Raw genomic sequence first — 104279 nt, forward strand, 5'->3', positions numbered from 1 at the left:
CCCTTCTCGGAGCTTCGGCCAATCGGGAGTCGCGGCTGTCGCCACACGCGTGGATTGGCAGCCAATTGGAATCTTCTCTAGCAGCCGTTCCAGGAGCCACCTCCCCCCTTACTCCCGCCTCCTTTGTCCCATTTCGGCCAATAGGAGGAGTGGTATACCGTGTCTTTAACCAATCAACGTTCTGAGATAATTTTCTCGAAAGTGTGGGCGAGGGTCCTTGTTTGTTGAGGGCGGGGCTTATCACGTGCCCGTGACAGTGTTACTTCGGTCCAAAGCTTACATTCCTCGTAAGAAAACGTTTACTATTTTTATTAACGATGGAAATAATTAAAGAATAATTCTCAGCGTAGCGTATAAAGGTGGGAGCAGGACCACCTGAGTCTCTTCAGGTTTCTAGTCCTCATTGCAGGCGTTAATTTAAGCCTCCCCAGCGGATTCCCCACGTCTCCTAAAGAGAAACTTGCTTGTTGCCGCGGGGACGGGTATTTGGATCGTAATCCGAGTAAACAGAAGTAAATTCCGTCTTGCATGTAAACAAACAACAGCAGCACAGGGCTCCCAATATGGGCAGTTGTGGATGGTCACGTGGCGTCGCTTCCCGAAGGGAGAAGGGCCGCAAAGCCTCCTGGTCCTTGTAGTTTCCGAGAGTCCAGGATACACTCTGCACATGTGCGAAGGGCGACGCCCGCCCTCCTGCCTTAGGAAAGCAAATTTAAGCGCGTGCGTGCAATAAATCCACCCCCCCCCGTAGATTTCATATTTTCGGCATCTTTTCTTTGCATGGGCCGGGCACAACATATTGGACTGCAACCCTCATTATCCACAGCTCCCACCGCTCTTGTACAGGCTGGTTTGCGGAAGATAGGGAGTTGTAAGTCGAAAACGCCCACAGCCATCCGCTCTCTCGCTGCTTCCCGGGTATGTTTCGCGTGACTTGCACGCTCTTGCTCGCCTCCAAAGACGCAACCACAATAGAAGACGCTTCCGGGCGCTGAAGTGTTCCTGCAAGCCAGATTTAAAGATTGACTGGCTTGCTGGATGCAAACGCACCCCCTTGCAACGGATTGTGTCAATCCTGGCTACATGCCCCCCACGCCGCCTAACTGCCCTGTGGTGTTCGGATCTTTTGCACCCCTAATTAGGCGCAGAGGCTCAACCTCACGCCCTCCACCAAGCCGTGCAACTGGCTCAGCGGGTGCGTGATTGCAAACGGCAGGCAGCCAACCGCCTTTTCGTAGTGGAAAGCGGTTGCAAAAGGGCGGGATTTCTCCTGAGCCACGGCGCAAAACTCGCAATTGCACCGCGCAAGGCTGCAAGAGCAGTATTGTCCCTGCCGCTCAGCCCGGCTCTTGTGCGCATGCGCGGCGCGCGAGCCTGCGGGTGCAACAAGCGGGTCCCGGAGATTCTATGACTCAGTGCTAGAGAGAGACACGCCCCCTTCGAGGCCAGCGGAGACCCGGATGTGCGGAGCCGCGTGCAGGGGCCGCGCCTGCGCGTTAGGGCAGAAGCGAGCGGGTGCGCGCGCTTCTCGTTCGTTGGTGTTTTACCTCAGTTTACGGGCGCAAAGGAAAAAATTAACTTTTTTTTTAAAAAGAAAACTGAGGTAATGTTGAGCTTTAAAACAAACGAGCGAAGTTTGCCGTTGTGGTACAAATACGACACAAAAGCCCCGGTTCTGTCGAGCCCGCGCTTTTTTTTTACCTCACGAAAAAAATGCTGAGGCGAGAAAAAGCATTGAGGTGCCAGGTTTGCTTTGTCATGGATACCGCAGCATTGAAAATCCACATTAAAATTCCTTCTGTCGCACAGGAGAGCGCTTTAATTCTTAATTTCACAGTCTTTCCTTTGCCGACAAGATGCCAGTAAAAAGCGGCAGAGAAAAGGATGGGAATCCTGAGGCCCTACAGGCACTTTTTTTTACCTCAGAATGAGCCTCCATGTCAAGATTTCTTGGGTTCAGCAGCAAATGTGGCTTTTCCTGGTGGCTGCTTTAAGAGGAGTCCCTCCCTGCCTGTATTTTTATTTATTTCGCTTCTACATGAGCTCTTCTCACCAAAATTTAGTCAGAATTTGAACCAACAGAAAACTAGGAAGTCTCCACCTTTTGTTCCAAACCAAGAAAATGGCTTCTGGTATCATCGTCAAAAAAAATCCATTTGATCCTTTAGTAGCCCCAGGATAAACTCCCTTGATCCCCCTTTTTGTGAGAAGATCCCTCAGAGATCGTATGAGGGGAAACCTATTGGTAGAGATTAGAATGAGCAGGGCAAAATGTTTGCCTTAAAAAAAAACACCTTCAAATGGAATATTTTTCATTTAAACCTAGGACACCAGGTACCTTAAGGTACTAAGGAAGCCACCAAGGTGAACATTCCTGCATGGAGAGCTTGATGTTTGTGTAATTCCACCATTTGCTACCCACACGAATGGTGGCCGCTATCTGGAGTGGCTTTAAAAGGCGATTCATGGAGGACAGGTCTCTTATCATCCCTGAAGACTCAGCCCCATTTTTGGGGTCTCCAGGTTGGAAGCAGATGCCTCCAAGCCTCATTTGTAGAAGAACATCTCCCCCTTGGGAACTGCTTGGAGGCATCTGGCCTAAGATGGTCCTCAGGTGGATGGAAAAGAGTTCATTTTAGCCTCTCACAGTTTGTGTAGTTCATTCCTGTTAAGACAGGATGGTGGCCGTTATCTGGAATGGCTTTAAAGAGGCATTCATGGGGGACAGTTCTATTCTTATCATCTTTGAAGACTCAGGTCTAGCTCCATGCTAGGAACAGATGCCTTCAAGTCCCACTTTCAGGGGATACCTCCATTTGTGGTTTGGGAATTCCTTGGAGGCATCTGCTTGAAGGAAAGGTGCTCATTTACAGAATAACAGAGTTTGAAGGGTCTTCTATTCCTGGGGTCTTCAAACTTGGCCCTTTTAGGAGTTGAAGTCCACAAGACCTAAAAGGGCCAAGTTTGAAGACCCCTGTTTTATTCCAACATCTGCCCAAGCAGACTTCAACTTCACACAGTCTGTGGAGCTCATTCCTACAAGATGTGATGATCACTATTTGGAATAGCTATTGGGGGATTCATGGAGATTGGTCCTATCAGCCTTGAAATGTAAGACTGCTTCCAAGCTGAGAGCAGATGCCTTCCACTTGAAATCCTACTTGGAGGCATCTAGCCTAGAATGGGCCTTGGGCTGATGGGACAGGACTTGCCTTAACACTTCAGCCTATGGGACTCATGCCCTCAAGAGAAGCACTATGGAATGGCTTTAAAGAGGGACCCTTAGAGGACAGATCTACCCTATCAGTCTTAAATACCACTTCCAGGTTGGGAGCAAACCTCACTTTCAGGAGAATCCCAAAAGGAGAGAGGAATGATTGTGAACATTCTGGAAGCATCTGGTGGGCTTCATTGCTGGGAAGAGTGGTTTGGTGTTCTAGAAGAGGTACCCAGCACAAAGGGGGCCATCTTTGACAGCTGTCCTCTTGACTTTCAAGGAGCAGCTGGAAAAGGCAATCCAGAATGGGTCTTAGTTGCAAGGCAAGTCCATTTGCAAGCCTTGGATATAGAAGCTTAAGTCTGTCATGACTTTAATTAAAAAAAAAAAAGGTTTCTGTTCTTTAATTTGAGTCCAGAAACAAACAGGAAGCTAGTCAAGAACTGTTGCTCATAAACCAACATGCAACAACATATTGCAGTAAGGAAGCTAGGATGTTGTTACTTGGAGCCCAAAGAATTGTAGACAAATTAACAGTCGCTAGGAGAGATGGTGCAGGTTCGAATGTTAACTTAGATGTGTGCCCATTTTTCACACATAGCTCAGAAAGTACCATCATAGTCTCCTACCCCTAGATTTCTGCAAAGGATCTATTCTAATCATTGTCCAAGAGGCAAAAAAATCACAATATTTATTGTGAGACCTTCAGGAACATCAGCCGTGGCATTTTTGTAGACCCCCTCAAGGGCTGGGATTTGGGGGCACCACTAGGTCAGTGTGATGCGCTGTGGGTCTCAATCCTTCCCGCCCTGTTTCGTTTAAAATCTGCATGAAACCATCCATCGAGGTCATGCTATGATTTCAGAGAAGGAGTCATCAGTATGCAGATTTTTATTTATTTATCAGATTTATACACTGCCCGTCTCACCTTAGTGACTCTGGGCAGTTTACAATGCAGGTAGTCCTTCTTAGAACAGTTCATTTATTGACCATTCAGAGTTACAACGGCACTGAAAAAAGTGACTTATGACCATTTTTCACAGTTACGACCTTTGCAGCGTTCTCATGTTCCTGTGATCAAAATTCAGATGCTTGGTAACTGTTTCACATTTATGATGGTTGCAGTGTACCTGGGGGGGGGGCACGTGATCCCATTTTGCGACCTTCTGACCAGCAAAGTCAATGGGGAAGCCAGATTCACTTAACAACCGGGTTACTGACTTACCAACTGCAGTGATTGAGGCAAAAACAGGGGCAAGAAAGGTCGTAAAACGGGGCAAAACTCACTTAACAAATGTCTCGTTTAACAACAGAAATTTTGAGGACTATTTGTAAAAATAATACAGTACTATAAAAACCTTAGTTAGAAGAGCAAAGGTAAAAACAGAAAGAAGAACAAGATTAAAATGAAGATGTTAAAAGAGGTGGAGAAAGTGCGTCCATCTCCCCACCCCCCTCAGGTTGCAGGTCACTCGTAGACCCCCAGGCCACTTGGCAGAGCCAGGTCTCTAGAAGGCCAAAGGAGGGGAGGGGGCATCTCACCTCTGGGGCTAAGAAGGCAGAGAAGGCTCTGTTCCTGGCTCCCTACGTGAGTTAAGGAAGGGGAAAGAAAGTTGAAACTTAAGCCTAACAAGAGGAGCAGTTGCTATCCAGGAGACACCCAAGTCTAGGATTATGCCCACTTGAGATGGGGCTATGTTCCCCAGGAAGAGCTGATCTGCAATCTAGGGGTCCTTCTGGGCTCTTAACTCCAAGGATCTAGGATAGCTAACTAGGCCAATCTGACTGTATAACAAATCCTAACCTATGGAGGCATTTTCTTTCAGGGAAATGTTCTAAAAATAGTCCTTTAAAAGATCAGTATAGAAAATTAAACATTACTTTTCATAAACACAGCCGCTGTCTGATGGCTTTTGCTTGGTTGCTGTTGTTTTCTGACTGGATGATCTGGCTACCTTATGGAGCAACAAACCAGGGCACCAACAGATACGGAATTTTCAATACCTTTTTGATGCTGCTATCTCCTTCCTCTCTTGTTTAATTTGTGAATGAGACAGGCTTAAGCTGACCTTAGCTATACTGGTGTTAAAGTATTATTTTTTCCTTATTCTGACATCGCAGAAGGGCAGCCTAAGCGTATAAGATAAGATAAGATAAGATAAGATAAGATAAGATAAGATAAGATAAGATAACCTTTATTGTCATTTTTTTACATTTACATTTTTTTATCTGTTAGGGTTTATGGCCCCTTATCTCCAAGGAAAGTTGGCAGGGCAGTGATGGGAAAAGGGCGGGAGAAGGAGAAAGCCATTCTGCTGACAGGAATGGCTGGATTCAGCTCCTAGCTAGAACAACCTTCTCTTTATTTTTCCAATACGTTTGTCAGTCTGTCCCAGTTCTCTAACGATGCAGATGCAACTTGGAGATGTACCGCCATGTGGTGAAGAGATGGTTTATTAACAGATTTTACTGTGGTCTTATTACATAATTAGATTTAGATATATACAGTAGTGTAGTATTAATAGAGTGAAAGAAAGGGGGGAATCTTGGGGAATTTATGCTAGTGGGATAGCAGGTTCCTCTTTTAAAGGTGGCCTAAATAACACGCACTTTGCTTTTTCTCCCCGTTCCTCCTCTTGTTTTCAATAAAACAGACGTAAAGCAAAACCATTTGGACAGGTTGATGAACAATGACAAGCCAGAGCAAGAAGAACGGTAAGTAATGATCAGTCTGTACTCCGTTCTTGATGTATTAAAGTAGCTACGTCTCCAGGGGTGCTGCAATGTTTTGCATTACTTCTTCCAACACAGGTTTTTGCGTGTTTGCAATTTTTTTTTACTATTTTTACCACTTTTATTAGTTTTAGGGACTGGTGCTCATGCATTATACGTTGCCTGGATGCTCCTGGGACAAGCCTTGTGCGGCTTTCCTCTCCATAGTAGTGCTACTACAGGTTGTCCTTGACTTACAACTGTTCATTTGGTTACAATGGCACTGAAAAAAGTGACCTGTGACTGTTTTTCACACTTACAACCCTTGCAGCATCCTGGTGGTCAAGTGATCAAAATTCAGACGTTTGGCAACTGACTCGTGTTATGACGGCTGCAGTGTCCTGGAGTCATGTGATCCCCTTCTGCGACTTTCCGACAAGCCAAGTCAAATGGGGAAGCCAGATTCACTTAACAACTGTATTACTAACTTTACAGCTGAGGTGATTCACCTTACAACCATGACAAGGTTGTAAAATGGGGCAAAACTCACTTAGCAACTGTCTCGATTAGGAAAGCGAAATTTTGGGCTCCACTGTAGCCGTAAGTCGATTCAAGTCTGGAGGGTTTTGCTTATTCCATTCCTGCTTTGGCAGCATTAGCTGCCATGGTGATGCTTGTTTTCATTACGCCCAGGTCAGTCACCACGATGCAGATTTGTTCCGCCCTTGTTCTCTAAGACTGGTCAACAGCTTCTTCCAAGTGCTCTTCTTCGACTTTCTGTGAGGTCAAAACTGGACTTCTTGGTCACCTGCCCCGGTATCATCATGGCCTTGCAGAACTTATCAGGGTGGAAATTATTCATTGCTGCTTACTGCCTTCTGCAACAGCCCCTGCCCTTGACAGCTGGCTGGGTTGTTTTTACACACAGTGCAGCCCTAGCACTATCTTCTTCCTAATAGCTAGCAGGTGAGGGAGAGCCCTGGGCGGGCTCCTTCCCCCCCTTGCTTGCTGTTTGCTGGAAGACCCACCAACCTCTTTCTTTAACCTGATCCACCATCAGGAAGAAAGCTCAACACTGAATGCCGCCAAATAGGAGCCAGCAAATTCATGCTGGTGCACCTTTCAGCAGGCTCAGTTCAAGAGCCGAATTCCAGCCTCAATTAACTCTCTCAGAAAAAAAAAAGGGAGCCCGAAGAGGCCTGCTGACACCGCTAGTCCTCAACGTACAATCCCAATTCAGCCCCGAATTTCCACAGCTCAGCGAGACATTTGTTACCTGAGTTTTGCCCCATTTTACGACCTTTCTTGCCACAGTGGTTAAGTGAATGACTGCAGTTAAATTAGTAATACAGTTGTTAAGTGAATCTGGCAAAGGGGGGTTCACACGACCCCGGGACACAGCAACGGTTGTAAATACGAGTCAGTTGCCAAGCGTCCAAATTTTGATCCCGTGACCATGGGGGTCATAAGTCACTTTTTTCAGTGCTGTTGTGACTGTGAACAGTCACTAAATCAGTAGTTCTCAACCTTTTTAATGCCGCGACCCCCAACCGGTCGTAAGTCGAGGACTACTCAACTGGTGCAGCACCGTTTGCAGAATGGGACTTTTGGCAGGCTCAGCAGGGCAGAGACAGCCTGGACAATTCCTATTGGCTTTTGAAAGCCAATAGAATTAGACTCTATTCAAGAGAGTCTATTCTATTGGCTTCCAAAAGTCAATAAAATAAAAGGGAGTAGCACAGCTAAGGAAAAGGGGGAAAAAATGGCGGGCTGCGTTGTTTGGCGACCCCCGTGAAATGGTCGTTCGACCCCAAATGGGGTCCCGACCCACAGGTGGAGAACCACTGCACTAAATGAACGGTTGTCAGTTAGGGATTACCTGTATGTATGACCCCTCACCCTATCCAGTGTGTATTCTTGAAGTTAGGGAAAAGAGCTGGTATCTTTCCAATTTCTAGGTAAAAGTCAGAGCCCTGAGCAAAGAATAAAACGTCATGAATTTGTCTTCTTTTTCAAAAACAGAGAGCAAGAGTCGTTCCCAGAGTTTCTACTGAAAATGGAAATTTGTCTCTTACTACGATCTCTGAATGAAATAAAAGGAGGTGTCAGGTTATAGACCAAAATAACAATAACAATATTTTAGCTTGTATAAAGTAATCCCTGGTGGATTGCGCTTTGTGTAAGTTAGGATTGCTGCTTTTTTTCTTTTTGTCTTACTAAGACAAAAACAAAGCAGCAATCCTAACTTACACAGAGTATAATTTATACATTATTAATGAAGATGTGGTTTTTCTCCTTCCAGAATCCAACAAACTGCCCAAAAGAGTCTTTGCTCCTCCCGTAGTGAAGTCCTACAGCACACCCTTTGGAAAAGGTGAATTGGAGCTTCACGGCAAGGCAGAAGATGGAGTTACAGCCAAATCCATAATAAATATGTTACCAGTGCAAAGTAAAAGACAGACAGAGAGGACGGCTAATGTAGAAAAGAAATCTCAGTGCAAGAAGAATTTGGAAATGATTGAGAATGTAGGTGGGACAATGGATTTCGTTTCCTTGAGTGAGATTCCCAAGCCAGAGTTTCAGAACAGGAAAAATTGGAATACTGGAGTTTCATATCACCAGCTTCTCCTTGAAAAATTAGGATGGACAATTAATATTTCAATTTTCTTTTTTCTCTATATTTGCTTTACATATAAGTTCTTAGCTGGAAAATTACAGGACAATTTACAAAGGCAAAACAATATAGAATTACAAAATGTATAAAACCACAGAACAGAACGCCACATAAATGCCTGACCTCTGTTAAAAGATTTTCTCTTTTTGGGGGGCAACCTGTACTGTGATTGTAAATTAGTTACTTTCATCTGTGTGTCTTTGGAGCATCACACCAACGTTTCCTAGATGTTTTATTTTCTTATAGATGAACATTGGGAATTGCAGAGGGTACACTCAATAGAAGCTTTCTCTTTACTGAAGTTAAATCACTTCAAACTACACAATATATTTAGATTTTTTTCCTCTTTTTTGTGTGGAAGGAATGGGATGGAAATTCATCTGTAAAATATTCAATACTTTCTAGATCAAAACCAAAGACGAGTCTGGCATTTTAAAGGACTAGCAAATATATTTAATATAAGTCTAGGATCGTGCAAGCTGAAATCCAAGGCATCTGGAAGGCATGAGTTGGGGAGGCTTGTTTAAAATGTCAAGGCCAAAGATTAGCACTTCTGATTGTGTTGAAAAACTTCAAGGCAAATCCAGAAATTAGAACACACAAAATAAGTGCCTGAGCTGTGTTTTAGATCCAGAGAAGGTTCTCAGCTAAAAAATTAAAAAATAACCTCCATTCTGGTGCTAGCTGGTTTTTATATTTATCATATGCTAAATCAGTGGTTCTCAACCTGTGGGTCGGGAACCATTTCACAGGGGTCACCAAACCATGCTGTCCGCCATTTTTCCCCTTTTCCCTTGCTGTCCTACTCCCTCTTATTGGTGGCCACACCCACTTGGGGGTCACCACAACATGGGGAACTATATTATGGGGTCACGGCATTAGAAAGGTTGAGAATCACTGTGCTAAATGCAGCTACTTTCACCGTTCTCTTTTCATCTTTTCATAGGAAAAGGAGTGTCTCACCGATGCACAATTTGAGGAAATCGTCCAAAGTGTACTTCAAAAGTCTCCCCAAGAATGCATGGGTATGTTGAAACTGGGAGGAGAGAGAGAGAGGGAGGGAGGGAGGGAGAGAGGGAGGGAGGGAGAGAGAGGGAGAAGGAAGGAGAGAGGGAGGGAGAGGGAAGGAGAGAGAGGGAGAGAGAAGGAAGGAGGGAGAGAGGGAGGGAGAGAGGAGAAGAAAGAGAGAGGGAGGGAAAGAGGAGAAGAAAGTGAGAGGGAGGGAAAGGGAGAGGGAGGGAGAGAGGGGAAGGAGGAAGAGAGAGGGAGGGAGAGAGGGAAAGAGAGGGAGGGAGAGAGAGGAAGGGAGAGAGGGAAGGAGGGAGGGAGAGAGGGAGAAGAAAGGAGAGAGGGAGGGAAAGAGAGGGAGAGAGGGAGGGAAAGAGAGGGAGAGAGGGATGCAGAGGGAGAGAGGGAAGGAGGCAGAGAGGGAGGGAGAAGAAAGGAGAAAGAGGGAGGGAGAGAGGGAGGGAGAGAGGGGAAGGAGGAAGAGAGAGAGAGGGAGGGAGGGAGGGAGGGAGGGAGAGAGAGAGGTGCAAAAAGAATTAAAAAGCAACTGCTGTTAATGTAAAGATGAAAACTAAATATCTCTTACGTTCCACTGCATTGGTCAAGACGAGAAGATGCTGATTTTGCCTACTGTAACTTGCCAAGTCCTGTCCAGGCTTCTTTAAATCACGGTGGCTGCCTCTCAGTCACGTGGCAGCTATTTATTTCCTAGTGCAGGTAGTCCTCGACTTAACAACAGTACATTTAGTGACCGAAATTAGAGCGGCACTGGCAAAAGTGACTTCTGACTGTTTTTCACCCTTACTACCATGGCAGTCCACACACGGTCAGCTGATCACATTTCGGCCACTTGGCACTCGCCTCCTATTTTATGACGGTTGCAGAGTCACACAATCCTCTTCTGTGGCCTTCTACCCAGCAAAGTCACTGGGAAAGCCAGGTTCACTTAACAACTTTGTAACTTAACAACTGTAGTGATTTACTGTACAACTGCGGCAAGAAACGTCATAAAATGGGGCAAACCTCATTTAACAACGGAAATTTTGGGCTCAATTGCGGTTGTAAGTGGAGGACTACCCGTACTGTACGGATACGCTTTTTACTAGTGCGGTGCCCAATAACAGCAGCTAAATCAAAACAGTCCCTAAATTTTAATATTAAGCATTAAAAAAAATCAAACAAACTCAGCCTAACGCTTTCTCCCTGCACATATTTTTAATCTTTGGAACGTGGCTCACCGGAGCTTTATGAAGCTGTTCCACTTTCATTCCTAGAAAAATTTCAGAAGAGACGTGTTTCAGCAGAGTCTGCGGAAGGCCAGCCTTCGAGCAGGTGAGTAATACCTGCAACTTGTGTAAGTGAAGTGCAGTTACCCTGGACGGAAGCTCAGCTTCCTGTATCTTCATGCCCATGTGGTTTTCTTGGCAACAAAGCCAAAATTGTTCCACTGCCTTCCTTCTGGGATTTGACTTTCCCTACTGGCCCATCCTACAGGCCCGGGGCTTTCTGGTGCTTTCACATCCAAGTACAGTAAAGAGCCCTTCGTGGCTTTTCAAGATCAGCCAAGGTCGACTCCTTTGCTGCCCTCTGCTGTAGAACTGGTTTTGGAATGTATTATTTTGACTCCAAACAAAACAAAACAAAAAAATCCAGTTCCTTTTTCTTGAAGCACCTCAAGCATTCCGCCTGTGGGAAGAAAGAGACTTCTGGGTTAGAAATAGCTAGCTAGCTAGCTAGCTAGCTAGCTAGCTAGCTAGCTAGCTAGCTAGCTAGCTAGCTAGATAGATAGATAGATAGATAGATAGATAGATAGATAGATAGATAGATAGATAGATAGATATAGTAGAGATCAGATAGATAGATAGATAGATAGATAGATAGATAGATAGATAGATAGATAGATAGATAGATGGATGAATAGATAGACAGATAGATATAGAAGAAGTAGAGATCAGATAGATAGATAGATAGATAGATAGATAGATAGATAGATAGATAGATAGATAGATAGATATAGAAGAAGTAGAAATCAGATAGACAACAGACAGACAGATAGATATGGATACATGGATGGATAGATGGATGAATAAGATAGGTAGGTAGGTAGGTAGGTAGGTAGGTAGGTAGGTAGGTAGATAACCTTTATCATCATTTTTTTTTTTACTGTGGGCACAACGGCACACATCAAAAATGAAATTTAGTTGCCCACTCTCAAAGTAAAACACATACGTGACACACACCTAAAACATACTATATACAACCTACGTGTAGACCCGCAGCCCTACATATACTTAACAAATAAATATTAAATACTGTCCATCTTGAACATATAACGGAAGGAGGAAGCCTGAGAGTTCACAAGGTTAATGCTGTAATGCTATGGATACCCTCAATCCTGTGTTTAACTGCTGCAGACGATAGCAAAGAATTAAAATAGTGTCGTCACACAGGAGAGCAGCAGAACTGCTCTTCATGTCCTATTGCTGGTTAGTAATAATAATAATAATAATAATAATAATAATAATAATAATAATAATAAAGTTGGAAGGGACCTTGGAGGTCATCTAGTCCAACCCCCTGCTCAGGGAGGAAACCCTACACCCTACACCAAAGGGCTGTCCAGTCTCTTCTAAAAAAAAGAGGGAAGCCCCTGGAATGTAGCTGCAAGAGTAAGGAAATAGTAAACGCGGCGTCCTCTGCGCTGAACACTGCAGTACATAACAAAAGGTACTGAATTTCAGATGAATTGGGCAGTCATTGGACTACTAGGGCCTCCTGCCTGGGCAGAGGGTTGGACTACAAGGCCTCCAAGGTCCCTTCCAACTCTTGTTATCCTGTACTAGAAGCTGATAATTTGACCAGGGGCAGAAAACGATCCCCTTTGGCAGAGAGAGGAGAAAAATGGAGGGAAGCAGAAACGAAACCAGGGCAGATCGCTCTTCCACCAAGAGTTCGTCCATCCAGCTTAATAAACCACAGGCCTCCCCAGGCGTTTCGCTCTCGCACCCGCCTCTCTCAACCTGCCGCTGGGTCTTGCTCAAGCCAGGGGGACTTCCCACCAAGTGTTTTCACGGGAGGAATGAAAGAACATGTTTTGTTTTCCCACCCCGTTTGAGCCGCTTGCGAATGCCGTTCGGAAAAGGGCAAAATTTAGAAGGAAGATCTCAGCAGATTTTTTTTTTCACTCATGCTTACAGATGAGGAGAAGCTTCAGCTCTGAGGAAGCACCAACAGCCCCCCCCCCCCGATCTCTAGCCCAAGGGTCTGCTGGCTGAGGAATTCTGGGAGCTGAAGTCCACAAGTCTTAAAGTTGTCGAGGTTGCAGACCCCTGCTCTAGCGCAGTGTTTCTCAACCTGGACAATTTTAAGGCATGTGGACTTCAACTCCCAGAATTCCACAGCCAGCATTGCTGGCTGTGGAATTCTGGGAGTTGAAGTCCACATGCCTTAAAATTGTCCAGGTTGAGAAACACTGCGGGCGGGTCTAGCCCATCACTAGTAACAGAAAAGCAACACAGCAGTTGCAGATGTGAGCGCATCACCTTGTGGCCTCCGGGTGGCGCCCAAGTACACACAACACAGATAGATAACTTGAGCCACTGAGGGTTTGCAGCCTCACAACCAGCCCATCCTGGACAACACAACAGGAAAGCAACTCCAATAACGGGCAGTTGCTGTTTCTTAATTTTGAATGGGAAAATGATAGCCAGAAGGGTGTTCTTAACTTTTGCTCCACATATAATTAATCTCGGGTAACTTTCCTTTCATAAGACAAGATTCAAAACGCTGGTAACCAAGACTGGGGAATATTTCAGTTCAATTCAGAATAGAACTGGAAGAGCCCTTAGGGGGGGTCATCTAGTCCAACCCCCTGCACAGGCAGGAAACCCTATACTATTTCAGACAAATGGCTGCCCAGTCTCTTCTTAAAAACTTCCAGTGTTGGAGCATTCACCGCCTCTGGAGGCAGGTTGTTCCACTGGTTAATTGTTCTCACTGTCAGGAAATTTCTGCCTGGTTCCAGATTACTTCTCTCCTTGATTAGTTTCCATCCGTTGTTTCTTGTCTTGCCCTCTGGTGCTTTGGAAAATAAGTTGACCCCCTCTTCTTTGGGGCAGCCTAGGCCACAAATGGCCTGGGATCCCACAACATGTTGGACTAAGCTAAAATGCAGCTGGATAACTTAAAATATTTTTTTAAACTAGTATTTGCTGAATTCCCCTCTCCTCCAATGGTTAATACTGTTGTGCTGGTTTATTTATTTTGTATGATGTAATAGAACACAGCATGAATGCACAAAAACTCACAAAAAAAGAGCATATAAAATGTGTACCAAAATATAAAACATTGGAGCAATGAACCATTTTAAAAGTACACGACACGAGTGAGGAATAAAATTATGAATAAGATTAAATTATGTGCGAGCAGTTAGTGGGGTGGCTAAACCTAGGACCGGATATCTAGATTGTTTAGTCATTGGGCAGCAGTGCCCTTGAGATGATGTATTTCAGGCACGGATCCAGGGAAGTGTTGTGCTGGTCAAACATCCACAGCAGGTATCATTAAAACTTCCAGATTAAAAGAATAATAAAGAATGTATCACATTATGTTTTAGCATGCAGGAACTCAGCTATTGTCCTAGATTATTGTGTGAACCAGGCCATCAAATTAAACCATAATATAATTATTTACAGTATTTCATATGGCACATTCAGTGACTCCTTCCCTCTTCCATAGACTTTTTTTTTTTTTTTTTTTTTTAAGAAACAAACCTGGCTCCAGAAACATGCATTTCCTTTTTTTCCTCAAGTGGGTAGCCGTTCTTTGGACATGACAGAACCAAGAGCTCACCCCTTCGCTCCAAATGAGGGGAATTTAAGGGAAACCCGTACCGTACGTTCAGAGTAGCTTTTATTGAGAAATGGATTGGCTGCTCTTTCACAGGAAAAATTGAGGACTGGCCCCTTTATGTGTTTGCTTAGTTATTATATCCATTTTTTCTTCTTTCGGATGCCGAGGTTGACCTGCATAGCCCTCTTTTCTCCAGTCACTCTCAGTAATAATGCCACAAGGCAGGCTAAGGCATAGGGATTGACAAAAGTCATCCAGGGAGTCTCCATAGGATGGGTAAAATCGTAATGCACCGTTCAGCCTCTACATCATTTTGCCTCTCCTAGTGACGTGTCCGAATCCTGGCGATTCTCAGGGCGAGGCCTTTCCACGTTGTCCCATCCTGCGCTGCTTCTTTGAGTTTTTTTACGCTCTGGCTGATGTCAGCTTTGAGGGTGTCCAGCCATCACGTTCTTCGAAGGCCCGTTTTCCTTTTATTGCTCTCTCTCTTCCAAGCATAACTGTTTTCTCCAGTAAATTCCCCCTCACGACCTGGGGCAAAGTAAGTGAGACGCAGTTTCGTGATTCTGCCTTCCGGTGACACGTCTGACCGTTATGCGCTCCAGAATGTGCTTGTCAGTCACCTTGTAAGTGCCATAGATCCTAAGATGCTCACTTTCTTTTTTTTTTTGTAAGAGTTTTTATTGGGTTTTTCCCCCCATACATTCAGTAATAATTTTTCAACAAATGTGCTGTCTGAGTTTACATTCGCTAATACATATTTAATTCCTAATCCTTTATTCTTTCCTCTAGCCATCGATAAAATAAGTCCCAAGTTTGATAATATTCCGTTTCTTCTTCTTTTCTTTCAGTCTCATAGTCAGTCATTCCATCTCTGCGCATTCCAGTATTTTTTTAATTATTTCTTCATCTGATGGTATGCCTTCCTTTTTCCAGTATTGCGCAAATATAATTCTTGCCACTGTTGTCACATGCAAAATCAAATATAATAATAATAAAGTTGGATGGGACCTTGGAGGTCATCGAGTCCAACCCCCTGCTCAGGCAGGAAACCCTACACCATTTCGGACAAATGTTTGTACAGTTTCTTCTTAAAAACTTCCAGTGTTGGAGCATTCACCGCTTCTGGAGGCAGGTGGTTCCACTGGTTAATTGTTCTCACTGTCAGGAAGTTTCTCCTTAGTTCTAGGTTGCTTCTTTCTTTGATTGGTTTCCATCTGTTGCTTCTTGTCCTGCCTTTAGGCGCTTTGGAGAATAGCTTAATTCCCTCTTCTTTATGGCAGCCCCTGAGATATTGGAATACTGTTATCCTGTCCCCTCTTGTCCTTCTCTTCGTTAAACTGGACATCCCCAATTCCAGCAACCGTTCCTTATATGTATATAAGCTTTGTTTGCTAGTCTTTTCTGGCATTATACCCAATAAAAAAGATGCTCGCTTTCTATCCCCACAGCAGCCAGTAACATCCAGGTGTGGCTTGTTTTGGTTTTTGCAAGAATAGACGTTTTTCACCCACCTTACTGAGGGGGACTCCACCATGTGCTTGTGTGGTTTTCTCAGGGAGGCATCGGAGGCATTTCTGCCTGCAGAGCGGAACGGCTCGTGGAAGAAAACAGAAGTGGGACGGAGAGGACACCAAATCAAAACGAAGAAGCAAAGCAAATTTGGTGCCGACAAGGGTGAAAAAAAGCTAAGTACGTTTTCTTTTTCATGAAAACACAAAAGCGAACCGCACCGCGTTGCATACTTCTGCCGGCAGGAAAAGGGTTCTGCGTGAGTGTGGCTTTGTTGGCCCAGAGTTTGTTGGCGTGGATGGAAGTCTGGCCAGGGAAAGCAATGCAGGGTGGCCGGGGCCAAATTGATATCGACGTTATTTCCAGGGTTTCAAAACAAGCTGCTAAGGCTCACACCGTTTCCTCTTCCAGTCCAGTGGTGCTGTTGTTGCTCCCACAACACTCCTCTGGTGTTTTTATAGAGAAAACAACCACACACACACACACACACACACACACACATCGTGGGCAAAATACTTGTTTTTCTTTGTCTCCTGGCAGATGAGAAAGCGCCAGCAAACAATGTAGGGTGTAAGGCAAACCGGAAAAGAGAGCCCAAGAAAGCCGCGCAAGGCGGCGACGCCCAAGACGTCATTGACCCAGAGGAAGCGCCGGAGGAGGAGGAGGAGGAAGAGGAGGCGGCCGGAGGAAGTGGCAGCCGCCGTGAGCTGAACTCTGCCTCTCTTCCAGGAGGGCTTCGGGGAGGACGGACAGAGGGGTGCTGAGCAGATGCCACCAGCACCGTCTGGCAGCCAGGCTGGGTTTCTGCTCTGCGCTTTCGTACTTCTGCAAAAGTCCCCTGAGAATGGGGAGGACCCGGGGGTGCCTGCTGCTCAGGCAGATCCATTCAGCGTGCGGTCCCGCAAACCAGCTCACTGAACCACGGTTTCCAGGAGGGCCTGGGTTCAAACTGCTCATTAACAGACCTTGCTTCACCTGACCACTTAGGCCCCTTCCCCTTCCTTAGCATTCCTCTGCTGCTTTCTGCGGGACAGAAGGCTGGTGCCGGGGTGGTTGAGTAGCCTTCCTACCCTCCGTTGCAAACACTGGTATGTTTGGAAAAGGACCAGCCTCCCGTAGAGGGAGCAGTGGGATACACTGGTGGGATTCCTGCACCCTCTGTCAGTGAGTTGGAGGATGGACCCACTGCCCCCGAAGGCGTCCTCTGCGTTTAAGGTTGCCAGTATTGACCGCAGGCTGGCTGGAAGCTGGTTTGGAGGGTCTGGGGAATAAGAACAGGGGCAGCGTAGAAGGGACCCTGGCACGACCACCGCAGGCTTAAAGAAACTAATGCCACGCCAGGAAGGAATGAAGGGAGGAGGGAGGGAGGAGAGGAAGGAAAAGATAGGGAGGGAGGGAGGGAGGGATGGAGAGAAAGAGAGAGAGAGAGAGGAAAGAAGAAGAAAAAGGGAGGGAGAAAGGAAAGAAGAAGAGGGAGGAGAAGAGAGGAAGGAAAGGAGAGAAAGGAAGGGAGGGAGGGAGAGAGGAGGAGAAGGAAAAAATAGAAAGGGAGGGAGGGAGGGAGAGAAAGGAAAGAGGAAGAGGGAGGGAGGGAGGAGAAGAGAAGAGAGGAAGGAAAGGAGAGGGAGGGAGGGAGGGAGACAGAGGAAAGAAGAGAGGAAGGAAAGGAGAGAAAGAGGAAGGGAGGGAGGGAGAGGAAAAGAGGGAGGGAGGAGAAGAGAGGAAGGAAAGGAGAGAAAGAGGAAGGGAGGGATGGAGAGAGGAAAGAGGAAAAGGAGGAAGGAGAAGAGAGGAAGGAAAAGATAGAAAGAGGAAGGGAGGGAGGGAGAGGAAAGAGGAAGAAAAAAGGGAGGGACGAGAGGAAGGAAAGAAGAGAAAGAGGAAGGGGCGGAGGGAAGGAAAGGAGAGGAAGGAAGAACAAAGGAAAGGAAGAAGGAAGACATGAAAGAAGTGGAAGGAGCTAGAGTGAAAGAAGAAGAAGCCCAAGAAGAGAAAGTACAGCTTCTCTTTGAAAAGAGAGAAGACGATTACAGTAATTAATCTCTCCGCAGAAAGAATGAGAGTGGAAAGAAGAGAAAGCTGCCTGGGAAGAGGGAGGAATTATTATCTTGTCACAGAAGGGAGGGGAGTCTGCTGTAATAGGGAGCATAAAAAGGATGCTTCCTAGAACAGAGCCTCTGGCTGAGAAAAAAAATAGATGCATGTAAATAAAGCCACCTGCAGAAGTGAGGAAGAGGAGGAGGGGGCGCACAGCGCTTACAGGGAGGAAGAAGCCTAGAATGGGTTAAGAAGAAAAAGGGCGGGGCAATTTTGATGGAATCTTTTAAAAAGTTTTGACGGGAGGTGAACAACAAAGGTCGTAAAACAGGACAAAACTGACTTAACAAATGTCTCAGTTAACAATGGAAATGTTGGCCTCAGTGGTGGTCGTACGTTGAGGACTACCTGTATTTTGACTGACTGGCCCAACCAACGGCTGCGGAGGGGAAGGGCTGAGGGGAAGGGAAGGCCAAGAAAGTTGTGTGCTTCCTCAGTGTGGTTGCCGGCTCCCTCCCTCCCGCCCTCCCTGCCTCGTCCTTGGGACACCCATCCTGTCAGCTGGGATCCTTTTTTCTCTCTTTTCTTGACGTGCTCAGAGGAAGCCAGGAGACCCACCAATGGCTCCTCTGAGGCAGAAAAGCCTGGCCACAAAGGTGGTGTGTTCTTGGTTGTCTTGCTTTTCCGCTGATTAAAAGACAGGAGGGATGTGTGTGTGTGTGTGTGTGTGTGTGTAGTTGTGAGGAAGGGCCCTTAACACAGTGTGGCGTAGGCTGCTGTCTCTTTGAGGACAAGCTACACAGTCCGTAAAAAAGAATCCCAAAACTATAGGGAGAAAAATACATTAAAATCGGGATATAGGTAGTCCTCAACTTACGACCACCCAAAATTTCTGTTGCTAACCAAGACAGTCATTGTGAGTTTTGCCCCATTTTACGACCTTCCTTGCCACGGTTGTTCGGTGGATCGCTGCGGTTGTTAAATGAGCAAGAAGATTGCTAAGTGCATCCGCTTCCCCCCCACTGAGTTTGCTTGTCACGAGGTCGCAAAAGGGGATCACCGCAACCGTCCTAAATACGAGTCAGCGTTGCCCAGCATCTGAATTTTAGCCATGGGGTTGCAAAAAAATGTGACGCTGCAGCTGTCGCAAGTACTAAGCATCTTGAGTTTTGACCACTGCAGTGGTTGCAAGGGTGAAGTCACTTTTTTCAATGCTGTGGTAACTTCGAATGATCACTTGTAAGTCGAGGACCTCCTGTATTTGGGCAGCTTTACAAAGCTGAGGTTTGCTGGGGCCTTTTTTCCCCTGTTCCTGATATATCAGAGAAGGTCAGGATCAGAAGAGAAAGGGATGGATCATCTAGTCCAGGGGTAGGCCACTTTGGCTCTTTTAGGACGGGTGGACTTCAACTCCCAGAATTCCTGAGCCAGCTGTGGAATTCTGGGAGTTGAAGTCCACCCGTCCTAAAAGAGCCAAGGTGGCCTACCCCTGGTCTGGTGTAACCTCCTGCCCAGTGCAGGAATCTCATTATAGCAACACCCCCCTGACTGGGGCCCTCCAGCCCCAGTTCCAGCCAAGGGAAGCTTTCTTCCTGTGTGGAACAGCTGTCTGGCACTTCCATTCCTTTTCTGACGGCCAGTTTCCTGGTGCTTTTCTGCTCCCAGGCTGCTGTACCGCTTGGATCCAGTGCTCTTACCCCAGCTGTGAGAAGTGGCGGCGACTCAGCAGCGACGTGGACCCCTCAGCCCTGCCGGAGGACTGGTCCTGTAGCCAGAATCCAGGTAGAGGGGAAGCCTCTGAGTGGGGCTGGTGGTCTGGGGGGGGGGGTCTTCCTTTCCTTCGATTAAGTGAAAGCGTTTTCTGCCAAGGGTCTCCCATTCTGGACAAGCAGGAATCAGTGGAACGACTCGCCTCCAGAAGTTGCGTGTGCCCCAATGCTGGAGGTTTTTAAGGAGAGACTGGGCAGCCATTTGTCCGGGGTGGTACTATAGAGTCTCCTGCTTGAGCAGGGGGGCTGGACTAGAAGACCTCTGAGGTCCCTTCCAACTCTGTTGCTCTGTTAACTCCAGAGTGAAAGGGGAAAGTCCGTACATTCGCACAAATTGAGCTTCTTTTTGGTGGCAACAGTCAGCTGACCTTTTAAAGCTAATCATGGCTGGACTTGATTAAAACTGGGGTGGGAGACCACAAGGAAACCCCAGGGCTATAGGTCCCGACGAGGAAATCGGGAAGAAAAACAGGACAGGAAGAGGTCCACCTGGCTGCGTACATCCTTCCTTCCTGTCTTGCTGCCAGTAAAACTGCACCGATGTGTCCCTGTAGGAGCTGAGCTCAGCATAAGGGAGTCCTTTGACCAGGCTTAATTTCAGTGGCACATTTGTTTTCTCTTCTCAGATCTTCAGCACAACAGCTGCAGTGTTCCCGAGGAGGACTGGTCGGGCTCCGAAAACGAAGTGGTCTATGCCATTTATTTCCCAGGGTCCATCGTGTGGGCCAAGCAATATGGATACCCCTGGTAGGCCAAAAGAACCAGACTGAAACAACCCCAACTTAGTGTGGCATGCTGAACACCGTTATTTAGACCAGTGGTTCTCCACCTGTGGGTCAGGACCCCATTTGGGGTCGAATGACCATTTCACGGGGGTCGCCAAACAATGCAGTCCGCCATTTTTTCCCCCCTTTTCCTTGGCTGTGCTACTCCCTTTGATTCTATTGGCTTTTGAAAGCCAATAGAATAGACTCTCTTGAATAGAGTCTCATTCTATTGGCTTTCCAAAGCCAACAGGAATTGTCCAGGCTGTCTCTGCCCTGCTGAGCCCGCCAAAAGTCCCATTCTGCAAACGGTGCTGCACAGTTGAGTAGTCCTCGACTTACGACCGGTTGAGTAGTCCTTGACTTACGACCGGTTGGGGGTCACGGCATTAAAAAGGTTGAGAACCACTGATTTAGATTAAATAACAGGATACAGAGTTGAAGGGACCCTGGAGGTCATCTAGCCCAACCCCCTGCTTAGGCAGGAAACCCTATTCCATTTCAGACAAATGGCTGTCCAGTCTCATCTTAAAAACTTCCAGTGTTGGAGCCTTCACCGCTTCTGGAGGCAAGGAGTTCCACTGGTTAATTGTCCTCACCGTCAGGAAATTTCTCCTTAGTTCCAGGTTGCTTCTCTCCTTGATTAGTTTCAATCTGTTGCTTCTTGTCCTGCCTTCGGGTGCTTTGGAGAATAATTTGACCCCCTCTTCTTTGTGGCAGCCCCTCAAATATTGGAAGACTGGTATCCTGTCCCCCCTAGTCCTTTTTGTTAAACTAGACCAGGGGTTCTCAACCTTGGCAACTTTAAGACTTGTGGACTTCAACTCCCAGAATTCCTCAGCCAGCTTTGCTGGCTGAGGAATTCTGGGAGTTGAAGTCCACAAGTCTTAAAGTTGCCAAGGTTGAGAACCCCTGAACTAGACACACCCAATTCCTAAATGCAGGAGAAGTAATTCCAAAGGCCAAATCCCGAAAGAAAGGATGTATACAGCAAGGTGGACTTTTATAAATGAACGCAACAGGGGTGTCATGTGTACCTCTTGGTCATGTGAGGGTACAAACGCTGCGTTCAGAAGGGCTCCCCTGTTTCCATATTATGGGGGGACCCGGTTAGACAGAGCACAGAAGGACCCTGCTGCAGCTTGTCCCAAGGCACACCCGGGCTGGGTTTCTTCAAGGCATTCTACTTTAATTGTGTCACTGCTGCCTCAGTCACACAACTCACCATTCACACTCCAAGCCACCCTCTTCGTGCTCTTGTTCAAACATCTTGGTGCGTGGGTGTTTCTATGACAAACATTTCAAGGGAATTGTGGTTTCTCCACCGTGCTGAATGCAGCCTCTCACAGTGTGTGTTCTACAGATGGGGATCCCGCCCGGAAAAAGCCTTATGTGAGCAACGGAGGTTTATTTTGGCCTGGTCCAATTGACTGGGGGTTGTGAAATTGACCAGGATCTCTTGACAAAATGGGGTTGTGGAATTGACTACTAGGGAATAGGCAAAGCACCAAGGCGCTGTCAGGACAGGATGGGAAAATGCCTCTTGGATTAGTGAGGAGAAAGAATTCAATTCTTTTTTTTTTTTAAAAAAAAAAAAAGACCGTATCAAATCTACAGGCATGGAGAAGTTTGAAAGATTTATATAGTAGTAGTAGTAAAGTTGGAAGGGACCTTGGAGGTCATCTAGTCCAACCCCCTGCTCGGGCAGGAAACCCTACACCATTTCAGACAAATGGCTGTCCAGTCTCTTCTTAAAAACTTACAGTGTTGGAGCATTTACTGCTTCTGGAGGCAAGCTGTTCCACTGATTAATTGTTCTCACTGTCAGGAAGTTTCTCCTTAGTTCTAGGTTGCTTCTCTCCTTGATTAGTTTCCACCCGTTGCTTCTTGTCCTGCCTTCAGGTGCTTTGGAGAATAGCTTGACTCCCTCTTCTCTGGGGCAGCCCCTGAGATATTGGAATACTGCTATCATGTCCCTCCTTGTCCTTCTCTTCGTTAAACTAGACATACCCAATTCTCGCCCAACATACCCAAGTTATGGCCCTAATCTGAGGAATTTTTGCCCTTTTGAAATCAGCAGCAACTGGGACCTGCCACCTTTGGCTTTTTTCATCCCTGTTTTTTTCTCTCACCTTTGGATGGCCTGTGTGCACCACAAAAAGCGACCGAGGGACGAAACTGTGGTTTGCAGAAATGTTTTTTTCAGAGTCTTTTGTGACTCTACGGCAGCCCTTGTGCAACACATATGACCGGCTCTCTGGATTTAATTCGTTTTCTGGCTCCGTGTGCAAGATCAAACTTAACAAACAGGCTGGATTTGCACAACAGACGGGGCAGCCACAACAGAAACAAACGTAACCAAGGGGAACACTAAGCTGTGCGTGTCGGAGAGATGCGTCTGCCGCCTGTTTGATCGGACCCAGTCAAGTGTTTTGTATAAACACAGCCTGCATTTGACATTCTCTCTCTCTCTCTCTCACCGCTTTTAAAAAGTGGATGAAATGACTCCAGGCTTGTTCTTCTTCATCCTTACAGCAGTCCTCGACTTACGACCACAACTGAGCCCCAATTTCTGTGGCAAAGTGAGAGAGTTGTTAAGTGAATTTTGTCCCATTTTACAACTTTTCTTGCCACGACTGCTGAGTGAATCACTGCAGTAACAATTAAGTTAGTAACACCGTTGTTAAGTGAATCTGGCTTCCCTGTTTATGTAACCCTGGGACAGTGCGACCGTCACAAGTATGGGTCAGTTGCCAAGCATCTGAGTTTTTTTTTTAAAATATATTTTATTGGTTTTTTTTTTAATTTTAAAAAAGAGTACTTTAGACACACCGTGGTGTTTGGGTAAACAAACAATTCAAGGTGAAAAACATACATAAACAGCTCAACTTAATACATTCACTATCATCTCTCTATTTCTTACAAATAACATAATAGATTTAATATATTCCATTTCTAGCTTAAATTTCTGTTACTACTCCACCTGTTTTAAAGCTTTATCAATTTAAAATTAACATAATCAAATATTGTTTTACATCAACAAATTATCTCTACCACGTATATTAAAGTTTTTAATCTCTCTCAAGCATCTGAATTTTGATCGCAGGACCGTGGGGAGGTTGCAACAGTTGTAGGTGTAAAAATGGCTGCAGGTCACTTTTTTCAGGGCACTGCAACATCAAGCGGTCACTAAACAAACTGTTGTCAGTTGAGGACTGCCTGCAGTTAGCTTTGCTATGCACAGTGCAGTTGTGTGTCTGGTGCAGAAGCCAGAGTTGTGTTCTCTTTTGCCCTCTCCTCCAAGAAGGGAGTCACGTTCAAGAGGCAAGTTATTAATTAATGTGAAATTTTCACATCAGGATTTCAAGATTTCTCAGATACAGAAGAGAATAAAGGAAGAACCACCTTTCTTCATTAGAAGAATGAATTTAATTAATTAACTAAAACTTGACCAGGGATCCTCGTAGCTCAATGTTCTCCGCTCCTCTTCCTGCCTCTGTTTTTAGGTGGCCGGGGATCATAGAAGCTGACCCTGACATTGAAGAGTACTTCCTGTTTTCTTCCCAGGCAGACTCACTTCCTGTTAAGTATGGTGTCTATTTGCCATGTTTTTGTGTACCTATGTACCCCACCCATGATAATCAGACCTCGCAAGAGAGGCGTTCAGGATAGTGGGAACTCCTCGAAAAAGGGGATGCCGGAAGCCCAGCTGCAAACAGGATGAATTTAAAAAATGGAAGACAGACAGAGGCCAGTAAAATTGCCCCAAAAGCAAACAGAGGAGGGGGTGCCAGACAACTGCCCCTCTTCTCCAAAAGATGGGAAGGAGTTGCAAAGAACAACCCCCCGCCGCCATTGGGGACAGGCAAGCAGTGTCTGAGCAGTTGATCTGGGGCAGGGCTAGGCCACCTTGGCCCTTTTATGACTGGTGGACTTCAACTCCCAGAATTCCTGAGGCAGCCATGCTGAGGGGAAAGGGAGAGGTTTCCAAGCTGAGCCAGGCTGGCTCAGGAATTCTGGGAGTTGAAGTCCATGAGTCATGAAGGGGGCCATAGTTCCCTTATGCTGGCTCAGGAATCCTGGGAGTTGAAGTCCACAAGTCATGAAGGGGGCCATAGTTTCCCCCATGCTGGCTCAGGAATTCTGGGAGTTGAAGTCCACCTGTCATAAAAGAGCCAAGGTTGCTTACCCTGATCTGGGGAATGAGGCTTGCTAGCTAAGACAGGCCTTTCCAGGGCTTTTCCTATGGTTTTCCTTGCAAAGGTCATCGTATCTTTTCTCCAGTCGAGGAACCCCCTCGTGCTTCGCTTCTGCTCCAGGCGGCTTCTCCTCAAACTGGCCACTGACCTTCTCTCTTTCTGGCTTAGTCCAAGTACCACGTGACCTTCTTCGGCCACCCCGTGACCCGTGCTTGGATCTCTGCCTCCCAACTGAAGAACTACGGTGAAGCAGCCGGAGAAGGAAGCGTCTTGGTAAGAGAAGGACCTTTGCTTGAGGGTTTCTTTGCAAAGTGGGCCACAACATCCAAGGCTTTTGTCCTGTGTATGTGTGTGTGAGAGAGAGAGAGAGAGAAAGGCATCACCACCCACGTGCCGAAGTGATAGAGTTTTTTCTCTGCTTTCCTTGTGTGTCCCTCAATGAGCCTCCCGTTTCCAGATGATTCAGGACACAGATCTATAGCAGGTTGCAAAGAATTGGTGGGGTGTGTGTGTGTGTGTGTGTGTGTGTGTGAGAGAGAGAGAGAGAGAGAGACACACACACGTGTGTGTGTGTGTGTGTGTGTGTCTCCAAACTTAGCAACTGTAAAACTTGTGGACTGCATGGCTGGCTGAGGAATTCTGGGAGTCGGAGCCCACAGGCCTCAGAGTTGCCGACTTTGGAGACCCCTGCTCTAAACAAATTGTTTTGATGAAGGTACAGGGGGTCCTCGACTTACGACAGGTCATTTCGTGACTTCAAAGGCTTATAAATTAAGGGCTGCCTGTATGAATGGGCACCCACTCCTCCACCCACCCATTCTTCTCTCCAGACTGTTCTTTTTTCACAATGGCCACAAAATTCCACGCTTTCTCCCTAGGGGGGAAAAACCTGCCCACCCCTAAGGCAAAGTCAAGTTTTTCCCAGCCGTGTGAAAAAGGGGCCGGCAAAGAGGAGGAAGGCCAAGCTGGCTTCTGTTCCCATTCTTCTCTCTCTCTCCACTCCAAGCTCTTTCCTTCCAGACAGCCTCATTTCCAGGGCTGAGAAACAACAAGGGACGGAAGGGAAGACTTAAGGAAGGATGAAGGCTTAGCATCCTCCCCTAGTAACCCTTTCAGGACAAGACAGAGCTGTTCTTTGGATTGGCCGATGCAGCCTTCTTCTGGAAGAAGCTGCATGGTGAGTCGTCCCCCCCCCCCCCCCCGGCCAGTCACAGCTCTGATTTTAAGCCTCTGTTCCATCCAGGCCAAGATCAGGAATAAAAGTGAGAAGAAGGACCTCAGATTGGCTCTGGAAATGGCGAAAGAAGCAGAACGGATAAGCATTCAGGTGGGCCCTGGATTCTGGTCACAAAGGTTGTGGGTCGCCGTAGCCTTTTTTTTCCTGGAATAACCGTCATCATATATCCTCACACTTTTGTTCAGCATCTAGACCAGGAGTCTGCAAATCTGGCCACTTTGTGGCCTTCAATTCCCTTTAATTGGGGGGATTCTAGGAGTGGAAGCCCACGAGGCATAAAAGAGCCAAGGTTGCCTACCCCTGTCCTAACTTCTGCTCATTCGGGCTTCGTCTTCGGTGCCGTTTGTTAAAACCATCCATTTCTGCTTCATTCATTATTGCCTTGGTGGCTGTACTGCTGGAGTGTAGGCCCAAGCTCCCTTTGCAACATTTTATTCATTTATTTATATTTCCTATTTCTAAACTCTGCATTGAATTGAGGAGGTGCAGCAGTAAAACGTGCTGCTGTGGAAACTGCCTCGTTTCAAACAAACACAGACCTATTTTTTCCTTTTCTTATCAGAAATCAGTATAAGGCAGGCAGCCTTGCAAGGCAAGCTGCTAATATTTTAAATAGGAAGGTGATTAACGCTTCTGTTTCACCTGACACGGGGAGGGGGGGCAGGGCTATCATTTTCCTCAGGGTTTGGATGATGAGATGATGATGATGATGATGATACAAAAGCAGCTTTACTTGGAACAGTTACACCCTGCAAGGATACCTTGGACACCATCAAACCATTACAGCTGCCCGTCTCAAGTCCTTGGGAAGGACTCGCTGGGCAGACAAAAACGCCAACTCGGTCAAAATAATATATTAAATTTATAAGCCATCTGACTTGCGGTGACCTGGCTTTCTCTCCCACAAATTTTATATCCCAACTTTATTAACTTTATTAAGTAACTCCGAGTGGCGAACATCGCTAATAGGCGTTTCTGCCACAAGAAAAGAATGTAAATGTTTAGTATTTTAAAATAAAACTTATTTGTTCCTCTTACTTCAGCTCAGTCGGGTTCAGCCAATGGGGGAATGATGGGTGGATTCAAAAGCAGATAAGGGGTCTTGAGGGGAGGGGTCCTGCTTCAGCTAGCTGGACCCAGGACAGTTTTTCAGCCTCTGTGACTGCGCAGAGACCCTTCAGTCAAGGTGCTTTGTCTGAAACAGTATAGGGTTTCCTGCCTGAGCAGGGGGTTGGACTAGAGGACCTCCAAGGTCCCTTTCAACGTTGTTGTTATTATTATTATTATTATGGATCATCGCATAGTCAGCCAAATGTTCAGACTGGATTTGGCATTTTTGTCTACCTATCAAGTCCTTCCCAAGGACCTGGGATAGGCAGATGTGGATGTTTGATGGTATTACAGATCTCATTGCAGGATGGAAGCAGTTCCTATTATTATTATTATTATTATTATTCATTGATTGGCATCCTTCAGTCTCGTGCTCTGGAAAGAGGACCTAAGGCAGCATCTGGTGTGGCTAAAAAGGCCAATTCGAGAATGACACTCCCTTCCACACTGAGGGCAGATACAATCTGTCCCCTGTCCAGCCCCCCAGATTTTGCTGGTTCCGGGACTGCCTCTTTGCCTCAGCCTGCCGCACAAGTGTCTCTTCGAATTGGAGAAGGCCATGCTGCGGTCTTTTAGCCTCCAGGCTGAATAATAATAATAATAATAATAATAATAATAATAATAATAATAATAATAATAATAATAATAATCCCCCAGTGAGGCACTACCTTGACGTGGTTGTGGGGCTTGTGTACTCTGAGGAAGATGAGAGCTATGCCAGAGGTTCAACCATACTGGACAGGTCTCATCAGAGGAGTCAGACAAAGAGTGTCTCTCCCATAAAAAATATGGTGAGACGTAAATTTCAGAATGCCATACCGGCTCGGACGTCGCCCGGGTTAACAAGGTCCGCGCTAGATATTGGAGTTCCTGGATATCTGGTGAAAAATGGGTTACAGGACTCAGGACTGTTGGCTGAGCAACCAGGGCCAGCAGCTGCAGAACTACTGGAAGAAAAGGTGTTTACCCGTCGCAGATACACAGTGATGGAAAACAAAGAAATAATGATCTGTTACTACAGATCAAGTCCAACAAGAAGAGGATATCTAAAACGAATGCACCAGTTCTGGAAAGAACAACATCCAGAATCAGAAATAACAGAACAGAGACTAGCAGATCAACGCCGATTTATAACACGAAATAAAGTATTCACAGAAACAGAATTGGACGAACTGCAAAGGTTTACCCAGGGCAAAGAAATCAAAGCCTTACCAGAAGTAATTCAGAATGTAGAGGCAAACCAGGGGGAGTTGGCAGTGAAGGAATCCAGCAGAGATATACAACTGTTCTCATTTGGAAACCAGGCACCTCTTCCTCAGGAAGAACAAAACCCTCTAACTAAAGAAATAAAAGAATTGAAACAAAGAATAACTGAGCATCTAGAACAGCACAAAAACAACAGAATAAGGCTACCTGCATTGAAGCTTGTTCCAAAGAAACAGCTAGCACAAGCATTAAAAGATGCAAATATTGCAATATCAAGTATAAGCACCAATTCATTGCAAGAAACAAACCAACTAATGTACAGCACAGCTGCAGTTATAACAGAATACCTGGGGTGCAAAATCAACAAAGAAGAAAAACAAACAAACAGTGCACCAGAAAAATGGAAGGTTAGACTAGAAAATAAGATCAGCAAGTTAAGATCACATGCAAGCAAGCTAGAACAGATGAAAGAAAAGAAGCTGAAGAACAAGAAGACCAAAGAATACCTAATCAAGAAATACCACTTAGAAACAAGGAAGATCAAGGAAGCACTGGAAATAATAAAGCAACAAATAACAGCTATAGCCAGGAAAATCAGTAGATATGAAGCTCGAATTGCAAACTATAGGCAGAACCTCCAATTTCAATCCAATCAGAAACGTTTCTACCAATCCATCAATGGAGAAACTGCAAGGAATCAGTCAGTACCTGACAAGGAAGAAACAGTGCAGTTCTGGAAGCAGATATGGGATAACCCAAAGAAATACAACAAGGATGCGGCTTGGTTAAAAGAGGTGGATGCAAATAAAACAGAAGTTGAAATGAAAGAACTAGTAATAACAACAAAAATGGTAGAAAAAAGAGCAAAGAAAATCAAAAATTGGTCAGCACCAGGTGAAGATGAACTGCATGGGTTTTGGTTGAAACATCTAACTGTTATACACCCACTCATTGCCAAACAGTTCAACAATATACTACAAGGAGGAGAAATTGAAAAGTGGCTAACAACTGGGAAAACCTACCTAATAATGAAAAATCCAGCAAAAGGGGCAACACCAGGTAACTACAGGCCAATTACCTGCTTACCAACAACTTTCAAATTACTAACTGGTGTAGTAGCTGATGCAGTGCAACAGCATCTAGTTGAAAACAATCTCTTTCCACCTGAGCAGAAAGGAAACCGCCCCAACAGCAGAGGAACAAAAGATCAACTCCTAATAGACAAAATGATCTTGGAAAACTGCAAGAGAAGGAAGACCAACCTGAATGTGCATGGATTGACTACAAAAAGGCATTTGACTCTCTGCCACATGATTGGATAATAAAGTGCCTAGAAATAACAGGAGTCAGTAGAAACATCAGAAAATTTGTGCAAAGATCGATGGCACAATGGAAGACACAGTTGCAGATCAATGGTGAGAAGCTGGGAGAGGTTAATATCAAGAGAGGAATATTTCAAGGAGATTCATTATCACCATTACTATTTGTTATTGCACTGTTTCCTCTGTCAACAATACTGAATAACTCAGGACATGGCTATCAAACATCAAAAACATCTGCCAGACTATCCCACCTCCTTTATATGGATGATCTGAAGCTGTATGGAAAAACATCATCTGAAATAGAATCGCTGCTCAACACTGTCCGTATATATAGCCAAGATATTGTAATGGAGTTTGGCTTGGACAAATGTGCCACACTTACTATCAAACAAGGAAAAATAGTGAAAACTGAAGGAATCAAGATGCCCCACGAAAATAACATTAAGAGTCTGGATGAGGAAGAGTACTACAAATACTTGGGTATCCTTCAAGCTGACAACATCAAGCACACTGAAGTCAAGAAAAAGATTAGAGGTGAATACATCAAGAGAGTGAAGAAGATCTTAAAATCCAAACTCAATGGAGGAAATACCATAAAGGCAATCAACACCTGGGCAATCCCAGTCATTAGGTACACAGCTGGAATAGTGGACTGGACTCAAGCAGAACTAAAAGCAATGGATAGGCAGACCAGAAAAATAATGACAATGAATCATGCCCTTCATCCACGCAGTGACATTGATAGACTTTATCTACCAAGGCAAATAGGTGGGCGTGGAATGCTACAAGTACATCAGATGGTTGAAGAAGAAAAAATGGCTTTGGAAGAATATCTGAAGAACAATGATGAAGATGCACTGAAATTAGTATATCAGGAAGGCTTACTAACTACTGGAGAGACCAAACTGGCCTACAAGAAAGACCAAATGAAGAACAGAATAGAGGCATGGGAAGACAAAGCACTACATGGCCAATACATGAAAAAAATAGCTGGGAAAGCAGATAATAATAAAACCTGGCAATGGCTAAGAGCAGGAAAATTGAAGAAAGAGACCGAGGGACTAATTCTGGCTGCACAAGACCAAGCCTTAAGGACAAATGCATACAAAGTCAAAATTGAGAAGACAGCAACAGACAGTAAGTGCCGCCTATGCAAAGAAGCTGAAGAAACAGTGGACCACTTGGTAAGCTGTTGCAAGAAGATTGCACAAACTGATTACAAGCAGCGGCATGACAAAGTAGCAACAATGGTGCATTGGAAGATCTGCAAAAAATATCATTTGCCTGTAAGCAAAAACTGGTGGGATCATAAAATAGAGAAAGTCATAGAAAATGATAAAATTAAACTGCTCTGGGACTTCAGAATTCAAACAGACAAGCACCTGCAACATAACACCCCAGACTTAACAATTGTCGATAAGAAAGACAAAAAAGTCTGGATAGTGGACGTGGCAGTGCCTGGAGATAGCAGAATAGAAGAGAAAGAACTGGAGAAGATAACAAAATACAAAGACCTACAAATAGAAATAGAAAGACTGTGGCAAAAGCAAGCAAGGGTAGTACCAATAGTCATAGGCTCCTTGGGTGCAATCCCAAAACAACTGGAGCACCACTTGAACACCATTGGCATTGACAAATTCGCTATTAGTCAATTGCAAAAGGCAGCCTTATTAGGAACTGCTTCCATCCTGCGACGATATCTGTAATACCATCAAACATCCACATCTGCCTATCCCAGGTCCTGGGTAAGGACTCGATAGGTAGACAAAATGCCAAATCCAGTCTGAACATCTGGCTGACTGTGCGATGATCGATAATAATAATAATAATATTGGAAGCAATGGATAGGCAGACCAGAAAAATAATGACAATGAATCATGCCCTTCATCCACGCAGTGACATTGATAGACTTTATCTACCAAGGCAAATAGGTGGGCGTGGAATGCTACAAGTACATCAGATGGTTGAAGAAGAAAAAATGGCTTTGGAAGAATATCTGAAGAACAATGATGAAGATGCACTGAAATTAGTATATCAGGAAGGCTTACTGACTACTGGAGAGACCAAACTGGCCTACAAGAAAGACCAAATGAAGAACAGAATAGAGGCATGGGAAGACAAAGCACTACATGGCCAATACATGAAAAAAATAGCTGGGAAAGCAGATAATAATAAAACCTGGCAATGGCTAAGAGCAGGAAAATTGAAGAAAGAGACCGAGGGACTAATTCTGGCTGCACAAGACCAAGCCTTAAGGACAAATGCATACAAAGTCAAAATTGAGAAGACAGCAACAGACAGTAAGTGCCGCCTATGCAAAGAAGCTGAAGAAACAGTGGACCACTTGGTAAGCTGTTGCAAGAAGATTGCACAGACTGATTACAAGCAGCGGCATGACAAAGTAGCAACAATGGTGCATTGGAAGATCTGCAAAAAATATCATTTGCCTGTAAGCAAAAACTGGTGGGATCATAAAATAGAGAAAGTCATAGAAAATGATAAAATTAAACTGCTCTGGGACTTCAGAATTCAAACAGACAAGCACCTGCAACATAACACCCCAGACTTAACAATTGTCGATAAGAAAGACAAAAAAGTCTGGATAGTGGACGTGGCAGTGCCTGGAGACAGCAGAATAGAAGAGAAAGAACTGGAGAAGATAACAAAATACAAAGACCTACAAATAGAAATAGAAAGACTGTGGCAAAAGCAAGCAAGGGTAGTACCAATAGTCATAGGCTCCTTGGGTGCAATCCCAAAACAACTGGAGCACCACTTGAACACCATTGGCATTGACAAATTCGCTATTAGTCAATTGCAAAAGGCGGCCTTATTAGGAACTGCTTCCATCCTGCGACGATACCTGTAATACCATCAAACATCCACATCTGCCTATCCCAGGTCCTGGGTAAGGACTCGATAGGTAGACAAAATGCCAAATCCAGTCTGAACATCTGGCTGACTGTGCGATGATCGATAATAATAATATTGGAGTTCCTAGATATCTGGTGAAAAATGGGTTACAGGACTCAGGACTGTTGGCTGAGCAACCAGGGCCAGCAGCTGCAGAACTACTGGAAGAAAAGATGTTTACCCGTCGCAGATACACAGTGGTGGAAAACAAAGAAATAATGATCTGTTACTGCAGATCAAGTCCAACAAGAAGAGGATATCTAAAACGAATGCACCAGTTCTGGAAAGAACAACATCCAGAATCAGAAATAACAGAATTAGTCAATTGCAAAAGGCAGCCTTACTGGGAACTGCTTCCATCCTGCGACGATACCTGTAATACCATCAAACATCCACATCTGCCTATCCCAGGTCCTGGGTAAGGACTCGATAGGTAGACAAAATGCCAAATCCAGTCTGAGCGTCTGGCTGACTGTGCGATGATCCATAATAATAATAATAATTATTATTATTATTATTATTAACCAATCGAAACCGGCAGGCGACGCCCCCACACAGCTCAACGTAGCGGGGGGGGGGCAGCGTGCCTTCAGTCTACCAGTGTTTCTCAACCTTGGCTGTGGAATTCTGGGAGTTGAAGTCCACATGCCTTAAAATGGTCAAGGTTGAGAAACACTGGTCTACCAGCTTATCAATACGGGTCCCTTTGCTCTTTCCCTCTAGGATAGAATAAGGAGATTCGGCTTCCAGGGCCGATTCAGAAACCAGGCATCTCCCAGAGACGACAAAATCCTGAAAGGTAACGTGGAGGGCCACACGGGGTCAGACACCGGAAGTAGAAAAAGCAGCTTCTCTCCCTCCCTTGAGGGAAGTCCCACGTCCTTGGTTCCTTCTTGTGTCCTAGAGCAGAATAACTCGGCCTCCAGGCCTCCGGTCAAAGGGCCCCCAGAAACGAAGGGTGGGAATAAGAACGCGGCAGCCTCAAGCAAGAATCCAGAAAAGGTGAGCCGAGGGAAAGGCAGGTTTAACGGGGACCCTGGGATGGCAGCTCAGCCCTGGACCCTCACTGTGCAGGGAAGCTAAGGGTGCAAAAAGTCTCCTGGTGTTGCGCCCGTTTGCCCTCTCTGGCTGCCTGCCCACTGGGTTCTTTTTTGCACCAGGAGAAACATTTAGAATCCTTCCATATTTTTTTCACTGGGTGTCTTTGCGAGGCCAGACTGCTCTCTGCTCTTCAGTCAGCAAACAATATTTCTTTTCCAGCTTCTTCGTGAACTATCAGTAGTGGAACCCATTGCAAAGGTCAAGACGACCATCAATGTGAAAGGTATATGTGAAAAAAACAATAACAATAATGTTGGAAGGGACTTTGGAGGTCATCTAATCCAACCCCCTGCTCAGGCAGAAAACCCCACACCATTTCAGTTCAGTCTCTTCTTTAAAACTTCCAGTGTTGGATAAGGGAGGGAGTGAGGGAAGAAGGAAGGAAGGAAGGAAGGAAGGAAGGAAGGAAGGAAGGAAGGAAGGAAGGGAAAAAAAGAATAACAGACTCAAAAGGGAGTCATCTAGTCCAACCCCCTGCTCAGGCAGGAGACCCTACACCATTTCAGACAAATGGCTGTCCAGTCTCTTCTTAAAAACTTCCAGTGTTGGAGAAGGGAGGGAAGAAGGAAGGAAGGAAGGAAGGAAGGAAAGAAGGAAGGAAAAAAAGAAAGAATAACAGACTCGGAAGGGATCTTGGAAGTCATCTAGTCCAACCCCCTGCTCAGGCAGGAGACTCTAGGCCAGTGGTTCTCAACCTTTTTAATGCCGTGACCCCCAACCGGTCATAAGTCGAGGACTACTCAACCGGTCGTAAGTCGAGGACTACTCAACTGGTGCAGTTGACTGGGACTTTTGGCGGGCTCAGCAGGGCAGAGACAGCCTGGACAATTCCTATCGGCTTTTGAAAGCCAATAGAATTAGACTCTATTCAAGAGAGTCTCTTCTATTGGCTTTCAAAAGCCAATAGAATAAAAGGGAGTAGCCCAGCTAAGGAAAAGGGGGGAAAAATGGCGGACTGCGTTGTTGGGCGACCCCCGTGAAATGGTCGTTCGACCCCAAATGGGGTCCCGACCCACAGGTGGAGAACCACTGCCCTATACCATTTCAGACAAGTGGCTGTCCCCTCCTGCTATCCTGTCCCCCCTCGTCCTTCTTTTCTCTAGACTGGCCATTCCCAAATCCTGCCAGCGTTCTTCCTACGCTGGACTAGTTGGGCTGGCCTAGTATCAGCTGCGTGCCCGAAAGGAGAGAATCTTGCTAGAAGCAGAGGTATAATAATATTGAGGAGAAGGGCGGGGAGCTCTATTGGGGAGACTTTGGGGGCAGCAGGTCTTAGCCTGCGCCTACCTCTCCCGATGTCGTTGGGCGTTTTATTTATTTAATGCATTTATACGGCCGCTCAGCTCATATCCCCGGCTTTGGCTAACAAAGTAAAAACAACGCAGCCCAAATGAAAAACTCTATAAAAAGCCCCTCCTTGAGGGAGACGGGCAGTCTAGAAAGGCAAAATATAAATAAATAAAATAAAAAGGGCAGCCAGGAACACACGGAGAAACGTTCCCACTATGTTCTTCCATATTTCTCGCCTCTGCTGGCAAGAAGGTTGAAGCGTTCATCCCTCCGGAGGTTTCCCGTTGTCCAGCCAGATCTCTAGGCTTGGAGAAGTTCTTGAACCAAGCCCCCCTTCCCTTGACCCCCGGGAGCGAGGGGGGGACGGGCCAGCCCTGCCCCTCCCCAGCCATCCCTCCGCCCCTTTGCAGCATGGCCAGCCCTTCCCCAAAGGACGGGGTCAAAGCTCTGCCTAACTGGGTGACTGGCCCCTGGGAGGGTCTTCCCTTCGGCCTCCCGGCTGGGGACTCCCTGGGCGGAAACTTGGTCCAGAGCACAGAGGAGATTCCGATGCAGAAGGAACACAGAACCTCCAATTGTAGAGTTGGAAGGGACCTTAGAGGTCTTCTAGTCCAACCCCCCTGCTCGTGACAGGAGATCCCGCAGCAGTCCGGATTTTCTTTGGGCTTGATGGGGCGGATAATACGTACGATCGCAGAAAGAAGAACAGAGCTGGGAGGACCCCAGAGGTCATCCAGTCCAACCCCCTCACTCCAGCAGGAGACCCCATATGCCAGTGATGGCGAACCTTTTAGAGAGCAAGTGCCCCCAAACCACCCCCCCATCTATCCCCGCTCCGCCGTGCCTGCTGGACCACCCACCACCTCCACGGCCCACCACAGATCACCCAGCAGCACCATGGGGGCCACGCCCTCCGCCCGTGCCCTGCAGCATCATCTGCGCACGATGGGGTGCAAAGGCGGAGTCGTGTCCCCGCTGCCCGGCTGCCATGTCCTTGGCTGCGCTGCTCCTTGTGGACCGCGCCCGGGGGCCACTCTCCTCCGGAGGGCTGCTGGTGAGGAGGGGGCTGTGGGAGGAGGCGGGGCTGGGGCGACGGCGCGTGTGCCCACAGAGAGGGCTCCGAGTGCCGCCTCTGGCACGCGTGCCATAGGTTCACCACCGCTGCCCTACACCATCTCAGACTTGGTTTTTCATTTCATTTCATTCTCAGGAGACGACGATTGTCTACAGATTCCCCCGTCCTAACGATAGTGTGTGTGTGTGTGTGTGTGTGTGTTTGTATTTCATACAGGGGGCAAAAAAGCCAAGTTGGGACCTGAAAGTGCTTCCCCTGTGTTGAAGAAGAGCCAGCCACAGAGAACAGCCCCCAACGCGGCAGCTACACTCCGAGGACCTGATCAAGCAACGGGAAAACAGAAGAGGAGTCAGAAAGGTGAAAGAGAGAGAGAGAGAGAGAGAGGATGAATGGATGAATGAATGAATGAATAGATGGATGAATGGATGAATGAATGAATCAACGAATGAACGAAGGAAAATGTACAGCATTTACTGTCTGCCCTGGTAAGCAGGGTGCTTTGCTGGCAGGTGCTTTAGCAAGCGGTGCTCAGAGGCGTATTCCAATTCAGAAGCAGGGCCTGGAGGGCTGCGGGGTCAGCCCAACGTTGGGGGGACGGGCCTCGCCCTCTCGGTTCCAGCAGACTCGCTCACTGGCCTCCGGGCTCCTCCTGCCCAGGTTGGAAGCCGTCCTTCTCTGCACCGCAGGGCCAGATGCCTCGGGCCAGGCACCCTCATTCCTACCCAGACAGCAGCAGCCCGGCCGACATCGCCGCCTCTCGCTAGCCGAACCAGAAAGACGGCCCGAACAGGTCTGAGGGCTCCCCGGGGGGCCCGAGGAGTGCCAGGAGAGGGAAAGGCACAGCTGGGGAACCGGAGGAAGCCCTGGGGAAGGAAGAGGGGAAGCCTCGGAGGAGGAAGAGAAGGAGGGCGATTCTCCCAAGGATTCCTCTTGGGCCTCGTTTGGAGAGGCCGTCACAACACCGCATCAGGGGAGCCTGGCAGAGGAGGCCGTCTGCGCTCTTCTTCGTTTTGGCTTGGGAAGCGGAGGACGGCTGACATTTCAACAGAGCTGCTGCCGATTGCGAAACCAACCCCTGGAAGCCAAGCCACAAACCAGGCAGAACTTTGAGCCTGGAGAGAAAAAAACAGGGAAAAAAACGACTCTCCAACATCCCCCCCCCCCCCCGTCTGAGGGGACTCGACTTGCCCCTCCTCGTTGGCCAGGATCTTGCGCTGCCCAAGGGAGGCTCTGCTCCTCCCGCCCGTCGCTTCCTCCCAGTCCGAGCTCCATTAAAAGCTACTTTTCAATTGAATGCCCTCCTCGGTGCTCCGATAGCAGAGTCGACAAAAGTTGCGTATGTTTTTATCCCCACGATCGATCGTAGACGGCTTAAGGGCAGAGCAGGAAGAGGCCGGGAACATGGGTGTCGGCAAGTGAAAATGCTAGTACAGGAAGCCCTCGGCTCCCAATCACAAGTCAGCCCCAAATTTCCGTTGTTAAGTGACTTTGGCCCCCGTTTTACGACCTGTCTTGCCACAGCTGTTAAGGGAGTCCCTGCACTTTGCCGAGGGATTAACACGGTTGTTAAGTGAATTCGGCTTCCCCCGTTGACTCTGCTTGTGAGAAGGTTGCAAAAGGGGAGCAGGCGTCCCCCGGGGACCCTGTGACTGTCATAAACAGGAGTCACTAAAGCAGGGGTGGGGAACCTTGGCTCTTTTATGACTGGTGGACTTCAACTCCCAGAATTCCTGAGCCAGCCATGCCTGTTTTCTTTTTCACCTATCCCTTAAAGCAGAGAGATTAGAGAGGAAGGGATTGTAAGAGAGTAAGCTGGGGGACAAGGAGTATGCTGGCTGGGGAATTCTGGGAGTTGAAGTCCACCAGTCTTAAAGTTGCCAAGGTTGGAGACCCCTCCCCTATTTCACATCCTCACCTATCCCTTAAAGCGGAGAGATTGGAGAGGAAGGGATTCTAAGAGAGTAAGCAGGGCCACAAGGAGTATGCTGGCTGGGGAATTCTGGGAGTTGAAGTCCACTAGTCATAAAAGAGCCAAGGTTGCCTAGCCCTGCACTAAAGCGTCTGAATTTCGATCTGTTTTAAAAGGCCCAACCAATCCGCTTCTCCCGGCGCTTTCTTCTCCTCTAACCTGCCTTGCAAGCACGTTAAAAATCATCCGGATGCAAATTTAGTCAGGTTTGCATAATTTATTCCAATGGAAGGGATTTGGGGGCCCATGGGTTGGTGCTAAACGTTTTAAAGCCGGTTGCAACCCCAGAGAGAACACGTGCAAATATTTTGATTAGACCCTTTCCCAACTTTGCCTCTTTAGGGTATCCCTCCCACCCAAAAACCGGGGCAGCCAGTTCCAAATGAGAGTCAGTCTCTCTCTCTCTCTCTCTCTCTCTCTCTCTCTCTCTCTCTCTTTTTTTTTTTTTTACTGGGATAACCGCCTCACCACCACCACCACCATCATCATATCCGCTGAGGCAGCTTCCTGGACTTGGATTCAGGGTCTGACCGGAATGTCAGCCTCTTTTGTTTCAGCTGCCTCCGTGTGTGTGTGTGTGTGTGTGTGTGTGTGTGTGTGTGTGTGTGTGTGTGTGTAGTAGGGGAGGGGGACGCAACTGCACAGCTTTGGAGGAAGCCGTGTTTTGCTCAAGGTCGCAAAGGACGGAGTGGCCAAATCCATTTCCTGACTCCCAGGTCCCCACGGGTCTCGCGTAGAATGGGGCCCTGAGGCTACGAGGCTGGTCAGAATATTGGGGGGGGGCTCAGTCTTTTCCCGGTTGGGCCTCCCCCCCCTCCCCACTTTCACAGCAACAAAGAGAAAAACAGAATAAAAGGGATGGAGGTCTTTTTTAGTCTGATCCCCTTTTCAAGGCAGGAGCACCAGGGCTCTCCAAGGTGGACCACTTTTAAGACTTGTGGACTTCAGCTCCCAGAATTCCCCAACCAGCTGTGCTTTTTTTTTTAAATCCCGGTGTACATTTTTTTTCAGTGTGCCTATTTTTTCTGGTGCTTTCCATTCAAAATATTGTTTTAATTCTGTTTACTAACTGCTTCCAGCGTTTTGTTTGTGGTCTAAAGCAGGGCTGTGCCGGCTGGGAAATTCTGGGAGTTGAAAGTCCACAAAGTCCTTCAAAGTGGCCTTAGTGTCCAGCCTTTTCTTGAAAACTCCACTGTAACTCAGATTGCACTGAGGTTCCCGTCGCATTTTTGAGGGCTGACTCAGCGTTTGCTTTCAACGGCCTGCAAATTCCAAAGAGATGTCTTAGTCTCGAGGTTGGGAAATGCTCATTTTTGTGGCCAGCTGGCTCAAACGGGGTCAATCCATCTTTTTTTTTTTTTTCACATGGCAACAAGCTTGGGAAAGGGATTTTTATAAATACCTTAAAATATCCAGCCAAACATGTGATTTCCTCACCACTAGACCATTTTTGGCCACTTGAAGACTTGTGGACTTCAACTCCCAGAGTTCCCTGGGACTAAAGCATTCCTTTCGATATGTACACCCATCGGGGCCTGCTTACTCTCTTGTAATCCCTTTGCAATCTCTCCGCTCTAGGAGGGAGGAGAAAAAAAAAAACAGGCTGAGGAATTCTGGGAGTTGAAGTCCACAAGTCTTAAAAATTAGCCAAGCTTGGACAGCCCTGCTTTAGACCACGAACAAAACCTTGGTAGCAGCTAATAAAATAGAAATAAAACAACATTTTGAATCGAAAGCACCGAAAAGCTCAAAATACCCACCAAACCTTTTTATTATTATTAAAGGGTGGCGATGGCCAGTGGCTTCCATGGTTTTAAAACAGAATTACAGGGATGAGAAATTTCTTTTGGGGGGGAGCTGGGAGCTTTTGGGGGGGGGGTCCCTGAGAGAAGGGGAGCAAAGGCAGTGCCAGAACGAACTTTTTGTAACGCACTTCCATGGATCAAAAACAGATCAAGTTATTCAGGACCACACCAGCGTGTTGAAAGCGCAAAAGGGCTGAAGTAGGAAGCGGGGCAACTCCAGATGCTGGTGATCTTGCCTGCCCTGGATAGGAATGATGGGACCTGTAGTCCTTCAGGCTGCCCGCAGAACTAGAGAAGATTTTAAAAAGTATCTGGGCGAAAGGGAGTCGTGGGCCAGAGCGGTCCCCCCAAGGGGAAAACTCAAGATTTTTAGTCCTTTTTGGGTTAGAACAGTGTTTCTCAACCTTGACCATTTTAAGGCATGTGGACTTCAACTCCCAGAATTCCACAGCCAGCATTGCTGGCTGTGGAATTCTGGGAGTTGAAGTCCACATGCCTTAAAATGGTCAAGGTTGGGAACCACTGGTTTAGAAGCAGATAAAGGAAACACTGGCCTTAAAAATGAAATTAAATTATGGGATGTGGTGTGTGGGAGAACTGACCCCCTCTGGCCACTGCCTCCTAAACTATCCGCTGTGGGGAAGCCAGTGGGGAAGGGTCTTGTCCCTCCTCCCCTTGGGCCCTTCCTGGCTGCAGGAGGCCAGCCCCCCAGGACCGCGGCCCCAGAGGCAGGGCTCCCTGTACGTTGCCTGGGGAGGGGCACGAACCCTGGTTCTTCCCTGGTCTGTTGGACCAACCGTCCGGCTTCATCTCCAGCCCGAGGGGGGGCAGGAGAAGTTTCGGCCGGGCCCCTCCCTCCCGTGCCCCAAACCGTCCCCCCGAGGGGGTCCCAGAGAAGGCACTTCTCGGGGGAGGGGGCGACATGAGGGCAGCCATCCTACTTGCCCCCTCCCCAAGACCAGCTCTGCACCCCAACAAGCCCCACCACTGCACCCCTCAAGCCAGCTGGGCTCCCCCAGCTCTCCACCCGTGGGGCCACCCCAAGGAGCCCCCAGCCCCATCGCAGCACAGGGACCTGGGCTACCTCAAGGGGGGGCCGGCCAGCTGAAGACGGTCTGGGGGGGCTCCTGGCTGGAAGCCCACCGCCCCGGGGCCTGAGCTGGGGGGAGGGGGAGCTCTCCAACAGCCCCTCCAACCGGGACCCCCGCCCGGCTGCCCTCTGCGGGAGAGGGAGGGGACCCTTCCCTGCCGGGAGACCCCCCCCATCCCGGGCGGGGCTGCCCTCCCTCCGCCTCCTCCTTCCCTGCCTGCCAGCCGTGCGAGCGGCGCCCCCGGAGCCGGCTCGGGCGCCTGCAGAAGCGGCTCTGCCGGGAAAGGGGCGGGGGGGGACCCGGTGCCGCAGCAGCGCCGCCCCGGCGGGAGGAGGCGACCCGGCCGAGGCGGAGGAGAGAAGAGCCGGGAGCCTCGGAGCGCCGCCGCCGCCGTCTTTGTCCGCAGCAGCAGCAGCAGCGCCGCCGGGAGCCGAGCCGAGCGGAGGGTCGGGCTGTCAACGGGCATCGCCCCCTCCCGCACCGGCCCCCCCTGGGCGCGCCGGACCCCCGGCCGTCCCCCGCCGCTCCGGCCCCGCGGCCTGGCCGCGCTCCCCTCCCCGGGCCGGCGAGCAGCGATGCCGGGCGGCGGGCGCGGGGTCCGGCGGGGGAGCCCAGTTCTGTGACGCAGCCGCCGCCGCCCCCTCCCCGGAGTAAGTAGCGGGGCGGCCGGGCGCTCGCCGGGAGGGGGGCTGCGGGGGGCGTGGGTGGGGGGGTCAGCCGAGGACGCCCCCCCCGCCCGTGTCCCGCGCCGGAGGCTTCCCGGGCATCTTCCCCCCCCCCGTCGCGTGTCTGCGCTTTCCCACGGAGGGTCCGCCGCGGGAAGCGGCGGCGCCTGGCCGGGACTCGCGGGGGAGACGCGCCCGCCTGGCTGAGGGACCCTCCCGGCTGCCCCTCTCCGCTCGGGGGAGGGACCCCCAGGAAAAGCTCCCCCCCACCTCCCGACCGCGTGAACCGGCCGTGCGAAGCCTTCAGGCCCGGATCTCGGCAGCCCCCCCCCCAAGTTGAATCCGGCTCAGCGTTTGAACGGCGGGGATTTGCTCGGTGGGGCCGCTCGGGAGAGGCGGTCGCGGCCGAGCTCTGCCGGGGTCCGGGTCGGCCTCGAGCCCCGGGTCCAGCGGGGTCAAAAAAGTCAAGATGGCGCCCCGCTTGATAGCAGGGCCGAAGCCCCCCGCCCGCCTTCCGCCCCAACGCCTCTTTCAGCCCCTCTTCCCGTTTCCTGCGGGTTGCCTCCCATAAGCCCAGGAAAGCCCCCTCCCCATCCCTGACCCCCATGTCTGAACGCGCTGCTTCCGGAGGGCCACTGAACGTCTGAGCATCCCTCTTGGTCAGGCTCACCTCCCGGGGTGTGTGTGTGTGTGTGTGTGTTTGTGTGAGTGTGTGTGTCTGCGGCAGGAAGAAGGTAACAGAGGAACAATCCTTCGTCCCCTTCAGTTCAAAAGATCCTGAAGAAAAACTAGAACGTTCCAGCCTAAAACCGAGTCAACCTTTTAACAGGTGGGAGGGACCTCGGAGGTCCTCTAGTCCAGCCCCCTGCTCAAGCAGGAGACCCCCCCAGAGACCGTTCCGGACAAATGACTGTCCAGTCTCTTCTTGAAAACCTCCAGGGTTAGAGCACCCTTAATGGAGTCACAAGAGTTGGAAGGGACCTTGGAGGTCATCTAGTCCAACCCCCTGCGGCCCAACGGGACAGAAGCCTTTGGCACCCTTTCCTCAAATTCAGCCCACGGCAGCCAGTCGGACCCCTTTCTCAGCCAAAAGGGGATACCTGCATCCTGGAACTGAAATTGGGCAGATTTTTGGGGGGGGGGGGAATCCTTTGGTGTCGTGGAAATGACCGTAGAGCATTTTATGACATCATAACCAAGGGTCACTCAAGGGCTGGCTGTGGCCGCTTCCTGGGGCTTCCCTGGGCTGCCCTTTGGAGGCAGCCAAGCATCTCCAAAAGTCCCCCTGGATTTTTAAGAACGCTGGAAGGATCCAGTAAGGCAAGGCAGGTGGTCTTCCACTTACGACCGCTCGTTTAGTGACCGAAGCTAAAACGGCACTGAAAAAAAGCAATTTAGGACCGTAGCTTCCCCAGGGCCACCTGATCAAAATTCATTAGCTTGGCAACTGACTCGTATTTACGACGGTCGCAGCGTCCCGGGGGGGGGCTACGTGATCCCCTTTTGCAGCCTTCTGACGAACAAAGTCAGTGGGGGAAGCCGGATCCACTTAACGACCGTGTCACTAATTTAACAACTGCGGGCGATTCACTTTACGATGGTGGCAAGGAAAGGGGTAAAATGGGACAAAGCTCCCTGAACAACGGTTTGGGCTCAGTTGTCGTCGTAAGTGGAGGACGGCTTGCAATCTCTGAAACAATCAGCCAGGAGCTTATGGGTGGCCTGGCGTCACAAAAGCCACCTATTTCTAGGTTCTTTTTTATCTTGATTTTTAAATTTCTGTGTATTTATTTCCTTTAATCTTGGCCTCTTCCGTGTCTCCCTAGCAACTGATGCTGGCTTTGTAGGAGTGCAGTCACAAAGATGACAACTGTTGTGGGCTCCTGAGACCAGGCTGGCCGGCAAGGGGGGTCTGGCCGGCCCCTTCGGAGAAGGGTTGCTTTCTGGCGCATCCGCACGGCCCATCGTCCTCTCCCGCCCTCCTCTGCGGTAGGTAACCGGAGCAGGGGGGGCTGGGGCTGGATTGGCTCCGGGCACACTGTGGGGTTCACCCTTATCCCCCTCCTCCTCCCCCTCCCCCTTTCTCCTCCTGGAAGATCCCCCTAATTGAGGATATTACCTAATTGGGTCATGAAACGTCTGCAAGAGAACAACCCAGCTTAGACACCACCAAGGACCCCATAGTCTTGTTCTTCCTCCTCCTCTTCCTCCTCCACCACCACCACCACCCTCCCCTTTGGGTGTTGAGGGAGATAGAAAACTCTGGTTCTTGATCTTCATCCCCTCTGAAAGTCACAACGGGGCGGGTGAGATCCGGGCTCGGCCATTAGGCCACCACGCCGACCAGTTCATTTACTCAACCAAGGATGGAGATAAGCCACGGTTTAGCACAGCTGCCCAAACCAGACCTTCCTCTCCCTCCGTCTTCCCCCCCCAGGTGAGCCGGGATGCTTTGACCCTCCCCTGCCGCAACTCCGTCAACGTGTCGAGGCCCTCCCTCCCGCTCGTGGCCATGCCACCCCGGCCCTCCTCCGGGGAGCTATGGGGGCTCCACCTCATGCCCCCACGGATCATGGTGGACTGCTGCCTGCCCAACGGGATGATGGTCACCCTGGAATGCCTGCGGGAGGCCACGCTCCGGGGCATCAAGCAGGACCTATTCAAGGAGGCCAGGAAGTATCCGCTCTTCCACCTGCTGCAGGTGAGCCGAGGGCAGGGGGCACACCTGGCCAGTGAGAACAATGAACCAGTGGAACCACCTGCCTCCAGAAGCGGTGGATGCTCCAACACTGGAAGTTTTTAAGAAGAGACTGGACAGCCGTTTGTCCGAAATGGTGTAGGGTTTCCTGCCTTAGCAGGGGGTTGGACTAGATAACCTCCAAGGTCCCTTCCAACTTTATTATTATTATTATTATCGATCATCGCACAGTCAGCCAGATGTTCAGACTGGATTTGGCATTTTGTCTACCTATTGAGTCCTTACCCAGGACCTGGGATAGGCAGATGTGGATGTTTGATGGTATTACAGATCTCGTCGCAGGATGGAAGCAGTTCCTAATAAGGCCGCCTTTTGCAATTGACTAATAGCAAATTTGTCAATGCCAATGGTGTTGAAGTGGTGCTCCAGTTGTTTTGGGATTGCACCCAAGGAGCCTATTACTATTGGTACTACCCTTGCTTGCTTTTGCCACAGTCTTTCTATTTCTATTTGTTGGTCTTTGTATTTTGTTATCTTCTCCAGTTCTTTCTCGTCTATTCTGCTGTCTCCAGGCACTGCCACATCCACTATCCAGACTTTTTTGTCTTTCTTATAGACAATTGTTAAGTCTGGGGTGTTATGTTGCAGGTGCTTGTCTGTTTGAATTCTGAAGTCCCAGAGCAGTTTAATTTTATCATTTTCTATGACTTTCTCTATTTTATGATCCCACCAGTTTTTGCTTACAGGCAAATGATATTTTTTGCAGATCTTCCAATGCACCATTGTTGCTACTTTGTCATGCCGCTGCTTGTAATCAGTCTGTGCAATCTTCTTGCAACAGCTTACCAAGTGGTCCACTGTTTCTTCAGCTTCTTTGCATAGGCGGCACTTACTGTCTGTTGCTGTCTTCTCAATTTTGACTTTGTATGCATTTGTCCTTAAGGCTTGGTCTTGTGCAGCCAGAATTAGTCCCTCGGTCTCTTTCTTCAATTTTCCTGCTCTTAGCTATTGCCAGGTTTTATTATTATCTGCTTTCCCAGCTATTTTTTTCATGTATTGGCCATGTAGTGCTTTGTCTTCCCATGCCTCTATTCTGTTCTTCATTTGGTCTTTCTTGTAGGCCAGTTTGGTCTCTCCAGTAGTCAGTAAGCCTTCCTGATATACTAATTTCAGTGCATCTTCATCATTGTTCTTCAGATATTCTTCCAAAGCCATTTTTTCTTCTTCAACCATCTGATGTACTTGTAGCATTCCACGCCCACCTATTTGCCTTGGTAGATAAAGTCTATCAATGTCACTGCGTGGATGAAGGGCATGATTCATTGTCATTATTTTTCTGGTCTTCCTATCCATTGCTTTTAGTTCTGCTTGAGTCCAGTCCACTATTCCAGCTGTGTACCTAATGACTGGGATTGCCCAGGTGTTGATTGCCTTTATGGTATTTCCTCCATTGAGTTTGGACTTTAAGATCTTCTTCACTCTCTTGATGTATTCACCTCTAATCTTTTTCTTGACTTCAGTGTGCTTGATGTTGTCAGCTTGAAGGATACCCAAGTATTTGTAGTACTCTTCCTCATCCAGACTCTTAATGTTATTTTCGTGGGGCATCTTGATTCCTTCAGTTTTCACTATTTTTCCTTGTTTGATAGCAAGTGTGGTACATTTGTCCAAGCCAAACTCCATTACAATATCTTGGCTATATATACGGACAGTGTTGAGCAGTGATTCTATTTCAGATGATGTTTTTCCATACAGCTTCAGATCATCCATGTAAAGGAGGTGGGATAGTCTGGCAGATGTTTTTGATGTTTGATAGCCATGTCCTGAGTTATTCAGTATTGTTGACAGAGCAAACAGTGCAATGACAAATAGTAATGGTGATAATGAATCTCCTTGAAATATTCCTCTCTTGATATTAACCTCTCCCAGCTTCTCACCATTGATCTGCAACTGTGTCTTCCATTGTGCCATCGATCTTTGCACAAATTTTCTGATGTTTCTACTGACTCCTGTTATTTCGAGGCACTTGATTATCCAGTCATGTGGCAGAGAGTCAAATGCCTTTTTGTAGTCAATCCATGCCACATTCAGGTTGGTCTTCCTTTTCTTGCAGTTTTCCAAGATCATTTTGTCTATTAGGAGTTGATCTTTTGTTCCTCTGCTATTGGGGCGGTTTCCTTTCTGCTCAGGTGGAAAGAGATTGTTTTCAACTAGATGCTGTTGTACTGCATCAGCTACCACATCAGTTAGTAATTTGAAAGTTGTTGGTAAGCAGGTAATTGGCCTGTAGTTACCTGGTGTTGCCCCTTTTGCTGGATTTTTCATTATTAGGTAGGTTTTCCCAGTTGTTAGCCACTATTATTATTATTATTATTATTATTTAAACCGAAGGGGGGGCACCAATTTATTGAAGGGTAGTTGAGGCGCTAAAGAGAAGGGCCCGAGAATCGGAACACCCCCCCCCCGTTTGGGGAAGAACTTGCCGGCTTCCAAATGTGTACAAGTAACACCTTTACAATCTTTACAACAATTAATTCAGAGTTACGACAGCACTGAAAAATGTGACCTAGGGCTATTTTTTCACACTTAACGACCGTTGCAGCCATCCCTGTGGTCAAAATTCAGACAATTGACAACGGGCTCACATTGAAGGCCCAAATTTCAGTGGCCGTGTGAGAGACAGTCGTTAAGGGGGGGTTGCCTCATTTTACGACCTTTCTCGCCACAGCCGTTAAGTGAATCGCTGCAGCTGTTAAGCGAGTCACTCGGTCGTTAAGCAAATCCGGCTTCCCCCCCCATTGACTTTGCTTGTCAGAAGGTCGCAAAAGGGGATTGTGTGGCCCCGGGACACTGTGACCGTCATAAATGTGACTCGGTTGCTGAGCATACGTATTTTGTTCACATGCAACGGTCGTAAGTGTGAAAAACGGCCATAATTCTCTTTTTTTTTGTCCCGTTGTAACTTTGCAAACTGTTGTAAGTCAAGCACTTACCTGTATGAAAAGAGGGGGGTCCATTTCTTTGGGCTCCTTTACCCCTCCCCAATTCCTTGTCCCCTTGGTTTTGTCTCCCCCCACCAGGAGGAATCGTCCTACATCTTTGTGGGGGTCACCCAAGAAGCCGAACGGGAGGAATTTTTTGACGAGTCTCGTCGTCTCTGTGACCTGCGCCTCTTCCAGCCCATCCTGAAGGTGGTGGAGCCCATGGGAAACCGGGAGGAGAAGATTCTCAACCGGGAGATCGGTCAGTCCAGGCCAGGCGATTCGTGGCCCAGCATTCCCCATTGATCCCGGTCTCTGATGAATCGGGGCCCAGATCAACCCAGTATTTGGGGGAGGGATGCCACAAAGAGGAGGGGGTCACGTTATTCTCCAAAGCACCAGAGGGAAGGACGAGAAACAATGGTTGGAAACTGGCCAAAGAGAGAAGCAACCTCGAATTAAGGAGAAACTTCCTGACAATTAACCAGTGGAACAACTTGCCACCAGAAATTGTGGGTGCTCCATCACTGGAGGTTTTTAAGAAGAGACTAGACAATCACCTGTGTGAGATGATGTAGGTTCTTCTGCTTGAGCGGGGGGCTGGACTAGAAGACCTCCAAGGTCCCCTCCAGGTTCTATTCTATTCTATTCTATTCTATTCTATTCTATTCTATTCTATTCTATTCTATTCTTATCATTATTCTATTCTATTCTTATCATTATTCTATTCTATTCTATTCTATTTTCTATTCTATTTTCTATTCTATTCTATTTGATTCTATTCTATTCGATTCTTATCATTCTATTCTATTCTATAATGATAAGAATTTTATTCTGTTGTTATCATTATTCTATTCTATTCTGTTCTGTTCTGTTCTGTTCTGTTCTGTTCCGTTCCATTCCATTCCATTCCATTCCATTCCATTCCATATTCCATTCTATCTCTTATTCTATTCTTTCCATATTCTATTCTATTCTAAAAACAATTCCGTTAGAACCCAGAGAACATTAAGGTTAAGCATTTATATTTTTACACTATTTTATTCATATCTATCTGTATAGGTTTTGTACAATTTTATCCTTTTAATATTGTAGGCTGCCCAGAGTTACTTTGAGGTGAGACAGGCATCCAATAAATATATTTTTTGTCCCTCCATTTTTTTCTTATTTCATTCAAAATATTAAAATACAAAATACAAAAGAAAAAAAAAACATGAAATAGGGAAAACAAAACTAGACTAGAATATTTTAAAAAAAGTGAATTCACATTTTTAATGCCCATTTATTTATTTTTTAATATCCTTATCCGGTTTTCTTTTAATAATAGTAGTAAAGTTGGAAGGGACCTTGGAGGACATCTAGTCCAACCCCCTGCTCAGGCAGGAAACCCTACACCATTTCGGACAAATGGCTGTCCAATCTCTTCTTAAAAACTTCCAGTGTTGGAGCATTTACTGCTTCTGGAGGCAGGTGGTTCCACTGGTTAATTGTTCTCACTGTCAGGAAATTCCTCCGTAGTTCCAGGTTGCTTCTCTCCTTGATTAGTTTCCATCCGTTGCTTCTTGTCCTGCCTTCAGGTGCTTTGGAGGATAGTTTGACTCCCTCTTCTTTGGGGCAACCCCTGAGATATTGGAATACTGCTATCATGTCCCCCCTTGTCCTTCTCTTCGTTTTGTCTGCGCTTCATTTTTTTTTTCTCTTTTGCATTTGGTATTGCAATCTCCTGAACAGCGTTAAAAAAACCCCGAGAACGGATACATACTTTTGATAAACAAATTAATCCAAAACCTTCGCTCCGAAGGGTTTGCCATCGGGATGCCCATCTGCGAATTTGAGCTGGTGAAAGACCCCGAGGTGCAGGAATTTCGGCGCAACATCCTCTCCATCTGCCGTGAAGCGGTGGAGACGAGAGGGTCAACGGGACCCCAAAGCCAGGCCTTGTACGTCTACCCCCCCAACGTGGAATCCAGCCCTGACCTGCCCAAACACCTGTACAGCAAGTTGGACAAAGGTGAGCTGGGGCGGGGGAGGCGGCCAGTTGGGGAAGAAGCAAAGCTGCCTCAGTTTCCCGTTTATTTCCAAGGCGCCGTTTATTCCCGATAAACTGCATGTGGTTCTGGCCATGCTCAGTGCTGCCTCTCCCAGGTGTAAATCACCTGCAGACGGTCCCCGGACATCTGACGGGAGGAGTGCCCCAAAGGGGTCCATGGCTTCTCAAAGCTTGCAAAGATCTACAGGCAGTCCTCAACTTATGACTGTTCCTTTCGTGACCGTTTGAATTTACGGCGGCATTGAAAAAAAAGTGACCTGGATCATGTTTCACACTTGTGACCATTGCGGCATTAACCCAGGGTCACGTGATCCAAATTCAGACCCTTGACTCATATTTATGACGGTTGCAGCGTCCCAGCGGTCATACGATCCCCTTTTGCGACCGTCTGACAAGCAACGTCGACGGGGGAAGCCAGCTTCGCTTCAGTGAGTCACTGAACTCCTGCAGGGGTTCACTTAACTGTGGCAACAAACGGGGCAAAACAAATGTCTCACTTAGCGACAGAAATTTTGGGGTCGTAAGTAGAGGACTCCCTGTATAAAGATGACTCCAAAGCTTTGCAACCCCAGGTCAACTTGAGGCCGATTGCTTAGCAAATCTTCAAAGTCCCGGCAGATTTAGCCAAGTCTGTATTTACAACGTGGACTCAAACTTCTGATGCTTGCCTTCCTGCAGTCACGTGACCACATTTGGGGGAGTCACAACTGGACCCCAGTTGGTTGTTTGCAGCGTCCCACAGTCACATAACTGTGTTTTACGACGATTTTGCCGTGGGCTCACTTAAGATCCATGCCGTTCACTTGACAACTGTAGACTTGCTTGAGGTGTGTAGCTAAAAAGCTCGAAAAAGTCCAGCTGGTCATGTGACGGGCCTGTTTGATGTCTGTCACGAATTTTGACCACGATGGGCCAGCTCCATTGCGGTCATAACTCGGGGAATACCTGTAGATGGAGTGATTTGGCTGTCTGAATAAGATAACTCTCCACAAACTCTCCTTGTGGGCTGAAGCTGCCTTGTATTTATTGGGGGGGAGTCAGAATTAGAATTGTGATTTATTGCAAGGATCTCCAGAATTGTCCGGTTTAAGACTTGTGGACTTCAACTCCCAGAATTCCCTGGGACTAATGCATTCTTTTTGACAAGTATACCCATTGTGGCCTGTTTACTCTCTTGTAATCCCTTCCTCTGCAATCTCTCCGCTCTAGGAAGTAGGAGAGAAAAAAAAACCAGGCATGGCTGGTTAAGGAATTCTGGGAGTCGAAGTCCACAAGTCTTAAAGGGGGGCCAAGTTTGGAGACCCCTGATCTGTTGTGCTGACTGATCAGGGCTTAAGAGAGGGCTAGATCACAGGCACATAAAAGTGTTTGTAAGTCAAGAAATAAAACAAAATTAAATCAGGTCTAAGAAGATTTTCCCATTTTTTTCCTTAAATGCTTCTGAGAATAGGACGATTCCTGCAAAAAGAGAAAACTCATGTCAGTTGTGCTCTTCCCAGGTTTATTAGTTAATTAATCAATTTGTAAAAATTTATTGGCTGCCCCTCTTACCACGGGATAACTCTGGCGCAGCTTACAATGTCAACAATCCCGGAGCTGTGACTGCCGCACAACCGCATACGGGTCCCAGTTCCCCTCCCCTTGATTTTATTTTCTCCCGCGCTTGGCCTCCCGCGGACGCACCCAAGTGACCATTGCTTGTCCTGCTTTTCCCCCCCCCCTCCCTGAAGGTCGGATCATAGTGACCATTTGGGTTATTGTGTCCCCAAACAACGACAAACAGAAATACACCCTCAAGACGCCCCACGACGCGCTGCCCGAGCAGGTGATCGCCGAGGCCATCCGGAAGAAGACCCGCAGCATGCACCTCTCACCCGAACAGCTGCGCCTTTGCGTGCAGGAGTACCAGGGCAAATACTTGCTCAAAGTCTGCGGCTGCGATGAGTATTTGCTGGAGAAGTACCCCCTCAGCCAGTACAAGGTGAGCTCCCCCCCTTCTGATGCTGCAGACGGCCTTTCTCAGCACTTGCGGGGGGGGGCTCCTGTTGACGTCGAGGTCCAGTCGATCCAACAGGAACCATCTCTCGGGAACCAGGAAGCGGGTCTTCTCCCTCTGGAACGGCACACACAAAATCACACACACACACAAACACACCCCTGAAGTCCTTCAGCTCCCATCCTGCTGGTGTTCTGGAGCAGAAGTCCCCAACCTTTTGGGCACCAGGGATCACCGGTTCCATAGAGAGAGGTTTTCCAACGGACTGGAAAGTGCATGTTTTTTTTGTGCAGAGCGGTTGCTGACATGCCGCAGGCCGGTACCGGTCCACATACTGGGGGGGATGGGGACCCCTAGTCTGGAGGACTTTGAAAACTTTGCTGTATTTTTTTTTCCCAAGCTAGGGGCAAGAGTATTGGTGGGGTCCCTGTGGTTGTGTCGAGGGAGTGTGCCTTTTTTATACCTATATTTTTTCTAAGCCTTGAAGTCAGGGGTCTCCAAACCTGGCCACTTTAAGGCTTGTGGACTTCAACTCCCAGAATTCCTCAGCCAGCCGTTTTTTTCCCTCCTCCTTCCTAGAGCAGAACAGAGAGTGGAGATATTGCAGAGGAAGGGATCACAAGAGAGTAAACAGGCCACCATTGGTGTACCCATCAAAAGGAAGGCATTAGTCCCAGGGGAGTTTTAAAGTGTTTGGAGAGTCCTGCTTTAAGTAGTAATTCTAATATGCACTGGAGGGGCAGGAGGAGAAAGAGGAAGAGGAGAAGAAAGAAGAGGAGGGCCAGCCTCCTAGATAGAAGATAGAAGGGTCCAAGGGAAGCCTTGAGACATTCGCCGCTCAGAGGAAAAAATTCTTATCTATCTATCTATCTATCTATCTATCTATCTATCTATCTATCCATCCATCCATCCATCCATCCATCCATCCATCCATCTATGAAATTTATAGGGCCACCCAACTCACATATAGGCAACTTCAGTCCCATTGACCAAACAAAATTTTTAGAGGGCCTTTGGAAAAGAAGCAGGATGGAGGCCTACCGTACCGTGATGTTCCACAGAGAGGGACTGTCACCAAGAAGGCCCTTTTTCACGGTCCCACCAGACGATGATTCCTAGTCCATGGGACCCGTGACGTGCCTTGCCTTGCCGGCCTGGCGGACCCCCTTGCTCCCATCAAAGGCCCGTCCTTTGAATCCAGAGGCCCCAGATATGCAGGGATCCCTTTCAGAAGGACCCGGAAGCTTTGGGTGCTGCAGAATCCACAGCCGGGGAAAAAAGACTCCGTGATCGTCCCCCTCAAGAGTTGCACCCCCTTCTGTGGGGTGGGGTTGGCCGCAGAAGACAACGGGGTGAGCACAGCTGAAGAGCTGTCTCTTCTTCCTTGTCCTCTCTGGTGTGGCCCTCTTCCGACGTGCAGAGCAGGGGTGGCCAGGAAGAGGCCCTCCTGAGATTAGAATTTGGGGGTTTGATTTGGTCAGAAGTAGCCAAAAGAACAAATAAACGAATCGGGCCCGAATCTCTGCTGAAGCTGTTGTCTGCTCTTGACGCTGCCTGGTCTCTCCTCCTCCTGACCTTCAGTGTTTATTTATTTTATTTATGAGACTTATATACCGCTTTAAGTGCAAGCACTCTCTAAGCGGTGTACACCAGTAAGCAGTGTATATATATATTTACATTGCCCCCAACAATCTGGGTCCTCATTTTACCTACCCCGGAAGGATGGAAGGCTGAGTCAACCTTGAGCCGGTGAGATTTGAACTGCTGACCTGCTGAACACGGTCAGCTAAAGTGGCCTGCAGTACTGCACTCTTAACTGCTGCGCTACCTCGGTGTTTCGTTCTTCCTGCAGTACATGAGGAACTGCATCGCCATCGGCCGCCTGCCCCACCTGATGCTGATGAGCAAGGAGAGCCTCTACAGCCAACTGCCGGCCAACGTCTTCGTGCTGCCCTCGTACGCGCGCCGGTCAGCCACCTCCTCGCACGTGAACGGAGACGTGCCCACCAAGTCCCTCTGGTCCATCAACAGCCTCCTGCGCATCAAGATCCTGTGCGCCACCTACGTGAACGTGAACATCAGGGACATAGATAAGGTGGGCGAGTTTAGGTCCACGCTGCCACCTGAAATTATTGCGGGGGGGGGGGTTCCTTGATCTGGCTCAGCAGCCCGGTCAGTTTCCATCTTTTCATATAAGGTCGATTGTGTTGACCCGACAGCAGCAGCTTCTTATTGGCTGAAGTGACGGCCTCTGCATTTCATCCCACATGATCCCAGTCAATTAGATGTGGGTCCCTGAAAAACTCCGGGGAAAGAGATTGAGGCATTGGGAATGCCAGAATGGGGGACCCACCGGAGCAGAGCAAAGCTCCCTCTAGTAGCCATCAGCTGCTCACGATTACAGAAGGATGTGCCGGCTTGCATACCCTCCTCAGTCTTCCATTGTTTGCTACCAATGTTAGGCGTCACCGCCCATCATCCTCAACCACTGGGAGAGGAAGTAACTACAGGGAGACCTCAACTTACGACCACCATTGAGCCCAAAAATGTCTTTTGCTAAGCAAGACACTTTTTAAGCGGGTTTTGCCCCGTTTGACACCTTTCTTGCCACAGTCGTTAAGGGAATCGTTGCGGCTGTTAAGCAAGTAACGTGGTTGTTAAGTAAATCCGGCTTTCCCATGGACTTTGCCCATCAGCAGGCCACAAAAGCTGATCACCCAGGACTTTGCAACCGTCGTAAATAAGAGTCAGTTGCCAAGTGTCTGAATTGGATCGCGTGGGAAGGCTGCAACAGCCGTAAAAGTGAAAAAGGGTCCGGAGTTGCTTTTTTCAGGGCTGTCGTAACTTCGGACGGTCACTAAACGAACGGTCGTAAGTCGAGGGCTCCCTGGAGCGGATTTCAAGCAGGCGAAGCTTTTCATTCCGCTCTCCCTTTGTCCTAGATCTATGTCCGGACGGGAATTTTCCACGGTGGCGAACCGCTTTGCGATAACGTCAACACTCAGCGCGTGCCGTGCTCGAACCCTCGGTAAGGGTGGGAGAAGGGAGAGGTCGCTGTGCCCGGCCTGAGCAGCAGTGCCCAAGGCCCCGGCAAGGGCAGGAAGCTCCTTGGCACGGCCAGCCTGGGGGACGGGGGGCGGAGGCGGTGTCTCCTTAAGGACGGGACGGAAAACAACCGGGAACCCAAGCAGGGGGGACGTCTGGCTGCCTGGCTGATTCCAGCGCCGCCGTTTTGCTCCCAGGTGGAACGAGTGGCTTTCGTACGACATCTACCTGACCGACCTGCCGCGTGCGGCACGCCTTTGCGTGTCCATCTGCTCCGTCAAGGGCCGGAAGGGGGCCAAGGAGGTGAGTGTTGGGGGGGCAGCCCCATCGTTGGACCGGAACTTCAGTGAAGTACGGCTCCACGTACGGCCACGACAGAGCCCAAAATTTCTGTGGCTAAGTGAGACAGTGGTGAAGTGAATTTTGCCCCATTTTATGATTGCTGTTGCTAAGTGAATCACTGCAATCGTTAAGCTTGTCACACAGTTGTTAAGTGAGCCTGGTTCCCCCTTGACTTTGCTCGTCGGAAGGTCGCAAAAGGGACCCCACGACCGTCATAAAGACGAGTCCGTTGCCAAGTGTCTGGATTTTGATTACATGATCACAGGGATGCTGCAACGGTTGTTAAGGGTGACAAATGGTCGTAAGTCACTTTTCAGTGACGTTGTAACTTAAAAACGGTCACTGAATGAAGGGTTGTAAAATCAAGGACTACTTTTGTGTACTTGCCTGCTTTTGATAGTTGAAATAATTCAGATAAAAAACAGTTTATCATAATACTGCCATCTTCGGCATATTGTGCTGAAAACCCCTGGGTGAGGGTGGGTGGCAGTGCTCCCCGCCTCACTGTGGGTTCCCTATTCCAGCAGTCTCCATCCTTGGCCACTTTAAGACTGGTGGACTTCAACTCCCAGAATTCCTCAGCCAGCCATGCCTGTTTTTCTTCTCCTATCCCTTAAAGCGGAGAGATTGGAGACGAAGGGATTATAAGAGAGTAGGCAGGGCCACAATGAGTATGCTCACTATTCCAGGGGTCTCCATCCTTGGCCAATTTAAGACTGGAGGACTTCAACTCCCAGAATTCCTCAGCCAGCCATGGCTGTTTTTTTTTTTTCACCTATCCCTTAAAGCGGAGAGATTGGAGATGAAGGGATTATAAGAGAGTAAGCAGGGCCACAATGAGTATGCTGGCTGGAGAATTCTGGGAGTTGAAGTCCACCAGTCTTAAAGTTGCCACAGTTGGAGACCCCTGGCCTATTCCACGTCCTCCCCTGCCCCAGCCCCCTCCTTCAAGAAAGGCCTCTCTGCTGCAGGTTCAGCGATGCTCAGCGTCAGCTTGAGGAACGGTGGCCGACGTTCCCTGACCCCGTCCCCCCCTTTCCCTCCGTAGGAGCACTGCCCCCTGGCTTGGGGCAACATCAACCTGTTTGACTACAAGGACACCCTGGTGGCTGGCAAGATGGCCCTCAACCTGTGGCCGGTCCCCCACGGCCTGGAGGACTTGCTGAATCCCATCGGAGTCGGGGGCTCCAATCCAAACAAGGTGAGACCACCCACGAGGGGGTTGAATTCCGCGGGAGTCAGTTGATAAGTGGGATCCTCCACGTCAGGGGTGGGTGGGAGGGGAAAGGGATACCCGGCTTTTTGGAGAGGGGGAGTTGACCTCTTTTTTGCTGCTACAGGAGACCCCGTGCCTGGAACTGGAATTCACCTGGTACAGCCACCCGGTGAAATTTGCCGACGCTACCGAAATCGAGGAACACGCCAACTGGGCCATGTCGCGGGAGCTGGGCCTCAACTACTGTATGGTGGGCTTGGTAAGGGGGCCACGGGCTCTGCCCAGCGTGCCAGACCGTAGGAGGGCAGCTCTGGCTGAGGGTCCCCTGGACAGGGGGCCGGACAAGGAGACCCTCCCACCAAGTTCCTCTCTGGCCTAGATTCTACGGGAAAGCCAGATACGTCTATCACCCTGTAGGGTGGGCAATCTTATACAAGGAGTCTCAGACTTACGACAGTTCATTTAGCAACCAAAGTTCCAACGGTAGTGAAAAAAAGCGAGCGTTTTTCAGACTTACGACCACTGCAGCATTCCCCCTGGTCCCATGATCAGAATTTGGATGCTTTAGCAACCGACTCGTATTTGTGACGGTCGCAGTGCCCTGGGGACACTGGATGCTCTTCTGACAAGCAAAGTCAGCGGGGAAGCCCGATTGACTTAACAGCCGGGCTCCTGACTTGACAAGGGCTGAGGTTCACTTAAAAAGGTCGTAAAATGGGGCAAAACTCACTTAGCAACGGTCTCGCTTAGCGACAGAAATTCTAGGCTCAGTTGTGGTAAGCTGACAACTACCTGTAGCCCGGTGGGGAGGGGGATACAATGGTTCTAGGTCAGAGAATCCTAACCGTGGCAATTTTCAGGTGGGTGGACTTCAACTTCCAGAATGCCCCCGCCAGCCATGCAACTATAAGATTGGTGGACTTCAACTCCCAGGATTCCCCAGCCAGCCGTGCAACTTTAAGACCGGTGGGCTTCAACTCCCAGAATTCCCCAGCCAGCATACTCATTGTGGCCCTGCTTACTCTCTTATAATCCCTTCCTCTCCACTCTCACCGCTTTAAGGGACAGGAGAGAAAAAAACAGCCATGGCTGTCTGAGGAATTCTGGGAGTTGACGTCCACCCACCTGAAAATTGCCACAGTTGGCAAAGGGTGTTCTAGCTGCTTCTGTCTTGCTGTGATCCATAGAGGGGAGGGGGATGACATCTCTTCCCCCCACACACACACACCCTCTTCCAGAGCAACCGCCTGGCCCGCGACAGCTCATTGGATGAGAGCGAACTGGAGCAGCTGCGCAACGTCTGCAACCGGGACCCCCTGTCAGAGATCACGGAGCAGGAGAAGGACTTCCTTTGGCGCCACCGGTGAGTGGGTGGATGGGTGGGTGGGTGGTTGGGCCGGACAGCCAAGATGGGCTGGACAGCTGCGGTGGCTGCCCCCCTCGGCCCGGCCTTGCCTTCCACGGCCCCCCTCTCCTTCCAGGCACTACTGCCTCAACATCCCCGAGACCCTGCCCAAATTGCTGCTGTCCGTCAAGTGGAATTCGCGAGACGAGGTGGCCCAGGTGAGCGGAGACCAGCATCCTTCGCGCTCCAGCCGGGGCCCATGGGAAATTTGCAGGGGGGAGGGGAGAGAGCAGCCACTGATGGTTTGGCTCCTGGCAGGCAGATGCCCCCTCCCCAAATTGCTCCTCTGGGCCTCCTTGATTGGGCACTGTGAGGTCCAGGCCCTTTAAAGCAGCCGTCTCACATTTTACAGGCCGTCCTTGACACACAACAATTTGTTTAGTGACCGTTCAAAGTTACAACGGCACTGAAAAAAGGGACTTTGGAGGTCCTCTAGCCCACCCCTCTGCTCAGGCAGGAAACCCTTGCAGAATAACAGAGCCGGAAGGGGCCTTGGAAGTCTTCTAGTCCATCCCCCCTGCTCAGGCAGGAAACCTTATCCCGTTTAAGACCAAGGGCTGTCCAAATCTCTTTTCTTAAAAGCTTTCAGTATTTGCAATTCACTTAAGAACTGCAGCAAGAAAAATCGCAGACTGGAGCAAAACTCGCTTAGCCAATGTCTCACTTAGCGGCGGAAATTTTGACCTCCATTGTGGCCGTGAGTCGAGAACGCTCTAGAGTTGGCAGCACCGGGAACCTTCCGGCAGGCTCGGGAGACCCCCGCCGTGAACTATACCAGGGATAGGCAACCGTGGCTCTTTTATGACTGGTGGACTTCAACTCTCAGAAGCCTGTTTACTCTCTTGTAATCCCTTCCTCTGCACTCTGTCCGCTCTGAGAAGTAGGAGAAAAAAGAACAGGCATGTCTGGCTCAGGAATTCTGGGAGTTGAAGTCCACGAGTCATCAAGGGAGCCATAGTTCCCCCCATGCTGGCTGAGGAATTCTGGGAGTTGAAGTCCACGAATCATCAAGGGAGCCATAGTTCCCCCCATGCTGGCTGAGGAATTCTGGGAGTTGAAGCCCACCAGTCATAAAAGAGCCAAGGTTGCCTACCCCTGAACTATACCATTTTCTATCCCCCCCCCGCCTGTTCCCCCCCCCCCAGATGTACTGCCTCCTGCGGGAATGGCCGCTGATCAAGCCGGAGCTCTCCATGGAGCTGCTGGACTGCAACTTCCCGGATCCAGTCATCCGCGAGTTCGCCCTGAAGTGCCTGGTCAAGGGACTGACCGACGACAAGCTCTCCCAGTACCTCATCCAGCTGGTGCAGGTAGATGACCTTGGAGGTCATCTAGACACGCTCCCTGCTCAGGCAGTTGACCCTGTATTATTTCAGGTTCCAATCTCTTCTCAAAAACAGAATGACAAGAGTTGGAAGGGACTTTGGAGGTCATCTAGACCCACCCCCTGCTCAGGCAGGAGGCCCTGTATTATTTCAGGTTCCAATCTCTTCTCAAAAATGGATTAACAGAAGTAGAGAGCTGGAAGGGACCTTGGAGGTCATCTAGACCCACCCCGTGCGCAGACAGGAGACCCTATGTTATTTCAGACAAAGTAGCTTCCAGTCTCTTCTCAAAAACAGAATGACAGAGGTGGAAGGGGCCTTGGAGATCATCTAGTCCAACCCCCTGCTCAGGCAGGAGACCCTGTATTATTTCAGGTTCCAATCTCTTCTCAAAAACAGAATGACAAGAGTTGGAAGGGACCTTGGAGGTCATCTAGTCCAACCCCCTGCTCAGGCAGGAGATCCTTTATTTTTTCAGGGTCCAATCTCTTCTCAAAAACAGAATGACAGTTGGAAGGGACCTTGGAGATCATCTAGACCTACCCCCTGCTCAGGCAGGAGTCCCTTTACCATAAACAGGATCTCTTCCTTTCCTTGGTCCTCCCCCCCCCCGGTGCCAGGTCTGCCCCCTCCCTCTGAAAGGCCCGTCTCTGACTTGTCCGTTGTTTCCTCCCAGGTCCTCAAATACGAACAGTACCTGGACAATCCCCTGGCCCGCTTCCTCACCATGAAGGCCCTCACCAACCAGCGGATCGGCCATTTTTATTTCTGGCATCTAAAGTGAGTCTGGGGGGGGGACATAGCTGGGCTGGATGGAGGGACTGGGGACACCGGCTTGCAGAAGATTGACAGGGTGAGCCGTAGCCGGTCCTGGCTTCGCTTATTGATCTTTTACAGTTTTTAAGCTGGATTTCCCACAGTAAGACTTTTTTTTTTTTTAGAACTCTTTTAAAAGGAGCAAAACAGCGTCCCAAATAAATTCAGCCCCAGTTCAATTCATTCTTTCCAATAATTGGTAGTTCGGAATGCAGGCTGTCTTCGACTTATAACAATCTCAACAACGGTCTCACTTAGCACCAGAAACGTTGAGTTCCATCGTGGTCGTAAGCCGAGGACTCACCTGTAATTGCAGCCCTGTCGTTGGCAGGTCAGAATAAGGGGTGAAGCAAGAACTGGCCTCTTGTTAATTTAAATCAGGGTCTTCAAACTTGGCAACTTTTAAGACTGGTGGACTTCAACTCCCAGAATTCCCCAGCCAGCCATGCCTGTTTTTTTTTTCACCTATCCCTTAAAGCGAAGAGATTGGAGAGGAAGGGATTACAAGAGAGTAAGCAGGGCCACAAGGAGTATGCTGGCTGGGCAATTGTGAGAGTTGAAGTCCACCAATCTTACAGTTGCCAAAGTTGGAGACCCCTGCACTATATCATGTCCTCACCTATCCCTTAAAGCGGAGAGATTGGAGAGGAAGGGATTATAGGAGAGTAAGCAGGGCCACAACGAGTATGCTGGCTGGGGAATTCTGGGAGTTGAAGTCCACCAATCTTAAATGTTGCCAACTTTGAAGACCCCTGATTTAAACCGGTCTCTGTCGAAAGACCCTGAAGGAAAGCCCAGATCGCCACGGTTGTCTCCCCCTCCCCAGATCGGAAATGCACAGCAAGCCGATCTCCCAGCGCTTCGGGCTGATGCTGGAGGCCTTCTGCCGGGGCTGCGGGATGTACCTGAAGCACCTGAACCGGCAGGTGGAGGCCATGGAGAAGCTGATCAACCTGACCGACATCCTGAAGCAAGAGAAGAAGGACGAGACGCAGAAGGTGCCTTCTGGGGGTGGGGAGGGGGAACCCAGTGGGTGGGTGGGGGGATTGTCTTGGAGGGCAAGAAGGAGATGGGGTGGTTTGCAGTGCCCGGCTGGTGACTCAGAGGGGCTCCTGTCCTCCACCCCCCCTTCTAGGGGGCAAGGAAAACCTCCCTCCTCCAACACTAGGAAGTTTTTAAGAAGAGACTGGACAGCCCTTTCTCTGAAATGAGAGAGATTATCCTGCCTGAGCAGGGGGTTGGGCTAGATGACCTCCGAGGTCCCTTCCAGCTCTGTTATTCTGTTTTGTTCAGATGCAGATGAAGTTCCTGGTGGAGCAGATGAGGCGGCCGGACTACATGGAGGCCCTGCAAGGCTTCATCTGCCCGCTCAACCCCGTCCACCAGCTGGGCAACCTCCGGTGAGAGCCCAGGCAGGGCTCCTTGGGGGGGGGAGGCCGTGATGGGGAGGGGTCTTCTAGCTGGCCCCCAACCTGGGCCTTGCCTCTCCTGCAGGCTGGACGAGTGCCGGATCATGTCCTCGGCCAAGCGTCCCTTGTGGCTCAACTGGGAGAACCCGGACATCATGTCCGAACTGCTCTTTACAAACCACGAGATCATCTTTAAGAACGGAGACGGTGAGTGGAGGGCAGGCGGGGGGGGGGCAGGGAAGTTCTCAAGGGGCAGAATGAAGCGTTACTACTGCTTTACAAGGCCTTGGTAAGGCCACACTTGGAATACGGCGTCCAGTTTTGCTCACCACGATGTCAAAAAGATGTTGACACTCTATTACAGCGGTTCTCAACCTGCGGGTCGGGACCCCATTTGGGGTCGAACGACCATTTCACGGGGGTCGCCAAACAACGCAGTCCGCCATTCCCCCCCCCCCTTTTCCTTAGCTGTGCTCCTCCCTTTGATTCTATTGGCTTTGGAAAGCCAATAAAAAAGACTCTCTTGAATAGAGTCTACTTCTATTGGCTTTCCAAAGCCAATAAGAATTGTCCAGGCTGTCTCTGCCCTGCTGAGCCCGCCAAAAGTCCCATTCTGCAAACGGTGCTGCACCAGTTGAGTAGTCCTCGACTTACAACCGGTTGAGTAGTCCTCCACTTACGACCGGTTGAGCAGTCCTCCACTTACGACCGGTTGTGGGGTCGCGGCATTAAAAAGGTTGAGAACCACTGCTCTAGAAAGAGGGCAGAGAAGAGCAACAAAGAGGATGAGGGGACTGGAAGCTGAAACATACAAGGAACGGTTGCTGGAATTGGGCATGTCCAGTTTAATGACGAGGAGGGACAGGATAGCCGTCTTCTGATAATTTTGAGGGGCTGCCTCCAAAGAAGAAGGGGGGGGGTCCACCTATTCTCCAAAGCACCAGAAGGCAGGACAAGAAGCAACGGATGGAAACTGACAGAGGAGAGAAGCAACTGGAATTAAGTAAAAATTTCCTGACGGTGAGAACAATTAACCAGTGGAACGACTTGCCACCAGAAATTGCGGGTGGAGATTTTTAGGAAGAGACCGGACGGCCCTTTGTCTGAAATGGTATAAAGTCTCCTGCTTGAGCAGGAGGTTGGACTAGATGACCTCCAAGGTCCCTTCCAGCTCTGTTCTGATTGATTGATTGATTGATTGATTGATTGATTGAAATGGTCTAGAGCAGTGTTTCTCAACCTTGACCATTTTAAGGCATGTGGATTTCAACTCCCAGAATTCCACAGCCAGCATTGCTGGCTGTGGAATTCTGGGAGTTGAAGTCCACATGCCTTAAAATGGTCAAGGTTGAGAAACACTGCTCTAGAGTCTCCTGCTTGAGCAGGGGGTTGGACTAGATGACCTCTAAGGCCCCTTATGTTATTCTGATGGTATCAAGGGGCTAGATTGGGGTCTCTGGGGGGGGGTGAGGCACCGTTCAGCGCCCCTCCCCGGAGACCGACCTGGCTTTCTTCTCTTGCATCCTTCAAAAGGTACATGGAAATGTTGGGGGTCCCGCCTGGATCTGACCCCCCCCCCCGTGGGTCTGGAGGCCCCTCTAGCCTCTTTCGGGGCCTGGCCTCCCTGGCTTCCCCCCCTCCCCATCAGCCTGACCTCATCCCCTACTGCGCAGAGGGCCACTTGCTCTCCCTCCGTGCTGGGACCCTCACCCTTCGCTTGGTCCCTTCCAGATCTCCGACAGGACATGCTGACCTTGCAGATCATACGGATCATGGAGAGCATGTGGCAGAACCAAGGACTGGATCTCCGGTAGGAAGGATCGCTGGGGGGGGGATGGAGGGAAGGAGACCCTTGGGGAAAGGGCAGGGGCTCAGCCAGCCGTTAACCACTTTGTTGGGTGGACAGCCCCCCTTCTAGAGAGCCCAGGGCCTGGCCCAATCCTGGGAGAAACCAGAGGAGACAGGGGCGCTGCCTGCAGAGGGCTGGGTCCTCTCCAGGACAGTCCAGTGTAACACTGGATGGTGCTGGGCAGGGAGCTGGCTGGACACTGAATAGAATAGAAATAAGAATAGAGTAGAATAGAATATAGGAATATAGGAATATAGGAATATAGAATAGAGTAGAATAGAATATAGGAATATAGGAATATAGAATAGAATAGAATAGAATAGAATAGAATATAGGAATATAGAATAGAGTAGAATAGAATATAGGAATATAGAATAGAATAGAATAGAATAGAATAGAATAGAATAGAATAGAATATAGGAATAAAGAATAGAATAGAATAGAATAGAATAGAATAGAATAGAATAGAATAGAATAGAATAGAATAGAATAGAATAGAATAGAATATAGGAATATAGAATAGAGTAGAATAGAATATAGGAATATAGAATAGAATAGAATAGAATAGAATAGAATAGAATAGAATAGAATAGAATAGAATAGAATAGAATAGAATATAGGAATAAAGAATAGAATAGAATAGAATATAGGAATATAGGAATATAGAATAGAGTAGAATAGAATATAGGAATATAGGAATATAGAATAGAATAGAATATAGGAATATAGAATAGAGTAGAATAGAATATAGGAATATAGGAATCTAGAATAGAATAGAATATAGGAATATAGAATAGAATAGAATAGAATATAGGAATATAGGAATATAGAATAGAATAGAATATAGGAATATAGGAATATAGAATAGAGTAGAATAGAATATAGGAATATAGGAATCTAGAATAGAATAGAATAGAATAGAATAGAACAGAACAGAACAGAACAGAACAGAATAGAATAGAATAGAATAGAATAGAATATAGTAATATAGAATAGAGTAGAATAGAATATAGGAATATAGGAATATAGAATAGAATAGAATATAGGAATATAGAATAGAATAGAATAGAATATAGGAATATAGAATAGAATAGAATAGAATAGAATATAGAATAGAATAGGATAGAGGAATAAAGAAGAGAAGAGAAGAGAATTAGAATAGAATGGAATGGAATGGAATGGAATAGAATAGACGCTTATAAATGTTGGACCTGCTTTGCAACAGGCGGGGGCAGTGAAAGTCATTTTTCTTGCAATAGATGCGTCAGTGTTCAGTTGGGGGAGGAATAATATAAGTTTTTGTCCTTTGTTTTTAATTCATTTTTTTTAAATGTTCTCATTTAGTTTAGTCTCTGTTCATTTTTTTTTCTTTTCGATTTGATATGTTAACCTCCCGAATAAAACAAAGACAAACCTGAAAAGTAAAAAAAAAAAAAAATTAAAAAGCCGGGAAGAAGAGACAGGAAATGGGGCGTGGGCTTGCTGCAGGAGAAAGCTGGTCCTGCCCTGCGAAGCCCCCCCCCGCCCCATTTGGGATCAAACCCTCCCCCCCTTCTCCTGCTCCCTGGCCTACAGCTCCAGGCATTGGGGGCCGTCGGCTGGGTGGGCTCCGGGCCTGACCGCCCCCTCCCTCCTTGCAGGATGCTGCCCTCCGGCTGCCTCTCCATCGGGGACTGTGTGGGGCTGATCGAGGTGGTCAAGAGCTCCTACACCATCATGCAGATCCAGTGCAAAGGGGGCCTGAAGGGGGCGCTCCAGTTCAACAGCAACGCCCTCCATCACTGGCTGAAGGACAAGAACAAGGGCGAAGGGTCAGTGGGGGCGGGGATGGGGAGGGGGCCCACAGACCCTGGGCCAAGGGGCCCACAAGGCTCTTCGGCAGGGGGAGGGTGGGCAGCAAGCAGCTTTCAAGGCTGGCTCGAAGGATGGCCCGGTGCAATCCATCCGAATAGAGCTGGAAGGGGGCTCGGAGGTCATCTAGTCCAACCCCCTGCTCACGCAGGGGAACCCTGGACCGTTGCAGACAAAGGGCCGTCCAGGTCTCTTGTTAAGAGCCTCCAGTCACCTCAGTTCTTCGGAAGGGAAAAAGCTTCCTGCATGAGAGGCGAAACGTTTTTAAGCAAAAAAAGCCAAGGTTTTTCTTGTTTTGGAAAAAAGCATCCCAAAGGGAGAAATTTCTTGACGGTTAGAACAATTAACCAGTGGAACTCCTTGCCTCCAGAAGCGGTGAATGCTCCAACACTGGAAGTTTTTAAGAAGAGACTGGACAGCCATTTGTCCGAAATGGTGTAGGGTTTCCTGCCTGAGCAGGGGGTTGGGCTAGATGACCTCCAAGGTCCCTTCCAACTCTATTATTATTATCATCATCATCATCCTCAGGCCACCTCCGTGATCTGGAGGGTGGAGACTCTCCAGGGGCCTTTTTGCAGGGCTGGTTTTTCTCCTTGCCCCTCCAGGTACGACGCGGCCATTGACCTCTTCACCCGCTCCTGTGCGGGCTACTGTGTGGCCACCTTCATCCTGGGCATTGGGGATCGTCACAACAGCAACATCATGGTCAAGGACGATGGGCAGGTGGGTGCTTCCCCTTGGCTGCCCTGCTGGCATGGAGCTGATGCCGAGGCGCCCCCTCTTTGTCCCCTATCTATCTATCTATCTCTACATGGGGCTATCCTTGAAAAGTATTCGGAGACTACAGTTGGTCCAGAATGCAGCCACGCGGGTGATAGTGGGTGTTCCTCGATACACCCACGTTACACCTATCCTCCGTGAGCTGCACTGGTTGCCTATTGGTCTCCGGGTCCAATTCAAGGTGTTGGTCATTACCTTTAAAGCCCTATATAGCTCAGGGCCAAGCTATTTGCGAGACCGCCTACTACCTCATTGTTCCCTACGTCCGGTTAGATCCCACAGGCTGGGCCTCCTTCGGGTCCCGTCGGCCAAGCAGTGCCATTTGGCGGGGCCGCGGAGGAGGGCCTTCTCTGTGATGGCGCCCACGCTTTGGAATCAGTTCCCCCCGGAGATTAGGACCGCTCCCACCCTGTTGGTCTTCCGTAAGCTACTTAAGACCTGGCTTTTCCGGCAGGCCTGGGGTTTATAAAATCTGACCCCTGGATGAATGTTACTGTATTGTTTGTTTGTCAAGTTATGTTGTGTTTTTATTGTAAACCGCCCGGAGTCCTGCAGGAGTGGGGCGGTCTATAAATTTTAATAAAATAAAATAAATAAAATATCTATCTATCTATCCATCCACCCATTCTATCTATCCACCCTATCTATCTATCTATCTATCTATCTATCTATCTATCTATCTATCTATCTATCTATCTATCTATCTATCTATCTATCTATCTATCTATCTACTTATCTCTCTCCAGCTCTTCCACATTGACTTCGGACACTTCCTGGACCACAAGAAAAAGAAATTTGGGTACAAACGGGAGCGGGTGCCCTTCGTCCTGACCCAGGACTTCCTCATCGTCATCAGCAAAGGGGTGCAGGAGTGCACTAAGACCAAAGAGTTCGAGAGGTGGGCACGGGGGGGGGTCCTCACCAAGCAGGTCGCCATCCCTCCACCGATACCTCCCCCCCCCCGGGCCTCCTTCGTTCCCATCCCCAGATCCTCTCTGAGCAATGCAGCCCCATCCATCTGCGTCCTCTCCCTCCCAGGCCTTCCATTCCCCTCCCTCCAGGGCAGGGGTAGGCAACCTTGGCTCTTTTAGGACTGGTGGACTTCAGCTCCCAGAATTCCTGAGCCAGCATGGGGGAACTATGGCCCTCCTTTATGACTTGTGGACTTGTGAACTCCCAGAATTCCTCAGCCAGCCATGCCTCTTTCTTTTCCTCCTCCTTCCTAGAGTGGAGAGGAAGGGATTACAAGAGAGGCCACAATGGGTCTACCTATCAAAAGGACTGCATGAGTCCCAGGGAATTGTTGAAGCCCACAAGTCATAAAAGAGCCAAGGTTCCCCACCCTTGGCCCAGTGTATCTCGGGGTGTGTCCCCCCCCGGTTTTTTTCTTTCCTGCCCCAGCCAACCCATCTTCTTCATCCTCCTCCTCTCGCAGGTTCCAGGAGATGTGCTACAAGGCCTATCTGACCATCCGCCAGCACGCCAACCTGCTCATCAACCTCTTCTCCATGATGCTGGGCAGCGGGCTTCCGGAGCTGCAGTCCTTCGACGACGTGACCTACCTGCGCAAGACTCTGGCGCTGGACAAGACAGAGCAGGAGGCCCTGGAGTACTTCACCAAACAGATGAACGAGGCCCACCACGGCGGATGGACCACCAAGATGGACTGGATCTTCCACACCATCCGGCACATGCCGCTGAGCGAGGCCAGCCACGACTGACCTCAGGGAGGGTGATATGGACCCTCGCTCGGGCAGGGCAGCCCCTTCCGGAGCCCCCTTGATTTGTCAGAGACCCCCTTGGGTCCGTGTCCTCTCTTGGGACCAGCCGAGAAGATCTGGTGGACCCGGAGAAGATCAAGGAATCAGGGCGGACCTGAGTTTTCTGCCCTCCGAGCCCCCTCCGAGCCCCCCAGGACAGTGATCTCGAGTGGGATCACAGCCTCCTCCAAGCAACAAGGGGCTTTTCTCTGCGTTCAACCCCAGAGACCATCGCTCTGTGCTCAGAGACCCTTCCTCAACCCTGCCCTGAAGCTTCCTGGGAAAAGCGAGGGTGCTGCAGGCCGGGGGGTGGGGGTGGGTGAGCAACAGGGAGGAAGGACCAGGGTGGGGGGGGTCCTTTTCCCACCAGAGAGCAATCAAAAGACAAGGGTAATACTTGAAAACGTCTGGAGTCAGAAAGGAAAAAAAAAATCATAATTATTTTCTCTCTCTTTTTTTTTCAAATAAAAATAATAAAAAAAAAACCACACACACACATTTGGAAGTGTATCGGCCTCTAGAGCAGGGGTTCTCAACCTTGGCCACTTTAAGACTTGTGGACTTCAACTCCCAGAATTCCTCAGCCAGCAAAGCTGGCTGAGGAATTCTGGGAGTTGAAGTCCACAAGTCTTAAAGTGGCCAAGGTTGAGAACCCCTGCTCTAGAGGCTCATTGTTTTTTTAAAAAATATTGCTTGCTGCAAAAGGCAAACGGAGTCCGACGGCGCCTGTTTCCGCCCTAACGCATTTCACAGATGAAAAGTTTGTTTTCCAAATCAAAGGCTGATTTTATGAAATTTGGCACAGTTCAGTTTTATTACATTTAACGAAATTCGATTCTGTTCAATCTTAATTAAACGTTCGACTCTACTTGATAAATTTTCGTTTGGTTAAATGTAATAAAATGTAATAAAATCGGTTCTGTTGTTTTAAATGAAATTTGCAGGGCCATAGGGCCCTCCCTGGGGTTTGACCCCTGCGGGCTATCGTGGTTCTCCTCTCAGACAAAATCAACAAAAGGTGGTTTGGATTGTGGCCAAGTGGCTTTAATCAAAGGCTACGGGGATCCTGGTTTGCTCTAGGGAATTAAGGAGAATCTCAGACCTGCCTCAGAGCCAGTTTGGTGCCAGGCTCACAACCGAGAACTTATGAATTCTAGATCTGCTGTAGGCACGAAAACTGATTAGGTGACTTTGTGCCAGCCACTTTTTCTCCGCACCAGGAAGGAGGCAATGGCAAACCAATTTGGAAAAAAAAACTTGCCAAGAAAACAGGGGGGGTGCCCTGATGTGACAACGTCCTCTTCCCCCCTCCAAGGATCCAGTGCCCCAATTGGGGGATGGGGTACCTAAATTAGAGTAGACCCCGAGCTCCGTGCAGGCATTTACAAGCCGTCCTCGACGTGACGACCGCAATTGAGCCGAAAATATCTGTTGCTAAGTCGTGAAGTGAGTTTTGCTCCATTTTACGACCTCCAGTTATTAAGTTAGCACCGTCGTTAAGTGAACCTGGCTTCCCCATGGTTTGTCCGACGGTCGCAAAAGGGGATCGCGTGACACACACTCACGCACACCTGGGACGCTGCGACCGTCGTAAACGTGAGCCACCTTGCCAAGCGTCTGAATTTTGATCCCCTGACCATCGGGATGCTGCGATGGTTGTTAAATGTGAAACACGGTTATAAGTCCCTTTTTTTGAAGTGTCAGTAAATGAACAGTTGTAAAGCTTCAACCTTTAGAAGGGAAGGTTTTTTTAGCTTCAGACGCTTTAATGCTGATTTGTCCAAGTCAGCCACGATTTGATTGACACCTGTCCTGGGAGAGGGATTATTTGTGGCGAACACAGCTGCGGCTATCCATCCACCAGGCCTTCGTGAGCATCCCAAAAACAGTCAATCAGCCTTTTTTATTCCATCGTGCAATAAACATTTGCAGCCGTTGACCGAGGAACGAAGGAGGAAGGAAGGAGGGAAAGGAATGAAAGAAGGAAGGAAGGAAAGGAGGCAGGATTCCCGTCTTATTACATAGCAATAAATCAGTTCCATTTATAGCAGGCCTTGCTGCTGATAAATCCGGTGGGGAGGGGTGGTGCAAAGGAGGGGGGGCTGCCATTCCATGGGGGGGCGTGCAATTAACCCAGGGGGGGGCGACGGCCTTGCTAGTCTATTGCATAGCAATATTCCGATAATTCATAGTGAACCCTGTCACTGATAAATTAAGAATCAGAAGGAAAAAAGGAAGGAAGGAAAAGAGAAAAACTTGGGGGGAGGATGTGAAACGAAACCCCTGTGTGTGTGTGTGTGTGTGTGCACACGTGTGCTTGCGAAAAAGCGCAACACCCTTTGCCAAACGGATCTGCTTTGCAAGCACTTTTGGGGGTAACCAGAGTTGGGAGCATCTGAGGGACTCTATAAATGCCGGTGCTAACGCTAGGGGCCTTGGGGCCTTGGCCGAGGCCCTGATTTGTGTCCCGGCTCAGAAATTATTGTCGATATTCCACACGTCCCCGCTGAGGGCGTTGGCGGCCCCCTGCAGCGTCCAGGTGACGAGGGCGAGTTGCCGGCGGAAGAGAACTTCGTCGAACTTCTCCGGGGCGTCCCACAGGAGGCTGACGTGCTCCAGGAGGGCCCTCAGGGTGTGGGGCCCCCGGCCGTGGATGATGTGCCGGAAGGGGGTCTCGGTCACCGCCACGTATTGAGAGAGGAAGTAGAATTCCACCTGGAGGAGGGGAAGCAAAGGGAGGCGTCCTTTGGCCTGGTGGGGGGAGCGGTGGACCCCAAAGGGCCACTGCCAGGCTGAGGGAGTGGGGGTCCTTTCATCCGGACACCCCCAGGGCTGATGATCCATGATCTTCCAGAATCAGGATATGGGTCTGGGGGCTCCTTTTCTGTCTAACGCAGTGGTTCTCAACCTTTTTAATGCCGCGACCCCCAACCGGTCGTAAGTCGAGGACTACTCAACTGGTGCAGCACCGTTTGCAGAATGGGACTTTTGGCGGGCTCAGCAGGGCAGAGACAGCCTGGACAATTCCTATTGGCTTTTGAAAGCCAATAGAATTAGACTCTATTCAAGAGAGTCTATTCGATTGGCTTTCAAAAGCCAATAGAATAAAAGGGAGTAGCACAGCTAAGGAAAAGGGGGGGGGGAATGGCGGACTGTGTTGTTTGGCAACCCCCGTGAAATTCGACCCCAAATGGGGTCCCGACCCACAGGTTGAGAACCACTGGTCTAACATTATTAGGGGTTAATGAAAGCAGCTGCTGCCGCTTATGAAGGCAGCCACCTCTGAAACTCAGTCCCACTCATGAAGGCAGCCACCTCTGAAACTCAATCCCGCTTATGAAGGCAGCCACCTCTGAAACTCAGTCCCGCGTATGAAGGCAGCCACCTCTGAAACTCAGACCCGCTTATGAAGGCAGCTACCTCTGAAATTCAGTCCCGCTTATGAAGGCAGTCACCTCTGAAACTCAGTTCTGCATATGAAGGCGGCCACCTCTGAAACTCAGTCCCACTCATGAAGGCAGCCACCTCTGAAACTCAGTCCCGCTTATAAAGGCAACCACCTCTGAAACTCAGACCCGCTTATGAAGGCAACCACCTCTGAAACTCAGACCCGCTTATAAAGGCAGCCACCTCTGAAACTCAGACCCGCTTATGAAGGCAGCCACCTCTGAAATTCAGTCCCGCTTATGAAGGCAGCCACCTCTGAAACTCAGTCTTTCCTGAATTTGCAGCTTTAAGATGGGCGGACTGTAACTCCCAGAATTCTGGGAGTTGCAATCCACCCATCTTAAAGCTGTAAAGTTGGAAAATAGTTGGAAACACCTGAAATTATACCCTCCCACAGCCATTTGCAGGTGGCAGACCAGCAGCCCCCCCCCAGCCCTCCAAGACCTCTGGCCTCACCCGCATTATGCGGACGTTGAACATGCGCAGAAGCCTCTCGTTTTGCTCCTCCGAGGTGTAGATGTCCCTGCGCAGCTTCTCGGCGGCCCGCGCATAATCGCCCCGTGCCGAATACATCCACTGCAGGGTGAGGCCCCGACTCTGGGTGAGGAAAAAAGCAGAGGTAGGGGGCTGAAGCCAGAATAGGTTGCAGAAAGGTGGGGGGAGCCCCCTCCCAGGAGAGAGACCCAGCAGCATTACCTGGCAGGTGGCGCTAACAGATGAGCAGGTGTGTTTCTCACCTGTGCGCCCCCTGCTGGAAGCTGTAAGAAACGCAATCAGGCAAAGTAGCTGGGTTTTCCTTTGAAGGACGGAGGCTAAAAAATCAAATTATTTGAAAAGGTGGCACTAGGTGAGTTCTAGTCCCGCCTTAGGCATGAAAGCCAGCTGGGTGACTTTGGGCCAATCACCAGGAGACGGTGAGTTCCAGTTCTGCTTCAGGGATGGGCAGGCTGCATTTGATTGTAAGTCGAGGATTGTCTGTATCAGATATGTTTAGTGCAGTGTTTCTCAACCTTGACAATTTTAAGGCATGTGGACTTCAACTCCCAGAATTCCACAGCCAGCAATGCCTTTAAGTCCACATGCCTTAAAATTGTCAAGGTTGAGAAACACTGGTTTAGCGCCTTGCGTTATTTATAAAAATAATAAAAGATGGAGCCTAATAAATAAACGCGAGGGCAGCGTGCCTCTTTTGCGGAGAGGGAGGGAGGGAGGGGCAGGGCTCCCACCTTCAGGAGCGTGTTGTACTGGTTGAAGTGGGCAATCTCCTGCAGGAGGACGTCCCCATAGCACCAGTAGTCCAGGGGCAGCAGGTGGTCGTGGCTCAGCTTGATCAACAGGTGGCCCACCACCTCGGCCACCGTCTTGGCCACGGCAGGGAGGCGGCCCTGGAGAGCCCGGTTGAGGTGGTCGTAGGTGTCCAGCATGGTGTTGAGGAAGGGGTACGGGCGTGAGTCCTGTGGGGGGACAGGGCGAAAGCAGCAAGGCTGGGGGGCCGCAGCCCCTAAGGGAGACAGGGCTGGGGATCCAAGTCCACTTGGCGGTGCCGCCTTCAGAATGGGGGGGAGGATGCTGACCACTGCTCTGGGCAGGAGACCCAACCCTGCCCATTGACAGCTCATCCTCAACTTACAACAGTTAATTTAGTATAATAATAATAATAATAATAATAATAATAGAGATGGTATAGGACAGGTCATCCTGCTTGAGCAGGGGGCTGGACTAGAAGACCTCCAAGGTCCCTTCCAGCTTCTATTCTATTTTATTCTATTCTATTCTAGTCTAGTCTAGTCTAGTCTAGTCTATTCTTGATTCCTATATTCTATTCTATTCTATTCTATTCTATTCTGTATTTCTATTCTATTCCTATTCTATTCTATTATTATTTCCTATTCTATTCTATTCTATTCTATTCTATTCTATTCTATTCTATTCTATTCTATTCTATTCTATTCTATTCTGTATTTCTATTCTATTCCTATTCTATTCTATTCTATTATTATTTCCTATTCTATTCTATTCTATTCTATTCTATTCTATTCTATTCTATTCTATTCTGTATTTCTATTCTATTCCTATTCTATTCTATTATTATTTCTTATTGTTTTCTCTTCTCTTCTCTTCTATTACTATTCTGTATTTTATTATTCTGTTCTGTTCTGTTTGGTTCAGTTCGGTTCGGTTCGGTTCAGTTCTTCCATTCCATTCCATTCCATTCCTAATAATAATAATAATAATGATAATGATAATAATAATAATAATAAAGTTGGAAGGGACCTTGGAGGTCATCTAGTCCAACCCCCTCCTCAGGCAGGAAACCCTATACCATTTCGGACAAATGGCTGTCCAGTCTCTTCTTGAAAACTTCCGGTGTTGGAAGTAGTGACGGTTGTAAGTCACAACGGCACTGAAAAAAAAGGGCCGTTGCAGTATCCCCACGGTCACGTGACGTATGTTCGGGTGCTTGTCAGCTGACTCATATTCACGACGGTCGCAACGTCCCAGGTGGGGAGTCACACAATCCCTTTTGGCGACCTTCTGACCAGGCAAAATCCACGGGGGAAGCCAGATTCGCTTCACCAACTTAATAGCTGTGGTGATTCATTTAACGACCCTGGCAGGAACGGCCGTCAAATTTGGCCAAACTCACTTAAAACGACCGTCCCGGTTAGCAGCAGACATTTTGGGCGTAGCTGTGGCCATAAGTTGAGGACTCCCTGTGTTTCAGTCTTGCAAGGGTGGAGAGGGGTCCTCGGGGCCCACCCCCCACACCCCCACACTCCATTTTGGGCAAGGGGCCGGCGGTCTCACCTCCTCTGCGAAGGAAAACTCCACGGCTGGGACCCCCCCGAAGGAGGTGAAGGCGAAGGCGCTGCTGTCCATAGGGAGGGGCCGGAGGCTGCAAGGGGAGAGAAGCCCACCAAGGTCAGTGGGAGGCAGGGGAAATGGGTTTTTTTTTTCCAGAAATGGCATTTCAAGAGATTTTGAGATTTTGAGCCCCTAAAAACTAGTTTTTCTCAACCGTGAACAAGTAAAGATATTATTATTATTATTATTATTATTATTATTATTATTATTATTAATAGTAATAATAATAATAGTAAAGTTGGAAGGGACCTTGGAGGTCATCTAGTCCAACCCCCTGCTCAGGCAGGAAATCCTACACCATTTCAGACAAATGGCTGTCCAGTCTCTTCTTAAAAGCTTCCAGTGTTGGAGCATTTACTGCTTCTGGAGGCAGGTTGTTCCACTGGTTAATTGTTCTCACGGTCAGGAAGTTTCTCCTTAGTTCTAGGTTGCTTCTCTCCTTGATGAATTTCCACCTGTTGCTTCTTGTCCTGTCTTCAGGCGCTTTGGAAAATAGCTTGACTCCCTTTTCTTTGGGGCAGCCCCTGAGATACTGGAAGGCTGCTATCGTGTCCCCCCCTCCTCTTCGTTAAAATGGACATACCCTATTCTAGCAGCTGTTCCTTATATTTTTTAGCCTCCAGTTCCCTAATTATCTTTGTTGCTGTTCTCTGCACTCTTTCTAGATTCTCAACTTCCACCCAAAGTTTTTAGGGCTAAGAAACGCTGATTAAGCTACTGATTTTTTCCCCCTTTGATTATTGTCCAACTTTTAGCCTTATGGCTAATTCTGGAGCTCAGCCCTGATGGGAGGGGGAGCAAGGGGGTCTAAAGTTGGGGTGTCAATCCTTCTTACCCCTCATTTTCCCAGCGCTGGCCCTGCTCGGTCATCTTCTCAAAGATGCTTTGGCCGCTGCGATTGGGGCTGTCCACCTGCGGGGGAGAGGCTGTGGGTGGAGAGCTGCCCTCCCCTCCCACAAAGACCCTTCCCCTTCTTTCCTCCCCCCCCCCCGCCTATCCCCTCGGGGCTTCCCCACCTGTTTAATGACGCTCTCGATGAGGCTGATCAGGGCAGGGCTGCTCTTGGCCAGCAATTTGTCATCTCCTGCGGAGAGACCCAGGGCCAAGGTTCTAGTCCTCGTCGCCCAATCTTCCTGCTTCTTTTTTTTTCAGTTCTCCCACCCGCGTCGTTCTGGTTTTTTCATAACGGCGCTTGGGGTCTTCACCCTCTGAGCGGACTCGGATGCCTGCGGGGTGGGTCTTCCTTTCCGCAGACCCCCCCCCTTGGGTAGCAGGGGGTGGGCTGCCCGCCTCCCCCACCCCACTCACCCAGGACCGCATTGTCCAGACTGATGTACGCAGCGGCCTTCAGATGCAGCATTGTGAGGTAGCCCTGCAGAGACCAGACGAGTTTTTTAAAAAGGGGTGGGTAGAAATGGGGGGGGCTTCGCTGTCCAGAGACCCTCTGTGGGGCAGCCGAGAGGCGCAGCCCCCTTGCCCCCATTCCTGAGGCCCCCTGATCAAGGGGTCCGTTTCGTGGGCTGCTGAGAGACAGACATGGACGTGGCGAGGGTTTGGGGGGGACACATCAGATTGGGGGGTTCCCAGCGCACCCCTCTTTGACAAATCCAGAGGGAGGGGGAGATGCCACCATTTCCTCCACACACACACACACAAGCACACAAGCACGCCCCACTTGCCTCCAGCCACTCGGTGGACCCCACGCTGCCGAAGTCGCCGGCATCCCAGCTCACAAACAGCAGACTCCTCCGTAGCTGGAACCCTGCGGTGTAGGACAGGGGATCTGCGTCACTCCTGGCCGGCTTCTTTCAAACTCGCCACAGCCCCCACCCCGGAGCTCCAAAGGGCCCCCCAAGGGCTGCTGTGGCGCAGGAGGGGGCCGTGAGGCCCACCCCTTTCAAAGCAGCCCCCTCATGTTTTACAGGCAAGTCCTCAACTTACAACAATTCGTTTAGTGACCCTTTGAATAACTTCAAAGGGACTTTTTTCACCCTTACGACCGCTGCAGCGTCCTCGCCATCACGCTCTCAAAATTCAAATGCTTGGGCAATGGACTCCTACTTACGACCGTGATCCCCTTTCGGTACCTTGGGACCAGCAAAGTCGAGGAGGGGGCCAGATTCACTTAACGACCGTGGGACTCGCTTAACAACTGCCGTGATTCACTTGCCACCACTGTGGCAAGAAAGATCGTAAAATGGAGCCAAACTCACAAGCGTCTCACTTAGCGACAGAAATTTTGGGCTCGGCCGTAAGTTGAGGACTCCCTGCATTTCAGGGAATGTTTGCACTGGGGTCCTAGGAAGGGACACACACACACACACACACACACACACACACACACACAGAGAGACACACACGCCACACGCTGCCACCCTTGGCTCACCGTTCTGCACCATGGCAACGAAAGTCCGGGCCAGTTCCAGCAAAATGGCCGTGCCCACCCCAGACCGTGCAGCTCCGGGCCCCAGGGAATCCCGCTGGGCCCCCACGATCAGGTAGTGATCTAGCAGATCCAAAGGATGCAAAGCAGAGGATCACAAGACATTCCCCGACCCGTCTCCCTTTGCAGCGACCCCGTCTCTCCTCCTCACCACCCCTGGTACCGGGTTCAAATTTGCCCTCAATGCAGCCGAAAACGTTGTTAATCATGACCGACTGCCGGACGTTGTGCACCCCGAGCTGCAGGCGGAAGTCGGGGTCCCCGGGGCCGAGCAGGTAGGGGACCTCCGGAAGGCTGCCCCTCCACGCCTGGGGGGCCGGGGGGCCGCTCAGCTGCCTGGAGGGGAATCAGAAACGAACGTGTGAATGCCACGTCGGAAGGCGGGCACGGCCCCAGCTGGGTCCATCCATCTCCCCACTCAACACAACCTTCCCCCCCACCCCCCAGCTACACACCGGAGCAGGAGGGCGGCCACGGCGGCACTGATGGGGTGAGCCAGGATTGAGGGCAGCCCCGAGGATTTTATGGGGGGAAACTGGGTGTGGTTGAAGGACGGGAAGCCGGGGCTATAAGGATCTCCAGCCCCCATATGAACCTGCAAGGGGGCAGGGAGAAAAAAAGGGCACCCTGAGGTAGGAAAGCCATCCGGAATCTCCGTGGGTCAAGGCAGTCTACCTGGGTAGGAGCAAGCTGCTGCATCAGGGGCTCTCTGCTGCCACCGCCTGCTCAGTGGCCCCCAATGCATCAGGACGGCCCCGGCAGGTAGGAGAATGCAAACTGAATAATAATAATAATAATAATAATAATAATAGCATTGACAAATTTGCTATTAGTCAATTGCAAAAGGCAGCCTTACTAGGAACTGCTTCCATCCTGCGACGATACCTGTAATACCATCAAACATCCACATCTGCCTATCCCAGGTCCTGGGTAAGGACTCGATAGGTAGACAAAATGCCAAATCCAGTCTGAACATCTGGCTGACTGTGCGATGATCCATAATAATAATAATAATAATAATAATAATAATAATAATAATAATAATAATAATAATAAGGGACCGTGGAGGTCATCCCCTGCTCAGGCAGGAAACCCTATCCCATTTTAAACAAAGGGCCATCCAGTCTCTTCTTAAAAACTTTCAGTGTTGGAGCATTCACCGCTTCTGGTGGCCAGTAGTTCCACTGGTTAATTATTCTAACTGACAGGAAGTTTCTTCTTAGTTCTAGGTTGCTTCTCTCTGTGATTAGTTTAATAATAATAATAATAATAATAATAATAATAATAATAATAATAATAAAGTTGGAAGGGACCTTGGAGGTTATCTAGTCCAACTCCCTGCTCAGGGAGGAAACCCTAGACCATTTCGGACAAATGGCTGTCCAGTCTCTTCTTAAAAACTTCCAGCATTGGAGCATTCACCACTTCTGGAGGCAGGTAGTTCCACTGATTAATTGTTCTCACTGTCAGGAAGTTTCTCCTTAGTTCTAGGTTGCGTCTCTCCTTGCTTAGTTTCCATCTGTTGCTTCTTGTCCTGCTGCTTCTGAACCCCCCCCCCCAAAAAAAACTACTCACGTGTCCATAAATGCTGATGTTAGGGAAAAGGCCCAGTTTACGGGGGTCTTGAGGGATATCCTGGGGGTCTGGGTAAATGAGGATCCCCTTCGCCTGGTTAGCCTCTGCGTTTGCCACCTGGGGGGGGGGAGGAAGTGCTCGGAACGACCTTTCACCTTTCATGACCCCCCCCCAATCCTCAAAGCCCCGCTAGCCTGTTCCCAACCAGACCCCCCTCTGTCTCCCCTTTCCATAGGGACGCTGCTTTGGACATTCCCCCCCCTCCCCATTGCAAAGAGGTCAGGGGTCCTCCCCCCCCCCGTCTGCACAGCTGCACCTGCGGGGTCCAGAAACCCCACCTGTCCCCCGTCACCTGGCAGAGATGCCAGATGTCGGGGTGTCCCGGCTCACCTTCTCGGCATAGCTGATTTTCCCAACGCGGGCGATGACCAGGTGCCCCCGCGGACTCAGCCCCAGCTGCTCCAGCAGCGCAAAGTCCTCCCTGCGCCCGTAGTTGGCAAAGACGAGGCCGCCCTGAGGATGGGGAGTGGGGAAAGAGGCTCAGAGGGGGAGGGGGGACCCTTCGGATGGGGAGGGCAGGAGAAGTCCCCACCCCAGGGAAGAGATGGGGCAACTCCCCCCCCCAGTCCCCTCCTGCGCCCTTCTGGACTAAGGGTTTTCTTGCCATCTCTCCTGAAGAGCTTCCAGCCCTTGGTGAAGTCTACCTTAACCCCTCTTTTGTATTTTTTTCACTCCGGGGTGGGCAGCTACAGGTAAGTCCTTGACTTTACAACAATTCGTTTAAGGACCGTTCAAAGTTACAAGGGCGCTGGGAAAAAAAACGGACTGGGGACTGTTTTTCAGACTTAACGACCGTGGCAAAAAAGGTTATAAAATGGGGCAAAATTCACTTAACCGGAGCAGAGCCCGGGAATTACCACGACCGTGCCAGAGGCGCTGTAGGGGCAGTAAACATCTGGATCTTCCAGCTGCAGCTCCTCCGTCACAGCCCCGCTGGCATCCACCCGCTGGAGGAAGGTGGGCTGCCTCCTGGAAAAAGAGGGTGACGGGGGGGGTTAAAAAGCCCAGCAGCCCCTGCTCCCCCTGCCCTCCCAAATAGCCCCAGTATCAGCCGTACTGACCGGTCGGGGCGCTGCAACCCCACGTAGTGGCTATCGGTCCAGCTGTGGTCCAGGCCAAAGGAGGTGAAGGCCTCCAGGACGTGGCTGGAGAGGGCGTCCAGGGCAGGGGAGCCAGGAGGGTGGGGACCCTCACTCATTTTTCTGCCAGGGAGCAGAGATATGATGATGGTTTAATCTTCCATTCGACTCACAATCTGATGCATTATATTATTATTATTATTATTATTATTATTATTATTATTATTATTATTCATTAAACGTGAACCTCAGTCAACTGAGCATTCAAATTGACTGGCGTTGATGGTTGACGGTTGCTGCCAGCATCCTAGGTATTATTATTATTATTATTACTATTATTATTATATCCTAGGTATTATTATTATTATTATTATTATTATTATTATTCATTAGATGTGCACTTCAGTCAACTGAGCATTCAGATTGACTGGCATTGATGATTGACTGGTTGCTGCCAGCATCCTAGGTATTATTATTATTATTATTATTATTATTATTATTATTATTATTATTATTCATTAGACATGAACCTCAGTCAACTGAACATTCAAATTGACTGGTGCTGATGGTTGACACGGGTTGCTGCCAGCATCCTAGGTATTATTATTATTAATATATAAATAATTTATATATGTATACATATATTTATATATTACACACACACACACACACATATATACACATATATATAAATGTAATTTATATATATAAATTTATATATAAATGTATAAATATAAATATATGTAATTAAATTCGTGTATTGCCTACCTGGCCACGGGGCTACTCTAGAGGACTCACAGCCATAAAAAGGAAGTTTAAACAAAGCGAAAGTAAAATAACAGAATAACACAAACAAGAAAAAAGAAAAGAAAGCAACTAAAAAAAAATACATCCATATGATTAGTAAAAAAAAAAAAAACCCTTCTGAGGGGTCCTCTCCTTTACCCGTCAGAGCTTTGAATGTGACACCTCACCCTCAAACACACACACACACACACATACACACACACACACACACACACACACACACACTTTTCCAGCAGGGAATTCCTGTTGCAGAGATGAGACAAATTTGGGGGGGGGCTTAAAAGTGATGATGCTAAGAGGGCCCCCCTCTCGCTGACTGAGGAGAGAAAGTCCCCCCAGGGTGCCCCCCCCTCAGATGCCTGATGGACCCCACTGTGGCCCCCCCAGCCCGTCCTCGTCCCTCGGGGCCCCTCCCGTGGAGGGGGGTCCTCACCGGATGGTCCCCTCGATCTTCTCCTCGTTGAGATACTTCTGGAACATCTCCCTAAGGTCGCTCCAATACAGGGGGGGTGGCCCCCGGGGGTCCTGGGCCGGGCGGTAGGGGCCGTCCTCGATCATGGGCAGGAAGTCTGCACAGGCCGTGCAGGAGCCCCCCCTCCGGGAAGAGACGTACCCCAGGAGGAACCCTGCAGGGGGCAGAGGACGTTAAGGGGTGGGGGGCAAAGGGCCTCCAGATTTAAGTCTGGGGGGGTCTGATGCCAACCGTGCCAGCCGTCATCTCCACTGGGGACTGGAGAAGACCCCCCCCAAGATGGCGGTCCCCAGGAAAAACAGTCCTTTAGGACCCCCACCCAGTATGGAGGACTCAAGACCACCTCATTGGTCTAATCCTGCTGGAAGTGACTTTGAGGAAGGGGGCAAATTTCTCCAAGCCGGGGGGGGGGGAACAAGCAGGCTGGCGGGGGGGGGAACTGGACCTCCTTTCTCACCTACGATCAGCAGTAGAAGGCCCACCAAAGCCAGGTACACCCCCGTCTTCCACCGTTTTGGCCCGGGAACGTGGGACCCCTCCTTCTGGCTGCCGGACGCTGGGCCGTTGGGACCCTCAGCTTCGTCCATCTTGATCTGAAGCCCCCCGGAGTCACGGTCCCCATCGTCCTCGGCCGTGTTGCGGTAGATGGTGTAGGACCTCTGGCCAGCTTTCTGCCGGATCTGGGATGGGGAAGAGCAGCCCTGTCTACCTTGCAGGGATGTTGTTCCAGGAATAAAAGGCAGTGGGTGGGGGGATCTTTAAGCGGATCGGGGTGTCCCAGCCTTACCACTCGCTGCAGGCGGGCTGTCCAAAAGTCCATCGTCCCCGATGGGTCCCCAGCAGCGCTGTCGAAAGAGGCAGGCAGAAATTCTTGAGGGCTCCACCAGCATCAGGCGGTTATCAGGGCACACCCTGCCTCCCCTCGGCCCTGCGGGAGACGTGCCTGGTGTAGCCCCCTTATCAGCATCGGGCACAGGGGGGGGTTAATCGGCTCGTGCAGGCGGGTGTCCTCCCGGTCATGCGGTTGGGCCCTGTGTAGCAGGCAGGCATGTGTGTGTGTGTGTGGGGGGGGTTATTTCCCAAAAATCTCTCTTAGCTGGTTTCTAAAGGAGGGGTGTTCCAGCCTTGGCCCCTTTAAGACTTGTGGACTTCAACTCCCAGAATTCCCCAGCCAGCTTTGCTGGCTGGGGAATTCTGGGAATTGAAGTCCACAAGTCTTAAAGGGGCCAAGGCTGGACACCCCTGGTCTAAAGCCTCCTTCAAACCTCCACGGAGTTCCTTCTTGCCCGCCCCTTCTTTCCAAGGTTTTCCCCACCTCCCGGTCCAGCCCAGGGCTTTGTGATCTCCTGGTGGCGCCCCGACCACCAGGGCCAGAATTACCTCCCTTGGCATCCAAGCGGGCAGACCACCAACCTGGGCTTTTTCTTCCTAAAAGTTCACACCGGTTTGCTCAACCAATGGTTAACTGGGGTGGACTGGCTGGCTTTCAGCCCCCTGCCCTACGTGGGGCTGAGGGGGGGGGTCTTCTTCCTCCCCAGGAAGTGAAGTTACACACCCTCGACCGGGTTTGTGTGGCAAAAGGGGTTTTTTGTATTGAAATTGGTCTCTTGGGTGGGAAGGAGGGAGCTGCCCCAGGTGAACATCTGCCTGGCTGACCGTTTGTTAAAGGCCCCTTGGCCAATGGAGGGAGGGGGGGCGAAGAGTGATTCTCCCACCCGGATCCAGCTTCAAGCTGTTTGCCACGTGCACAAAAATTGTTTACTTTGTCTTGCGACACCAGATTGCTAATGCTGGTTTACCTGGATGGGGAGGGGGGGGAACCCAGGGGTCACTCAGACGGCCCCATTTTTCTGCTCTTCTGGAGAACCCAGCCCCCTGCCCGCAAGCCTCTTCCCGGGGGGGGGGACTGGATCCCCCACCCTTGCACAGACCCAGAAATGGCCTGGAGGGGGCCGCCGGCAGGAGAAATTGGGGGGGAGGGGGGTAGCTGAATTCGAATTCGGCTCTAAAGCCAAAGCGAAGCGAATAAGTGACGAGTTGAGGGTTTCCGCCTCTCGGCTGCGTTCGCACGACCCTGAAACCCCCGAATGACTCTCCCGTTGGGGTTGGCTCTCCTGCCAGGCACAGAAAGCCCTCCCCAGATTGACCCCCCAACCCAACCCCTGGGCTCCCCGGGGTTAAAAGGGTTGTGGGAACAGGGCCTGGGTCCCGTTAGAGGGTCTTGGGGGGGAGGGAAATGATGGACCCCCCCAACCGCCGGGGATTCACCAAGTAGGAGAGGGAAGGGATGGGGGTGGGGGGGAAGGAGATTCTTCTTACATGCACACACACACACACACACACACACACACACACACATTGTGAGTGTCTTCATGTTGTGCAAAATTCAGCCCAAGAAGGGGATAAAGATTTGGAGGGGAGATAGTCACACGCCACCCCCACCCCAAAATTGGCTTTTTGGTGGTGCCAATCACAGCCCCCGTTTTTCCTCCCGAGACCCCCCAATCTTGAGGGACCCAGGGACCCAGGGCCAGCTGATAACCCCTCTCCCTGCAAAGAGACCCCCAACTCACCCCTGGCTCTCGGGAGGCCCCTGTCCAGCCAGCCCTGGACTGACCCAGCGGAGTTGGGCGGACGGCCCTTCACCTGCTCCGGCAGCTGCTCCTCCCTCTGGGGTGGCTGTCCGCGCTTGCCCCCTCCCAGAGAGGTGCTGACTCTCCAGATGTGCGTGGGAGGGGGGGGTCAAGCTCTGCCTTTTGCTGGCGGTGGGGGCCTTAATCAAGTCCCCATTGCCAAGCCCAGAGCTCTGCATAACGTGGAGGGGGGGGGTTGTCTGGCACGCACACCTTCGACCCTAAGGGGGGGCAGAGCGGTGCCCAGACCCCCCCTCCCAATACGCACACACCCCTTTTGCCAGCTTCTCTTGCTGCCCCCCCCCCAGATGTGCTGGGGTCCCTGGCAATCCTGAGCATCAGCGTCCTGGGGGGTTTGCTGCTTTGGGGAGATCAGGGTGCCAGGCCATTCAACTGTGGTTGGGGGGGGGTCTGTGGATGGGAGACCCCCGGCTGCCCTAGAGCAGTGTTTCTCAACCTTGACCATTTTAAGGCGTGTGGACTTCAACTCCCAGAATTCCACAGCCAGCAATGCTGGCTGTGGAATTCTGGGAGTTGAAGTCCACACGCCTTAAAATGGTCAAGGCTGGGAAACACTGCCCTAGAGGCTTTGCTGCTTTGGCGGGCCTCGTCCGCTGCCAGCTGAGCAGAGAGGAATTCTGGGAGTTGAAGTCCACACCTCTGGCGGAAGTCCCAGGCAAGAAGCGCTGGTTGATTTGGGCCTCCAGCTCTTGACCCAGGCCGGTTTCTGGCGGGTTCGGCTCAGGTGGCATTTTGCCCCATTTGCCCCCTCCCCTGCCCCTCCCCCACCATAAAAAGGGAAGAGGCGCCCATTTTCTTGACCCAGCAACTGATCCTCGGGAGACCAGCTGAGTTCCTCTCTAGCAAGGGGGCATTATGGCTGCCGTGGTGAAGTGGAAGTCCCACAGGTAGAGCACTCCACAGGCCTCCAGGGCCGGGTTGGGGTGCAGGCTGAAAAGCTGCCTCAGCAGAGGACGGGGACTGGGGAAGGCTCCGTGGGGCAGGCAGGCAGGCCTGGGTGATTCGGTGCCCTGCCCGGGGAAGCTCCAGACCCCACCAGTCCCTCCTTCCTTCCCTCCCTCTGCCGGGGAGCCCAGCTGGCCTCCTGCCTGCTGATCCCAGCTTCTGTTTGGCTTGGCAGCCGAGTGGGCACGTGACAGGCGTGGCGGAGGCAGCGGCCTTTTCCGCTGCTTGATGGCCAGAGACAGGGAGGGACCTTCCAGGCCGGTGGAGGGGCAAGCAACAATAGGTGGTCAGCTGTCAGAAAAACACCGCAAAAGAGGGGCAAGCAACAATAGGTGGTCAGCTGTCAGAAAAACACCGCAAAAGTGTGAAGTGCCTGTTTTGTAGGCTCCGGCTGGTTTCCGACGCCTTGGCAACTTTAAGATGGGTGGACTTCAACTCCCAGAATTCCACCGCTGGCACCGGGGGACTTCAACTCTCAGAATTCCCAGCCGGCACCAGTGGACTTCAACTCCCAGAATTCCCCAGCCGGCAAGGGTGGACTTCAACTCCCAGAATTCCACAGCTGGCACCAGTGGACTTCAACTCCCAGAATTCCACAACCGGCAAGGGTGGACTTCAACTCCCAGAATTCCCCAGCTGACATAGGTGGACTTCAACTCCCAGAATTCCCCAGCTGGCAAGGGTGGACTTCAACTCCCAGAATTCCCCAGCTGACATAGGTGGACTTCAACTCCCAGAATTCCACAGCTGGCATAGATGGAGTTCAACTCCCAGAATTCCCCAGCCGGCACCAGTGGACTTCAACTCCCAGGATTCCCCAACTGGCATTGGTGGACTTCAACTCCCAGAATTCCACAGCCGGCACGTTGGCTGGGGACTTCTGGGCCTTGAACTCATTTCACAGAATCAGAGAATCCGAGGGCTGCAGGGACTTTGAAGGTCTTCTAGTCCACCCATCTTAAAGTTACCAAGCTGGAGAAGCCCTGAGTTAGGCAAAGAGGCAACTGTGTCTCTGGGGACGCGCAGAGTGCTTCTTCCATCTCCCCCTTTTTTTTTTTCCCCTGCAGCTTCTTTCGTGAGAAAATCAAACCTGGCAAAGAAATGCTGGCTTGTTTGGGAAAGCAGAGCGACTTTTAATCAGGATAAACAAGAGCTGTCACAGCCCTCTTCCCTCCCTCCGGAATCCGCCTCAGTTTCTCTAGGAATCAACTCACAAACCAGCTGCTCTCGAAGGAAACACGATAAATACTCAGAAAACTGTACACCTTTAACTTAATATCAAATATAAACTCTCAAGAAGTCACTTAGAGTAAAACTATACATATGTATACCGACGCCGGAGGTCCTTTACATTAAATCTGTCTGGGCAAAAGCTGGTCACAGGCAGTCCTCGGTTTACGACCACGACTGACTGAGGCGGTTGGTAAAGGAGCCCACCTCCAATTTTACAACCTTTTCGTCACAATTACTAAGCGAATCGCTGCACGGTCGTTAAGCGGATCTGACTTCCCCTGGAAGGTCGCAAAAGGGGATCAGGTGACACACACACACACCCAGGCCAGTGTAGAGCCGTCGTAAGTGCGTGCCGGCGGTCAAGCGTTTGAATTCTGATCACAGGACTGCAGGGATGGTCGTTAAAGGGGTGAGCCAGACGTAAGTCCCTTTTTTCAGGGCGGTCGTAACTTTGAGCGGTCACTAAGCAAATGGGGGTGAGCTGAGGGCTGCTTGCAACCACACCAGAGTCGGCCGCTGGAGGGGCTGCCTGGGAGCTGTCAATCACCCCTTCTGACACCCTAAAGAGCCCCCCCTTTTCCACGTTTTGTGGGCAGGAAGAAGAGGGGGGGTCGCACCTTCTGGAAGACCTGGAAAAGGTCTTCATCTCATTCCGACAATATAGGGAGCCCAAAATTTCTGTCGCTAAGCAAGACCGTCGTTAAGTGAGTTTTGCCCCATTTTATGACCTTGCTGGCCACCGTTGTTAACCTGAATCACTGCGACTGTTGAGTTAGTAACCCCGTCGCTAAGTGAACGTGGCTTCTCCCTCTGCTTGTTGGGGGGGGGTCGCAAAAGGGGACCACGTGACCCCGGGATGCCGTCATAAATACGAGACATTGTGCCAAGCGTCTGAACTTTCATCACATGACCGGGGGGTGCCACAGCAGTCGTAAGTGTGAAAAACGGTCGTAACTCAGTGCCGTTGAAGTGGTCACTAAACGAACAGTGGTAAGTCAAGGACCGTCTGTAAAGCTTCAACCTTTAAAAAAGAGGATTTTTTAAGCTCAAGATGCTTCAATGCTGGATTTCCCAAGTTAGGATTTCCAGGATTTGATTGACACCTGCCAGGCACGGCTGTCCTGTGACGTCTCCCCAGCTGATCCGTTCAGCCCTTATCTCCACAGCGCACATGGGTACTGGGGGGGGTCATGTTCGGGTCAAGGCTGGCCCCACGTGTGAAAATGTGCCAGCTTGAACAAGTGACCCCCCCTTCTCCAGACAAATGACCTCCTTGGCACCCCCCTATTTGCACAACCGGGTCTCCCCAACTTGGGTAGATCCGTCTGACACCCCCCCCCCTCTGCAAACCAAGGCAATTTTTTCCCATTTTAAGAAATTGGGAATGCCCCCCAAAGCGGCTTGCACCCGTGCTGCTCCAGCCACTGAAAGAAGGTGTGTGTGTGTGTGTGTGTGTGTGTGTGTGTGTGTGCGTGCAGATTTTGGGGGTCACACAAGCACCTCTGGAGGCCATCTGCTGATGCACCCCAATTTTTCAAGCTTTGCTTTCTTCCTTCTTCGCACGGATGCTGGTGGCAAAGGTGGGTTTTTGGGGAGAGAGACACCCCGTTCCTGCTTCCTTGGGCTGGACCTCCCCTCGTCCCGTCTTGTCCCGTGCCTGGTGACCCCGAGTCAGGTGGCGCCTAGAAGCGGGCAGAAGCAGCTTTCGGGGTGACTGCTGGGCTGCCCCTCCCAGCGGGAGGGTGGGCGCTGCCATCTGCAAGGCCCGAGTTGCCGCGTGGTAGGGGTGCGTGTGCGCGCCGGCGTCTCTCAAGCAGCCAATCAAGCAAGCGGGCGGTGGTCGTCCGGCCTCCGAGGGGCCTCCCCCTCCCCATCGTAGGGGAGGCACGCCGAGTGGCAAGCAGCCCCCTGCCCGGTCACCTCCCACTGCCCTGGCAAGCACTGGCCAGAAACAGGTTGACCTTCCCACGCAGGAAACTGGAATAAACGTTGAAGAGTTTTTGCACCGTTTGCACACTCAATGTCCGAGGGAGGGGCTCCTCCTGCCGGTCTGCCTGCCGGAGAGGAAGGGAGCAAGGTCAAACAAGAAAGGGCCGCGGCGTTTGGGACCGCAGTCCTTGACGTACGACAGACAGTTCCGTTGCTAAGCAAGACGATCATTAAGTGAGCTCTGCGCCGTTTTTTCTCGCCACAGTGAATCCCCGCGGTTGTCAAGTCAGTGGCACGGCTGTTAAGTGGATCTGGGCTCACAGGTGTTACTTCAACTCCCAGAATGCCCCAGCAGCGTCAACGGGGGAGATGTATGGACGTTGCTGGGGCATTCTGGGAGTTGAAGTCCGCCTCTGTTAAAGGGGACAGGGTGGAGAAAAACTGAAGCAAAGTCTTCCCCGGACCTGGTACCGGCCCCTTCATTCCTCTGCACGTGGGCAAAGGAGCCAAGGCAACTATTACCTCTGAGCCTGTGCAAAGGGCCATCCTATCTCGGCAGGTCCTCACCTGGGCGTTGTGCCTGCGCAGAATCTCGCGGATGCTTCTCAAGCTGCTCTCCATTACCTCCAGCTGGCGCAGGAAAGGCTGCATCCGGGGCTGCTGGCTTTTGACGAGGCCCACGGCGACGGAGAGAAGCGCCTGGCCGCGCCACACTTCCCAGGCCTGCCTGGACCTCTGGCAGAAAGAGGGGGAGGAGGAAGAGGAAGAGGAGGAGGAGGAAGAGGAGAAGGCGGTCAGCAGAGGGGTCCTTTGCTAGCTGTGGGGCTCCCGCGTGGCCTCGCCCAGAGCCAACTTACGTCCATCGCTGGCCAGTCAGGAAAATTCACCCTGGTGTCCAACACTGTCACGTGTTCTGGTAAGTTGCAGGCATCTTCACAAAGGTCCACCTGTGGGGGGGAGAGGGCCGGGGGTTGGACTAGATGACCTCCAAGGTCCCATCCTGCCCCAGGAGTCTGTGATTTGATTGCTTGCAATCTCTGGGACTGGCACAAAAACTGCCCTGCCCAGGATCTGCCCTTCCCTGCTTTAAAGGTTAGGTCAAGTTTGCCCCTCTGAGAAACGGGAGGGGTAGGCTACTCCGAGTCTGGCCAGGCCAGGCCACCCGGAGGAGCAGCGTCTGGACTCACAATGTCCTTCTCCATCTTGCTGGCGTCTTGGATGAATTTGTTCATGACACTCTGGTCGCAGATGGGCTGGGCCGGGGCGGGCAGGGCCGGGTGCAAGGATGCCCACAACAACAGAAATGGAATCAGCCCTGCGCAAGCGGGGAGAAAGGACGAAGGGCTGCGGTCAAGTAGGGGCCAGGAATAACGGGGTAGCAGCAGAACAACAGCACAACAGCACAACAGAATACCCGATCAACAGAATAACAAAAGACTAAGAAAGTAACAGAATAGGACAAGAGAATAACGGAATAACGGAATAACGGAACAACAGAATAACAGAACAGAGTAACAGAATAGAACAACAGAATAATGGAATAACAGAACAACAGAATAACAAAACAGAATAACAGAATAGAGTAACAGAACAAGAGAATAACAGAATACCCGATCAACAGAATAACAAAAGACTAAGAAAGTAACAGAATAGAACAACAGAATAACAGAATAACAAAAGAGAAACAGAATAGCAGAACAGAACAACAGAATAATGGAACAACAGAATAACAGCACAGAATAACAAAAGGGAAACAGAATAATAGAATAGAACAACAGCACAACAGAATACCCAATCAACAGAATAACAAAAGACTAAGAAAGTAACAGAATAGGACAAGAGAATAATGGAATAACGGAATAACGGAACAACAGAATAACAGAACAGAGTAACAGAATAGAACAACAGAATAATGGAATAACAGAACAACAGAATAACAGAAAGAGTAACAGAACAAGAGAATAACAGAATACCAGATCAACAGAATAACAAAAGACTAAGAAAGTAACAGAATAGAACAACAGAATAACAGAATAACAAAAGAGAAACAGGATAGCAGAACAGAACAACAGAATAATGGAACAACAGAATAACAGCACAGAATAACAAAAGGGAAACAGAATAATAGAACAACAGTACAACAGAATACCAGATCAACAGAATAACAAGACTAAGAAAGTAACAGAATAACAAAAGGGAAACAAAATAATAGAATAGACCAACAGAACAACAGCATAACAGAATAATGGAGTAACAGAACAACAGAATAACAGATCAGAATAAGAATAGAATAACAGAATAACAGAACAGAGCAACAGAACAACGGAATAATGGAACAACAGAGTAACAGAACAGAATAAGAGAATGACAAATGGGAAACAGAATATCAGAACAACGGAATAACAGAATAACAGAACAACAGAATAACAAAACAGAATAACAGAGTAACAGAATAACAAAAGGGAAACAGGAGACCGACAGACTAACAGAACAACGGACTTGGGAAGAATCTTGGAGGTCTTCTAGCTGGCAGATGTTGCCAGGGGGGCACCCAATTTGCTAGGGGCAGGACGGGTGACTTGACTGCTCCCGATTGCTGGCTCTCCTCATTCCTTTGGCGCATGGGACCCCTCCGTCTCTGCCCCCCATGCTAAGGACCCTGCCTGGCCTTCTCCCTCAGCCAGCTCTCCACCACCATGCTGGACTTAAGAATTGACTGGGGGGGGGGTCACAGGCTCAGAAACGGCCAGCCGGCTCCCAGACCTTCTTCCCATCGCGAGCCGGCAGGTGGGGCCTTCCCTGCCCCCCTTTATTTCCACCTAGCTGGTGGATTTCTCACCTCCCCTGCCCCGCATGCCCACTTCAGCCCTCACCTCTCGGCCTGCCATGTTGACAGATTCCTTATCAGGCCTGGCCATTCCTTCACGCTTAACTAATTTGGTTTCTCTCCAGGGTGGCCAAAGTCCGCTGCGGTCAAACTTGGGAATATGCGCAAGATTTTTCCCACATCCTCAGCCTGGGGCCACCCGGGCAGCGTTCCAGCTACTGGGCTCCCAAAGGGCATATAGACAAGCCTCGTTTTTCTACCTGCTGGGAGAGCCACTGCTGTGAACCCACCCCCCTCTCTGAAATGCATGAATCCCCCCCCCACCTGAACACAGACCCGCTTGGTCTTGCCCCTTCCTTCTGTTTGCAATGGGGGGGGGGAGGAATTATACCCCAGCCTGCTTGGCAGGCTCAGTTTACACTTCCCTAATCTGATGCCCCCCAAGAGGGTTAGACAACTCCGGCCCCCTGATGGTCAAGGGACCCCCCCCCCAACTCCAGCAGCTTCACACAGACAGACAGACACACCCCTGGTTTAAATGCCCGGTCTTCTGCTCCTTCTGAGTGATGCTTGGCCATCTTTACCCAACAGGCGAAATACGACTGCCCCACCCCTGAAATACAACTGCCCCACCATTGCGTCCCCAACCCAGGCCTCCTCCAGGCAGGGGATGATGGGCATCCCTCTCCCCAAGACCCGTGGACTTTGACGGATGGGAAGGGCAGCCCCAGATCTTCCCCGACGGCCAGCCTTTTTGGCAAGTGCCCAGCGCCATCGATCGCCAGGGCTGGCACAGCGGGCCTGCCCTCCCTCTTGGCAACCTCTGGAACGACACCACTTACCAGGGATCCCCATAGCCAAAACTTCATGGTCCCAGCGACTACCGGACCCCTCTCCCTCCACGGCTCTCCATCGACGGCCGTTGGGGGTGGCTGGCACGGCTGGTTCCCCTCTGGCGACGGAGGCACGGATAGGTCCCCTTCCTCCGCCTCCGAGGCGCTCCGCAGTCTGCTGGCTTCCCCTGCAGCCGGGGTCCAGCAGGGGCCACGATCCCACAGGGCCAGGTGAGTTTCAGAGGCTTCCTCTCCCAGCCGGGCCTCTTGAGCTTCTCCAGAACTTTGCTCCCTGCTCCGGCCTTCCTCCGGGGTCCCGGCAGCCCCTTGGCCTGGCAACCTCAGCTTCCTCCTCCTCCTCCTCCTCTTCTCCTAGGACTGAGCAGTGATGGGGGAGACCGCCGCCCCGTCCGGGGTCTCACCTAGTGCAAAGTGGCCCGCCCACGTTTGCAGGAGACCCCTGGGTTCTCCTCCTGCAGACCCCAGCCAGCACTTCCCAAGCTGCGACACCAGGCGCACGAGGGAGCCCGGTTAATGTTTCATCCGCTGCTCTCTTTGCTCTGCGTAACCCAGATGGCCTTCTACACACACCCCCCCTCGCATCAGGCACCCTTGCTTCCCTGAAGAGAAGAATGTCACTGGACCAGCCCCGGGGAGAGATGGCCGTTTCCCTCGGCTGGACAGGCGGAAGTCGAAGGGGGCTTTCTTTGCAGGTGGCGCCAGGGCTCCGCTAAGGCCTATGCAAGGCGAGGCACGTCTTCGCCTGGCCCCCCGCCAGCCACAGGTTAAGGCGTGGAAGGGGAGAAGGTCAGCGGCTTGGCGGCTGGCCACTGACCGGTGCCAGAAAGCGGCCGAGGATGGCCCGTTTCCTCCCCACGGACACTTGCAGGAGGAAGACGAGAGAAGGAACCGTCTGGCCTGGGGCCCTGGGATGTCCGGCTGCCTGAGTGGGCCCTCGGGGGCCCCTGGGGGGCCAGGGACTCCTCTGTCCTCCCCCCCCCACACACACACCTCTGGTCACTTGAGTGGCCTTGGCCCTTTGCCCTTCCTCTGAAAAGGGGTGGCAAAGCCCCCCCCTGTGGGAAGCGCCCCCCAGAGGAGACCCAAGGGAGGATGCCCAGGTGGGGGCCGTGGGGTTTCACTCCCCCAGGTGGAGGGTGTTGTGTGAATGCAGCCAGCCTGTCGGGGAATCTCTCAAGGGCATTCCAGTATCTCGGGGGCTGCCCCAAAGAAGAGGGAGTCAAGCTATTCTCCAAGGCGCCTGAAGGCAGGACAAGAAGCAAGGAGAGAAGCAACCTGGAACTCAGGAGAAACTTCCTGACAGTCAGAACAATTAACCAGTGGAACTACCTGCCTCCAGAAGCGGTGAAGGTTCCAACACTGGAAGTTTTTAAGAAGAGACCGGACAGCCATTGGTCCGAAATGGTGTGGGGGTTTCCTGCCTGAGCAGGGGGCTGGACTAGATGACCTCCGAGGTCCCTCCCAGCTTTATTATTATCATTATTGAGGCTGAATGGTTAGTGTGAGAACACGCCTGAGGCACAGCTGCAATCACAGCTCACCAAAGCCGGCCAGGCTTCAGCCTGTTGTGTGAATGCAGCCGGGAGTCTCCCTTGACCTTGAGGGAGACTGAGGAACAGAGTCTCTGTGACAATTCTGGCAGGAGAGAGGGAGAAGAGATGGTAATAGTAGTATTAGTAAAGTTGGAAGGGACCTTGGAGGTCATCTAGTCCAACCCCCTGCTCAGGCAGGAAACCCTAGACCATTTCGGACAAATGGCTGTCCAGTCTCTTCTTAAAAATTTCCAGTGATGGAGCATTTATTGCTTCTGGAGGCAGGCCCCAAACTGAATTTTCCAAACCCGTGTCTTGCTAGGAACGTCTGAATGTGTCACCTCTTCCTCCGTCCTGCTTTATCCCTGTCAGCGGCTCAATTGGGGGGGGGGAACCCTGCCAGACCAGCCTTTACCTACCTTAATTCTACTTTTAGTTTAACTTATTTCATAATTTCTTTCTGGCTTTTGCCTGGAGTTCCCTCTGGGTTGGGGGGAGGGTAGAAATTGGCAAGAGAAGTCAAGTGAAGCCTCCCCTCCCTTTTTGGCCCAATTAGGATGTCCAGCACTTGCTGTCCTGTCCTGTTCTGTTCACCCCATTTCTGGTAAAAGCCATTTATGTACACTTGTGTGGGTGGGGGAGCAGGGAGGGGTCCTTGGGAAAAGGGGCTGGTTGTGCCGCAGCCAGTGGAAGCCCCCCCCCATTCTCCTCTTGGGCTCTGCCACTTGGGGACGCGTGACTTGCTGAGGAATTCTGGGAGTTGAAGTCCACAAGTCATCAAAGGGCCAAGTTTGAAGGCCCCTGGGTTAGAGAGCGTCAGCCTTACCACATAGACCAGGCAGGAAGTACGACCAGATCGGCTAATTCTACTTTATCGAAAAGTTATATACGGAATATTGCAAGTCTGATAAGTACAAATCTCCCACCTTGACAGCCTGACAGATGAGGGACGATTTCTTACGAGCCTCTTGCCTGACCCGTTATCCAGCGGTGGGCTGTACAGCCTCTACTCCAGGGCTCCAACACTGGAAGTTTTTCGGAAGAGATGGAACAAGTTTGTCTGAAGTGGTTTAGGGTCTCCTGCCTGGGCAAGGGGTTGGACTAGATGACCTCCAAGGTCCCTTCCAACTCTGTCGTTCTGTTTTTCTGCTTTTCTCCCACTGCAGAGAGAAGGGAGGATGGCCCGCCTTCACCCTACCTATCCAGCTTGACCAGGGGTAGGCCATCTTGGCTCTTTTAGGACTCGTGGACTTCAACTCCCAGAATTCCTGAGCCAGCCATGCTGAGGGGAAAGGGAGAGGTTTCCAAGCTGAGCTGTGCTGGCTCAGGAATTCTGGGAGTTGAAGTCCACCAGTCCTAAAGGGGGCCATAGTTCCCCCATGCTGGCTCAGGAATTCTGGGAGTTGAAGTCCACGAGTCATAAAGCTAGGGGCTTCCTGGTAATGGCAAACTTGCGAGTTAGCTGGTTTTGAAGTTTTAAGGGGAAGGTTCAATGTATTGTGTGAATGCAGAACATGGATTAATTCTGCCATACAAATGCAGGCATCGTACTTGGCCTCTGGAACCTGCTGCCACAAGATGAGAGTAAGGAACGGCAATGCATCCAAGGGTACCAGGGAACAGTGGCCATACAGAGCCTCTAGGGACAGGAGCAGTATAGCTGAGCCCCGCTGAAATGTAAACGGGACAAGGCTTCCTTCAGCTTGGATGCAGCTGACACACCCTGGCAGAAGCCCCGGAATGAGCTCAAGGACCTCCCCAGGGGCTCCCTCAAAGGGGCCTTGTGCAGTTGTCGCCTCTCCGTCCTCGAAGGAGGCAAGACTCTTTGTGTGGGTGCGCGTGGCCACCACCACGTCTCACAGGAAAAGCTAAGGGGTGGCCTTTTTCATCAGCCTGAGGGCCATCCTAGGCCAGATGCCTCCAAGGAGATCCCGAGGAGGAGATGAGGATGACCCCTGCAAGGGGGACTTGGAGGCCCCGACTCCCTACCTGGAGGTGGCCCTGAGTCTTCAAGGTCCTCCATGAGCCCCCCTTTACACCCCTTCCAGATGAAGGCCACCAGCCGACCTTGTGGGAATGAACCCCACCGACTGGGAGAAGATAAGGCAAGCCCATCAGCCCGAGGGCCATCCTAGGCCAGATGCCTCCGAGGAGCTCAACATCAGGAGATGGAGACGCCTCCCTCTTCAAGATGGCCATCCAAAGTGGGCCCGTCGCCGTATCTTGGGGCGATCCGTGCCAGCGGATAGCAGTGTGGCTGTGTGATGTGTCTTCTCTCAGTCTCCTTCCATTCAGCCTGGCCCTTCTGTTGTGGTAGGATCCTGCCCGCTGCCTTCAGCCTGTGCCAGCCAAGGGATGGATGCTTCTCTCCCAGCCACTGCCTGGAGGGAGGGAGGGTCTCACCTGAAAGGCGTGGGAATCGAAAAGGGGGGGGGGACACGCTTGAGTGCAGACATGATTTGCCTCCCTGGGGAGGAGCCCAAGTGGGCTTGGCAGAGCTTGGCAAATTCAAGATCTTCTTTGAAAGAGGATCTCTGTAGCTCAGGGCTGGACCGTGGGGTCCCTGGTGCTCTCTCAGCTGGGTGGTTTTCATGGAGACGTTTCATGACCCAACTAGGGAACATCATCAGTGCTAGAAGGGAGGTGAGTTTGAGGAGGAGGGGGAGGGGGGAGGACTGGGGGGTCTTTGGTGCTCTCTGAGCTTGGTGGTTTTCTTGCAGACGTTTCATGACCCAACTAGGGAACATCATCAATGCCAGAAGGGAAAAGGAGGGTTTGCAGAGAGGAGGAGGAGGAGGAGGAGGAGGAGGAGGAAGAAGAAAGGTCTGTGGGGTCCTTGTCCTCTCTGAGCTTGGTTGTTTTCTTGTGGACATTTCATTACCCAAATAGGCAACATTATCAGTGCTAGAAGGAATGATGTTTGTGGAGAGGAGGAGGAGGAGGAGGAGGAGGAGGAGGAGGAGGAGGAGGAGGAGGAGGAGGAGGAGGAGGAGGAGGAGGAGGAGGAGGAGGAGGAGGAAGAGGAAGAGGAAGAGGAAGAGGAGGAGGACTGTGGGTCCTTGCTGCTCTCTGAGCTGGGTAGTTTTCTTGCAGACATTTCATTATCCAACTAGGTAACATCATCAATGCTAGAAGGAGGAGGGATTTGCGGAGAGGAGGAGGAGGAGGAGGAGGAAGACTGTGGGGTCCTTGGTGTTCTCTGAGCTGGGTGGTTTCCTTGCAGACGTTTCCTGACCCAACTAGGGAACATCATCAGTGGTAGAAGGCAGGAGGAGGAGGAGGAGGAGGAGGAGGAGGAGGAGGAGGAGGAGGAGGAGGAGGAGGAGGAGGAGGAGGAGGAGGAGGACGACGATGACAACTGTGGGGTCCTTGGTGCTCTCTGAGCTGGGCTGTTTTCTTGCAGACGTTTCATCATCCAACTAGGGAACCTTATCAGGGGAAGGGAGGGTGGGGTTTGCAACCCCGCTCACCATCTAGGACAGGTGAGGTTACCTGTCAGGTAATGAAACATCTGCAAGCAAAGCACCAAACTCAGAGAGAATCCATTCCACAGGTCCTCTCTGGTTCGTTAAGCATCCTAAATCCCGCATGAAGAAAAATTAGATTTTTGTAATCCTGTCATTTGCGCAAGAAAGAAAGGCCCGCTTAGCTCAGTGCCGTTTTCAAAGTTTTCAAACTTTAAGGTGTGTGGATTTTCCTTCAGCGGGCTAGGGGATTCTGGGAGTTGAAGTCCACACATCTTAAAGTTGCCAGCTTTGAAAACAGCCCTGCTTTAGCCCATGCTGGCAGCGGCCAGTTACGTGCGCAACCAGGCAGCCTTTGAAGGCAACAGGTACACACGCAAATTCACAATTTTTTAGTTCAGCTCCCTTCTGGGTTGGCACAACCTCCAGGGAAAGGCCCAGTGGATTCTCCCGGCAATGGGCCTGCCTCCCCTCTTTTTCTTCATCTCCGGAAGAAGCCGCAGCTCTTGGGACAGCAGGGGGAAGGCTCTAAAAGCCCAGGCGTGCCAAATAAAAATGAATTTTGCCGTAAAAAGAAAAACCCCCCACAATTTTTGAACCACAGGCTGAAAGAGGAGCCAAAGAGAATCATAAACGAATCGTGCACCAGGAGCAATCCAGTTGGGTGTGCACTCTCTCTCTCTCTCACACACACACGCACGCACGCACACACCCCTGTGCAAGCAGAGCAAGAAACCACACCGCCGGGCAGTCTAGTCACAGAAGCTGCAGCGTCTCCATTGTTAGGGCGCTTCCGCCCCCAAAGAGGTGATTGAAATAGCAGACAGCTGCAGTGTGGAAACATTACACACACACACACACACACACACACACACACACACACACACACACACACACGTGTTCCTGAGTGAGACTCTTCAGATGCTGCTGCTGCTGCTGTGATTGAAGGCGGGCGCGCCTGGTGTGTACATGCTCCAAGACCACAGGATGTGGGTCTCCCAGTCCCAGCCCCCCCACCTCATCTCAGCGGGGCGCCCCCCCATCCTGACTGGCACCCCAAAGGCCCCCTCCCAGAAACCAGTGTCCCTCGGCTGATGGCCGGTCACTTGTTCCACTCTTAAGCCCGTTTCACAGACAGGCATTCAGAGGGTCTTTTCCCTGGTCACTTTGGCCCTTCCTGTCGGGCTGACCAGGGTTCGAATTCAGCCTCCCCCCCCTACCATCCACCACGGCCAAGTCGCTAGTTCTCATGAGCCGTTTTTCCCATGGGGCTTTTTTTCTGGGAGAAGGGGGGCGCCCGGCATCTCCCTCTAAGCACAACCTGCTGCGTCTCCTCGGAAAGACCCCCTCCCCAGGACACAGGCTGCCTCCTCTGTTCCCCTTGCTGGCGGCTGGCCCGGCTACAACTCATCCCATCATCCCCAGCCCGCAGGGATGCCCCCTAGGGCCAAAGGGGGGAAGGCTCCCCTCCCTGCTTTGCGCCCCTGGGCCGGAGCCAAGGCTGGGCGGCCGCCGGGGGCTCATACGTGCCGGCTCGCACTCGCGGAAGCCTTGATCCGCCGACCCGGCGGCCGGCCGCATCGATCCTGGCCGCGTCTCCAAACAGGCCGGCTCGCCTGGCGCCAGCGGGAGTGACAGATCAACCAGGCCCGGCGGACCTCTGACCCGGGCCCGGCTGGACGGAGCGCGCGCTTCCCCCGGGAGCCGCGCCCGGTGCGCCCACCTGTCCTCCGCTGCCTGCGCGCCCCGAGCAGGTGCCCCCCGCGAGCCCCGCTGCCCAGCCTGGGGGGAGGCAGGACAGTTCGGCCCCCTCCCCTCCTTCTCCTCCAGGGGCGGGAAGGGAAGACCCCCCCCCCGCGTCCGCCGGCCGCGCATCCCCACGCCACGCGGTGCGCCAGGTGGGCTCTTGGTCGAGAGAAGCCCGTGGAACTCCCCTCCACCCTGCGCAGCGGCCCCCAGCATGCTTCCAGGCGGGAGCGGGGGGGGGGACACCAAGAGCATTTGACTCAACCAGCGGTGCCCCCCATGGGGTGCCCGACGGGTTGCTGTAAGCAAGGGCACCTTTAGGCCAAAATGGGGGCCGGGGGTGTGAAAGATGGAGAATGTCAGTCCCCCCCCCACCTCCAAGTAGGCAGGAAGCAGGAGGATCCATCTGGCGATTTCTGCTCACTCAATCACACGAGTACCCCCCTCCCCAAAATGGGGGGTCCTTGGTGCTCTCTGCGCTGGTTTTCTTGCAAATGTTTTTAGTACCGAACTGACAAACATCATCAGGGCTAGAAGGGATTGGAGTTTGCAGAGAGGAGGATGGAAACTAATCAAGGAGAGAAGCAACCTAGAACTAAGGAGAAACTTCCTGACAGTTAGAACAATGAACCAGTGGAACTACCTGCCTCCAGAAGCGGTGGGTGCTCCAACACTGGAAGTTTTTAAGAAGAGACTGGACAGCCATTTGTCTGAAACGGGATAGGGTTTCCTGCCTGAGCAGGGGGTTGGACTAGATGACCTCCAAGGTACCTTCCAACTTTATTATTATTATAGGAGGAGGAGGAGGGCTGTGGGGTCATTGGTGGTCTCTGAGATTAGTGGTTTTCTTGCAGACATTTCATCACCCATCTAGGCAACATCATCAGTGTTAGAAGAGTATAATGTTGGTGGAGAGTTGGAGGAGGAGAGGGGTGTGGGGGTTCTTGATTCTCTCTGAATCTGGTTATTTTCTCGTAGACGTTTCATGACCCAACTAGGGAACATGATCAGTGCTAGAAGGGGGGGGGAAGGGACCTTGGAGGTCTTCTAGTCCAACCCCCTGCTTGGGCAGGATAACCTCTATCATTTCAGACAAACGGCCGCCCCGTCTCTTCTTGAAAACCTCCAGTGATGGAGCACCCATAACTTCTGGTGGCAAGCTGTTCCACTGGTTAAATGTCCTCACTGTTAGGAAGTTTCTCCTTAGTTCCCGGTTGCTTCTCTCCTTGCTTAGTTTCCATCCATCGCTTCTCGTCCTGCCTTCAGGTGCTTTGGAAAATAAGTTGACCCCCTCCTCTTCTTTGGGGCAGCCCCGCAAATACTGGAAGATTGCTACGCTGTCACCTCTGGTCTTTCTCTTCATTAAATTGGATGTACCCAATTCCTGCAGCCGTTCTTTGTATGTTTTAGCCTCCAGCCCCACCCCCATCCTCTTTGTTGCTCTTCTCTGCCCTCTTTCCAGGGTCTCAAAGTCTTTTTTATATCATGGTGACCCAAACTGGATGCAGGATTTCCAGTGTGGCCAAATTAAGGCTTTATAAACTGTTTTTATCCCTTCACGTGATCTTGATTCTATCCCTGTTTGCAAAGACTTCCTCAAGGATGCTGTTGCTGTTGCTGCTGCTAATAATAATAATAATAATAATAATAATAATAATAATAATAATAATAATAATAAAGTTGGAAGGGAACTTGAGGTCATCTAGTCCAACCCCCTGCTCAGGCAGGAAACCCTATACCATTTCGGGCAAATGGCTGTCCAGTCTCTTCTTAAAAACTTCCAGTGTTGGAGCATTCACCACTTCTGGAGGCAAGGAGTTCCACTGGTTAATTGTTCTGTCAGGAAGTTTCTCCTTAGTTCTAAGTTACTTCTCTCCTTGGTTAGTTTCCACCCGTTGCTTCTTGTCCTGCCTTCAGGTGCTTTGGAGGATAGCTTGACTACCTCTTCTTTGGGGCAGCCCCTGAGATATTGGAATACTGCTATCATGTCCCCCCTTGTCCTTCTCTTCATTAAACTAGACATTCCCAATTCCAGCAGCCGTTCCTTGTATGTTTTAGCCCGATCATCTTTGTTGCTCTTCTCTGCACTCCTTCCAGAGTCTCAACATCTTTTTTACATTGTGGTGACCAAAACTGGATGCAGGATTCCAAGTGTGGCCTTACCGAGGCATTGTAGATGCTCCAGACAAGGCTTGCCACACTGGATGCTCACCTGGGCAGGAGTGTGTGTGGGGGGGAGGTACCCCCCTTGCAGGAAGGAAAGCCCTCCGTTTCTCAACTCCCCAGCAGCACAATTCCGGGAGGGGTTAAGATGTCAGGGCTGCTTCTGGCCCCCCAACCAGTCTCTTATCAGCGGTGCCACCTCAGCCGGGCAGTGGAAAAAAAGTTATTTCCGGCCCTCTGCGATAAGGCTGTCTTCTGACACACAGCCTGGATGACACAACGCTCTTGCACAACAGCAGAGGTCAACCCCTCCCGCCCCAGCTCTCACCCCAGGAAGGCATGTGGGAATCCCCTCCAATTCCCAGCATTTGTTGGGTCAACTTATAGGTCTTCCAGCCATGGGCGGCACGTGGCTTTTTTGGCACAGCCACGGTGCAATATTTTTTGAGCTGTTTGAGGAGAAAGACCACTTGACTTCACCGAAATCAGATGTGTCCAACCTTTTAAGACTTGTGGACTTCAACTCCCAGAATTCCCCAGCTAGCTTTTTTTTCTCTTTGCTGAAACTGAGATATATTTACCGCATTCCCACCCTCTATTACAGTGTTTCTCCACCTGTGGGTCGGGACCCCATTTGGGGTCGAACGACCATTTCACGGGGGTCGCCAAACAACGCAGTCCGCCATTTTTTCCCCCTTTTCCTTAGCTGGGCTCCTCCCTTTTATTCTATTGGCTTTTGAAAGCCAATAGAATAGACTCTCTTGAATAGAGTATAATTCTATTGGCTTTCAAAAGCCAATAGGAATTGTCCAGGCTGTCTCTGCCCTGCTGAGCCCGCCAAAAGTCCCATTCTGCAAACGGTGCTGCACCAGTTGAGTAGTCCTCAACTTACGACCGGTTGGGGGTCGCAGCATTAAAAAGGTTGAGAACCACTGTTCTATTAGGTAAGTTACTCTATCAAAAAAGGAGATAAAGTAGCCCAGCCACCTATGTTCTCATCCTATCCATGCTGAATTCTGGGAAAGCCTTGCTAGCTAAGGAATTCTGGGAGTTGAAGTCCACAAGTCTTAAAGTGGCCACCCGTCTTAAAATACTCACAGAATGCAGAAGTCTCACTCAGACTGGTGACCGTTTCAAGTCGTGTTGAGAAAAGGGGGAACCGGCTTCTGTACAGGGGACACAGCCCCTCCTTTCCCATTAACTGCCACCCCCCAATAAAGACCAAGAAGGGGGCTGCCAGGACCCCAAACCAAGCAGGCGTTCCTTCTAAGCAGAATTTTGCAGCTGCTGTGGTGGGTAGAGGAAGCAAAGCCGGTTGGGCAGGGGTGGGGGCTCCCCAAAGACCCGCTGGGCTCCGAGGCTGCCAAGGGCTCCCCAATCAGTGGCTGCTGATTGAGGCCACCCCTTAGCTGGGCTGAGAGGAACACAGCAGTCGCAGTACCCCACCACTTGGGGGGCAGAAAGGGGCAGTTGCCAAGGACCCCTTACCCAGGCACACCCCGGGATTTGAATCCTTAGGGAATGAGGCTGGGCAGAGACACCCCTTCCATCCCGGAAGTGTCTTTGGGGCCCTCCCTCGCAGACTTAACCCTGTGTCCCCGCCCCAAACCCAATCCCCTGGCGCCTCAACCCCACACACAGAATCCGGAAGCAGGGCTCCATCTAAAACACACCAGGGCTGACCTATAGGGTCCTTGGTGCTCTCTGAGCTTGGGGGTTTCCTTGCCGACGTTTCGTGACCCAGCTAGGTAACATCATCAGGGCCAGAAGGAAGTGGGGTTTGCAGAGGGGAGGAGGAGGATCGTGGGGTCCTGGATCCTCTCCGAGTTTGGCTATTTTTTCAAGACGTTTCAGGACCCAGCTAGGGGATGTCCTCAGTCTGATGATCATTGATGGGCTTCATCTAGCACTGATGTCGTTCCCTAGTTGGGTCGTGAAACGTCTGCAAGAAAACCACCCAGCTCAGAGACCACCAAAGACCCCCGCCCAGTTCTTTTCTTCCTCCTCCTACCCCCCCTCCTGTTCCTTCTTCTTCTCATCTTCCTCCCTCCACACTGCAAACCCCACTGACTCCCTTCTAGCACTGATGATGCTGCCTAGCTGGCTCATGAAACGTCTGCAAGAAAACCACCCAGCTCAGAAACCACCGAGGACCCCATAGTCGTCATTTGCCTCCTCCTCCTCGCACTGATGTCGTTCCCTAGCTGGGTCATGAAACGTCTGCAAAAAAACCCCCCACCCAGTTCAGAGAGCCCCCGAGGACCCCTCCTTTCAACCCCAAGCTACAAAGAAAGAGCTGAGGTGGCACAGCAGTTAGAGTGCAGTACTGCAGGCCACTTTAGCTGTGTTCAGCAGGTCAGCGGTTCAAATCTCACCAGCTCAAGGTTGACTCAGCCTTCCATCCTTCCGGGGTAGGTAAAATGAGGACCCAGATTGTTGGGGGCAATGTAAATATATACATACATTGCTTACTGGTGTACACCGCTTAGAGAGTGCTTGCACTTAAAGCGGTATATAAGTCTCATAAAATAAATAAATAAATATCCTCCTGGAGCACCATTCCCAGCGCACTGAGATGTATCCCCCTATCCCCCCACATCCAGCCCCCAATGGAGAGGAAACACTTGCAGCCACATCGCCAAGCTGGGAGATCAAAGCAGCAGCCCAGCTACTACTATTCACACGCGTTTCAATATTCTCCTTTATTGGCAGACCCCGGTTTTAATTCCAGGGTGGGGGGACACAAAGAGGGCACCGCCTCCCCAAGTCTTTTTCCAAGGGGACCCTCCTGGCTCGGGGTGGGGTGGGGGGTCCCCAGGCGCTCCTCCTCTTCCTCCGGCGGCTACTCCGGGGCGGCGCGCAGGACGCGGATGTGGATGGCGGAGTTGTGGCGGGCGCGGGTCAGCGGCTCCTCGCGGTCGCCCTCGGGCTCGGCGCCGTCGGCCAGCTGGACGGTGGAGGTGTTGGCGGCCAGGCGGAGGGCGCCGCCGCCGGCCGCCTCCAGCTGCAGGGCGATGTTGATGGCCCGCGGGATGGCCAGGCCCAGCCCGTGGATGCACAGCTCGGCGCAGCCCCCGCCGGGCGCCAGCAGCTTCTGGCAGCGGCCCAGCTGCGCCCTGAAGTCGGTCCGCATGTTCACGTAGACGTCGCCGCGGCGGCGGGGCAGGCGGCGGGGCAGGCGGCGGCGGAGGGCGCGCTCCGGCTCGCTCGGCTCGGCCATGCGCCCTGCGGGGAGACACGGCGGTGAAGGGGGCGCGCGTGCACGGGAGGGGCCCGGCCGGGGGGGGGAGGGAGGGAGGGAGGGCGCGCGCAAGGACTCCCTCCCACCCACCCGCCACCCCCGGGAGACCGGCCGGGGAGGATGGGCTATGCCAGGGGTAGGCAACCTTGGTTCTTTTAGGACTGGTGGACTTCAACTCCCAGAATTCCTGAGCCAGCAGAGCTGGCTCAGGAATTCTGGGAGTTGAAGTCCACCAGTCCTAAAAGAGCCAAGGTTGCCTATCCATGGGCTATGGGGGGCCAGCCTTAGGAAAGGCGGAGCAGCCCCCTACCCACCCCGGCGGTGTCCTACCCGGCAGGGCCGCCGCACCCCTCCCGGCTCCCCCCTCCCGTCTCCGAGGGGCTGCATTGGCCGGGGGGGGGGTTCCCACCGACCTGCGACTCCCGCGACCGCTGCAGCCCGGCAGAAAGAAACGCACGTGGCCGGCCAGGCGCCGCTGACCCGGAAGTCCGGGTTTAAAGCGAGGCGAGCAGGAGCCGCTCCGCGCTTTGGTCTCTATCTCTGTGTGCGGGGGGGGGGGGAGGTGGCAGAGCGGTGCGAGGAGGCGAGCGCGCGTGCGCGGAGGGCTCCGGGGTGCCCCCTGGCTAGGGGATAAGGGAACTCTTCTAATTCCTGCAAAAAGCTTCTGAGTTGACTTTTTTATATTATTTTATATATTTTGCATTTTATATTTTATATTATTTTATATTCTCCAAAGCACCAGAGGGCAGGACGAGAAATAATGGTTGGAAGCTGACCAAAGAGAGAAGCAACTTGGAATTAAGGAGAAACTTCCTGACAGGGAGGACAATTAACCAGTGGAACAGCTTGCCACCAGAAATCGTGGGCGCTCCATCACTGGAGGTTTTTAAGAAAAGACTGGACAGTCACTTGTCTGAGATGGTATGGTTCTCCTGCTTGAGCTGGGGCTGGACTAGAAGACCTCCAAGGTCCCTTCCAGCTCCTATTCTATTCTATTCTATTCTATATTATTATTCTATTCTATATTCCTTATTCTATTCTATTCTATTCTATATTTTATTATTCTATTCCATTATTCTATTCTATTCTGTATTTTATTATTCTATTCTTTTCTATTTTCTATTCTATTGTGTTCTAATCAGTGTTTGCAAACTTGGCCAATTTCAGGCGGGTGGACTTGCTTGGAGCTGTCTCTGCTTCTCTCTTAGATTCCCCTGGGCAGAATGGGAGGAAGGAACTCACCAGCTTTCTCTTCCCCAGGACTCGCACAGCAGCAAAAAAAAAAAAAGGACCCACAAAATAATGTGGTGGGCTCCTGTGTATTTTGTCCCTCTGGGGAGGACAGGAGGATGGGGGTGTCCTTGACAAGACAGCCCAGCTGGGGCCCACTTGCCATCCTGTCTGGGGGTGCAATGCAGAGATGGGTGGTGGTGATGAAGGAGGAGGAGGAGGAGGAAGGAGAGGATGACTGTCAAGACCATAAGGCACCGGCCTGGTTCGGTAGGGCACACGTTTGAAACAGTGATCCCGACTGTCGTTCCTCCCTCCCTCCCACAGAGACAGTCATTCTAGAGCAGTGTTTCTCAACCTCAGCAGCTTTAAGAGGTATTGACTTCAACTCCCAGAATTCCTCAGCCAGCTGTGCAACTATAAGACGGGTGGATTTCAACCCCCAGAATTCCCCAGCCAGGCATGTAATTTTAAGACTGGTGGACTTCAACCCCCAGAGTTCAGCAGGGACAGGACAAGAACAAATTTGGCTACACAACCTTTATTGCATCTTTTTTTTTTTTTGGAAAGGGTAATTTCCTTAATAGATGGTGGGAATGCAGTCAGTGTAATATATCCGGACTTCAGCGAAGTGAAAAATAAAATAGCTGGCTAAGGAATTCT

The 104279-nt window shown here is 50.4% G+C and overlaps 5 protein-coding genes across 16 annotated transcripts; 2 read left to right on the forward strand and 3 right to left on the reverse strand.

Annotated features, from left to right (window-relative positions):
• The first annotated feature begins 756 nt into the window (after positions 1-756).
• On the forward strand, positions 757-37005 carry LOC120299734 (zinc finger CW-type PWWP domain protein 1-like). 5 transcript variants are annotated; one of them, XM_039324854.1, is made up of 17 exons: positions 757-918; positions 5872-5932; positions 8232-8455; positions 9550-9628; positions 10886-10943; positions 16021-16154; positions 16515-16676; positions 19677-19793; positions 20407-20527; positions 24051-24126; positions 24912-25016; positions 25987-26070; positions 33255-33330; positions 33436-33533; positions 33792-33855; positions 36214-36354; positions 36655-37005. In XM_039324854.1, exons 2-17 carry the CDS (start codon positions 5908-5910, stop codon positions 36759-36761), a joined length of 1671 nt encoding a protein of 556 aa, XP_039180788.1. In that variant the 5' UTR covers positions 757-918; positions 5872-5907; the 3' UTR covers positions 36762-37005. The 5 variants fall into 5 exon arrangements, 4 of the variants coding, with proteins under 4 accessions (XP_039180788.1, XP_039180786.1, XP_039180787.1 ...); XM_039324852.1 differs by having other exon boundaries at positions 36684-37005; XM_039324853.1 differs by lacking the exon at positions 757-918 and adding an exon at positions 1472-1603 and having other exon boundaries at positions 36684-37005.
• Positions 37006-40896: 3891 nt separating this feature from the next.
• LOC120299739 (phosphatidylinositol 4,5-bisphosphate 3-kinase catalytic subunit alpha isoform-like) lies at positions 40897-67350 on the forward strand. Of its 3 annotated transcripts, none has more exons than XM_039324866.1 (23): positions 40897-41512; positions 43354-43516; positions 43965-44228; positions 47306-47468; positions 49008-49217; positions 50987-51237; positions 53105-53347; positions 54195-54280; positions 54495-54600; positions 55688-55840; positions 55980-56114; positions 57094-57218; positions 57337-57418; positions 58406-58570; positions 59262-59365; positions 60228-60399; positions 60695-60801; positions 60896-61017; positions 62542-62620; positions 64300-64470; positions 65116-65233; positions 66037-66188; positions 66726-67350. In XM_039324866.1, the coding sequence occupies exons 3-23, from the start codon at positions 44040-44042 to the stop codon at positions 67009-67011; spliced, it is 3219 nt and encodes a 1072-aa protein (XP_039180800.1). In that variant the 5' UTR covers positions 40897-41512; positions 43354-43516; positions 43965-44039; the 3' UTR covers positions 67012-67350. The 3 variants fall into 3 exon arrangements, with proteins under 3 accessions (XP_039180800.1, XP_039180802.1, XP_039180803.1); XM_039324868.1 differs by lacking the exon at positions 40897-41512 and adding an exon at positions 42168-42356; XM_039324869.1 differs by lacking the exons at positions 40897-41512; positions 43354-43516; positions 43965-44228; positions 47306-47468 and having other exon boundaries at positions 49084-49217; positions 51040-51237.
• Positions 67351-68934: 1584 nt separating this feature from the next.
• Positions 68935-82469, reverse strand: TFR2 (transferrin receptor 2). 6 transcript variants are annotated; one of them, XM_039324857.1, is made up of 19 exons: positions 82372-82469; positions 80586-80643; positions 80256-80478; positions 79760-79952; positions 78502-78642; positions 78298-78409; positions 77771-77893; positions 77381-77497; positions 76261-76400; positions 75969-76141; positions 75749-75868; positions 75042-75124; positions 74671-74734; positions 74379-74446; positions 74198-74274; positions 73306-73393; positions 71724-71951; positions 70954-71094; positions 68935-69765 (listed from the first exon to the last, which is right to left on the reverse strand). In XM_039324857.1, exons 2-19 carry the CDS (start codon positions 80616-80618, stop codon positions 69523-69525), a joined length of 2367 nt encoding a protein of 788 aa, XP_039180791.1. In that variant the 5' UTR covers positions 80619-80643; positions 82372-82469; the 3' UTR covers positions 68935-69522. The 6 variants fall into 6 exon arrangements, with proteins under 6 accessions (XP_039180791.1, XP_039180795.1, XP_039180797.1 ...); XM_039324859.1 differs by lacking the exon at positions 82372-82469 and adding an exon at positions 71194-71255 and having other exon boundaries at positions 69627-69765; positions 80586-80809; XM_039324861.1 differs by lacking the exons at positions 80256-80478; positions 80586-80643; positions 82372-82469 and adding an exon at positions 79288-79312 and having other exon boundaries at positions 79760-79886.
• Positions 82470-84498: 2029 nt separating this feature from the next.
• On the reverse strand, positions 84499-90354 carry EPO (erythropoietin). The gene is made up of 5 exons (XM_039324864.1): positions 90229-90354; positions 87747-87874; positions 87417-87506; positions 87127-87294; positions 84499-86684 (listed from the first exon to the last, which is right to left on the reverse strand). The coding sequence occupies exons 1-5, from the start codon at positions 90239-90241 to the stop codon at positions 86547-86549; spliced, it is 537 nt and encodes a 178-aa protein (XP_039180798.1). The 5' UTR covers positions 90242-90354; the 3' UTR covers positions 84499-86546.
• Positions 90355-101828: 11474 nt separating this feature from the next.
• Positions 101829-102935, reverse strand: POP7 (POP7 homolog, ribonuclease P/MRP subunit). The gene is made up of 2 exons (XM_039324801.1): positions 102800-102935; positions 101829-102370 (listed from the first exon to the last, which is right to left on the reverse strand). The coding sequence occupies exon 2, from the start codon at positions 102363-102365 to the stop codon at positions 101988-101990; it is 378 nt and encodes a 125-aa protein (XP_039180735.1). The 5' UTR covers positions 102366-102370; positions 102800-102935; the 3' UTR covers positions 101829-101987.
• Between the last annotated feature and the right edge of the window lie 1344 nt (positions 102936-104279).

This window comes from Crotalus tigris, unplaced genomic scaffold (assembly GCF_016545835.1).
Source record: "Crotalus tigris isolate CLP2741 ecotype Arizona unplaced genomic scaffold, ASM1654583v1 scf7180000024309.744930, whole genome shotgun sequence".
In the NCBI taxonomy this organism is placed as follows: domain Eukaryota; kingdom Metazoa; phylum Chordata; class Lepidosauria; order Squamata; family Viperidae; genus Crotalus; species Crotalus tigris.

What these genes read in the sequence shown, in the direction of transcription:
- LOC120299734 (XM_039324852.1), top strand. Translation starts at nt 5,908, where the DNA reads ATGACAAGCCAGAGCAAGAAGAACG. An exon ending in AAGCCAGAGCAAGAAGAACG is followed by an intron (nt 5,933 to 8,231) that starts GTAAGTAATGAT and finishes TTCTCCTTCCAG; the next exon opens with AATCCAACAAACTGCCCAAA. An exon ending in GTCCTGTAGCCAGAATCCAG is followed by an intron (nt 19,794 to 20,406) that starts GTAGAGGGGAAG and finishes TTCTCTTCTCAG; the next exon opens with ATCTTCAGCACAACAGCTGC.
- LOC120299739 (XM_039324866.1), top strand. Translation starts at nt 44,040, where the DNA reads ATGCCACCCCGGCCCTCCTCCGGGGAGCTATGGGGGCTCCACCTCATG. An exon ending in GCCGGAAGGGGGCCAAGGAG is followed by an intron (nt 54,601 to 55,687) that starts GTGAGTGTTGGG and finishes TTCCCTCCGTAG; the next exon opens with GAGCACTGCCCCCTGGCTTG. An exon ending in AACCAAGGACTGGATCTCCG is followed by an intron (nt 62,621 to 64,299) that starts GTAGGAAGGATC and finishes CCCTCCTTGCAG; the next exon opens with GATGCTGCCCTCCGGCTGCC.
- TFR2 (XM_039324857.1), bottom strand. Translation starts at nt 80,618, where the DNA reads ATGGACTTTTGGACAGCCCGCCTGCAGCGAGTG. An exon ending in CCTTCTACTGCTGATCGTAG is followed by an intron (nt 79,953 to 80,255) that starts GTGAGAAAGGAG and finishes TGCCCCCTGCAG; the next exon opens with GGTTCCTCCTGGGGTACGTC. An exon ending in TCAACGTCCGCATAATGCGG is followed by an intron (nt 69,766 to 70,953) that starts GTGAGGCCAGAG and finishes CCCCTCCTCCAG; the next exon opens with GTGGAATTCTACTTCCTCTC.
- EPO (XM_039324864.1), bottom strand. An exon ending in GCAAGATGGAGAAGGACATT is followed by an intron (nt 87,507 to 87,746) that starts GTGAGTCCAGAC and finishes TCCCCCCCACAG; the next exon opens with GTGGACCTTTGTGAAGATGC. An exon ending in TGCGCAGGCACAACGCCCAG is followed by an intron (nt 86,685 to 87,126) that starts GTGAGGACCTGC and finishes CCTCTCCGGCAG; the next exon opens with GCAGACCGGCAGGAGGAGCC.
- POP7 (XM_039324801.1), bottom strand. Translation starts at nt 102,365, where the DNA reads ATGGCCGAGCCGAGCGAGCCGGAGCGCGCCCTCCGCCGCCGCCTGCCC.